Below are 144,179 nucleotides of genomic sequence, written 5' to 3'. Positions count from 1 at the left end.
CTAGTATATATATAAATATTGTTCCTTATATATATGATGATTTCTATATATATAAGGAATAATATTGATATAAAGAAGACATCATTGGTTTCAGTTTTCTCTTGATGATCATGCAAGAACTTCTAAAAGAAGAGCTGTGGGTTTGGGTTTTCCTCCAACTTCCTTTTATAGGATTCACAGAAGTACATACCATAAAGCAGGGGAATAAATCTTTGAAATTACTGAATAAATGACCTTTTATTATAAGAATTTCCTTGTTATAGCTGACCATGTTTTCTACTATTTGATTGGGTTTGCAGCTCAAAGTACAATACTGTAAAATGTCCTGTAATTTAACTGCACACAATTTTAAATGACACACCCTAAACAGTATTATGAAGAGTGCTTCTTACAGGAATGACGTTGAATGCTGAATAATCTTGAGCATGTGATATATGAAAAGTCTCACAAAAATATTCCAGAAGAAAATACCAGATAATTACATATTTTAGAAATTCCTGACTAATTGGCAGAAAAATATAGGAGCTTCTTTGAAACCTAGAAGAATTTAGGAAAAATACAGGAACTTCTTTGAAACCAGAAAAAGATAGGAACTTCTTTGAAACCAGAAGAAACAAAATGAATTGCAAGTTCAGAGATATGAGTAGTTACTGGACCTGTGCTATCTGCAGATCTCTGTTGTCCTTGAAATTACACTTAATGCAGGCACAGATGTTTAAGAGGTATTGCATGGGACACCAGATGAAGCCTAGCGCTCAAGCACGTCAGTTTTTTTTTTTTTTTTAATCTGGAGATTATAGGAAGATGATTGTAAATGTCTAGTCAGATGTCTGGAAAAGTAAATAGAGAATTGGGAGGAGATGGTATTAAAAAAAAAAAATAGGGCTTATATATTCCGGAGTTGTTAAAAAACACACATCAGGAAGCCCAAAGAATTCCAAGCAGGTTGAAACTAAAGAAAAACTACTCCTATCCTGCTAATGAATATTAAAAAGACACTATAGGTTAAAGTTAAATAGGAGATAAATATAATTTGATACCATTTCAAGGTAAGCCATTTGAAAGAGAAATGTTGGCTTGCTATTTAGGTTTCATTGACACTTCCTCTATTCCAGAGATATATAACAGTGTGAGTTGAAACAATGCTTATGTTTTAGATTATGACAAATTCCATTCCCAAAGGAATGAAAATGAATAGATTCCCATCGTTAAGTAGACTTGTACTCAAAAATACCTGACAGTGGTGACCGCTGGAGGATCAGGGACTGTATGAACTGGCAACTGCCATGCTTTTTGGCTGGGCCCCTCAAGATTTACCTAATCCCATAGTCAAAGGGTTCCTTTCTCGTAATCAGTTATTGGAAGATGCCAAACCGTATGGTTTACAGAAGTTAAACCAAAGGTGGATAAGTTGTGCTTGATCTAAGAAGCATTTTAAATAGTTTATGGTTGCACTCGGAATAGAAAAGATTTTCTATTCAGATTCATACGATGGGCATAACTAAGACTGGTATTCTTGAGGCATAGAAGCAACCAGATAATAACAACAATGTAATTATATTGATTTTTAGTCATTCATGGGCAACAGCCACTAGATTGGTGAAGATGTGAGGTGCTTTATTATAGGTAAACTTTATGGACTTGGAAAGAGGAAATCAAGTGATCATGTTGATAGCCATTACAGTTCAGAAGGGGATAAAACCCCAAAAATGGTTGTCTTGGTTCACTGTTTGGAAGTTGTACCATGGGGACAAGGGATGGTACAGATATTTAAGAAATGCATCTCTGGGTAGAAAAAACGTATCTTAACAGTTTCTGTCAGAATCTTACCATGTAATGGACAACAATTATTCTGTTTACCAGTAACATCAGTAGGGATTAAAAATAGTTACAGACTGTCTTAGTGGGGATCTTGGTCAGACCATACCTAGCCAAAGACTCACTGAGAAATCCATTTCAGTACAACCAGGCAGTATAAACAATACTTGTGGGTATGCCCACCAGAGACTTGGGTTTTGCCCTTGATTTACTCCCCAGTCTAGGACAGTGTCTGAATGGGGAAGAGCTGCTCTTGTTTGGAAGGTCAAGAAAATACAAGTGTGGTTCAAACAAACATATTTTGCAATGATTTTAGTCCAACTCATAATGTTAGTGTTATTTGGTTTCTATTTTTTCATAATTGAAATGATTAATTGATTAACATGCCAAAATATATAATACTCCAGTGATCAAATGTATTGGGGAATTGAATTAAAATTCCCACAGTATATTTTTCTGATGATGAATGCTGGCTGGAGTTCCCCTTGTGGCACAGCGGAAACAAATCTATCTAGTAACCATGAGGTTGCAGGTTCAATCCCTGGCCTTGTTCAGTGGGTTAAGGATCCGGCGTTGCCATGAGCTGTGGGGTAGGTCGCAAAAGTGGCTCAGGTCCTGTGTTGCTGTGGTGTAGGCCGGCAGCTACAGCTCCGATTTGACCCCTAGCCTGGGAACCTCCATATGCCATGGGTGTGGCCCTGAAAGAAAGAGAGAGAGAGAGAGAGAGAGAGAGAGAGAGAGAGAGAGAGAGAGAGAGAGCAGAAGAAAGAAGAAGAAAGAAAGAAAGAAAGAAAGAAAGAAAGAAAGAAAGAAAGAAAGAAAGAAAGAAAGGGAAAGAAAGAAAAGAAAAGAGAAAGAGAGAGAGAGAGAGAGAAAGAAAGAAAGAAAGAAAGAAAGAAAGAAAGAAAGAAAGAAAGAAAGCAAGCAAGCAAGCAAGCAAGCAAGCAAGCTAACTAGACAATCCAGGAAGTAAAGTTAGTTAACAATCACTGAATCCTTACCTTAAATCTTTTCATGAAGTTCAATAATTGAATTATTCAATAGTTGAGGGAAGTAAAGGTGTAGTCAGTCTAGAGCATGATTATCAGAACGCTTGAGTTTGAACATTTATATGGTAAAAGTAATTATATCTTTAAAGAAATGGCTGTACCTCATTGGAGGATACACATAATTAGCTCATGTCCTTTGTTGTTTATTTTGTTCTATAAATAGTGCAAAAGATGCATAAAAACTGTAGTGAACAATTTAAAAACAGAGTCAGCAAGATGGATTATGTAAAGCAGAGTTCATTTATACATGGACTGAGACAGTTTCTTGCTTATCTTTCTATGTTCTTTAAATACTAGTACTGAGTCTTTGTCAAGATAAGGACCAGTTGACTAACCAATGGTATGTATTAAGCTATTTAAAAATAAAAACTCCCCTGGAAACACCCAAGGTAAGCTTGTTTATAAATATCTTCCATTTGGTATTAGGGATTGGTACAAATTATATTATAAAATAAGAAAGCAAATAATAAACAGATTATTGGCTAATAAGTATGTAAAAATGCACAGCTGCTATAGTTCTGTTTTCTATAATTATTTTATGTTCTACTGCTGCACCTCAGCCTCCCAATATGGTAACACTCTTCCTTTATTCTTGGTTCAGTATTCACTAGGATATGAACAAGTGTTGGTATATTTTCATTAATTTGCCTTGAAAATAATATGTAAACTAGCTTCCTTCAACACAAGCCACTTTTTTTTATCTTGATTTACTGCTTTTGCACATTTATTTATTTATGTTCAAATACATCAATTATTGGTATATGTGAGGCCACCATTGTCTTCTGTGGGGATGTATTATTTCATTTCATTAATTTAATCTTTTTACCTTTTACTTTTCATTTCTTACTATTATTTTTTATAAATTACCTATGATACTGCTTATACTTTGTATATGCTTAAATTTTTTATGTATGTAAAAGGCTTTGATTTTATTTACATCTTCATTCAGTTCTTATTTCAGGCAGCTTTCTTATCATCCTTTATTTCATTTCAGGCTATTAAGTTATATGATTTTAAATATTTAACCATGTCGTGACTTGAAACAATATTTCCCAAATATTATAATAAAATTTTCTATTTTTCACATTTACTTAGAAATTATTTTCTGGAAATACTACAGGTGAAATTTAGATCAAGTAACTTGCATATCATCCATAGTGAGCTCAAGATGTGAAAAATGCAGAAAGTAAGAAGTAAATGCTTTATTAACACATCAAAAAATGTATGTTTTCCCTTTGATGTATTATTTTTTGGGATTATAGAGTTAATCTAAATCTTTAAATTTATATTTAAGGGTCTATAACTGATAAAGATATTAACCTTTTACCAGCGTAAATGGATCAAATAAATACAAATCTGTCATTTGGGGATGGGATTGGGAAATTTAACATTGGCCATTTGCCACCAAATGATACCAAAATAAGGGATGAGTTTGGAAAGAGATGTTCAGTTCAGATTTTCCTTCCTTACCTTTCTTTTTATTTTTCTCCTGTCTTCTTTCCTTTTTATTTAATCTATGTAAGTTATTCAAGAATTTAATCCTCATGTAAACACTGGGAATCTTTTTTTTTCCTCTGCTTCCTGAATATACAAGGTCTCCATATGAAAAAGCATATCCAGACATCTACCCTGTTCTAAGTAATAGTGCTTTTCTGGAAATACTATCTCCTGAATGTATACAGTAAAAAAAAAAGAGATATGACCAAAAGAAATATGCCACTAAAAAAAATATTGGTATAACTTGTATGGAAGAGAGAAACACAGTACATAACAAGTTATCAAAATTACCTATTGGCTCAAACCTCACTTGGGCAAAGAGATTCAATGAAATCTTTGTTTTCTACTTTAATTTAGTTTTAAAGTTAGCTTTCAATAAGTTAAAAACAATTCCATTTATTTAACTCATGGTTTTGAGGGTAGGTGATGGGCTGCAATGAACTGGGTAGTTCTGCAACATGGTTGACCTTGGCTAGGCTCACTACCAGCTCATCTAGGGTCTTTCTTATTTATGTTAGTTCTGCTAAATGATTCATCTCTACTTACTGTCGTATCTCATCCTCCAGAAGGTTATCTTTTGTTGTTGTTAGTCAGATGAAGGACCAGTCAGATTCCAAGAGGAAAACAAAGTCATGAGACCTCTTATAACACAAGCTCCTCTAGTAAAATACTGCCTCCACTATTAAAACATAGGTTTTAATGTCCAAATCAAGTCACAATGCCAGACCAGATTTTAGGAATGTGGAAGTCAGTTTCTTCTATTAAAGGGAGAATTACATGACAATGGTTACATGTGGGGAAGTTGTTTTCACAGTATAATGTGTCATATTTTATGCTGTTTTTCTTTAACAATTGTTTTCATAAGGTATGTCAGCTGAATTAGATTGAATTTAAAAAGAATTAGAATTTAAATCAATTTGAAAAATTTGAAAAAAAGTTTTCTCCTGGCATTGTCTTCATACCAAAATGTTATGTTAAAATTACTAATTTGTCCCTGAAGATAGTGTATCCTAATTAAATTATTAATTTGTCCCTAAAGATGATGTATCCTGATTTAGATGAAAATCAGTTGTATTTTCATATAAATCTGTAATATAGTGGCAGATGTTATGGTACAGTTATTTTTAATTTAATGCCCATAGATGGCTTCTGGGTCTTAGTAAAGTTCTTTAGGAATAAGGTAAAATTCTTGAATGCATATGTATTATATGAGCTGATGGTCTATAGTCAAATTCTTGAGCCTCCTATGACAAGTGTTATAGAGAATATTTTTCTCCTTGAAAAAAGTAGTTTATTTGAATATAAGTTCATTCATAATTTATATGAAGGTTTTAGCTTTTATCACAATTTGATAATTCACACTATTACTTGATCATTACTTACTCTTAATACCCTACTTGCTGAATAAAAAAATTACATAAAAATATTTTAAAAGTTTGAAAATGTATTATGATAGTAGCAGATTGATATTATGACTAATATAATGTCTACTTAAAAAGCATTGTATTCTTGGCTTCATATCTGATGACAGAACAGGGTTTCTCCTAAACTGAAAGATTGATCAAGATCTGCACTACATCAGAGCATTTAAATTGTAAAGATTCAAAGTCTAATGGCAGATTACATACCTGCTGAGAAATTCAAGGACGCTGATGAGATAATACTGAAATGACAACAGTGTTTTTGTCCTACATATGTAATACTTGATATAAAGAGATTTCAGAATTGCTGTTGGCATTATTATCTTTGTGATAAAAAGGTGAGTTTTCTGACCGCCTCTGTGTTTATCTGCCAATTATCTTAGAAATTGAGAAAGGGAAAAACAAATGTAAATGAATTCTGTGAATAATCCCTAAATTTAGACCTTAACTATATTGGAATATTATAATTTAGTTAAGCCATGGTTTTCACAGACTTTCAAACCCATGTGAAAAAGTATAATCAGTAAAATCACATAAATTAAAAAAAAAACAGGAGAGATATATAACATTATTATAACTACCTTATGGTGAATAATCCTTTTAAAGTAACAGTGAAAATTAGTTACACTATATGTGCTACCTGCCTTTTTAAATATCTTGAAATAATTTATGGAATGTAGGAAATGTATAGAAACTTATAGAGGATTTACTGGTCTTAGAGGAACTTGTATGCACTAACTTTATTACATGTTAAATGTGTACTGAGATTGCAGTGCTGAAGTTAAGTATAAATATTTAGTATAATTTTATTTAAAAAATACAGGTAAATTCCAAAGGTATGCTAGAGCTGTCTCATACCAGTGATATAAAAGACCATTGTTAAGTATTTGGGAATTCTGTGAGCCAGTGAATTTTGCATTGATTGCTTGCAGTTTAGGTTTGCTAGATGTATTTTTACAATGAAAATAGCAAATGCTACAGATCAGCTTTTGTTTTTTTCCCTCTACAGAATATTATTAAACATTTACCAGCACATCCTTGCTTGTAAATAAATCTTTGAAAAATTTGTTACATGCCTTTTACACACTTTCATTAGTCTCCACTGTTCCTCTCTCTCTTGATTTTTAGTTTAAAAATGTATGATCATAATAAACAGTATTTTTTAAAAAAATAGGCAAATAGAACAAATAAACAAAATGTATTCTTTAATATCAGGTGAAAATATATGAGAATATCCAATAATAACTTTAATTCTTTTTAAATCATTTTTTTCTGACACTTCTACAACAGAAATGATAGACAGCCAAGTAACTAGTCATCAGCTTTGTAACCAAAGGAACAAATTATGGAAAAATTGAGCTGGTTAAAATAAGAAATACACTACTTTTCATACTTAAAATGGAAGAAAAAATCATATATTTGACATACCCCTAGTGAGAAATATCTCACTTCCATAAATATGCCTGTGCTCTATAGTTTCTAACTTATATGGTTTCATTATTAATGGTCACATTGATGAAAGGATTGTTTTCAGGTGCACTTTTACCGTTTACTCTGCAAGCTCAGACAATATCATGACAGAAAAGTAAAGGGCATATATTTATATAATCAAATTTATAGCTTCTACTAGTTTTGCATAGCAAGAAAAAAACGAGGTTTTCTAGCAAAAGAACCTGATCCACATATGCTTTATTTTCTGCATTTCTTGATTTGTTTTCCTGATACTTTGTCTATTTGTTCATAACTTCATAGTGTCATTGAGAGTTTATACCTTTTTCTCGAAAAAAAATTTTCCCTGCATATAAAATTTATGAATAATTGAGATAATCTGTTTCCAGATTGTATGTTTTTGCCTTTAAGATATCTGTCTTATTTGAAAATTTTGACATCCCATTCTATTCCTTTGAGGTTATAGAAGTTTTTGCTTGATTCATTATGAGACAGACATGTTAAACATTATTTTCTTAAATTTTACTATTTTCATCTAAATTTAAGTAGTAGTTATTGGAGTTCTGTCGTGTCTCAGCAGTTAACAAATCTGACTGGCAACCATGAGGATACAGGTTTGATCCCAGGCTTTGCTCAGTGGGTTTAAAGATCTGGTGTTGCCATGAGCTGTGGTGCAGGTTGCAGATGCAGCTCGGATCCTGGATTGCTGTGGTTGTGGCATAGGCTGGCAGCTGTAGCTTCAATTTGACCCCTAGCCTAGGAACCTCCATATGCTATGGTTGTGGCCTAAAAAGCAAAAAAAAACAAACAAAAAAAGGAGTTATTACATAATCACTGTCTTTTCACTTGCATGTACAGTTAAATATATCTTTCTTTAATACTTCAGTTACCTTAAAAACCAAACTGTCTTGCTAAACTTAAGATTATTAGAACATGAGAAATGTCAACAATACATAAAATGCAGAATAAGAATTATAATTTGAAAAAAGTATCTTAACTGGGATGTTCAGTATAAGTATACTCTTGGAATTTGTTTTAAGTTTATATGGGAATTCAGAGATGAAAACATGTTAATATTTTGTGCAAGAAGAAGTAAAAAAGAGAGAATGTATTTCCTCCCCCTCCACACACAAAATCAGTAGCCATGATCTGAGCATCAGGTGGGCTCATGAGATTGTTATTTGAGGGAAAACAACTTTCCAATATGATATATTTTTTCTGCCAGTATACTTATATTTTGTGTTCATTCCAAATACCACACTCATTTTATCTGTGCTTGGCTTTCTTGAAATTTATCTTTTCATGTGACTTCTTTTGACTTACTGAATATACCTGTCTTTATATCTCTATGATATATAGACATTCTTCTAATATCACCTTAGTTTTATAAGCCTCCAGCCATGTGATATTTATTCTTCTTAGTTACCGTCACATTCTACTATACAAAATGTATTATTTATTTTACTCTTATATTCTTCCCATGTAAATGTGCTCAGATTAAGGCATCATCAAATTATAAATTTTTATTGCTAGGTATACAGTATGCTATTTTCTATAATGCTGTTTAAAGGTCAGCCTACTTAAGAACTTTGCAGATAATAGATGACCAATGTATATTTTTGTATTTATATTTTTTTCCTTTCACTACTTACCTGTTCAGTACTTAATATTAAATTTTTTATATTTATATTGCCTCTGACATTTAGGATTTTTTTAAATAGAATTTTGCAATTCTGTTTAGCTTTTTTCAAATAAATATTATATAACAGTAATTTTCTTCTGTAATAAGAGCTTGTTCACAGCTTGTTCACAAAAGTACCTTAAAATGAAACTAAACGTTAGAGACAGATACTTTAATATTTCAAGTTAAAGTGTAAGAATCTTTGAGAGTAATTATTTAAACAAAAACAAAATAAGTGATTCAAAAGCAACATATAAACCTCTAGTCTATTGTGAATAAATACTATTTTTGTTAAACTTTTTTGCTTAAATGTGAAATTTTTTACTGTGACTGAATTTATCTGACCTTTAATGTACCCACAACGATTTAGACAACCATTGTTACATAAAATGAGCTATTATAATAGTAAAACACAATGATTCATATATCTTTACAGTAGAATTCCAAGATGTTTGTCTTTCTCAAAGTAAGTTTTCTTTTTCCCTCTGCCATAAAATGATGCTATTTCCTGTCAGAAAAGAAAAATGTGCTTTTCAGAATTACTCAAAAATCATAACCCTGTAGGAAAAATACAGTTAAGCTATACGCTGATTTATTTTCTGTGACTGACCTTATGATTAGTTTTTTAAAAACACTTTCAGATAATAAATAAATCATTTAAATACTCTAATAAATACATGATTCAATTAAAATCAGTACAAAATATATGCTCATTGATATGACATGAAAAGAAGGTCTATGCAATTGAAATATTGAAAGTATCAACACATGTATTTATCAAGGTAAATTATGCTTTCTGGATGATTATTTTGTGTTTTGTCCTTTTCTTTTGATATAGTAATAATTAACCTAAAAATTTATGTCTACTATTTAACAGAATTTCTTAAGTTTATCTGAGGCATCTCAACATTGGTTCTGTGTTTTCTATTTTTTGGTTGACAATAATTAAACCCTATATGCATGCCAAGTTAGTGGTCCTAGATTATTGCTAGATAACCATACTGATTATCAATAAATAAACTTTGGGAGCACAGTTGTGAAGGTTGAGTCTATAATTGCATTGTCTACAACTGCTATCAATTAAATACTAGATGAGAATGTCTCCATTTTTCTTACGAACTGACAATTTTAATTAACAAAATGATTGAATATATAGCAACAGCTCTGTCTGTAGGTACAATTGTATTATGTGAATTTACCAGAATACTAATGGGTAAATAAAATTCTCTATACCCCTAGCTGCTATTGCAATCTGCAGCATTGTCTTTGCTCTCAATTTTTACTAACCCTTTCCCCCTTATCCCTTGAGTCCATTAGAGTCAGTCTTTTAACTCTAAACATAAGTGAATCATGTTTTTTAAAGTCATCAACAACTTCCATTTTTCCAAATTCGACGGCTATTTCTTAACTTCTTTTATTTTTCTCTTCATCTTGAAAAATGTTCTTCACTTGACTTTAGAGCAACACGTATCCCTGCTCTCTGTGCTAACCCAGTGGCCCTTTTGCCTCACTTCTTTTTGTTGGATCTTCTTCCCCTTTAACATCCTTAAGATTAGAGGAAGTCAGGACTCACTCCATGTACTTCTTTTATTCTCTGTATACACTGACTTCCTAGGTGACTTTGTTTATATGCTTTCAAATGGCTCTGACATGTGCCTGAAATCAAAACTTGGATAAGAATTGCATGTAGAATATTTGCCGTCTCAAACATAGTATGTTTAAACTCATATATTTGTTCTCCCTGCCAATCAATTTCTTCTTATTATTCTCATCTCAGTATCTGTAAGTGGGAATTGAAACATATCACATTTATTAAGTGATTGACATTTAATAAAATATTCTGGGTCTCTCTCTGTCTCTTTTAGAAAGTTGAAAATGAGAAGAAGAGACAAAAATGCAGGAAGGATAATACTCTTACAAATAATTATCTTGATGAAGCTAAGTCAGAGAATTTATGTCAGGAAATTCTTATATCAACTTTAAATCTGTCAGTAAAAATGATGATGATGATGGTAATACTGAGAAGTAAACAAAAATAACATCTAGTGAATACCTAATATAGGCAGACATTCTTTAAGCATGCATCCTGGATAAATTTACATTTCTTTTGTTTGTTTGTTTTGTTTTTTTGGCCTTTTGACTTTTTAGGGCCGCACCCCCAGCATATGGAGGTTCCCAGGCTAGGAGTCTAATCGGAGCTGGGTTGCTGCTGGCCTACTCCAGAGCCACAGCAACACCAGATCTGAACCACGTCTGCGACCTACACTGCAGGTCACCGCAACATCAAATCCTCAACCCACTGAGTGAGGCCAGGGATTGAACCGGAAATGTCATGGTTCCTAGTCAATGTTTCTGCCCTTATCAATAGCTATAGGGTCTACATGCTTTACTGTATTAAGTATATTACCATTCCACCATGCATTTTCTTTTGTTTTTTGGAATTGTACTGTATCACTTATTTCTTATTATTTCCTCTCTAGTTTATTCTTGAATTATAATATATTTTTCCACTCCTCGTTGACTTTTTTCTGTTATTATTTGTATAAAGAGACAAAAACAACACAGTACGGTATATAGACTACTGTGTTTAACTGAATATTTTTGGCTTAATTTTAGTTAGTTTTTTTTTTTTTTTCTTTCTTTTAGGGCTGCACCCACAGCTTATGGAAGTTCCCAGGCTAGGGGTCTAGTTGGAGCTGAGGCCGCCAGCCTATGCCACAGCCACAGCAATGCCAGATCTGAGCCATGTCTGCAACCTACACCACAGATCATGGCAATGCCAGATCCTTGACCTGCTGAGCGAGGCCAGGGCTCAAACCCACAACCTTATGGTTCCTAGTCAGATATGTTTCTGCTGAGCCATTATGGGAACTCTTTAATTTTAGTTTTAATATATTTTTAAAAGTTTTCTTAACTTTAATATATTATTTCACATAAAATAGGCTTTCTTAAAAGAAGTCAGAAATAAATTAATATGTATATTTACTGTTATTTTCAGCAATAAATATCTTTCAAAGCTATTTTTTCTTACCTTTTGGGGGGTTTCCTTCTTGTATACTATGAAGTAATTGAATTAATTTATATTTAGGGTTTTTTTCTCTCTTATTTGTCTGTTTTATTTTGTTCTGTGTTCACTGGCAGCACTAGCAGATTCCTTAGGTCATGCTTATCATTAAGAAGAATAAGCCCACGTTCAGGGGAATCTGGCCTTTCTGAACTCTCCTGCTGCTACTGTGGCCTGAGGCTTTCTGCTTTAACAGTTGCCCGAGATGCAGCTCCCACCAACATTAATCTGAAACTGCACTCATGGATAAACAACAAAACCAAACTTTAAAAATGGATTTTCATTTGCATTCCATGAATTTTTCTGTTAAAAGCTATTTGTAAAATAACATTTAATCCAAGCTAAAAATATCTCATTTCAAATAAGAGCTGTAATTTATTTATGGTTTTAAAAAAATTTACATCTGCTTAATTCCAAACTGTGGAAAAATGTTTGTCTATATCTCTATTTACCTGACTATAATATATCCATCTAAATATATTTTATAAATATACATTATAATATATGCTACATTATATATAGTATAACATACATCAATAAAATTAATACTGAACAATTATATAATTAAATTGCCTGCACAAATTATACAAATATATTATTGGGTCATCTGGTCATTTCCTTGTAATAATCCTCATGTGTTAATTTTTAATGTCTCAGGAATTATCTTCCCACTTATGTTTAAGTTATTTTAAACTCTCTACTTCCAATTCCAATTACTGGCAATAAAAATGAAGTAGTAAATTAACATAGTAGCATCATTTTTGAATTGAAATAGTTTATAGTTAAAATTTTGTTTACTTCTTGAAACTACTTTTTGCAGTGAATAGAAACTATTCATTTAATTTTCAAAAGTGTACTTCCAATATTGCTCTGTGTATGGTGGATGATCAAAGATCTCTTATGTTGTTGTCCACAGTAAAAGAAAGATTATTATTATTTTTTTTGTCTTTTTGTCTTTTTAGGGCTGCACCCGTGGCATATGGAGGTTTCCAGCTAGGGGTCAAATCAGAGCTGTAGCTGCCAGCCCCCACCATGGCCACAGCAAGGTGGGATCCGAGCTGCGTCTGCGAACTTCACGTCAAGGCCAGGTCCTTAACCCACTGAGCAAGACCAAGGATTGAACCCACGTCCTCATGGATGCTAGTTGGGTGTGTTAACCACTGAGCCATGACGGGAATGCCAAGAAAGTTTCTTAATCATGTTACTATAAATCAAAAAACGATGTTGACATAGTTTAGCTTGAACTATAAAGCAGAGAAATCCAACCCATCTTTAGAACTGTTAAAAAGTAAATAAAAAAAAAAAATCACTGGCAAAAAAATTACTAAGAGCAAAGTCATTATGACTTATCTGGCTTGTGTTAATTTGGTGCCAAGATTTAATGGAACAAAATATACATAGTTATATATTATATGTTAACTATGACATTTTTCTGTTAGCAGTTACAATTAATAATACATTGATTATTTTCACTTCAAATACATACAAAATTTGTAATATCTTGAAAGCATAATGCCACAAAAATTCTCACATTTTACTTATGTATATGATCATGGTAGATACTACAAGAGCCCATTTTACCTATATCCTTTAAATGAATGTCTAAGTAGGTTGGTATGACAGAGTATAGTGAAATTACCATGTTCTTCTTAAAACAATGATGAATTTTGAAAGTCAAGTAATAAATTACAATCTCAGTAAAGTTCCAAAGAGAAAATCCTGCACAAATAGTCAGCAACATTTAGGTTTGATAAAGAACAATGTGAGAGTCTAAAAAAAGAATAACTGTCAAAATGATGGGTAAGTTCCCTAGACACCTACATAATTCCTATTTTTAGTCGTTCTAAAAGAGATGAAAGCTTGCTAAGATTAGGTGTCTTTTTCAAGCCTCTTTTCACCCCTAAATAAACTGGATATTCCAGATCCTCTAAAATATATTTTAGGATTTTGTTCTTAGTGCAGTTTTCTTTGTAATGCAAATAGAGATGGTTTTCATTAATTAATCAGTGACCTGGAAGATTTTTTTTCCCAGGAGGTATTTGGTTATTGTGTTTGTATATGCCATTTGTATATTTTGTGTTTATTATGGACATATGTGTCTTAGGCCTCATGGTATGTTTTCATTTCCATTGCTATGAACATAATTGAAAAAGGAATTAAACAAAAGCCACACTCTTTGGTAAATAACTTAGATTCCTATTTTAATATATTTTGTTCCTTTCATCCAATACCATTCATTTAGCAAACGAAAATTCTGCAAATATTAGAATATCTCATCTAACCTTAAAGAACCTTTCAGCCACTTTTAAGGAAGTAAGAGAGATAAAACTATTAGAAATAAAAAATGACTAACACTAGCAGTTGGATTCAAGTACTCATCCCAGAAATGCAGAGAACATAAACCTGGAATGAAGATAGATAGAAATACTTAGCCCTTGCAGACGGGAGATTAATTACATTTTTCTATAATGTACATTAAAGAAAGCCCGTCATCTTTCCTAATGTTCCTCACACTCTTGTTTATTGGAAGGATCTTTCTTCATTGTCCTTATCTCTCCCTTGCTTTTTTTCCCTTATCCTACTGCTCTGCTTCTGTGGCCTCTTTCTTTGTGCTTCCATTTTCCTTCCATGTACTTTCGCTTTACTGGTAAGAGAAGGCTATATGAGTAGCCCGCCAGAAAAATAGTAATAATTAAAGAATAACAAAGGCATAGTTTAGTAATCATTAAAAAAAAAAACAAAGCCATAGTTTAACTTGACAAAGCATTACTTTTATTGCTCAAGTAAATACATTAAATATGATCCTGTCTATTTGTCCTGAGGAATTATCCCATGTAGTAATATGTGTAATTTCTTCAGTCACTGTGGGTGGTCCACACATGAAAAGCCTAATGTGGCATCGAGATCAGCAATATGATGGTAATTTTTGTTGGCATAATTGTGATTAACATTACCTATTCTGATAGTAATATCATATTGAGGCCAATGATACGAAAGTCAGAAAATTAAATTTCCTGTGACACACTGGAACAAGGAAACAAAACAAAAACTGAGAGATCAAAAAAAGATAGAGAATGAGTCAAAGTGGGGTACTACTGAAACCTGAGCTAGCAGTCAAGTAGCCAGATATTTAGCAAATGATGGGTTAGAAATCTACATGGGCAATGCATTTAAAAAATGTAAATATTTTTGTAAATTATTTCTAAATATGAAAGGTACTAGCTGCAAGAAAAGCTTATAAAATATTGCCGGTATGATGTTGGAATACAGTTTAAAGTGCTTCATAGGCTCTGTATGTTTATTAACAGAAGTTGTAATTATGATCTGAGAAAATAAAACAAGTAAACTTATGATTGTTCTGTCATATAAACAGATAAATTCAATAGCCTTTAAGGAAAATGCAAAAGGAGACAATAGGAAATAAATAGTCTTGATGGTAATTTTTTTTCTACTTTTTAAAATTATAGTTGATTTACAGTGTTGTGCCAGTCCCTGCTGCACAGCAAAATGACAGTCACATGGTTATTTTAATAGTCATTTTAAACTACCCTACCATCAGAAATGCAGTTCCTAAATTCTATTTTTTTTTTGACTTTTTAGGGCCGCACCTGTGGCATATGGAGAACCCCAGGCTAGGAGTCTAATCAGAGCTACAGCTGCCAGCCTACACCAGAGCCACAGCAACGCCAGATCTGAGACATGTCTGAGACCTACACCACAGGTCACGGCAATGCCAGATCCTTAACCCACTGAGCGAGGCCAGGGATTGAACCCAAAACCTCATTGTTTCTAGTTGGATTCGTTTCTGCTGTGCCACTACAGGAAACTCCAAGTTACTAAATTCTAAAATGTAGCAGTAGTTCCTGTTGTGGCTCAGTGGGTTAAGAACCCTAATAGTGTTTGTGAGGATGCAGGTTTGATCCCTGGCCTTGTTCAGTGGGTTAAGGATCCAGTGTTGCTGAAAGCTATGGCATAGGTTGCAGATGTACCTCAGATCTGGTGTTGTGGTGGCTGTGGCATAGGCCTGCAGCTGCAGCTCTGATTTGACCCCTAGTCTGGGAACTTCCATATGATGCAGGTGTGGCAGTAAAAAGAAAAAATAAAAAGGTAACAGATAACAAAAGAAAATAATGTTTCATCTGGTATGTGTAACCATATTGAAAAGCCAAAAGATAGTATATGGGGCTTTTATAAAGTGTTAAACTTTGAACATGTTCTTTAAACATGGCAGTAAAGATGTGAAAAATTTGTGAGCTATTAAAATCAATAATAAAACTTTAGTACTAGAAATATTGAAAATATAAAATAATCAAAGGAATATTACAAAAATAATTTAAACATCTAAATATTCATTTTTTTAAAGAATAAGTCAATATTAGTTGCATATGATCACAACATTGTGAACATATGTGGTTTTGCATTCAATTATTCAGTAAAAAAGAACAAAATTAATATCTGAAACAAATTTAATGATCTTGTGAATGTTTTAAATACCAAAAAATTTAAATGCCAATAATTATTTTATACTGATAATAAGTATGCCATAAAACAAGATTCACATAGAAAAAATTATATTACTTTTTAAAAAATAACTTCTAATCATACTATTTCTGTAACAGTTGTAAAATTGTGCTTGTATGAATATATTTTGTTCGATTTTCTCATCCATCTAGTGTAATTTTCCACAAAGTGGCACCAGTTATTAATATTTTACATTAAACTGTTTACTGAATTTCTCATAATTTATCTTTATTAGCTGATAGATAACTAAACATATAAAAATAAACATATAAAACATATAAACTAAACATATACAAGTGACTTAAAATTTCCATTTAATCAAATTCTATATGGAGTAGAAAAGTGAATAGATTATGTCCAGCAGTATGCAGAAAAGATGCATATATGAATAATTAGAATAAAATGCTGTCCTCAAACACATTAGAAACTAGCTGGAAAAAACATATAAGGAAATTAATTGGATAATGGTCTATTTAGTATCTGATGTGAGCAGCACGTTCATAAGCAAGAGAGCAAAGGGAATGCCTTTAGTGGGAAATCTTCCTTTTGGTTACTGCCATCTAGAGGGCTCTAGTGGACATAGTGGACATTTGTTGGTGGCTTCCTAGACATTCCAAATTCTGATCCCTTTGTAATTCTCTTCTGCTGCCCCAGCCTTGTGATTTTTCATATACCCATCTACCACAGCATGTGATTAGATTAATGTATGGTTGTCTTACTTCAGATCAAGTGGGACAGATAAATAGTAGTCAATCTGGTACCTTTTGAGCTATTGAGAAAATAAAACCTGAATTTCATTTTCAATAAGAATTAAGACACTTACAGTCTGTACAGTTTCTGGCAAAATCTAGCAAACAAGAAAAATGACCATGCAGAGAATAGACTGTAAACTTCATGAGGGGCATAGAAATTGATCTGTACATTTAAATTAGTTAAAATAAATAGTTGTGTAGGTTAATAACCCTACATCACTCTCTCAGAGTAACAATATAACCAAGAAGTTGCATTGATTATCTGTAAAACTCACTTTGTCCCCTAATTAATGACTGAAAAAATAACAATGAATGATAAAATTTTAAGTAGTAATAATTAGGGAGTTCCCATCGTGGGACAGTGGAAATGAATCTGACTAGTATCCATGAAGATGGGGGTTTAGTCCCTGGCCTTCCTCAAAGGGTCAGGGATCCGGTGTTGCTATGAGCTGTGGTGTAGGCCAGCAGCTGCAACTTTGATATGACCCCTAGCCTAGGAACTTCTGTATGACACAGATGTAGACCTAAAAAAAAAAAATTGACAAAAAATAAGCATAATAGTAATAATTATCTTTAAACAAAATTTTCTCAACAAAATAAAATGATTATGAAAGAAATATGGTCAATGGAGATAGTTAATTGTCTTAAGAGGTAGATGAAAGTCACAGAACTAGAAATATGCAATATGAAAATATTTTTATTAATATGAAATAAGATATATAAGAGAAATAAGAAAATATGAAGAATATGAAAAAGGAGAAACAAATTGAAAAGAAGCAGTTGTATCAATGAACTGCAAATAATGAATAACAAGACTTAATATTTCATTAAACAATGGGTTAGACACTATGGAGGAAAGAACTAATGAAGTTAATGTTAGATATTTAGGAATCAGCCAAAAGAAGGTTGTAGGATAGAATGAGAAGGATACATGTAGGAAAGAATGAGAAGATCATAGTTCCATAATGAATGAATTGATAGAATGGGAGACAAATGATTTTAAAAGATAGTGGACCTGAGAATATAGATGAATTATCAGATTGAAGAAGGATACCAAGGCCCAGAACTATACCTAGAGTCAGCCAGACCATAAAAGTATATCTTAAACAAAGTCATGTATAATACTTTTAGAGTTGTCCGCTCAAGCATTCTGAATTCTGATCAAAACATATCATTGGAGATCATGGAGACATGTGAAGTACACCTGTTCCCGTTTCTCTTGGTGCCAGTCATTTTAGTCAGTGAATCACCTCACTTAGGAAATAGATAATTTTCCAGCACTTTATTTCATATCCAATTTTGCAACATTTTAAAAAGAACATAGTAGAAGTATGTTTAAAAAGAGCTCTACCAAGAAGTTGTAAGCACTAATTGATAAGAACTGGCATCTGCAGCCTACTACCACTGTGAAATTGTTATAGATTATACATTCATTGAGTATGTAATAAAATTTAGCTCTCAGTACTCATCGGGCTTTCCAGAGCATCTGCTAAAATTCTCAAGACCATGAAGTCTAATTCACATCAACTGTTTTTTTAAGTAAAGGAAATATAATGGAGATAGTTTAGGATAAACTACAAAAATGGGAAAGAATTACAGGTGCAAACATACTTTCTAAATGAAGCTAATTTTGAATTGAAATTAATTTAATTTTGAAGCTAATTTTGATTTCACTAATGTTTTAAGGCTCCCTAGTATTTCTGTATTCTTTTATTTATTTATTTATTTAAATTACTCAAATGAATTTATCACATCTGCAGTTGTATAATGATCATAACAACCCAATTTCACAGGATTTCCATCCCACAGCCCAAGCACATCCCCCCACCCCCCAAACTGTCTCCTCTGGAGACCATAAGTTTTTCAATGTCTGTGAATCAGCATCTGTTCTGCAAAGAAGTTCAGTCTGCCCTTTTTTCAGAGTCCACATGTCAGTGAAAGCATTTCATGTTGGTGTCTTATTGTATGGCTGACTTCACTTAGCGTGATAGTTTCTAGGTCCATGCACGTTGCAAAAAATGCTGGTATTTTGTTCCTTTTAATGGCTGAGTAATATTCCATTGTGTATATGTACCACATCTTCTTGACCCACTCCTCTGTCAATGGACATTTAGGTTGTTTCCATGTTTTGCCTATTGTAAATAGTGCTGCAATGAACATTGGAGTACATGTGTCTTTGTGAGGTGTGGTTTTCTCTGGATAGATGCCCAGGAGTGGGATTGCTGGATCCAATGGGAGTTCTATGTTTAGTTTTCTGAGGCATCTCCTAACTGCTTTCCACAGTGGTTGCACCAATTTACAATCCCACCAATAGTGTAAAAGGGTCCCTTTTTCTCCACACCCTCTCTAGCACTTATAATTTGTAGACTTTTGGATGATGGCCCTTCTGGCTGGTACAAGGTGGTACCTCATCGTGGTTTTGATGTGCATGTCTTTAATAATGAGTGATGTTGAACATCTTTTCATGTGTTTTTTGGCCATCTGTATGTCTTCTCTGGAGAATTGTCTGTTTAGATCTTCTGCCCATTTTTTGATGGGGTTGTTTGTTTTTTTGGTATTTAGTGATAGGAGGTGTTTATAAATTTTGGAGATTAATCCCTTGTCAGTTGATTCACTTGCAAAGATTTTCTCCCATTCTGTGGGATGTCTTTTCATTGTTGTTTAGGGTTTCCTTCGCTGTGCAGAAACTTTTCTGTTCGATAAGGTCCCATTAGTTTATTTTTGTTTTTATCATCAATACTCTAAGAAGTGGATCTGAGAAGATGTTGTTCTCATTTATGTCAGAGAGTGTTTGGCCTGTGTTTTCCTCTAAGAGTTTTATAGTGCCTGGTCTTATATCTAGGTCTTTAATCCATTTGGAGTTTATTTTTGTGTATGGTGTTACAGAGTGTTCTAATTTCATTCTTTTCCATGTGGCTGTCCAATTTTCCCTGCACCCTTATTGAAAAAGCTGTGCTTTCTCCATTGTATATTCTTGCCTCCTTTGTCATAGATTAATTGGCTGTAGGCGCATGGGTTGAATTCTGGGCTTTCCATCCTGTTCCACTGATCTCTATTTCTGTCTCTGTAACAGTACCATGCGGTTTTGATGATTGTTGCTTTGTAGTATAGTCTGAAGTCCAGGAGCCTGATTCCTCCAGCTCCATTCTTCTTTTTCAGGTTGTATTTGGCTATTCTGGGTCTTTTGTGCTTCCAAGCAAACTTTAAACTATTTTGTTCAAGTTCTGTGAAAAACGTCCTTGGTAATTTGATAGGGATTGCATCGAATCTGTAGATTGCCTCAGGGAGTATAGTCATTTTGATGATATTAACTCTTCCAATCCAGGAGCATGGCATATCTTTCCATCTCTTTGTGTCATCTTTGATTTCTTTCATCAGTGTCTTATACTTTTCAGAGTACAGCTCTTTTGTCTCTTTAGGTAGTTTTACTCCTAGGTATTTTATTCTTTTGGATATGATGGGAAACGGGATTGCTTCCCTAATTTATTTTTCTGCTCTTTCATTGTTAGTGTATAGAAATGCCGTCGATTTCTGTGCATTGATTTTGTATCCTGCAACTTTGCCAAATTCGTGTATGAGTTCTAACAGTTTCTGGTAGAGTCTTTAGGATTCTCTAGGTATAGTATCATGTCATCTGCAAATAGGGATGGTTTTACTTCTTCCTTTCCAGTTTGCATTCCTTTTATTTCTTTTACTTCTCTGATTGCTGTCGCTAGGACTTCCAAAACTGTGTTGAAGGGTAGTGGTGAGAGTGGATATCCTTGTCTTGTTCCTGATCTCAGCGGGAATTCTTTCAGCTTTTCACCATTGAGAATGATGTTCGCTGTGGGTTTGTCATATATGGCCTTTATTACGTTGAGGTAGGTTCCCATTATGCCCACTTTCTGAAGGGTTTTTATCAGAAATGGGTGTTGGATTTTCTCAAAGGCCTTTTCCACGTCTGTTGAGAGGATCATATGGTTTTGATTCTTCAATTTGTTAATGTGGTGTATCACACTGATGGATTTGCGGATATTGAAGAACCCTTGCATCCCTGGGATAAATTCCACTTGATCAATCCTTTTAATGTATTGTTGGATGCGGTTTGCTAGGATTTTGTTGAGGATTTTTGCATCAATGTTCATTGGCCTGTAGTTTTCTTTTGTTGTGGTGTCTTTGTCTGGTTTTGGTACCAGGGTGATGGTGGCCTCATAGAATGAGTTTGGGAGTATCCCCTCCTCTGCAATGTTTTGAAATAGTTTCAGAAGGAGAGGTGTTACCTCTTCTCTAAATGTTTGAAAGAATTTGCCTGTGAAGCCATCTGGTCCAGGACTTTTGTTTGTTGGAAGTTTTTTAATCACAGTTTCAATTTCAGTTCTTGTGATGGGTCCATTCATCTTTTCTATTTCATCTTGGTTTAGTCTTGGAAGATTGTACTTTTCTAAGAATTTGTCCATTTCTTCTAAGTTTTCCATTTTATTGGAATATAATTGCATATAGTAGTCTCTTATGATCCTTTGTGTTTCTGTGATGTCCGTTGTTACTGTTCCTTTTTCATTTCTAATTTTATTGATTTGAGTCCTCTCTGTTTTTTGCTTGATAAGTCTGGCTAGGGGTTTATCAATTTTGTTGATCTTCTCAAAGAACCAGCTTTTCGTTTCATTGGTCTTTTCTATGGTTTTCTTTGTTTCTATTCCATTGATTTCTGCTCTGATCTTTATGATTTCTCTCCTTCTACTAACTTTAGGTCTTGTCTGTTCTCTCTCGAGCTTCTTTAGATGTAAAGTTAGCTTGTTTATTTGAGCTTTTTCTTGTTTCCTGAGGTGGGGTTGTATTGCTATAAACTTCCCTCTTAGAACGGCTTTTGCTGCATCCTATAGGTTTTGGAGTGTCGTATCTTCATTGTCATTTGCTGCTACATATATTTTAATTTCCTCTTTGATTTATTCAGTGATCCATTGGTCATTTAGTAGCATGTTGTTGAGTCTCCACGTGTTTGTGTTTTTTGCAGTTTTTTTCTTGTTGATTTCCAGCCGTATAGCATTGTGGTCAGAAAAGATGCTTGACATGATTTCAATTTTCTTAAAGTTACTGAGGTTGGATTTGTAGCCCAGGATATGATCAATCTTAGAGAATGTTCCATGTGCACTTGAGAAGAGTGTGTATTCTATTGCTTTTGGATGGAATGTCCTATAAATATCTATTGAGTCCATCTGGTTTAATGCTTCATTCAGGGCCTGTGTTTCCTTATTGATTTTCTGTCTGGTTGATCTGTCCATTGCTGTAAGAGGGGTGTTAAAGTCCCCCACTATGACTGTGTTATTGTCGATTTGTCCCTTTAATGTTGTTAGCAGTTGCCTTACATATGGTGGTGAACCTGTGTTGGGTGCGTAGATATTTAAAATCATTGTATCATCTTCTTCGACTGATCCTTTGATCATTATGTAATGTCCTTCTTTGTCCCTTAAAACATTCTTCATTTTAAAGTCTATTTTGTCTGATATGAGTATTGCTACTCCAGCTTTCTTTTGATCCCCGTTTGAATGAAATATTTTCTTCCATCCTCTCACTTTCAATTTGTGTGTGTCCCTAGAAGTGAAGTGGGTCTCTTGAAGACAGCATATATATGGGTCTTGTTTTTGTATCCATTCAGTCAGTCTTTGTCTTTTGGTTGGAGCGTTGAGTCCATTAACATTTAAGGTAATTATTGATATGTATGCTCTTATTGCCATTTTATTAATTACTTTGAATTTGTTTTTGCTTCTCTTTTTCCTTTCATTCTTCTCTTGTTCTTTTCTGCCTAGAGAAGTTCCTTTAGTATTTGTTGTAAGGTTGGTTTAGTGTTGCTGAATTCTCTCAGCTTTTGCTTATCTGTGAAGGTTTTGATTTCTCCTTCAAATAGGAATGAGAGCCTTTCTGGGTAGAGTAATCTTGGTTGGAGGTTTTTTCCTTTCATCACGTTAAGTATATCATGCCACTCCCTTCTGGCCTGCAGAGTTTCTGCTGAAAAATCTGCCGATAACCTTATTGGGGTACCCTTGTATGTTATTTGTTTCTTTTCCCTAGCTGCTTTCAAGATTTTCTCTTTGTCTTTAATTTTGTTCAATTTGATTAATATGTGTCTTGGGGTGTTCCTCCTTGGGTTTATTTTATATGGTACTTGTTGTGCTTCCTGGATTTGAGTGAGTGGTTCCTTCCCCATGTTAGGGAATTTTTTGGCTATAATTTCTTGGAATATTTTTTCTGTCTCCTTCTCTCTCTCTTCTTTTTCTGGCACCCCTATAATACAGATGTTGGTGCATTTTACGTTGTCCCAGAGTTCTCTGAGACGCTCTTCATTTGTTTTCAATCTTTTTTCTCTTTTCTGTTCCACATCTGTGATTTTCACTAATCTGTCCTCCACCTCGCTTGTTCGTTCTTCTGCCTCCTGTATTCTGCTGTTGACTGCTTCTAGTGATTTTTTTATTTCAGTTATGGTATTTTGCATCTCTTCTTGTTTAAGTTTTATATCTTGCATCTCTTTGGTCAGTGCTTCCTGTAAGTTATCCATTTTTGCCTCCAGTTTATTTCCAATGTCTTGAATCATCTTCAGCATCAACATTCTAAAGTCTTTTTCCTGGAGGCTAAGAATCTCCTCCTCGCTTAGCTGTTTTTCTGTGGTTTTTCCTTTCTCCCTCATCTGAGTTATAGTTCTCTGTCTTTTCATTTTTATAGGTTTTTGGTGTGGTGACCATTTTTCAGATACTAGAGTTGTAGCCTCTCTTACTTCTGATGTCTGCCCCCCTTGTGGCTGAAGTCTGTATGGGAGCTTGCTGTAGTCTTCCTGATGGGAGTTGCTGATTCCTGCCTCCTGGTAGGTGGAGCCGATTCTAATCCTTCTGGTTGGTGGGGCTTAGTCTCTGGATGGGATTAGAGGCAGCTATGTGCCTGAGGGGTCTTTAGGTAGCCTGTTTACTGAGGGGCTGGGCTGTGATCCCACCTGGGTTGTTGTTTGCCCTAGGGCTTCTCAGCAGCTGACTGAAGGGTGGGGCCAGTTTTTCCCAAAATGGCCACCTCCAGAGAAAGTCACAGCTACTGGATATTCTCGAGAGCTTCGCTTTCAATGTCCTTCCCTCACAACAATTCACGTTCACCCTTGTTTTCCCAGGATGTCCTCCAAGAACTGCAGTCAGGTTTGACCCAGATTCCTATGGAGACTTTGCTTTGCCCTGGGACCCAGTGCACGTGAAAGGCTGTGTACGCCTTTTAAGAATGGGGTCTCTGTTTCCCCCAGTCCCATGGAGTTCCTGCGCACAAGCCCCACTGGTCTTCAATGCCAGATGCTCCAGGGGCTCTTTCTCCCCTGCCAGATGCCCACATGAGAGAGTTTGATGTGGGGCTCAGAACTCTCACTCCTGTAGGTGAGTCTCTGAACCAGTTAGTTTCCAGTCTATGGGGCTTCCCACCCAGGAGGTATGGGTTGTTTATATCGCAAAATCTCCCCTCCTACCTCTTGATGTGTCCTCCTCTTTTTCTTCTGGAGTAGGGTATATTTTTTAAGGTTTCCAGTTCATTTGGGTGAAGAGTGCTCAGTCTTTAGTTGTGAATTTTGTTGTTTTTAGGAGAGAAGTTGAGCTCCAGTCCTTCTATTCTGCCTTCTTAATCCTATCTCTCTCTCCTTCATTTTTAAGGCCAAATACTGTTCCATTGTATGTACAAACATTTTCTTTTATTTATTTATTTATTTATTTATTTATTTGCATTTTAGCATCACACCCTCGACATATGGAGGTTTGCAGGCTAGGACGTGAATCAGAGTTACAGCTAAGGCCTACACCACAGTCACAACAATGCAGAGTCTGTCTGTATTCTCCTTCAATTAAAATTGTGTATCAGCTCTTCAGTTGCTATCACTGTGTAACAAATTACTTGTACACAGTAAGAATAGACTTTTCTTCTTTTCCGTTTTGCTTTTGGAAAGGATTATGTGGGAGGAAATGGGAGCAAAGACATATTTAGCACCTAGAATGCTGTGTTGTGATAGAGACACTAAGTGATCGCCAAGTATTTCAGCATTTCACATTTGCCAGCATTTACTGAAGTTAGTTTGAAGTTACCTGAATTCATGTGGCTGAATTTTGGTGAGTGTGTCACCTTCAGTCTAAGACAGATAAAAGCAGTATGTCTGGTTTTAACTACTTTCTCTTTATGATGCTTTTAGTGGCCATGACACAGTGGAACCATAATTGTGAGACAATAACTCCATAGAATAAAGATTCTTTGTAGGATCACCACATCTAAACAGGTTTTTCTCTAATGAGAAATGTACTTTGGTTTTGTTATTTCACTGAAATCTTAGCATCTGTCTCTTAAGGAAGTTAACATTAATTATCCTGATAAATACAAACCTTTTAAGTATGGAATCTAAAAAAAAAAATATGCTCCAATTTTGTCCACATTTATGAAAAACATATACAATTTTGATTGCAACTTAAGGTAACCAAGATTATTTTCTTCCTAAAGTTTCGTTTATATTCAAAATATTTGCTACATTTATAAGAATGTCCTTAAACTTTATTGCCATTTACATTTGGAAAGAAAATAAATGAAAAACAGGTATACTTTGTCTTTTAATTGTTTTGATTAAATTCTTATTTTATATACAAAAGTATATAATTCATAAATTGTCTGCTTAATGCATTTCCTCTCAAGCACTCTGGTTATGGTCCAGGACATTATTTAGCATCTCAGAGTTACTTTTCACTCCCTGCCTGTCACTATCATGCCCCAAAGATAATCATTCAGATGTTTTAATACTGCAGATTGGTTTTACTTGTTTTTATGTTTTATATTCACATAAACATACAATATACACTCTTTGTGCTTAGCTTCTTTTCATCACAGTTATATTTGGGAAATGTATCCATATTTTTCCAGATCACTGTAGTTAATTCAGTTTCTAGATTTTATTTGTTTTATAACAAGTCAATTGGCACTTGTCTGAAATAATAGAATATCTGTAGTAGGATGTCACAATTTGTTGTCATGATTATTTTGAAAATAATACTTTATAATATTTGACAGAATTAAAATAAAAATACAATTCCTTTTGTAGGAATTTACCTTTAAGATATTCTTCTAATGCTCTAAATACAAAAATATATATGTATATGGTGGTTCACTATAGCACTTTTTTATAGTTATAAAAGATTTGAAACAACCAGATTCTAATATGTAGTAGATTATTGAAAAATATAGATATAGCCACAAAATGTTCTATTATACAACTGTTTAAAAAAGAAGAAAAAAGGAGGAATTTATATAAACATATACCATATATATGAATTTATAGAACATAAATCCACGAAGTTAATTTGAAAAAAGCATATACCTTCAATCTAAAGATATAGAGTCATAAAAATAATCTCAAACTTTACTCAGGAGAATTATATTTCATTTCACAGTAGCATTAGTTCACTGTTACTAATAAAGCTTTCAACATATTGATAGGGGATCATTTTCTTTAGGAGAAGAGTGACACAAATATAGAATATGGGAAGGCTAGAAGCTGAGGTGCTGTATTGGATATGGGAATTTCAGTAAAATTCATACTTTTAATACATACGTATATAAACATGTATTTTTTACAGCATATGTGTATATATATTTACATGTGTATATATATATTTCATAGTTGTTTGCTTAAAAGACTTAGAAACAGTAATTTTCAGTAGTATCAATAGCAATGAGCATGACTTGACACACTTTTGATTTCCAAATACTGTTCCATAATAAAAACAACCTAAATAACTTGGAGAGATGGCCGAGTTTAGATCCCAGGCCGAGAAAGTACAAGCTGCAAATGGCACTTCCTGTTGTGCCAGAAAGTAAGGGAGTTGTCAAAAAATTATGGGACATTGCCAAGATGACACATGAGCTAGATATAAGGGGCTCCACTTAGTCAAATCTAGGACAAACTGAACTTCAAAACAGATAGTAGCAATTTAGGATTATAGCCTACTGTTTAAAAAAGAAACCCATGAGTCCACTTAGATAATAGGTAGACATATACGTACATAATACATACATTAGAGAGAAAGAGCAGCTCTCTATTGCAGTAATATATACATTATTAAAGAACTAAGAAAAAATTGTTAAACATTTTTTAAACCAGAGTAATAATATATTTACACATTAATTATATATTCTTGTTAAAACTATAAATTAAAGATTAATGAGAAGAATATTTACATAGTTCTAAATTACATGCCTATTTGTGTGTGTGTGTATGTATGGTCATGCGTATACACACACACACACATATGTACATATATATGGGCATGCAATATATATATACGTGTGTGTGTGTGTGTGTATGTATAAAATAGAGAGAGAGAGAGACAGTGAGAATGTTTAAGGAAACAAGGAGTTTCTGTTGTGGCTCAGTGGGTTAAGGATGCAAAGTTGGCTCTGTGAGGATTAGGGATTGATTCCTGGACTTGCTCAGTGGGTTAAGGATCTGGTGTTGCCAGAAGCTATAGTGTAGGTTGTAGATGCAGCTCAGATCTGGTATTGCCATGGCTGTGGTTTAGGCTAGCAGCTGCAGCTCTGATTTGGCCCCTAACCTGGGAACTTCCATATGCCATAGTTGCAGCCCTAAAAAGTGTGCACGTGCGCGCGCACACACACACACACACACAGACTTACAGTGTAACAGTTGAATAAACTGGTGAGGAATGTAAATTTGGATAACTTTGCAGGCTTTCTTTAGATTTGAAATGATCTCCAAATAAAAATCTTATAAAATCATTTGGTAAACTTCACTTTCTTCAATTTTACTTTGCTTTAGAACCCAGGGTCTAAATATTGAAAAAAAAAAGGTAAAAATAGAAAACAAAACCACATTTCTATAAAAAAAAACAATAAGATACAATTTAAATTAAAATACTAAATCAGAGATTTTTATTTGAATCATGCAAGAACATGAGATGAATTTTTCATTTATACTCTTTGGATGATATGGTAGGACAGTTTTCTAATAGGTGTAAGCTATATTGATGACCCACTCCCTGAGAACAGCAATGACTTTCACACATTTGAATGATTAATATTTGCATTAAAACTACAGGTTCAATAACACACTCAGTTAATTTTGTGCTCCACAGGATTTTAGATTTACTTTACACCGTAGTTTCTTTGATTTATTCTCTATTAATAGCAGTTTGTGTCATCAAATTTAATAAAATAGGTTAAGCTGGATATGCTCCTCCTCCAGAACATGTGCTTTAGGAGAGATTTATTAAAAGCCATGTCTTCAAATATATATTCAAAATTCAAAATGTCATATAAGGAGTAATTTTAATCAAACTCTGCAGTTCTTCAGAGGGTTATTTGATTGTGTATTTCTTTTTTAAAAAATTATCTCATGCTCAGAATGTCATTTTTTCATTTATCTTTACTAATTCACCACTTTCACATAAAAACTAGATTCTCTGCCACTTTCCCTTATCATTTTAAAAATCATTATACTCTTTATCATAATTAACTACCTTAAAATACCCTAAATATATTTAAGTACAATAGTATCAACACAATTATTTATATATAATGAATTCAAGGTATTTGAGAAGTTAACATTTTCCCCTTCCTTTTTGATGTAGTCTAGAGATAAGTGAAATAATATCCTTGTATGATTTTTTTTTTTGGTCTTTTTGTCTTTTTCTAGGGCTGCACCCAGGGCATGTGGAGGTTCCCAGGCTAGGGCTCTAATCAGAGCTGTAGTCGCTAACCTGCGCCAGAGCCCCAGCAATGTGGGATCCAAGCTGCATCTGTGACCTATACCACAGCTCCCAACAATGCTGGATCCTCAACCCACTGAGTGAGGCCAGGGATTGAACCCACAACCTGGGGTTAATGAATTCCTAGTCGGATTCATTAACCTCTGAGCCACGACGGGAAGTTCTTCCTTGTATAATGTTTTGAATCAAATTATTAGACCATAAAGTTGGTAGGGGTATTAGCTGTATGCTAGATGATTAACTAAAATTATTTTACATATTGATCTCCTATTATTTTACAATCTGGTACTAAATGCTACTCACATGTTTTGTAATTTAGTCCCCCCAAAATAACTTATGGCTTACTATTGATTTAGTATAATAAGAAGGGAACTGGTTAAAAATAAAATATGCCATTTGTTTAAGACTACAAATGGTAGAGATGAGCTTAGATTTAAGTTTTGCAGGTAATAGAATGTAGTTCATTAAGATTGGGACTCTGGATCCAGATTTCTTCAGGGACTTAATACTTCATCACTATCAAATAGACAGACTTGCTAGTATCTATTCTTCCTATATTTCCTCTTCACATTACCCTGGGCTTTCTCTTTAACAAGATGTTTATCTTTTTACTCCTTGAATCTGCTTAACTATATATAATTCCCATTATATGGGACAAAAATATTTTATGCGCTCTCACTGAATATTCCCTTTATATCTTACTTTGGAATCTAGTCTTTATTGAGAAAGATACTTCCAGACAATTCGTCTCCTGACTTTGAGACATTTATTTGCCTCTGTTGCATGTTATCAGTGAAGGCTATATCACTTATTTCATCAAAGACTGGATCTCTTACTCATAGATGTCCTTAATATCCTAATTTGGAAACCATCCTGTAAGATTTGAAGGCAAAGTAAGTGATTCAACTGTTTTTGACTTGAAGATCATCTTTAAAGTAGCCCAAGTACGCAAAGTGATTTAAAATAAGTTAGTTTCCTGATTCTTGATGGGGTGTCCTGCAGTCAGGAAGTGGACATCCTGAATATAGTAAGTTACATGATGGATATCCAGAATAAAACATAAACTGTTCCAGAAAAGCCCTATTGTTAACATTTCTCAAACTTCACAGACTCATCCTTGGTCTATCTTCCCCTAGCACTATAACAGCTTTCCATTTGGGAAGGGATATATTATCTGGAACAATGATACATTTTAAGGATATCCTAAAACATTATCCATTATAAACATCTTCTAATGGTTAGCTATTGCTATTTAACAGATCATTCCCAAGCTTATAAATTGAAAACAATAAGAATCTAAAAATAAAACAAATGTATCAAAATAGAAGCAGACTTCCTGAGATAGAAAACAAATTAATGGGAGTTCCCTTTGTGGCTCAGTGGGTTAAGAACCTGATATAGTGTCTGTAAGGGTGTGGGTTCAATCCCTGGCCTTGCTCAGTGGGTTGAGGATCCAGCATCTGTAGTTTGCAGATGAGGCTCAACTCAGATCTGGTATTGCCGTGGCTGCGACAGAAGCCTGCAGCTGCCCTAGGCTGGGAATTTACATATGCTATAGGTGCAGCTGTAAAAAGAAAAAAAGACAAATTGGTGGTTACCAGTGGGGAGATGGAAGAAAGGAGGGATGAGAAGATAGGGGAAGGGGATTAAGAGATAGAAACTACTATGTATAAAATAAATAAACTACAAGGATATATTATACAGCACAGGGAATATAGCTAATATTTCATAACAATTTTAAATGTAGTATAATCTACAAAAACACTGAATCACTATAGTATACATCTGAAACTAACATAAAAATTAAAAAATACGATTATTTATCATTTTTTCTAAATCTAAAATCACTCAAGTAAATCTGCTGATCTTGACTGGGCTCATCTGTATGTAATCAGCCACAGGGAAGACTGGGGAATCTGGATTAGGATGGCCTTGGCTGTAACAACTAGGCTTTATTCCACATGGTCTCTCTTACACCAGCAGTCTAGCCCAGGCTTTTCCTCATGGTATCAGCAGGGTTCCAAGGAAGGATGTAAACATGTAAAAATAGTTCTCAAGTTTCTGCTTACAAAAAAGTCTGCTATTCTCTACTGGCCAAAGAATATAACAAGGGCAAACCCATAATCAGTATGGTAGAACACAGAAAAAAATGTATGAATGCAGAGAATAAATGAAAAATTGAGTCAATTCTTGGAATTAAAATCCATCAATAGATAGCTTTCTTAAATCCTTACTGCCAATGACTTAAGTTCTGGTCATTGGACTTTGATAATGAGATCCTTTAACTTGGCTAGATTTCAGTTGACTTACTTGTATCTACAGTTACCTGTGCAATCCTTCTACTTGAGATCATATGAGATAATGTAAATATTGTACCTCTGAACATGTAATAACTTTATCCAACATTTTGTACTGAACGATGAAGGAATAAGGGGTACATTAGGCAGCGGGAGGATTCTGCAATTGGCTCTTGTCTAGTAGCATCAACTGGCATCCCAAGTAAATAGGAGAGACAACTGAGAGCCATGGTTATTGAAATTTAAAAAATAAACAAGGAATTCAGGAAAAATTACCTTTCCTCCATAATACTTTGAAATAACAACAGGGTAAATTCCCTGGTTTAAATGGCCAGTTAACCCACATAAAAAGAAAGATGAGATGACATCCCCACTTTCAGAAAAGCAAATGCCACCCCCTTTTGTTTGTCATGTATCAGAATTCTAAGGATTGGAAATGGGTCTTAAGAACAACTAATAAGGGATGTGCTATTATCATCTTTCCTAATGTATTAAGGTTCCTTCTTATCTCTTTTTTTTTTTTATACTCCTGAACATATTGTTGACAATCAACTACATATTTTGTTTCTTGGAGCTGTCCTGAGAATTAACCCAGAATACAGAGATACTATGCGAGAGCTAAGGTAAAGATAAGTATTGAGAGATGAAATGAGTAAAGATTTACATAAGATACCTCTAATAATATTATGGCTATGAAAGATAAAACTATATAGAATTACTTAATTCTAGAATATTTTTAACAGCAGTGGGATGAGGATCCAAAAATAAATTAGCAATTTTGGATTTTATCCACATTCATTATCATGCAAAATCTTGGCTCTCAGTCCCTTAAACCTCTCATCTTCAGTTTTCTTAAATTGCCAGAGTATATTTGTAACTCCAACCTGTGAAGGTAGCCTCGACCTTCTTATGAGAAACAATTGGGCTTTTTATGACATATTATATTAAAACTCTCTGGTCATTGAACAGTTGTTACAAATTGCAAAATGAAATACTTGTACTAAATCTACTACTTGACCTTATAAATCCATTCAGTCCTGTTTACAGTCCTCTCTGTTGTGTTCCTGTGGTTCCTATCTCACTTATCTTTATTTCTCTCTCACTTTTTGGTATAGTACAATGTCTCACTTACTGAACTCTTCTGGCAGGTTTTTCAACAACTCCTTGTATTTGTCTATCTGGTTTCCATGCCTGATGAAATCCTCATGCTAACTCAATCCAACCATTTTCTGTCCAGACTTAGACCCAGGATGCTTTCCACAACTATAGAAAAATCATAAAGCTGTGACAATGAGCTCCTTTAAAAATGTTTCCAGACTTAGTTGAATATACAATACAACCGATCTATCCTTATTCTGCTAGATTATCTATAATGTATACCACTTATTTCACAACTTATCATTTTCATTTCATATCTGTTTATAGGTAAAGCTTCCTGAATCTTATCCTTCATATCTGTGAAACAGAGTTGGTCACACTGACTTTAGTGTTAATTATAAAAAAGGTACTCGTAAGATTTTATACACAGCAGCATTTTTTAGTAGGGGTTGCTGAATTTATATCCAAGACAAAATTTTAATATGTATGTTGGAGACGAAGATCAGACTCTGTGAGGGTAGGATGCATCTATTTAGACGTACAAACATAGAGATACCTCTAACTAAAAAGTAGGATTAATGAGGATCAAAAAGAGATGACTCTAGAAGCAGGGAGGAACTAAGCATTCCAAAGACAGAAAGTACTTTTTTTATTAGATTGGTTAAGAAAATATTAATAATAATAATATTTGAATTTTAAACACTTGTGTGTCTACCTGGTGCCATAATATTAAGCGAGGTATGAAGCAAAGAATGGTAACTTAACATCAAAAGTCAGATATCCATAGACTTCCAACCTAATAACATCATGACCTTGGAACTAGATTACTTAAACTAGTTAATTTGACCTTGCCTGAACATTAACTGAAGTTGACCTAAGAGGAATGAAAAAAATATATTAAAGCTTAATTTTAGATCTGTTAAGAAATATACACATGTTGTGTAAAACATTTCTTTATTATGTAAATCATAGGGAGAAAATAATGAGTAATTGTCCATTATCTTTAAAGATAAGAAATAAAAATAAAATAATAACCTTTAGAGGTCAAGAATATTCGGTTTATTCATTGATGCTTTTGAGAAGTAAAAAATAGTTTGGAAAAGGAGATAAAATCAATAATAAGCATGTAAACAGGTAAATGTAACAAATTCATTAGCTTTCCTTTCATGCAAGTTTATTAGCTTGTGTTTTTGTTGCTTGACAAACAAACGCAAGCTAATTGTGCTGTGACATCAAAGTGACAGTTTCAATTACCTTACTTGGTTTCTTGACTCCTTTTTGCTGTAGGAGAGACTGATGCAATGCAGTTTAAAAATCATTAAAAATTCTTAATTTGCTTAAGTGGTAATAACTTTATAAACTTTAATAGACTGAGTGCCATAAAAATAATCCTGATAATATTAATCTTAATGAAGAATTTGAAAAACTGGGAGTTCCCATCATGGCTCAGTGGTTAACGAATCCGACTAGGAACCATGAGGTTGCAGGTTCAATCCCTGGCCTCGCTCAGTGGGTTAAGGATCCGGCATTTCCATGAGCTGTGGTGTAGGTCACAGTTGCGGCTTGGATCTGGCACTGCTGTGGCGTAGGCCAGCGGCTACAGCTCCAATTAGACCCCTATCCTGGGAAGCTCCACATGCCATGGGTGCGGCCCCATAAAAGACAAAAAAAAAAAAGAATTTGAAAAATTGTTTAAAAGTCTAATTCAGGGTTATGGACTATGAAAAGAGAGATGGTTAGAGAGTGGACAACTGACATAGACAGGTTATGATCCCAAGTGACTTGTTTTTAAAAGTCACAACATTAACTATACTTTGTATTGCAAGTAATTTCCTTGCATCAATACTTCAGAAACTTTTATCAGGCCCTGATGTCTTGCCAAAAACAACTGCTTTTATGCTTAACACAAATAGCTTTTTTTTTTTTTTTAATTTGTTTCTCTTTCTCTTTCCCTTATTCTTCACCCCACTTACTCTCTGGTTATACTAATGATTTCTTGCCTGAAAAAAATCACACACTGAACAATCAAAAAATCTATTACCTTGGTGGAGTTAGAGAAGTCAAATAGCTGAAAAGGCCATTGTCTCTAGCATACTTCAATATAACTTACTTAATTAAAATATGTTAAATAGCTCATCCTTATTTATGCTTAGTAGGCATTTTGTGTACTTATTATACTCTGAAAAGCATCAGTTATTCTGAAGTAAGTCTATATGACATTGTTTTAAAAGATGCATGTGTCATTCTTTCTTATTCTGCTTGGGTTATGCACCCATGTCTACTTTTATATATACTTTATTGTCATGAAAGAAATACCTTCAAAAGACATTTCATATCCTGGATTACTTTCATTTATTTCAACTCTAGGATTATTTATCATTGCTGAGAATTTTTTTTTGAAACCTCTTCACTATTAGAAGTTAAAGCAATTGCTAATTTATTAATTTTTTTCAGTATCTCATTTCCCAACTTTTGCTCAGATTTCATGTGCACTTGCTTAATTCTTCAAAACTGCTGGGTGGCATGACTATTTGGTTTGTTCATGTTTTCAGGGCCACACCTGTGGCATATGGAAGTTCCCAGGCTAGGGGTGGAAAGGGAGCTTCAACTGCCAGCCTGTGCCTCAGCCACAGCAACACCACATCCAAGCTGCATCTGTGACATACACTGCAGCTCACAGCAACGTGGGATCCTTAACCCACTGAGCGGGGCCAGGAATAGAACTTGCATCCTCATGGAGAACACAGTGGGAACTCCAACAAGACTACTTTGGATCAACTTTTCTGATGGTTCTATTTTACCAGCCTCAAAACTTCTCAAAAGTAATAATCATCTTCTTTAAATGAAGTCCTTATAGTTTTCTGCTTATGATTACTAAAACATATTTTAAAATATTAACTCAGCTGTCCAAAATAATGCATGGTTTGGCTTTGACCATAAGAAGATATGATCCTCTACTTTCATGGAGCTGAGCTTTTAAAAATATCCTGAAAATTTACTTCTTTCTTACATTCATTTTGCACTGAAATCACTCTTCTATTTTATGTCATTGCTGACTGAGCAAGGCCAGGGAGTTGTTTTGTTTATTTACTTCTTGGTCTATAAATAACAACCAGGACAATGTACAAACTTCATTAAGTCTTTGCATTATATTTATGTATGAAGGACATGAAGAATAATTCAAATTTGTTTGAGCAAAAAAAAAATTTAAATATTCACCTAAACAATGCTCATTCATGGAATAATCTAGTGGACAATGAAATGAACAGAAACTATTAGCCATTGTTTAAGCCTTTCAGCTTCTATGAAATTTAAAGAAATTAATTTTTTGTGCATTAATATTGCCATATATCCCGTTAAGTATCATTCAACAGCTCAATATTTTGAAATAAATGTACTACTTTACAGTTGCTGAGAGGTTTCTAAGAGGAGTGTGTTCAGGATGAGATATGGTAGATAGATAGATAACATTTAGCTCATTTTTCAATATCTGATAAGGATATTTAAACCTAAGGTCTTAGGACTATATTATAACTAACAAAATAGGTCATGTTACCTTTGTATTTCCATCTGCATATACATTCAGTGAATGTAGGCTTACCTTAAGAACATCAAAGTGGAAGTCTCTCTCACCACCAAAAAAATATTTTCATCAATTTATAAAAGCATATACAGATAGACAACAAGCACATGAAAAAATGCTCAATATCCCTGATTATTAGAGAAATGTAAATCAAAACTACCATGAGATTCCACCTCACACCAGTCAGAATGGCCATCATTAATAAGTCCACAAATAACAAATGCTGGAGAGGGTGTGGAGAAAAGGGAACCCTCCTGCACTGTTGGTGGGAATGTAAACTGGTACACTCACTATGAAAACACTATGGAGGTACCTTAGAAAACTATATATAGAAATCCCATATGACCCAGCAATCCCACTCTTGGGCATATATCTGGACAAAACGTTCCATAGAAAAGACACATGCACCCCACCTGTTCATTGCAGCACTATTCCCAATAGCCAAGACATGGAAACAACCTAAATGTTCATCGATGATTGGATTAAGATAATGTGGTATATATACACAATGGAATACTACTCAACCTAAAAAAGAACAAAATAATGCCATTTGCAGTAACATGGAGGAAACTAGAGACTACCATATTAAGTGAAGCAAGTCAGAAAGAGAAAGACAAACACCATATGATATCACTTATATCTGGAATCTAATATATGGCACAAATGAACCTTTCCTTAGAAAAGAAAATCATGGACATGGAGAACAGACTTGTGGTTGCCAAGAGGGAGGGGTTGGGAGTGGGATGGACTAGGAATTTGGGGTTAATAGATGCAAACTATTACCTTTGGAATGGATAAGCAATGGGATCCTGCACTGGGAACTACGTCTAGTCACTTATGATGGAACACGTAATGTGAGATAAAAGAATGTATACATGTATGTGTAATGGGTCACCTTGCTATGCAGTAGAAAATTGACAGAACACTGTAAATCAGCTATAATGGAAAAAATAAAAATCAATGTAAAAGATTTATAAAAGTGGGAGTTCCCATGTGGAGCAGCAGAAACGAATCTGACTAGGAACCATGAGGTTGACAGTTCGATCCCTGGCCTTGCTTAGTGGGTTAAGGATCTGGCATTGCTGTGAGCTGTGGCATAGGTTGCAGATGCAGCTTGGATCCTGCGTTGCTGTGGCTGTGGCTCCAATTCGACCTCTAGCCTGGGTACCTCCATATGCTACGAGTTTTGCCCTAAGAAGCAGAAGATAAAGATAAAAATAAATTTATAAAAGCATATTAAATTGTTTATTTCCTCACATTATTTGCTATGCTGGATATTGTGAATATTTTAAGTGTAATATTATTAGTGAAAATCTGTATGTTTAATCTTAGTGTGCAGTCAGGGAGTTAACCATATCTTTATGTATAATAGTCAGGGCTATGGCTTCCATATTTGCATTTTATTCATTTTGGTTATTTTTATGTTCATTTTTCCTTCTGACTCACTTGTGGAAGCTCTGAAAGTTAAGTTTTGTTATAACTCATTCGGCAGTCAAAACATGACAAGTTATGAACTGTTAAGGCTATTTGCTGTCTTTAAAAAGTCTACTTTTGTAAGTAATGTAGATTTCAATTTAGAAATATAAATGTATTTCTTTAATACACGATTCTACAAATCTTGCTGGGGACTATGTTTATGATTTTTCTAAAGCGTACCTTCTCAAAAAACTTTTTGAATTCCAAAACACATTTGACTACCATGAATTGAGATAAAAGAATTAAGTCCATTAAAAATCACCAATAAATATTAACTTTATAAAACCTTCTCCTGACATTGATAGATTTTAATTTTTGTTTCTTTTTTGACTTTATATGAATATTAGTAAATCTTTGTTAAATATATCCCAATACAATCTATTTTATTCATTACTAAATCAAATCAAACTTGATTAGGATTTTTAAAACCTTTTAATTGAAGCGTTTATACACAAATGCATGTATGGGCATTTATATTTTAAACTCTTTGTTGGAGTTATGTATTTAAGACTATAGTTTATTAATGTTCACAACCTAAAGATACATAACTTGCACCTACTTTATGAAGCAGAATATCACTGTATTCCTAATACCCTAGAAGTTTTCCCCTTTGCCCTTTAGACAGTGGCCACCCCATCAATCCTGTCTTCTAATAGCAAAGAGTAGATGGGGTAATGCTTATGTTATTAAATATAACCTCTACTCTATCTTGTATCTATATATATGACATTTCATGCTTTTGTGATTTTTCTATTCTTATGCATACAATTTGAATTTGTTCATTTCCAGCAATTTGTAGTAATTCACTGTGGAACCCACTGTATGAAAATAAAATGAATTTTATTGGAAAATTCTCTGGGAGAATCTATAAAAACTGAAGATAGACACATTCTATAACTGTGAAATTGCACTAATTATATACTCAGCAGAAATGTACTTGTGTTCAACAAAATGTGTATTTTGAAATTGGGCATTGTAAAATAGCTATATTTTTTAGTACCACATAAAAATACATCATTAAGATTTGTGTGTAGCACCTTCCTTTGTCTAGATTTAGTTATTAAAACTATTCTGATTTTGTTAAACAAATTAGGGAAATCTTTTTTAAAAAATTCTCTTTTTTTCTCTCTCTCTTGAACCAGGCCAACTACCATTCTGATGTTTTGCTTGAAAGTGTATTAGAGTTCATATGTGAAAATATCTGGGACTGGGACTTCAGAACTTTCTCTCTTACTTGCATAGACCTTTTCCTCTTTTGGTTTCTGCTGCTTCTGATGTTAATTTTTGGTATTTTTTCCTAGAAAATCACCAAGTTCATCCATGTTTTTGGAAAAATAAGTATTTTCTAATAAAATTTTTTGATTCTTGAGTGTTTCAGATATTTTTCTCATTCTCATTCTCACTTAGAAATTTTCAATTTTGGCCTTCTTTTTTAGGGGGGCGGGCACTTCACGGCATATGGAAGTTCTTAGGCCAGGGATTGAACTCAAGCCACAGTAAGTGGCTTGCCGAACACGAAGTAATAGCAGAGTCAATGCCAGATCCTTAACCATGGCTAGGCCACCAGTGAACTCCTAATTTTGGCCTTCTTTTTTCTGATTTAGTAAGTAAGTGGCTTATTTATTTTGATCATAATGTGTGTTTTTTTTTTAACTTAGTTCTTTGATTTTTAAAACAATTCTATATTTTTTTTTTCATAGTAATTATTTCCTTGGATCTAATATATACTTGTCTCTAATGTTTTCCAGGTTGGGGGCTTCTTTATTTCTCAGATTATTGTTTTTTTCATCTCCCTCTGTTGTGCCACCATGAACTATGTGCCACTATAAAAGTCCCATGAAATTGATATAGCCAGAAATTTTAATCTAGCTAGCATATGAAGGACATGGCACTGGATGATGAGCTAGACATAAAATCAGTGTTCCATAAATAGGGGGAAAATATGCGGTGTATAAATGTGTGTGTAGGTGTATATATTGTCACTGAATCACAATATAATCTACCGTCAGCTCTATGCAAACATATGCTATAGATACTAATATCATTATGCCTATTTTACCATAAAGAACTTCTCGGAAGAAATGTTAGCTAATGTTATTAAGTGTTATAACCAGGATTTAGACCTACCTGGCGATGTAGGTCTATTTACTAAAATTTATAATTTAATTCACAGTTCATTAAAAAGAATCAAACATATTTAAGAAATGATGCCTTTGCTCATAAAACAAATAAATTATTTTCTATATTCTTATGATCTATTTGAGCCACAAAAGATAAATGTGTAGACCTGAAAATTTAATGTAAATTAATATTCAAATAATAATTTGCAGTGGTAATAGATGATAAATATAGGAGCAGAGTATGCAGAGTATGGTCAAACTAGATTCAGACTGCAAAGTGGATTCAAATCCTGACTCCTCATCTTCTTTTATTTATTTATTTATTTTTTTATTTGACAAATGTTTTTCAGTGACCATTATTTTCCAGGCACTATTCTCAGCACTAGAATTCAGAAGTGACTAGCAAGGAAAAATCTCCTACACTTTTACTTTTCAGTGGTAGCACAGATGGACAGTGAATAAGCAAATATATAGTATTCCAAATAACAATCAGTGCATGAAGAAAGGAAAGCAGAGTATATGTACAGAGATGGCAAAGTTCTACTCTATGTATTGGAGACAAGATCACTATGATGAGATGACACTTGAGCAAAGACTTGAAGAATGTTGACAAACTACCTTTGTATAAATGTGGTAGAATAGTTTCTTAGGCCCAGTACTATGATACTTAAGCACTGATACTCTTGATCAGATGGATTGTGTTCAAATTTTGGTTCTTTCATTTGCTTTATTATCTTGGGAAGGTTTGTAATTTTCTCTGCATCTATTTTAACAAATAGGCAGTACATCAGAGAGATTGCTTAGAGTTAATAGATTTATAACCTAAAGCTCAGACCCTAGGACCTACTAAGTACTCAGAGATTTAATTAGTTAATATTATTAATAGTGGAAAGAGCAAGAACCAACAACTCTTAAGCATGGATGTACTATTCCAGGAACAGTAGTGGCAGAAAACTAGTGGCAGAAAAGGGGATTGGGTAGAGAATGGGGTGGGGAGAGAGACTAGGAATAAAATCAGAGAGCTTACAGAGAAACAGATGATCCAGAGTCTTGCAAGCCAGGGTACGGATTTGGATATAACTTTGAGTTTAAGGAAAGTCATTGGGAAATTGTAAGTAGAAATGTGACATGATCCCTTCTGCTTTATGCATATGTGAATGATTTTCATTGTGTGTTGAAAATGCAACATAGGTTTAACATATCTAATATCTGTTATCTGCAAATCCAGAAACATCTGTTTATCCCTGATAGGGACATGATATTACTAGTAGCTCTGTGATAGGGAAAAACAAACTCTGTGATAGTCTCTATGTTTAAGTGACAAAATGACATTACCCATGTGGGTAAAATGATATTACCCAGGCTCTGTGGTAGTCTCTGTGTTTAAGTGACAAAATGATATTACCCATTGAGTCAAAAGTCGATGTTACCAGGCTTCCTTTGCTGTGGTAATGTTTAAAAATCACTGCTTGGTTGTTGGTTGCTGAGTCCACCACAAAACTTAGTGACTTAAAAACTAATGAATTAGCTGAACTCAAAAGGGCAGTTCTGTTGTTTTCACTTAGGATATTTCATGCAGTTGTAATCAGATGGTGACCGGGATCTCCAGGATGATTCTACTTATTTGTGTGGCTCCAAGCTAGGAAGGTCTAGAAAGCTAGAAACACCTGGGATGCTGAGAGGACTGGATCTCTTTCCATGTGGTGTCAGGGCCTCTTCTCCACATATTCTATCCACATGTATCTACAACTGAGAAGCTGAACTTCTTATTGGGAAGCTTAAGCCTCTCCAAACTGAGAAAGTAGAAGCTGCCTGCCAAGCCCTCTTAAGATTTAGTGTACTCTTAGTGAGTTAAAATGAGTCTCATGCCAGATCAATTTCATTGTTGGCAAAAGACCACAAAAGAAGGTAAAAACAAGAGGTTGTAGTTCATTAAGGGACATTTTGGTTCAAGAGCTACCACAGTGACCACGTACCCCCACTTCTTTTTTATCATCCAGGAACATAAAGAACCTCAGTATTTCACTAACCTTAGGATTATAGAACAATAGGGAGAAGGTGAAATGCCCATCAGCATTTTATATTATTAATTTATTTTATGCTTACACAAAAGAATGTGGAGCACACATTCTTTGATGATTAAACTCAGAAAAAAAGAAGATATGTCAAAAAGATGTTTGAAAAATGTATGCAAATTTATTACAAATGGATGTGACAATAAAATCATAATAATTAAAAAATAAAAATACTTGTATTTGTTTCCCCCATTCCATATTTTCAAAATGCATATGTATTATGCATATCAGCAACATTAGTCTGCATCTTAAAAATCATCCGCTTAAAATTATTTTTTACTACAACTAAAATACAGTCAGAATTGAGAAGAGCAATGTCTATTCTCTTTTATGCTATATGTATTAGTTGCAGAAAATTAAAGTCAGTATGTCTTTTTTTAATCTATCAAAATTATTTACTTATGCACAGTTATAATCTAATTTTAGTTTTTTTCAACATGCTACCCTCTATTTTCAAGCATAAAATGGTGTCTTGATTTCCTGAAAGAACTTTTTCACCTTTTATAGATATCAAAATGGTTGTGCAAGAAAGTGCATGAGCCCAGCTTGCCAAATTATTATATCAAATAATAATAATGAACCTTTCTATGATCACCCACGGTGAGCTACCTGTGCCTAAGAACAGCTACACAAATGTATTCTCTTCCTGGTGGGCTCAAATAAAAGAAAACCAGTGTCTGAAATTCCTCCTCAAGAGACCCCTGCTGACTAATCTGGGGAAGGGAGGAAGTCTGTAAAGGAATGCTGATTGAAAAGGGAAAGTACTCGGTAGGATGTACTATTTTCTTTAAATGTCAGAAGAGATACATTTTATTTTTCTGGTGGACCAATATGAGAGAATGGGAACAAATGGTGACTAATTTAGACATTTTATTTTTACCACAAAAATTAGAGGTTTACTTGTTGACCTTTCTGAATGTTAAAATGATTTTATCTTGAAAAAAAGACTAAAGTTATTATAATACTTTAGTAATATTAGTAAGAACTCTTAATTTATTCATGGCATAATTTATAATGGAAAAATGAAATTTAACCCATGTAATGCTCTTAGCCCATCTTCTGAGTTCTTGGAACCCCGACTGTGATAATCAGTCATTGAAAGTCATTATAAAAGTTAAGCTGTTTCTTCATTTCTGCTTTACAAACCATCCAATAGTGTCATGCCTCTGAGCTTCATACCATTTTAGGGTTTGAAATCTCCCAGTTGGTGAGTTTGTTTCTCACTCAATAAAATACTCATATCAAGTAAAATTCTCTGACTTTTCTTTGAAGTGTGTGTGGGAAAATGGCATATTCCCTACTTCTTGTTATTATGTAGTAGAGTAAAGTGGAAATAAACATTGATGTTGCTTAATCAGTAATACATGCAAGAGAAACACAGTTGAAATAGGTGAATAGATGTAGAGGCCAGACTTACAGGCCAAGCAGAGCATCAGAGGTATAGTTGAGAGTCTTTGACACCTTTATTGAATCTGGTGTCCAGATCTTTGAAGAGCCTAAGCCTTTACTAGTGTGACACTACAGTTTTCATTGTGTTCTCAGCCACATTTACTCAGTTCACTTGTTTTTCTGAAGTGCTCAGATGTATTAAGGACATGTGATACAGTCTATGCATCCCGGTCTATATTAAGGACACCTGATATGATATGCATCCTGGTCTGGTTTTAGATGTTTTCTTCAAAGAACTTGCAGAGAACAGAATGCTACTTTAGCTCCCTTCCCTGTGTTTGAATTTCTCAAGTATCTGATTTCTCATAAATACTGACTATTCCAGTATAACCTGCCCTAGAGAATATCACCAATATTAGCCTTTATTCAAAGTACAAAGTGATTTAAAATTATTATTTCATTCATTTATATATATATATATATAACATTTTTGGTTGCTGATTTATCTATCATTGTAGAGTTTAATTCTTAATGTTTTATCTTATAGGCATTTGTCACACTCAAGTTTTTAAACTTTTTATTTGAAAGGAGGCTCAAAGTCATAAAGAAATAAAACTTCATTATATATTCTTCAGATTTCAGTTAATAATGCACTCCAGTATGCATTAGGCTGTCAGTTTTAATCTGAATCTCTTCAGGTGTGGAGAAATAAAAATTACTGAAAACAAAATATTGCAAAGTATAATTTCAGTTGCTATTCAGTTCTTTCCTTTTGAATGAATTTTGAAATGAGTCTGAGTTATAAACAATATTATATAACTAATAAGTGATTAACAGGTGTTAAAAATAAAGCAAGCATAATGTTTTTAAACAAATAAAAAGTGAACGATTTGACATAAAAAACTTTCTTTTCAATATTTTTTTTCAACATTGCTTTTATTTGCATTTTTTACTAAATGCTAGGTATTTTCCTGTTCATATTGTCTGTTGCCTGTTTGTTGGAAACATGATTTTTTAAACCTTTTAAAAATAGATTACCAGAGTTCTCATTGTGGCTTAACAGGTTAAGAACCTGATATTGTCGCTGTGAGGATGCAGGTTTAATCCCTGGCCTCACTCCATGGGTTAAGGAATTGGTGTTGCCACAATTTGTGGCATAGATATCAGATGTGGCTCGGATTGGGTGTTGCTGTGTCTGCGGTGTGGACTGCAACTATAGCTCTGATTTGAACTCTAGCCTGGGAATTTCTGTATGCTGTGGGTATGGCCATAAAAACAAAACAAAACAAAACAAAAACCCTGGAATTACGTTTAGCAGGTAAACTATATCTTGTCTACATATCTAAGAATTTATGTCTGTGGTGGTTCTGGAATGGTTTGCCAAAGGGAAAAATAAATGATGAAGATTTAATTTTATCAGCCCTTGCCTTTATTTTAGACAAGAGGATGTTTTGCCTGTTGATATCCAAATGGTTTGGATTAACTTATCTCTCCATCCTCTGCCATGTCTCAACTTTCCAATTCCCACTACCCTCTAAATTCCTCTCCTAGATCTTTAGTATATCAGAAAAAAAATCTTATGTGTGGTCAACTTTTAATGAATACCAAACTCATAGCTTTACTATTGTTTTTTACTTAAATTTTGTGTATGCTCCATGGATATACTAACAAATGAAGAGTATACTAAAAATGATTGGCATTTAGTGAACATACAAATTTCATAATTTTTCAAAATCTGAGCTTTCCAAATTATCTGTTAAAATGAATAATAGTAACATAAAAATATTGCAGGAAAATAAGAGTGAGAGAATAAGAGAGAGATAAAACATTTAAACAGAAATATAAAAGTAAAAATGTTGTGAGGTAGATTATTTTTAACTTATTAAACATATAACTTTTCAAAATGGTATTCCATATTTAGTGTTTAGTAATAGGATATATTTCAATTATAATAGAATTGTACATTAGTTTTTTTTATTGCATTTTTGTGTTTGCCTATCATTCCATCAATGATATTATTTTCCTTCAAATCATTAAGCTGATTTGCTGAAGAAATTTTAAAGATTACTTTGAGATAATTAAATTACAACAAAAAAGTTTAAAGACCCCTGTGAATAACCAATCATATTTTCAAATTATAGCCTTAATTAAAATGTTATGGTCTAGTAATTACAAACTCATTAGTTAAATCCCCCATAGTGTTCAATAATTGTTTTGAAGTTATATTTGTTTATTTGCTTTATATCTTCCCCTCTTGTCTTCCATTTAATGCAGAAAAAAAGAGCATCGTGTTTCCATTGAATCACCACTATGCTAACATATAGGTCATGTATTCACTGTTATTTTTTTTCTATCTTATAAGCAACAACGCTTTCAGCAACAGAATCACTCTGAGTAATTTTGAAATGTGAGCTAATTATTTGGATAAGATCCTTCTAAATACTAAATCACTCAGTAGCAAGATATCTTATCACTGACCCTGAAGGAGATGTAGATTAGGACTAATAATTTTGCGTTTAGTATTTCACTGCTAGTTGCTTTACTCTCCCCTTCCTTTCCCTCTGTCTCTCTGTTTCTGTCTCTTTGGCTAACAATCTATCTCTCAATTTCTTGGTTTGAGTTTTAGTAAATATTGGTGCTTACCTCTAAGTAAGTTCAACAGGGAAAAATTTAATTTATCCAATAAATTATTTTGACACCAGATAAAACTACAAATTTCCCACACATCCTATGTAGTCAGTGAAGTGTATCTGCTGGAGATGGTTGATTCTTTAACTTTTAAAACAAATGGGTACTTAAACTGAAATCTAAGAATCTGAATGGATAAAAATATTTAATAAAAGCATTGTCTTTCAGTCATTTCACAGATTATCTTGGATTTGGGGGAAAATACCCTAATCTTGAAGTTTATAGATTTTGAAAGGTTTTAACCCTTTGACTTACTGTCTATGAACACTGCCTAAGATATTTAAACTCTCTGAGACATATTTTTTTGTTGTTTTATTTTTGCCTTATAATGGAAACCGGTTATCCAGTAAGTTTCTAGTTCAACACAAATAGTTTAGGTTTGAGGTGTTTGTGTGTGTGTGTGTGTGTGTGTATGTGTGTGTGTCTAGAGGAAAGAGTTGATATTTGGTATTGTTTCATTGGAAGTGCTCCTAAGACATCCACTTGTCTGTTGGGGTTCAATAAATTTAAATGGATTATAGATTTACATTAAGAATGAGTAGAAAAAGATGCTATTTAAACTGTAAATACTTTCTATACCAGGAGTTTTAAATCTGTATCATTTAAATGAAAATAAAAAAAATAATCGAGCCATACTTCAGAACAATTAAATAAAAATTTCTAGAATGGCATCTCAGAATGTACATGTTAATAAAGCTAAAATAGTCTTTATAGATTTGCCTCTGGTTTAGAACCACTGACAAAGGGAGAAGGGTGAGGACACATTAAAATAATAGTAAAAACAACAGCAGTAATAATCAAAGGTTCAGAGTGGAATCTCAAAAATTTATAATATTTCCATAGTATAAGGCTAATATAATGCAATGAGAACAAAAATGTATATAGAGAAATGTAGGAGTGGAGATAGGAGCAGAATTATCATAGGACCAAAAGAAAAGATACTTTTTATGTTTTTATTTTTTTAATTAAAAAAGTATTGGATTAGAAGTTGAATTTCAAGGTTGTTCTAGTTTCAGGTGTACAGCAAAGTGAATCAGTTATACATATACATATGTATGTTTTTTCCCATATAGGTTATTATAGAATATTGACTAGATTTCCCTGTGTTGTATATTAGGTTCTTGTTAATTATCTACTTTATAGGCAGTAGTGTATATATGTTATTCTTATCCTCATAGTGTATCTTTTGCCCCATATTTTCCTCTATGGCAACCATATGTTTAATTTAAAACTCCATGAGTTTGTTTCTGTATTTTAAATAAGTTCTTTTGTATCATTTTTGTTAAATTCCACACATAAGCTATATCATATAAGATTTGTCTTTTTCTCTCTGACTTAGTACGATCATTTGCTGTTGCAAATGGTACTATTTCATCCTTTTTCATGGCTGAGTTATATATATCACGTCTTCTTCCTTCATTCTTCTGTAAATGGACATTTAGGTTGTTTCATTGTTTTGGCTATTGTAAATAGTGCTGCAAAGAAGATTGGGGTGCATGTATCTTTTTAAATGGTTGTTTTCTCCAGATAGATTCCCAGGAGTGGGATTACTGGATTGCTGGATCCTATGGTAGTTCTATATTTATTTTCTTAAGGAACTTTCATACTCTTCTCCATAATGGCTGCACAGTTTACATTCCCATCAAGAGTATAGGAGGGTTCCTTTTTCTCTACACTGTCTCCAGCATTTATTGTTTGTAGACTTTTTGATGATGCTCATTCTGACTGGTGATACCTCACTATAGTTTTGATTTGGAATTATCAATATTCTTAATTATTGCAAATGTTTCAATAACATGAGGACTGAAAGACATCCAATGGATTTGTACACAGTAAGCAACTTATTCAGAAGATACTCAGAGGAATAGTGGCAGCAGAAATCTCACTTAAATATGTGCTTATAAATAGATGATGTGTCAGAGTTGATGTGTAGCATAAACTGTTCACTCAGAAATAGAATAAAGCCTTGCTATTGTATAAAGAGTAAGGACTTCTTAAAGATGAAATTGAGCACATACCACTATGGTGTAGAACTGGTCAAAGCTATTCCAAGAAAAATGAGAAGAGAATAAAGGTCTAAATAGAATGATAGAAAATGAGATTTAGATTTTACAAAGATATGTTTATCTGTTTTGTAGAAAAATAGTCAAGTGAAGCAAGCATTGAAGAAGAATGTCATTAGAAGTCTAATGTAGTCTGAATGAGAGGTTAAGTAGGGTAGGTTGAATCTGACTGCAGGCTCTGAAAAAGTGAAAAATAACAAAAACAATATATATTTTGGATATAACATCAACAAGGCTGATTTTTGGATCTTGTAGAAATCTGCAGATGCTTGATCTCCCCACTTTTGTTCTGTAAATATTTTTTTGTTTTGTTTTTGTTTGGGATTAGGAGATAATCCCAAGGAAGAAAATTATATAAATATATAAATCAACTATTTATGTAAACTTGAAGCTGAAGCAATCAATAATTTTTAAAGAGAAGAAGATTGACAATGGAAACATAATTCCAACCATTCTAATTCTCCTCTTTCCTATTGGAAAAGAATAAATGCCCTAAAGTTGTTCTATGATAAAATTTTGAAATTAAAGTGAGGGTAAACTTTAGGAGTCCTTGGAATCACATCAATCCTTCTCAGTTGGGAATATTGACATTTTGAATCCCTTAATTGTCCAGTAATTTTTTTTTGGTCAGATGGCAATACTAGCACTACATAAAAAATTCTGTTGAAGTGAAGAAATACCTTGCTTTGGTTTATGATCAATTACAACTCTTGTAACGAGAGTATAGTTGATTCATACTTTTTCTGTCTACTCTATCAATCCTACCTTTTGTTGATATATTTAGATTATTTACATGAAAGGAACCTATTGATAGGTTAGTGCTAAAGTCTCTCATTTTAGTGATTTCTGTTTGTCCTTTGGTACTCATTAATTTGCTTCTCTTTTCTTGCTTCTCTGTTGGGTTACTTGAATATATTTTTAAGATTCCACCTTGATCTATGTATACTGCTTTGAGCATATTTCTATGTATTATTTTTTTAGTAGTAGTTTCTCTGAGCTTTAGAATGTGTATGTATAACTTACTGGTAATAACATTTTGTTCATTTTGAGTTTATGTATATATGGAGGGGTTTGAAGTATGGATGCCTTCCTTTAATTTAGTTCCCTTTACCTTCTCCATTTGTAATTATCATAGACTTGAAAATCAGATAGTATAGCAATTGTAATTCAATCACCTATATGATTTATAAAGCTTAATAAGAGGATAATCTACTGTATATAACCATATTTTTTTGCTCTTACTGCTATTCTTTTTTTCATCAATGCTCCAAACTTCCTGCCTCTATCATTTCCTTTCTTTTGAAAGAATTTCCATTAATCAATCTATATAAAGGAAATTCTACTCTCAATATGTATTTTGGTTTTCTTTGAGCACATCTTTATTTCCACTTCTTCCCTAAAGTACAGTTTTACTGGATAAAGCATTTTCAGTTAATAGATCTTTTCTTTCACCATTTGAAAAAATATTGTGCTACTTTCTGCTCGTCTCATGGTTTCAGATGAATAATATGCTGTCATTTAAATTGATGATTCTCTAGAAGTAATAGGTTGTTTCTGTCTGGTTTCAGTTTTTTTCCCCTGTTACTTTAATTTTCAGAAATTTAAATATGATTTGTACAGGTGTAGTTTTACTTTTTTAAACAATCAATTAAATGGTAAAATTTGTATGGGTATGTAGGTGTGGTTGTTTTTTACAATAACAATAAATAGTAGATACTTAGAAATCTAACTATGATAATGTAGCTTTTTTTGAGACATACGCATATATTCACTGAAAGGCATTAAAAAATATGTTAGTGTACTGAACATAAAATCAGTAATTATTAATATCATAGAAATTACAGTTTTTCTCAATCTACAAATTAAATAAAGAGCCAGTCAAAATAACATAATTTATTATAAAGTAATGGTAATTAAGACAACATGGTCTGTAAAAAACATCAATGGTACAGAAAATAAAACTAGAATTGGATGCACTCACATAAGTAGAATTGAAATATGAAAACTGTCATTTCAGATTTCTAATGAAAATATAGATTGTTAATAAATATTACTGGTACTATTGACTTAAAAATAGTTTTATTTTACATTATATTTTAAAAGTCAGTAACAAATGAAGCAATGACAATTGCAAAAAGAAAAAAAAATGAATACCATTGACAAAATGTAGGATGATTTGCTTAAGGTCTCAAGGTAGAATTTTTCAAGTAAACATATCCTAAAACATAAACTTAGGATTGATACATACATTTGATTGATAAACTTCTTATATTGGTATCTATCTATTAATTAAAAATTCCATTAAGAAAGCAGAGTATTTCATATATTAGAATTTGATATTTCTGACTCATATAATAAAAAGCACTGTTTCCAGAATATAAAAAGGAACAGATCAGCCAGGAAATTCATGGAAAAGTGGGAAAAAACATTTGAATAGGAAGAAACATCTATAGAAATGGCTAATAAATCTATGAAGAAATTGCAGCCACGTTAGCAATAAGTGCAAATAATATACTCAGTTATTATAATTTCATATCCACAATACATCTAAATCGTAAGAAGTTTAATGCTGCAAGTACTTGCTGCAGAAGTGGGAGTAATAGTTACTTCGATTTATTGCCGCTTCAAATTTAAGCTCTTAAAATCACTTCATAAAGATATTTGACATTACCTAGTCATGTGAAGATTCATGATCCAACAATTTTACTATTTAGTATGTAGTATAGACAAATACTTCCATATTTGACCGAGACATTTTATTATAATGCTTATAGCATGCAATAATAAATAACAACCCCAATGTCCATTTAGAGTAGAATAGATGTATGCACACTATAAATATCATGCAGCAAGAAAGAAGAGTCAAAAAAATATTAGGCAGAGGGTTAAGTAGCTAACTGAAAAATATAGTGACTGTGTTCTGTGTCATCAAGAACAAAAGCCATAGGTGCAACAGTAAAGAAATTAAAGATGACTAACACAGTATTTCTCATGTGGAGAAAAGACGGTGATAGGGTTGTATGTGGAAAGCAGTAAAAATCCAGGTAACAGTCTACTTATCCTGTTATAAAATTTTAATGAAAACTGTGTTAATGAAAGACAAAAAATCTGATTGCATCCTGCATTTAGGGAAAAGGAGAGGATGTAACTGAGGATAAAACAAAACAAAACAAATATACTAGTGATATTTTTTCTTAAGCTAAGTCATGGGGACTTGCTTATTGATTTTAAAATATAAGTATACCCTTATTTTCTAATTGTCAAAAATATATACTCTTAGTAGATTATATAGGGATTAGCTAAAGCTTTCTTATTAAGAATAATTAAATTAACTGTTCCTACCACTATTTTGTAAATAAAATTCCTCACTATTTTGGCTTTTTTCTATGTATTCTCCACATGTTCAAATATTCAGTATCAAACATGCATGTATATTTTAAATGTTGAATTGGAAACAAACACAAATAGTTATTTATTCATATTTCTAAGTGTAAAAATTAGGTGGAAAAATGATCTTTTCCCTCAATATTAGTTCCTATGTATGTCAAAATCAATTCCAAACTTGTCTAAGGTATCTTGAAATGAAAAGGGATTAGAAACACTCCATATGGCTTCACTTAATCAATTATGCCCTGTGTTAAAGCTGATATAATTCACACATATATGAAGTATTTTTAAAAATCAACTCAATTTATTTTACAGGAGGTAAAAGTATATTATTGTTGAAGACATTAAAATCTGATACTGACCCTTCATGGTCCATATTCATTGAATGAAAACATTTGAACCTTAATATTAGAAATTTTTAAAAATGAGGCACTGACATATTGTGAATTAAATATATGGACTATTTGGTCTAAGAATCAGGACAACATCCCAACCATGCTAGACATAGAAAGTAAGGGTGACCCACTGCATGAATACAATGAACAAGAAAGTCTGAATATGGAGTTCCTGTTGTGACTCAGTGCTGAACCTGACTAGTATCCATGAGGACACGGGTTTGATACCTGGCCCTGTTTGATAGGTTAAGGATCCAGTGTTGTCTTGGCTGTGGGGTAGGTTGGCAGCTGTAGCTCCGATTCGACCCCTAGCCTGGGAACTAGGGGTCGAATGCTGTAGGTGCAGCCCTAAAAAGAAAAAAGAAAGTCTGAAAAACTGTTCTGTGGCAAACATTAAATATGTGGGAAAGTGACTCTTTATACCACTGAATAAGATATAAAAGAAATACCGATACTAAATATGTAAAAATTGAAATCCAGAAAAATAAACATCTCAGAAGCTGTCAGCTGGCTTGTGGATAGCTGAAAAAATCTATGAAAACTTGAATTTTTTTAATTTGCAGGGTACAGTGTTCTTCTCATGTGGAAGAAATGAAAGGAGTTGGAAACATAAAGCTACAAAATCCCAAAACTAAATCCTCAGTTAAAAGGTAGACTCAAATAAAACTGAATCCACAGGGAGATACCATAAGAAATCACCTATCTGAAACACAGTGAGCAGTTGGAAAGTAGGGGAAAACAAAACAAAACAAAACTTGGAAAATTTACAACTGCAAACCACAGGTGAGTTTGCTCTCCAAATATAAAATAACCTCAGATCCAGCAATCCTGCAGGCAAGGAGTTATTTTAAAATATTCCTTGGTTGTTAGTAAGCCAGGCACCTAGTAAAGCAAACAAAGTTCTCTCTAGAGACTTCTTTCTTCTAAGAATTGCTACAGGTCAAGTTTGATCACGGCTGATCACACAATAAAAAAATAAAAATACAGTATTCCTTGTAGGGAGACAAGGGTACACAATGGAATGCCGGCAAAAACAATGATCAGAAAAAATAGTTATGAAATTATCAGATACAGAATAAAATATGCACGCACACATGCTCATCCACAGAGTTGAGAAACACTTTTACATGTCTCAGGATAAGTAACCTGGAGAAAAATGTTAATAGCAACAAAAATGTAATTGTAATTATGGCTCAGGGTATAGCGATGGTTTGCTATAGGACTACTTCCTCTTGTTAATGACAACCATGTATCCTTCCTCACCTAGTCCTCCCATCCCCTCCTTGTTACACCTTCTTCTCACCATGATTTCAGGAGAGGATAGACTTAGGGAAACTTTGAGAATTTTGCATATTGTGTCAACAATTTTATTTCATAGTGCTTCAAGTATCATAAGAAAAAAAATAATTTACTTTCCTACAGGCTAATTACTGAGAATTTAGTTCAGGGAAACAAATGGTTCAGACTAATAGAATCAAAATATTTGAATATAAGTATGATAATGGTTTAAAGGATTTGGCTTCATGCAATATTATCAGTCATAAGTATTATCAGAAAGTGATCTATGTTATATCATCATTGCCTTTCTTTTCAGAAAGATGAGACTAAACCAAGCTGTGGTCAAGGTGGGCAGTGAGAAAAATCACCTGATGTGTGACCTGGTATTTATCCTCCAGGAGTAAATTTGGGAAATACTCTTCAGGAAAATAATTTTAGATTTTCAATAAAAAGAATTATAGAATCAAATATATTTGAAAACACTAAAGAATTAATCATTCCATTAATGAAACATCTTTAATTTTTAAAATTAGTAAACCATAAATGTATATTTGAAAATCTCTTTCTCCTAAATGTTAGTGAGAAAATTTTAGGTTAACACCCAAATGGTTATCTTTTTAAGTCTGATTTTGTGTTTATGGATTTTGATTGGAAATAATTATAAGAGATTATTCAATTTATCCTTAGGAATATGTTATTTTTTCTGATGTAAATTTAATATTAATTATATATATAAACATACTCACAATGGAATATTACTCAGCCATAAAAAAGAATAATTTTTGCCACTTGTGATAATATGGATGGACCTAGAGCATATTATGCAAATAAGTCAGTTAGAGAAAGGCAGAGACTTTGATTTCACTTGCTTGTAGAATCTAAAAAACAAATGAAGAAACAAAGCAAAACTGAAACAGAGTGATAGATACAGGGAACAAATAGGTGGTTACAAAGGAGATGTGGGGCATAGGGGAGAAGAGAAATATTGAGGGAGATTAAGATGTACAAACTTCCAGTTACAGACTATGGATGGGCCTAGAGATTATTATACTAAGTGAAATAAATCAGAGGGAGAAAAACAAATAGTATATGATATCACATATGTGGAAATCTAAAAAAAATGATACAAATGAACTTATTTACAAAACAGAATCAAACTCACAGACTTTGAAAACAACCTTCTGGTTACCAAAGGGGAAAAGGGGAAAGGATAAATTAGGAGTTGGGATTAACATGTATACACTGCTATATATAAAATAATCAATAAAGATGTACTGTATAGCACAAGGAACTCTGCTCAATATTCTGTGATAACCTGTATGGGAAAAGAACATGAAAAAGAATGGATATATGTATATGTATAACTGAATCACTTTGATTTACACCTGAAACTAACACAACATTGTAAATCAACTAGACTCCAATATAAAATCAAAGTTAAATTACAAAATATATGCATCACTAGTATGAAATGAACAGTGTAAGGGATATAGTCAGCAATAATATGTTATCTTCGTACAGTGACAGATAGTAGCTAGCCCCATCTTGGTGATGATTTTGTAATCTATAGAAATATCAAATTATGTTGTGCACCAGGAACTAACATATTGTTGTAGGTGAATTATACTTTTTAAAAAGGGAACAAACAGACTCATGGAAAAAGAGATTAGATTGTGGTTACCATGAAGCAGGAGGTGGGAGGGCAAATTTGATGAAGGTAGTCAAAACATACAAACTTCCAGTTGTAAGATAAATAAGTACTAGGGATGTAATGTACAATATGATAAATATAACTAATCCTGGTATAGGTAATATGTGAAAAGTTGTTAAGATTGTAAATCCTAAGAGTGCTCATTGGGGGAAATTTTTTTTCTTTCTCTTTTGTACCTAGATGAGATAATGGATGTTCAATAAACTTACGTGGTAATCATTTCATGATATATATGAGTCAGTCATTATGCCATACACCTTAAATTATGCAGTGGTGTTTGTCAATTAATCCGAATAAAAGTGGAAGGAAAATATGTATTTTCTTTAATGCAGTGATTTTTGGTACTTAAAGACATAAATATTTATGCCATCACTTCATTTTATGATTATATTTCTGTGTATCATGTGATCATATGGTTCTGTATTGTTTGGTCATGCGGGTGTGTTTGTGTGGTTTGTGTGTTTTTATGTATATATGTGTGTTTGCACACATGGGATGTGTGAAATCTGTTTATATGTGCATATGTAAACATACGAATATGTAATGCATGACTGTGTATCTGGTATGTTCATATACATGTGTGCAGTTTTGTATATGGGAGTTCATATGTCTGTGTTCTTGTGTGTGTGTTCATTTGTATACATGTATGTTTATGAATAGGTGATGTGTGTCATTGTGTATCTGGTTGTGCTTGTTTATGTACTTCCTTTCAGTTTTATGTTCCTGCTTGATTTAAGTCATGACGTTCTTTTGTAATGAGCACATCTCAACATTTAATTTTACAACTTTGCTTCTAAACAACATTGAATAGTTTTTATTGCAGATGTGTCCTTTCTTGTGAAGCCCACTTCTCTTTTCTCAAAAGAAACTATTCTTTATAATCTTTTTGAGGATATGAATTACACACTTTCTATGTTCCTTTCCTGCTCTGAACAATAAATCTAGGTCAAAGAAAGTTATTTCCTCAATCCTTTAGGGTAGTCTTCTTATATACCTTTCAATAGGCCATTCTTTTTTCCCTCCAGTTTTACTGCTTTGGCTCTCTCCTTGTTATGTGCTTTTCTCTGCTATGGAAAGGCATCACCAGAAAGTTTTTATTTTTTTTTCCTCCCTAATGGTCTTTTTGAAACCTTCTCAGTCCACTGGCGATAGCAGTTTTATTTCATCCCCATAAATGTTCTTTCCAGCTGTGTCACTAAAAACAGTGTTGTTATCCAGATTCGTTTTTCTTTTCTTTTGCTCTTTTGTTTTTTGATTAGCTTCCATCTAATTATAGGTAGCCATTCAATAAGGATTTTGTCTTTTCATTCTTTATTACAATTAAGAAAGAGAAAGAATTAGAAACTTGGCTATATTATCTTACAAATGACAAATATTATCCTAGAAAAGATGAAGAATTTAACTTTTGAAAGAATTTAACTTTTGAAAACTTTTGAAAAGAAGAAGAATTTAACTTTTGAAATGAACAGGAACAAGTCTATAGTCCATCTAACCATGACTGAATATATACTGTTATATATACTGTTATATTTTAGGAAAGTAATCCTTCTTGAATTCTGGTAAAGAGCATCACATAATGTTTTAGACGTGACATATGAATGACCTTTCCTGTCACTGTTACCCATAGTCTCAATTCAACTTCCTAAAAAGCTCATTTTCCTTCACGTAACATTATATAGGCATCTCTCTATACTCATATTCTGGTTACTTTTTATGAAAATAATAGTACCTTTTGTTCTGTGTTGCAAAAACTTGAAGTGCAATAATCAAACCAGTGAAGTAGTTAATGTAGACCAAGGATTGAATACAAGGAATATCATGAAAGTCCCCACAAAGAAAAAAATCCTTAATTCCAGGAGTTCCCATCGTGGCTCAGTGGAAACAAATCTGGCTAGCGTCTGTGAGGACGGAGGTTGGGTCCCTGGGCTCACTCAGTGGGTTAAGGATCCGGCGTTTCCGAGAGCTGGGTGTAGGTTGCAGATGCGACTCAGATCCCTACGTTGCTGTGGCTCTGGCGTAGGCCGACGGCTACAGCTCTGATTCAACCCCTAGCCTGGGAACTTCCAAATGCCATGAGTGTGGCCATAAAAAGACAAAAAAAAAAATCCTTTATTCCAATATATTTTGGAAAGCAAAAGAGAGAACCAATTTAAGAAATTATTATATTGTCAAAGATGTTTTGAAATATCGAAGCAAAACCAAATATATGGAAGAAAGGAGGGTTATTTATACTTTTGATGTATTAGGAGTTTGGGATGCTCGTCACACATACAGCTAAAATTGCTCAAGAGGCAGCTGCAGGAAGGCTAAACTGATATTCGGTAGATATTCTCAAGTTAAATACAATTTTCAATTTCTATGTTTTTTAAGTAGTAGCTATCCTTATATTCTCTAAAGCTTATTGTATGTCCTAACAATTTTAAAAGCAAGATCCAAGGAGCTATTTGAAACACAAAGAATCTAGCATGTGGCATTTGGCAAGTAACTTAAAAATAATAAATTCATATAGAAGTGCAATATATTCGGAGTTCCCATCATGGCTCAGTGGTTAACTAATCTGACTAGAAACCATGAGGTTGCGGGTTCAGTCCTTGGCCTTGCTCAGTGGGTTAAGGATCCGACATTGCCGTGAGCTGCGGTGTAGGTTGCAGACGCAGCTTGGATCCTGCATTGCTGTGGCTGTGGCTGTGGTGTAGGCCAGCAGCTACAGCTCCAATTAGACCCCTGGCCTGGGAACCTCTATGTGCCATAGGAGCAGCCCTAGAAAAGGCAAAAAAAAAAAAAAAGAATTGCAAAATATTCTACCAATATTTCTCAGTAAAGTCAATGCTAATTAAATATTTATATCAATGGCAGTTTTGAAGATATTTTTGATGGTCACAACAGGAGATTTGCTCCTGGTACCTAGTGTGTAGAGGCCAGGAATGTTGCTAGAAATTTTACAATGCATAGGACATCCCCCACAGCAAAGAATTATGCAGTCCACCATTTCACCAGTGCTAGAGTTTAGAAACTTTCATCTATATTGATTTAGAAAAGATGTAGTGAAAAAATGAAAAGAGGGAGAAGGAGGTAGGGAGAGTAGGAAAATGAAGAGGAAGAAGGGGGAAGAAAAGAGGAGTAGGTGGAAGAGGAGGAGGAAGAAGAGAAAGAAGATAGTGAAGGAAAGGGGAGGAAAGGAAGACTAGAGGGATGAGGAAGAAGTAAGATATTCTCTGAAATAGGAAGGACCCAAAGGCATTCTCAGTTTGATGTCCAGATTTCTTTCTTAGAATCTCTGTATTTGAAAATATTCCAATCCAGTCATGATCTAACCGAAGTACTTAATGTAATTATATTCAAATCTTTGAAAATTAAGAAAAGATGCAAATTTTCCTAGGCTATCAAAATCTCAAAGCATGAGTTAATTACACCTGAAAACCAACTACAATTATAATTATGGGTGGATAAGGAAAAAAAAAAAACCTCCCAGTAATTATAAGCGGAGTGTTCCATTTTGTGTAAATAGTAGGAAAATGCTCAAACTTTGGCATATTTAGGAACTTCCTGAGTTCTGAATATTCTTCCTCATATAATTAATGTGAATGATAAATTTTTGATGAATTAAATTTTGGATGATAAATTAATAGTATTCTTCATACAGCATCAATTGTGTATACTGTTGACATTTTCTTATAAAATTAAAATGAAAATATTAGTTCTTTTTTTTATCAGGAAGCAACTGCGCCTTGGTTAACAACAGAAACAACTGTATGAGAATTGGTCTAAGATAGCATGGGATTTCTATGGAGAATCTATCAATTTCATGTTAATTCTATTTCATAGCAATAAAAACTGTTCTAAATTGTTGAAATACGTTTAAAACCTAATTTCAGGATATTCTCTAATCATTATATTAATATGATGGGGAATAAATTGAGAATTTTAAATTATTGGATACATTGAATTTTATTAAGTCACTGAGGTTTTAAGTCCAAAATCGAGTTTTTGTTTATCCTATTAATTTCATGCTTTGTATATTTTATAAATTATATTTAAACATACTTAAGTAAATTTTATCTTTAGAAAACAGTTTTTAAAGAAAATGGCTTCAAAATGAAAATGACTATTTTCAGGCTTATAATTTTTTCATAAAATTATAGTAAAAGTATTTTACATATAGTTATAATTTGATATTGATACAATTATGAATTATGGATTATCATCTTCAACATGCATGTTAAAATCACACACTATTCTCTTCCTCAATTCATATACTATCCCCTATCTTTACAAATAGAGTGAAATAACTTATAGAAACATAAATTTAAAATGTTTTCATGTTTAGAAAGACAAAACTCCATTTCTACTAATATTATTAATTTCTTCTGTTAAATACACTCTAATCATTATGCAAAATCTGATAAGTAAAAACTGAGAATTCTTGCTAATTAGAGGCAAATAACTGTTACATTTGAAAGTATAAACTTAAAATAGAAAAATGCTATCTTTCTTACAATTATAAAAATACAGAGATACACCACTTTTAAGCCTTGGAGGAGTATTTTGGGGCTAATTATTCCAGTAAAACCATAAACTTACCGGAGCAACATTTGCAATTCAAACAAGAGGCTGTGCATTGATATCTAGATAATAATTCTTTACTGTTTTTCCCTCTCTGTTTCCCTTTTTACAAAAATTAAGACACTGTGTAAGGCCACTGTCAGTCTTTGATTATTAAGTCTAGCATTAATTAGAGTGATTACTTTAAGATCATGGAATGATTTGTAATTCCCCCTGGATAATATATGCGTGTTAACTGCTAGAAGAAAGGAACAATTCAGTGCATACCTTTGACATTGATATGTCTACCAAATAACATTTCTATTTTTTTTTTTTTGAAACCAGGTGATAACTATCACAAAACAACAAAAATTCACAAGAAAAGGAAAGTAAAAAAACAACTACCCTTAAATTGGTAGGGAAGCACATTGAATCCTTTCAACTTCTTTGGTAGTTTGGTAGTTTTTCTTTCTTTCTCCATCCATCTGACATGATCGTGGCATATTTGGGGGAGCTAAAATTAAGATATTATATAGTGCTGCACCAGGGTAGGATTTTTTTTCTGCCCTATGTGGGTTTCATAGCTACTTAGATTTTGAAGTTGTACTTGATTAGTACATAATGTCCACCACCAGTTTACTATTAGACAGATTAGTTATCTGGTTATAATCACTATATAAGCCTGGCAGATTCACTTTTTCTGTGTGGAGGAGTGTGTCTGTGTCTGTGTATGAGACTTATTTTAATGTTATTATATGAAAGAAATTTAAAATCATTTTACCTATTTAACATTGGTACTTTTTCTTCCAGTTTTATTGAGATATAATTGACATTCAGGACTGTATAACTTTAAGGTGTATAGAATAATGAATTGACTTACATACATGAGGTGATTATCACAATGATTTTATTGACTATCCATCATCTCATATAGATACAAAATTAAAGAAATAAAATTTCTTGTGTAATGAAAACTCTTAGGATTTACTCTCTTAACTTTGATATATAAACTATTTTTTATTTCTTTCTACCCCCACATTAGTATTTTTTGATGTAGCAGTTTTAGTCATTTGATGTAATACAAAAATTTCTATCAGTAGGGAAAATCAAATATTTAGAAAGGTTTAAAGAGAAAACCATCTAATACAATAAGTTTAAGTACCGAAATACCATATTTTGAGGTGCTTTACTTTGTTGCCTTTCACAAATACTTTGTTTTCAACAAATTGAAGGTTTGCTGAATATCTGATAGTGAAAGAGAATGCATACAAACATTTATTGGAAGCTTAAGAAAATGAAGCAGGGAGCCCCAAATATGGTAAAAACACAATAAAAGCATACTTATTAGATGTGTGCAATAATGAATTAGATTTAACATAATGTAATGCTCTGTTTTATTGAGAAAAAAATAACTTTGAATAACTATGTTTCAAAAGTAGAAGTATATTCCTCATGTTAATTGAGGATAAAAAGCCCTTCTTGGAGTTCCCATTATGGCTCAGTGGTTAAGGAACTCAACTTGTATCCATGAGGACATGGGTTCCATCCCTGGCCTTGCTCAGTAGGTTAAGGATCCAGTGTTGCCATGAGCTGTGGTGTAGATCACAGACACGGGGCTTGGCTCCAGTGTTCCTTTTCTTCTTCTTCTTTTTTTTTTTTTTTGTCTTTTTTGTCTCTTCAGGACCTCACCTGCGGCATATGGAGATTCCCAGGCTAGGGGTCTAATCGGAGGTGTTGCCACCGGCCTGCGCCAGAGCCACAGCAACGCGGGATCTGAGCAGCGTCTACACCACAACTCACGGCAATGCCGGATCTTTAACCCACTGAGTGAGGCCAAGGATCGAACCCGCAACCTCATGGTTCCTAGTCAGATTCATTTCCACTGCACCACGATGGGAACAGATCCATTGTCTCTGTGGCTGTGACATAGGCCAGCTACATGGGCAGCTACAGCTCCAATTCAGTCCCTAGCCTGGGAACCTCTATATGCCAGAGGTGTGGCCCTAAAGACAAAAAAGAGCAAAAAAAAAAAAAAAAGCCCATGCTAAAGTGTGTTTTGAAGTTTAAATTGTGTAATTTCTCTTTAGTACCTAATATCTCACACTTTTTTCCACCCTAAGGACACTATCTCTCATTTAGTCATTACTTTCCCCCTGACCCTCTCTCTGTCTCTTTCAATACCTGTATCAATATCTGGATATACATAATCTATATCTGTTAGGAAGAGGGAGAAAGTAAAATTAATGAGAAAAAAACGTGTGATTGATTAATCAATACACATTTCTTGATAGCAAACTAAGCTATTAAAAAAATTAATCCTTATCTAAGGTATGTATAATTCATTGGGAGCATCAGGTCATTTATAAGTGGAATGATATTTCCAGGCATTAAATAGTGAGTTACAGGTCAGAGTCACATAATTTTTCACAGTTCTTTTGAGGTTGATGTTATTCAATGCACCAGTAAGAATGAATACACACTTTGTTCACAAAAACAGTGCCAAAGTAGTTTCTGAAATTTGTCATTATTTAACATTCCCATTTATTATGTGATAATTAATAGTCACTAACTTCAATTCCTGGAAGCATAAGAAATTCACGTTAGAAGAGTGCTTTGAGGTCAGCTGGTCCAATTCATTCATTTTACCAATGAGGAAAATAAAATACTTTCATTTTCCCTCATTTAATTTCAGAATAACTGAGAATTAAGGTCAAAGACATATAAGACTCCTTAATTGCACTCCTACCTAAATTACTGTGCTTCTATTATTCTATAATTATTTTACTCCTCAACTTTCTTCTTCATTAGTTTTTCTTTTGTTTCCTCCTCTCACACTGTTTTCAGGATTTTCCACAGTGCTGTTTTATGAATTTGGAGTAGCCTGATGCTTCAAATTTATTCCTTAGTATGCTAATTTTTTATCTACCAATGCCATATTAATAGAGGTGCTTCAGAGATGCAAGAGAAAAAAAAGACTTATACACTAAGAACTATAAAACATTAATCAAGGAAATTAAAGAGAATTCAAAGAAATGGAAAGATATCCCATGCTCCTGGATTGGAAGAATTAATATTGTTAAAATGGCCATACTACCCAAAGCAATCTACAGATTTAATGTGATCCTTACTGAATTACCCATGACATTTTTCACAGAACTAGAACAAATAATCCAAAAATTTACATGAACCATAAAAGACCAAGAACTTCCAAAACAACCCTGAGAAAAAAAGCAAAGCAGAAGGTATAATTCTCCCAGAATCCAGTCAATATTACAAAACTTCTGTAATTAAAACTGTGTGATACTGGTACAAAAACACATTGATCAGTGGAACAGAATATAAGACCTAGAAATAAACCTAGACACCTTTGGTCAGTCAATCTTTGACAAAGGAGGCAGGAATATAAAGTGGAAAAAGACAGTCTCTTCAGCAAGTGGTGCTGGGAAACCTGGACAGATGCATGTAAATTAATGAAACTAGAACACACTCTCACACCATGCACAAAAATAAACTCAAAATGCTTTAAAGAATTAAACGTAAGATAAGACACTGTAAAACTCCTAGAGGAGAACATATGCAAAACATTATCTGACATCCAACATACAAGTGTTTCCTTAGGTCAGTCTCACAAGGTGATAGGATTAAAACCATAAATAAACCAATGAGAGCTAATCAAATTTACAAGCTTTTACACATCAAAGGAAACCATAAAATTAAAAAAAGCAAGAAAAAAAGACAAACCTACAGAATTGGATAAAATAGTTGCAACCAACAAGCTTAATTTCCAAAATATACAAACAACTCATACAAGTCAACAACAAGAAAAACAACCCAATTAAAGAAATGGGCAGATGACTTAAATAGACATTTCTCCAAAGAAGACATACAGATGGCCAGTGAGCACATGGAAAAGTTCTCAACATCACTAATTATTAGAGAAATGCAAATAAAACTACAATGAGGTACCACCTCCTCACTCTGGTCAGAATGACTATCATTAATAAGTCTACAAGTAAATTCTGGAGAGGGTGTAGAGAAAAGGGAACCCTCCTTCATTGTTTGTGGGAGGATAAATTGTGAATAAAACAGAATGGAGTTTCCTCAGAAAAACAAATATAGAACTACCATATGATCCAACAATCCCACCGTTGGCAATATATCCTGAAAAAACTATAATTAAAAAATATACATGCACCCATATATTCAGAGCAGCACTATTCACAATAACCAAGACATGGAAACAGCCTAAATATCCATCAATAGATGAATAGATTATGAAGATTACATGTACACAATGGGCTACTGTTCAGCCTTTTAAAAAAAGGATGGAATAATGACTTTTTGCTATCATTAACATGGATGGAACTAGAGATTATCATACTAAGTGAAGTAAGTCAGAAAGAAAGATTAATAGCATATGTTATTACTTACATATGTGAAATCTAAAATATGGCACAAATGAATCTATCTACAGAACAGAGACGGACTCACAGACAGAACAGAGCTGTGTTTGCCAAGAAGAGTTGGGAGTGGGATGGACTGCGAGTTTAGGGTTAGTAGATGGAAACTATTACATTTAGAATGAGTAAACAATGAGTTCCTACTATATTAGCACAGGGAACTATATCCAGTCTCTTGTGCTAGGACATGATGGAAGATAATATGAGAAAAATAATGTGTGTGTGCATTATGGGTATGACTGGGTCACTTTGCTGTACAGCAGGAATTGATACATTGTAAATCAACTCTAATAAAAACATAAAAATTAATATGTAAGTATTCAGATAGTATTTCATCAATGATTTGATTAAATACATGTCTAATTCCCAATTAATGTTCATGTGAAATATAGGATACCTTGACATAAACTCATATTGAAAGGAATTCACTAATCTGTTTTTGGTAACTCCAGATATTGCAATCTTGGCTGAATTTGTCAATTGGTATTTAAATCATTTTATATATCTATATATTTAAAAAATTGAATAAGGAATTACTGAAAGTTAATAAAGGGCTTATTATTAACTAAGAATTTTATATTAGGATATTACATTATTAGAAAACTAATTTATTGATAAAATGCACATTGAAGTAAATACACCATTCAAATATCTTTGAATAAATATATGTCTTGATATTAATAGAATACAATAGTTTTATGGTTATAATTTTGAAGTCCTTTTTACTAAGGTAGATCAAGGAATCTTGTGCAGATGTATCTGTTTTACCTATAAGGGATTTAGGTAAATTTATCTCAAACCCTCTAGCTTGATTTATGACAATATAGAGACAACCACAAGACTTCAGTGAATTAAGAGTTTCTTTTTCCATACTATCATGAGTGTTCTCTCCTCACCTGTGTGTAAACAGACCATTTTAATTCCAACGTAACCGCCTGAAGGCTAACTTCAGTCCTTTTACTAGTTTTCACAAAAAATCTACTAATCAAAATAATTAAAAGAGATTATTGAACTATTCTTTTAAATGTGTTACTGCTAAAGGCTCCAGTTTCTTTAAGTAGTTTGTGGTTAAATGGCTTATAAAACCCACTACTTAATACCTCCTTTCTCTTACATTCTTTCTATCATTTCTCTAACGTCTCAGAATATGCTTGGGATTCTCTTATTATTCACTTTTTCCAAGTTAATTTATAAAGTAAATTGTAAAAAGTTAAATCACAATAAACAGAATTCTGGTATCAATTGCCAAGACTATAATATTTCCACCATTGACTCATAGAAACCTCTGACCTGAATCCTTAAACAGTTCTCAGGTGAATGGTCAGAGGTGTTTTCTTTTTTTCTTTTTTTTGTCTTTTCTGGGGCCGCTTCCGCGGCGGCATATGAAGATTCCCAGGCCAGGGGTCCAACCGGAGCTGTAGCCGCCAGCCTACACCAGAACCACAGCAATGTGGGATCCAAGCCGCGTCTTCAACCTACACCACAGCTCACGGCAACACCGGATCCTCAACCCACTGAGCAAGGGCAGGGACTGAACCCGCAACCTCATGGTTCCTAGTCAGATTCATCAACCACTGAGCCACGACAGGAACTGTCAGAGGTGTTTTCTGCCACAGAGCATTCTTCTGGGTCCTACTGTAACTCCAGCATTTTTCATAGATTTCAACTGCCTACCATTGAGTTAGGCACTAACAAACTAACTTTGTTTGTTTGTTTATGCAAAACATTTCTCTGAGCATCTATATAAGGCTTTGTGCAATCTTTCTTTTAAAACAGCTCAATAGATTCTTATCAAATTATTTCTAAGCATTTGATCTTTATCCTATACATATTGCAAATATTACCTACTAGGAGATCAGGCTTTTCCTGTTTCTTTTACCTTATGGTTTTACTAATGATGTGTGTGCTTTAATGCCTGCTTTTATCCTCTACATCACCAGGGCACTTCTTCAGAGAGAGGCTGTTTCAGAAATTCTTTTGGCAGAATAAGTCACTTCGTAATTGAGTTCATTCTGTCATTATATAATATCTTTCTACTTTAAATATTAAGCACAATACTTTGTTTTAATCAAGAATATTAATATTTAATGCTACATAATACATGTCAAGTTGGTATTCCAGTTAGAATCCAAAACAATTTTTTTTCTTATTTTCAGTGTAGTCCACCACATTGTTAATTTTGTCAAGTAATTCTTCAAAACTCAAAAAATCCATTAAAACTTTGCAAATGCATAGTATCAGATTTTTGAAAGATAATTTTATCCTTAATTTACATTTAGTCCAAACTGTTGACCCTGTCTAACAGGGTCATGAGTGACCTAAATGTTCCTAAATTCAAAGGGCGCAATTCAGTCTGTATTTTGCTTCCTTTTTTTTTGTTACATTTTCTTCCTACTATCTTGGCTATTTTTGAGAACTTTTGAGGTCTACACTTTCTCTAGCCAACCCTTAATTGTTTTAAGCATAAAGATTAATTTGTACTATTCATTTCTAACTAAAACTTTCCAGGCAATATTATCTATTTCCTTTTCCTCCTTTACCATCCAGATCCTTGAGTCTTCTGATTCTTTGTTTATCTCATAGACATCAAAGCCCAGTGTAACCAAAATAAATTAATTGTTTTTCTGAGAATATCTGTGTCTTCTTTAGGACAGTTTACTCTCAGCAAGCCACTATCATCCATGAATTAGCCCCAGAAATCCATAAACATAAGAGTTATTCCTTTTCTCTCTCTTTTGACACATTAACTTACCAATACCCACACTGTTTACCTCATAATTATATTTCAAATATGTTAATCCTTTATATCACAATCAAAATCCATTCAGTGTGTCCACAGCTTTCTGTAAATGTTTCTATTGCTGTCCATTCCTTGAATCTCTCTTTCTCTGACTTCATTATTTTCTACTTTGCCCTCCTGTGTTATGAACTTATGACAGTTGTAATGTCACTATGTGGTTACATTTTTGACCTCCAGTTACAACCATTTCCCTCAAAACTAGTTTTTATCACTGTATGGTGAAAGCTTGACATTTAATTTATCTTAATGTTGACTTAAGTATGTGTTGATGAAGGTCTAAGGGTGCCTCTCTAATAACAATCAATCAATAAGTAAATGATGTTACTGAGAAATCCTATTCATAACTCATATCCATCATGTGTTACTGGACACCCTCTATATGTTTCTAAAATTTAATACTTTTATTTTACTTATATATATTCAGGTATTGAAGATTAGGAGGAGACTTACTTGGCTCATTAGTTTGTGTGTGTGTGTGTGTATTGAGAAATTAAGAAGCAGTCTTCTATAAATCCCTATTGCTGTTAAAGATGTCTAACTTAACATCCATCAGAATCAACAGATATTTATTGTACCTGTCAGTCACTATGAAAAATCCAGGCATGCACACAAAAATTTCTCTTTTTCTGGAGTTTACTATCAAGTAAGAGCAATGAGGGACATGGAAAACAGTTGGTAAACAGAAAGAGGAGAATATCATAGAGTATGTGGAAGATAATACATGGTATAATGAAAAAATAAATCAAAAGTTGGAATGGGGAGTAATGGGGAATATAAGGGATTATGAGGAAATTTCACCTGTCTTTAATAAAAGTCTAAAGGCAGTAAAGGTGCTTATTATAGAACTCTCTAGGCAAAACATCAATTCCAGAAAAAAGTAGAACCAATGCAAAATCTCTGGAAAGTTCAGAACAGAAAGATTATATGAGACCAGAAAATACTGAATAAGAGAAAGTAAAAAAGAGAGCTGGTGTAATATTAGAGGTGTTTTGTTGGTTGGTCTTTGTAGCCTTTACTCTGAATGAGTTGATTGAAAAGCATAGCAGGCATGGTCTGACAAATTTCAAAATTATATGTCTTGAGAGGAACCAAAAGACTTTCATTACAAAGATCAGTGAAAAATGTCATTATTTAATACGTCAGGCGGCAAATCAAGAACCGAATTAGAGGGGTATTGGTGAAAGAAGTGAGAAATGGGAACAGAATAGAGTTGGAGCATTCGGGATGAACAGAAAGTCTTGGCATTATGTGGAGATAATGGGCCTTATATGATTTGTGCCACAAACCTAATACAAGCTTTAGGAGAGAGGGGGAAATGAAATCAGGTGCTTGCAAACAAAATTGGAAGTTACTTTCTGCATTACTGTGGAAGCTGTTTTCAGTGATTCACACACACACACACGCAGTTGTCTAAAACACAACTTTGTTTATTGACACATATCTTTGAACTTAATTTCATTCTGTTTGGTTTGTAGCGAAGAAAAGAGACTTGTAAAGAAAAAAAAAAGAGAGAAGAGTGTTGCTCATGATCCAGTTATATAATGGGTTAAATTGCAACACACCTTCTCCCCGTGAGTGGGGCGTGCACCCTGAGTGGAATTCAAGATGAAAGATGGAGGATAAGGCATTCTATGGCTGCTCTATAGTTAAGATGCATATCTTAGAAAGAATTCACTGACATCATATTTTTACATCTTCCCATACATTGAAAAGCATTAACAACTTGAGATATCTGTTCTTTGTGATTAGTAGTAATCTTTTACCAAGAGGTATGATTGAACTACATGTATTTCCTAGCCCCCATATATGCTATATGCTCCTCCCCTACCTCCTCAGAGCTGTTTACTCAGAGCTACTGAGTGGCTGTCTCACAGGCTATAGTTCTGAGTAGAATATAAATAAATAAATAATAAATTCCCAAATAAAACTTAACCTCACAGCTCTCTCTCATATTGTGTGTTTTTCTTTAAGTTGACAGTTTTGGTGACCAGTTAGGGACCCAAGCAGAGTTTTCTCCTTCTCCTATGAGATTCTGGAGCTTTGGCACCACTACTATTTAAGAGATCAAATTTTAATCTCCTTCTAAGCCGTTTATTGTTGAGGTTGAGTCCCTGGAATGTTTAGTAGACTCGAATACCAATTTTGAAGTTATAGCCATTTTAGGAATTTAGATTTGTTATTTCATCTCATTTTATAAACATTCCTTTGAAGTCATTCAAAAGTGGAATAAAATAAATCATTCATATATTTTAATTTATTATAAATGATATATTTGCCCTTAAGTATATAACTTAGCAGCTTTCATTATGATGAATATTCCCAAAGCTATTTATTTTATGTGGAAGTATCAAATAAATCTTTTACTAAGATGTCCCTGTTAAATAAAAATCTAAAAATCAAATAAATTTGCATAATATTTGATCTGTGGAAAAACAAATTGCTAAGAATTGAGATATAAATTCAAATAAATTACATCCTATGTTTACTATTAAAATTTAAGATTCACCCATGAAGTGATTCATTGATTAAACTGCATATATTTTGTAACATATTACATGACTTTGTAACTCATGTACTACTAATTTCTAACTTGAACTTGGAATTTGCCTAAAACATTATGATAAAGCTTAAGTGATTCTTATTTTAATATGAACTCTCAAATTAGTGCAATAATAATTTTAGAAATTATAAATATTTTGAGGTATTTTTTGCAATTTTAATTAATTAGTACCTTAATTATCCTGTCAACCTTTTAGTTTTGAGGTTGTGTTTAAAACTAGGGGGCATTTTTTTAGGATTTTAGACTTGGCTTTGGCCGTTGCCTAAAGACTCTGTGATGTAAAATGTAACTATCATTGTCAAGAAACATTCATTTTAATTTTGTTTTCCATGTATCTTACACACTAAACTGAAAAACTGAGGGAACATAGAAACTTGAACATAAATCATGCAGATTTTGATCTTTTCTAAATAGGAAATATAGTGTAATGTATCCATAGTATAACTGACATTTATTATCAAAACATTTCAATTTTTATTTTCTCACACTTGAGAAATAACACAGACATACACACATATATTCATTAATCAAGAGGACTAGGAAGGATTCATGAAACAAGTAAAACTAGAATCCCTTTAATTAAGTGTAGTTACTAACCCTTTGACATCCTGAACAAGAAGCTATATTATTAAACAGACTAAATTGTAATTCTCAGATTCTGCTTTGTTTTAGTTTGTAATCCCTGTACTATTTGTTATCTTACATCCAACACACCACATGAATTTAAAATAGTATGTGGCAACAACATTTACTTACTCTTTAACACCAAGAAATATCACCAGGTAAAGGCTGTTGCCCAAAAGCAAGTCCCCTGTCAAAACAATGTGATATCTTACTTACCTTGCCCTATGAATCTTATTATACTTAAATTATCAGAAAGAAGCAGTCCCTGTTACAGTTTATTGGATATAATTTGCTAGATGCAAAATAATTAATAGGTTTCATCAATGTTTTCTTATCACTATAAGCATATATCAGGTGAATAGATTAAATTGATGTATATACCAAAGTTGAAAATATTACATATAAGATCTAACCAATCATTTTTTAACTGTGCAAAAATTATTGAACTTCCAACAAAAAAATATTTAATGTAAGAAGATAAGAATAAATAATTATTAATAACATTTATATGTTCTTTGGAAGAAAATATATAAATTAATACATATTTTCCATTCAATTTTTTTCCATTGTACAGCATGGGGCCAAGCTACACATACATGTACACATACTTTTTCCTCCCATTGTTTTGTTGCAATGTGAGTATCTAGACATAGTTCTCAATGCTATACAGCAGGATCTCATTGTAAATCCATTCCAAGAGCAATAGTTTGCATCCGTTAACACCAAGCTCCCGATCCCTCTCACTCCCTCCCTCTCCCCACAGGCAGCCACAAGTCTGTTCTCCAAGTCCATTCGATTTTGACTTTAATTTTTTTATAAAAAAAATTCCTGGGGCTCCTTGATAACTATTAAAATCTCTAGGTGTCAGAGTTCCCGTTGTGGCTCAGCGATAACAGACCCAACTAGTATCCTTGAAGATGCAGGTTCAATCCCTGGCCTTGCTCCATGGGTTAAGTATCTAGCATTGCAGTGAGCTGCGGTGTAGTTCACAGACGTGGCTTGGATCCCATGTTTCTGTGGCTGTGGCATAGGCTGGCAGCTGCAGCTCTGATTCAACTCCTAGCCTGGAATTTCATATGCTACAGGTATGGCCCTATATATATATATATATATATATATATATATAGTGAAATTTCTAGCATCTTTTTTTTTCTTATCTTAGGGTATTGTGTAGGGAAATATTTTTAAAATACTGTGCAATTAAGTTGAATGATCTAGTAGGCAAATTTCCTAAATTTTTAAATAAAGCAATAAAAATATGTTTAGTTTTCCTTTAAATGCATTGTGTTTGATGATCTAGAAACCCTTAATTTGGTGAACCCTTTTTGTCAAGTTATGAGTTAAATAAAAATTCTGAAAAGAGACAGAAAAATATTCAACTTATTCTATCACAGAGTTCAGACCATACATCCTGTCACATATGAATATATTTATATTTAAATATCTAGAAAAGATAAGACTAGAGGAACATAAAACAGGCCAGTGGTTTCTTGGGTCACAGGATGGGCAGGGTGAAAATTGTGTGTAGTGGTGGAAGTGTTCTAAGACTGGGTTGTGATGATGATTACCCAGGTGGATTGATTTACTAAACTTACTGGATTATACCATTTTAAAATAGGTACATTTTGTAATATATAATGTAGTTCAGTAAAACTTGAAAAAATAAAGCTGTTTTTATATTAAGGATATAATATGATATAAAATATTACTTGTCTGAGCTCTTACAAGAATTAGAAGCTTTTGAAACTCCTGAGAGCTACTTGTTTGAGGAAGCATATTGGATGATCTAGTCAAGCCTAGTGCCATTGGTTTACCCAACTACCTGATGTGTAGTGTTCACAAACCATTCTATTCTATGAATTTTTCCTAAAGTGGCACACAGTTTTTCACACTAACAATTCTCAATTTCCTCTTCAGATGTGTATGACTCCAACCAAAACATTTCATTCATTCCAGGTGCATTTTTTTCCCCTCTTTTTTGTCTTCAGGGTAGTTTTCTTGCTCTTAGTCCACTCTGGTCAAGAATGAAGTGCAAGAATTGAACTAATTCCCTGAGAATAACTAGCATTTCAACTATTTTTCTACTCTAGTCAGTTCTAATAAAATTAAGCATAATGAAGAATATAAAAAAAAATCACTCTGAGCCATATCCAAAATTCTCACCTAGGATTTGGAACATGGATAGAGACATGATTATGACCCCCAATTCTACCTTGCATAAAAGTGAAAACACAATTACTGGATCTCTGTGTAATGTTGCAAACAAAACCAAACAAAATAAAACATAGCAAAGTCATAAGATTTCAGAATCCTTCCTTCAACTATGATTAGTTGTCTAGTGCATGATGACAACTTGTAATCTTTTTAGGTTCTCCACATATGCTAATTTTTTTCCATTTATGCCATCTGCTAAAACACACACATATTCCCTTCTTCATCCAAATTACTGCCATAGCGCTACGATAATAATTTACTTTCCCTCCTTGCACTTCACCATAGATGCTCACTGACTCTAAAATTCTTTGTGTTTTTTGTATTCTTTTAAGAAATTCATCTGGACCTCTTATTCTGACAATTTTTTCTTTTTGAGAAAAAGTATACTGGGATTATTATCCATATACTTCTCTTAATTAAAGGCTAACTGTTATTTTGGTCCAGATTCTATCTCAATAAATTCATAGGAGTTTACTATTGGATTATAGCTATCTTTAATCTTTTGAGGAATGACTTGTTAATGAGAACGTGGAAAGAATTTCAGATATTTGAAATAGGGATTTTTACAATATTGTATTAGTGCTCCTGCTGAAACATTCTTTACTTGACAGATTCTCTGTGCAATCAACATGTATTAAGAATATTGGAATTTAAGGGAACATTGTGTGTGTGGCAAGGGAATGGTATAGAGGGAATGGAGCTTGGTGTTTGCTGGTTAGAAAATCCATTTAATGTTCAGAGCGTGGATATAAAACCTTTTTGGGAAATATTATAGTAATTATTTTGGGAATTAACTCCCAGGACAGGGAGCTACTTGCTTAGAGATTCATGTCATAAAAAAACATATGAGGCTTCTTTAAATATGAAGTAAATCAGTGATAATATATTTATAACTATAAATTTTATTGTTAAATCAATATTTTTATTTGAATATTTGTGAAATATATTTTTACTGAAATTCCTCATGGCTTTATAATTGATATACAATGATTAATTTTATAACCTCTATTTTTGTTTTTTATTTTTTAATTACTCAATGAATTTATTACATTTATAGTTGTACAATGATCATCACAATCCAATTTTATAGGATTTCCATCCACACACCCAGCGCATTCCCCCAAATCCCAAACTGTCTCCTTTGGAACTGTTAGTTTTTCAAAGTCTGTGAGTCAGTATCTGTTCTTCAAAGAAGTTCATTGTGTCCTTTTTCATATTCTACATGTCAGTGATAGCATTTGATGTTGGTGTCTCATTGTATGGCTGACTTCACTTAGCATGATAGTTTCTAGGACCATTCATGTTGCTAAAAATGCTGGTATTTTGTTCCTTTTAATGGCTGAGTAATATTCCATTGTGTATATGTACCACATCTTCTTGACCCACTCCTCTGTCAATGGACATTTAGGTTGTTTCCATGTTTTGCCTATTGAAAATAGCACTGCAGTGAACATCGGAGTACATGTGTCTTTGCAAGTCATGGTTTTCTCTGGATAGATGCCCAGGAGTGGGGTTGCTGGATCAAATGGTAGTTCTATGTTTAGTGTTCTGAGGAATCTCCATACTGCTTTCCACAGTGGTTGCACCAATTTACAATCCCACCAACAGTGTACTAGGGTTCCTTTTTCCCCACACCCTCTCCAGCACTTATTGTTTGTAGACTTTTGGATGATGGCCATCCTGGCTGGCGTAAGGTGGTACCTCACAGTGGTTTTGATTTGCATGTCTCTAATAATAAGTGATGTTGAACATCTTTTCATGTGTTTTTTGGCCATCTGTATGTCTTCTCTGGAGAATTGTCTGTTTAGATCTTCTGCCCATTTTTTGATGGGGTTGTTTTTTTTTTTGGTATTTAGTGATAGGAGGTGTTTATAAGTTTTGGAGATTAATCCTTTGTCAGTCAATTAATTTGCAAAGATTTTCTCCATTCTGTGGGTTGTCTTTTCATTGTTGTTTAGGGTTTCCTTTGCTGTGCAGAAACTTAAGTTTAATTAGCATTTGTTAATTTTTGTTTTTACTGTCATTTCTCTAAGAGGTGGATCTGAGAAGATGTTGCTGTCATTTATGTCAGAGAGTGTTTGGCCTATGTTTTCCTCTAAGAGTTTTATAGTGTCTGGTCTTAGATTTAGGTCTTTAATCCATTTGGAGTTTATTTTTGTGTATGGTGTTACAGAGTGTTCTAATTTCATTCTTTTCCATGTGGCTGTCCAGGTTTCTCAGCACCACTTATTGAACAGGCTGTCTTTTCTCCATTGTATATTCTTGCCTCCTTTGTCATAGATTAATTGGCTGTAGGCGCATGGGTTGAATTCTGGGCTTTCCATCCTGTTCCACTGATCTCTATGTCTGTCTTTGTAACAGTAGCATGAGGTTTTGATGGTTGTTTCTTTGTAGTATAGTCTGAAGTCCAGGAGCCTGGTTCCTCCAGCTCCATTCTTCTTTTTCAGGTTGTATTTGGCTATTCTGGGTCTTTTGTGCTTCCAAGCAAACTTTAAAATACTTTGTTTGAATTCTGTGAAAAATGTCCTTGGTAATTTGATAGGGATTACATTGAATCTGTATATTGCCTTGGGGAGTATGGTCCTTTTGATAATATTGACTCTTCCAGTCCAAGAGCATGGCATATCTTTCCACCTCTTTGTGTCATCTTTGATTTCTTTCATCAGTGTATAATAGTTTTCAGAGTACAGGTCTTTTGTCTCTTTAGGTGAGTTACTCCTAGATATTTTATTCTTTTGGATGTGGTGGTAAATGGGATTGCTTCCTTAATTTCTCTTTCTGCTCTTTCATTGTTAGTATATAGAAGTGCAGTCAATTTCTGTGTATTAATTTTGTATCCTGCAACTTTGCTAAATTCATTGATGAACTCTAACATTTTTCTGGTAGCGTCTTTAGGATTCTCTAGGTATAGTATCATGTCATCTGCAAATAGGGATAGTTTTACTTCTTCCTTTCCATTTTGCATTCCTCTTATTTCTTTTACTTCTCTGATTGCCGTCGCTAGGACTTCCAAAACTGTGTTGAAGGGTAGTGGTGAGAGTGGATATCCTTGTCTTGTTCCTGATCTCAGCGGGAATTCTTTCAGCTTTTCACCATTGCTAATGATGTTCACTGTGGGTTTGTTATATATGGCCTTTATCATGTTGAGGTAGGTTCCCTCTGTGCCCACTTTCTGAAGGGTTTTTGTCTGAAGTGGGTGTTAGATTTTCTCAAAGGCCTTTTCCACGTCTGTTGAGAGGATCATATGTTTTTTATTCTTTAATTTCTTAATGTGATGTATCATACTGATTGATATGAGGATATTGACGAACCCTTGCATCCCTGGCATAAATCCAAATTAATCCTGATGTACAGTCCTTTTAATGTATTGTTGGATGTGGTTTGTTAGTGTTTTGTTGAGGATTTTTGCATCAAAGTTCATCAGTGAAGTTGGCCTGTAGTTTTCTTTTTTTGTGGTATCTTTGTCTGGTTTTGGTATCAGGGTGATGGTGGCCTCATAGAATGAGTTTGGGAGTTTCCCCTCCTCTGCAATTTTTTGAAATAGTTTCAGAAGGAGAGGTGTTAGCTCTTCTGTAAATGTTTGATAGAATTCGCCTGTGAAGCCATCTGATCCTGGACTTTTGTTTGTTGGAATTTTTTTGATCACAGTTTCAATTTTAGTACTTGTGATTGGTTCATTCATCTTTTCTATTTCATCTTGGTTTTATCTTGGAAGATTGGAACTTTCTAAGAATTTGTCCATTTCTTCTAGGTTCTGTCTTATTGGAGTATGGTTACATGTAGTAGTCTCTTATGAGCCTTTGTATATCTGTGATGTCCATTTTTACTTCTCCTTTTTCATTTCTAATTTTATTGATATGAGTCCTTTTTTTTTTCCTTGATAAGTCTGGCTAAGTGTTTATCAATTTTGTTGATCTTTTCAAAGATTCAGCTTTTCATTTCATTGATCTTTTCTATGGTTTTCTTTGTTTCTATTTCATTGATTTCTGCTCTGATCTTTATGATTTCTTTCCTTCTACTAACTTTAGATCTTGTTTGTTCTTCTCTCTCAAGCTGATTTAGATGTAAAGTTAGCTTGTTTATTTGAGTTTTTTCTTGTTTCCTGAGGCAGGCTTGTACTGCTATAAACTTTTCTCTTAGAACAGCTTTTGCTGCATCCCAGAGGTTTTGGAGTGTTACATCTTTGTTGTCAGTTGTTCTGAGGTATTTTTTAATTTCCTCTTTGATTTCTTCAGTGATCCATTGGTTGTTTAGTGGCATGTTGTTTAGTCTCCACGTGTTTGTGTTTTTTGCAGTTTATTTCTTGTTTTTGATTTCTAGTCATATAGCATTGTGGTCAGAAAAGAAGCTTGATAGGATCTCAATTTTCTTAAACTTACTGAGGTTTGATTTATAGCCTAGGATGTGATCAATCTTAGAGAAATTCCATGTGCACTTGAGGAAAATGTGTATTCTGTTGCTTTTGGATTGAATTTCCTATAAATATCTATTAAGTCCATCTGGTCTAATGCTTCATTCGGGGCCTGTGTTTCCTTATTGATTTACTGTCCATTGCTGTAAGAGGGGTGTTAAAGTCCCCCACTATTATTGTGTTATTGTTAATTTGTCCTTTTAAGGTTGTTATCAGTTACCTTATATATTATGGTGAACCTGTGTTGGGTGTGTAGATATTTAAAATTGTTATATCTTCTTCTTGGATTGATCCTTTGATCATTATGTAGTGACTTTCCTTGTCCCTTAAAATATTCTTCATTTTAAAGTCTATTTTGTCTGATATGAGTATTGCTACTCCAGCTTTCTTTTGATTCCCTTTTGCATGAAATATTTTCTTCCATCCTCTCACTTTCAATTTGTATGTGTCCCTAGAAGTGAAGTGGTTCTCTTGAAGACAGAAAATATGTGGGTCTTGTTTTTGTATCCATTCAGCCAGTCTTTGTCTTTTGGTTGGAGCGTTGAGTCCATTAACATTTAAGGTAATTATTGATATGTATGCTCTTATTGTCATTTTATTAATTGCTTTGGATTTGTTTTTGTTTTTTTTTTCTTCCCTTCTTCACTTGTTCTTTCCTCTTGTGTTTTGATGACTATCTTTAGTGTTGTATTTGAGTTGATTTTTCTTATTTGTTTGTGTATCAATTGTCGATTTTTGGTTTGCAGTTATTCTGAAGTTTTCATATAAAAGTCTATATATGTGAGAGATTGTTTTATGTTGTTGGGCTCTTAATTGCAAGTATTATCTCCAGTGTCCTGCATTTGTGTCCTCCTCTTCTCACAATTTCTGATTTTGGTGACATAATTGTGTATGGATGATTTTGTGTCTTTACTACATATCTATACCTTTACTGGTGAGCCTTTTTTCGTATTTTTGTTTCTGGTTGCGGCCTTTACTTTTCTGCCTAGAGAAGTTCCTTTAGTATTTGTTGTGAAGCTGGTTTAGTGTTGCTGTATTCTCTTAGCTTTTGCTTATCTGTGAAGCTTTTCATTTCTTCTTCAAACCTGAACGAGAGCCTTGTTGGGTCAAGTAATCTTGGTTGGAGGTTTTTCTTTTCATCACGTTAAGTATATCATGCCACTCCTTCTGGCCTGCAGAGTTTCTGTTAAAAAATCTGCTGATAACCTTATCAGGGTTCCCTTGTATCTTATTTGTTTTTTTTTTTCCTAGCTACTTTCAATATTTTCTCTTTGTCTTTAATTTTGGTCAGTTTGATTAATATGTGCTTTGGGTATTCCTCCTTGGGTTTATTCTATATGGTACTCGTTGCATTTCCTGGATTTGAGTGAATGGTTCCTTTCCCATGTTAGTGAATTTTTCAGCTATTATCTCTTGGAATATTTTTTTCTGTCTCCTTCTCTCTTTCTTCTTTTTCTGGCACCCCTATAATACGGATGTTGGTGCATTTAACATTGTCCCAGAGTTCCCTGAGACTCTCTTCATTTGCTTTCAATCTTTTTTCTCTTTTCTGTTCCACATCTGTGATTTTCACTAATCTGTCCTCCACCTTGCTTATTCATTCTTCTGCCTCCTGTTGGCTGCTTCTAATGAATTTTTTATTTCAGTTATTGTATTTTACATCTCTTCTTGCTTAAGTTTATATCTTGTATCTCTTTGCTTAGTGTTTCCTGTAAATTTTCCATCTTTGCCTCCAGTTTATTTCCAATGTCTCGCATCATCTTTAGCATCAACATTCTAAAGTCTTTTTCCTGGATGTGGAGAATCTCCTGATCACTTATCTGTTTTTCTGTTTTTTTTTTTTTCTTTCTCCCTTATCTGAGTTATAGTTCTCTGTCTTTTCATTTTTATAGGTTTTTGGTGTGGTGACCATTTTACAGATAATAGAGTTGTAGCTTCTCTTACTTCTGGTGTCTGCCCCCCTTGAGGCTGAAGTTGGTATGGGGACTTTCTGTAGTCTTCCTGATGGGAGGGACTGATGCCTGCCCACTGGTAGGTGGGGCTGATTCCTATCCCTCTGGTGGGTGGGGCTTTGTCTCTGGGTGAGATTAGATTAGATTACAATCCAGGTGGCTGTGTACCTAGGGCATCTTTACGTACCCTGTTTACTGATGGACAGAGCTGTGATCCCACCTGGATTGTAATTTGGCCTGGGGCTTCTCACCATTGATGGCTTGGGCCAGATTTTCCCAAAATGGCCACCTCCAGAGAAAGGCACGCTGCTGAATATTCCCAAGAGCTTTGCTTCCAATGTCCTTCCCCCACAACAAACCACATTCACCCCTGTTTTCCCAGGAGGTCCTCCAAAAACTGTAGTCAAGTGTGACTGAGATTCCTATGGAGTCTTTGCTTTGCCCTGGGACCCAGTGCACATGAAAGTCTGTGTGTGCCTTTTAAGAATGGGGTCTCCAGGAGTTCCCGTCATGGCTCAGTGGTTAATGAATCCAACTAGGAACCATGAGGTTGCAGGTTCGATCCCTGTCCTTGCTCAGTGGGTTAAGGATCAGCATTGCCATGAGCTGTGGTGTAGTTTGCAGACACGGCTTGGATCCCGCATTGTTGTGGCTCTGGCATAGGGTGGCGGCTACAGCTCAGATTAGACCCTTAGCTTTGGAACCTCCATATGACATGGGAATGGCCTAGAAATGACAAAAAAAAGACAAAAAAAAAGAATGGGGTCTCCATTTCACCCAGTCCTGTGGAGCTCTTGCACACAAGCCCCACTGGCCTTCAATGCCAGATGCTCCAGGGTCTCTTTCTCCCAGTCCCAGATCCCCACGCATTTGGGTTTGATGTGGGGCTCAGAACTCTCACTCCTGTAGGTGAGTCTGTGATACATTTACTTTCCAGTTTGTGGGGCTTCCCACCCAGAAGTATGGTGTTGCTTATATCACATAATCGCCCCTCCTACCTCTTGATGTGGCCTCCTCTTTGTCTTCTGGAGTAGAATATCTTTTTGAAAGTTTCCAGCCCATTTGGTTGAAGATTGCTCAGCATTTGGTTGTAAATTTTGTTGTTTTTAGGAGAAAAATCTCTTTTTCTTTCTTTTCTTTTTCTTTTTTTTTTCTTTTTTCTTTTAGCTTTTTGGGGCTGCACCTGCAGCATATGGAAGCTATCAGGCTAGGGGTCCAATAGGATCTACAATTGCTGCCACAGTCACAGCCACAGCAATGCCAGATCTGAGCCACTTCTGCAACCTATGCCACAGCTCATAGCAACACCAGATCCTAAATGCACTGAGTGAGGCCAGGTATTGAAACTGCATCTTCATAGATACTAGTCAAATTTGTTTCCACTGTGCCATAATGGGAACTTCTGATTTCTCTATTTTTAAATTTACTATTATTTCCCCTGCACTATCTTTATAGAAATGCTAGAATCAATACCAGGAAAAGTCTACTTCTCTTGTTTTGTTGGGGCTGATAATAAATATATATGATTTTACCATGCATTTTTTATCTAAGTTTATTTATAGCTTCATAGTGTGTTTTAAATTCTTGTGTATTTCTTTGTCACACGTTTCTTATCCATGTCTATTTTGATTTTTTATTTGATGAAATTTCTCTTATTTCTATATACTATTTTACTATATATTTCTTGAAAGGGTAGGAATAAGCACATACATAGATTTGAGTATGTACATTTCTTTGTGTTCTTAAAATATGCATAACTGCTTACTCATTGAGTCTTATGCAAATTGGAATATATGTTTATTAATGGTAACCCATATATTAATTATACTGGCTCATGTGCAATATAATATATTTGTAAAAGATTTAAATAATCTCAAATGATTCAAATTATTGAAACAATATTTTATTTTGTAAATGCAAAAATAATTTCTTTTTGCTTGTGTTCCTTGTACCAGCTAATATTCAGGAACTGTGCATTGAGTGAAAACTATAACCCAAAGACTATTTTATGAAGTTGATGTAACATTTTAGCAGACTCACTAGTTCTTATCTATTTATAAAATAAATAATAGCAGTAGGCATTTTAAGAATAATTTTAGTCACACTAGAATAAATTTTTATTATTTCAAGTTCAAAATAAAATTATGTTAGATGGTTATCATTTTCTAATAGACTGATTCATTTTTAACACAGACTATAAAATTTATATTACATAAAATATTGTTATAACTTTACATAAGATATTACATGTATGAATTCTGAGATTAGGTTAGAAGAGACTTTGGCTTCAATATTGTTTATCCTCTGTCACTATCTCTCTCACTTGCTATGGGTGGAAATTATCTACCATGTTGAGGTTGCCCTATGGAGAGATCCAAGTGGCAAAGGATGTCTCTGGCTAAAAGCTAGTTGGGGATTGAGGTCCTCAGTTTAGCAGCCTGTAAAAACTGACTTTTGGTCGTAGCCATGGAAATAAGTTTGTATGCCCTTTCAGTTGCACCTTTGAATGATACTCCATCTTGAGCTAAGGCCTTGTGAGAAAGCTTGAAACATGGGTGCCCAGCAACATAATGACCAGAGCCTTGACACACAAAATCTGCGAGATGATACATGTTTGTTGATTAAAACACCGATATTTGAAGTAATTTTTTTCACAGCAAGAGATAACCCAAGTTCCGAACTTGGGGCCAACCAGAAATATCACATGATACTGTTTCTACCACAGATATGGTGATATAGAGATACTTGCTTAATTGAAATTTCTTTTTTAATCACTAGTTGTTATGTATTAACATGGTGTCCAAATAGCACAGTGTTAAAGTTTCTCTTACCAATGTTGTAAGAATGATAATACAATCAAGGTCTCTGTGAACTACATTAGGGCAGAGAGCTAGACTGCTGACAGTTCTGATTTAAGTGAATATAAGTGTACTGCTGTTCTTATATAAAAAGCAAGTCATTTTGATATTTTTTAGATGACAGGGATAAACCTAGAAGTATTAGCCAAATAAATAGCCACATGTCACAAATTTGTTGAATTGCTCCAACAAATGTATTTCATCTTCCACAACAGCTAAATTTGAGACTACAACCTGATTAATCTATGGTTGTAAGCAGTCATCTGGATTTACAGACACCAGATAAATAAATTTAATGGGGATGTGATAGGAGAACAAACTTTACAAATTTTGCATCTTCATTGGTGACATTTACTTCTATAATTCCTCCTGTTTGCACCATTGATTTTTTTTATTTACTATCATGACATGATTAGTTAAGTCTTATAGGCTTCCACAAGGTCTCCCTACATTATCCTTACATATTCTCTAGGTGGTTACAAATATTAGTGTTCTACTTGTTGTTAATTATATCTTCCAATTATATATTAATAAATCAAGACAATAAACACAGGATCCCTTTATACATCTTGTGAAAATTTCATTTAACTTATGATTTTCATTAGTTCCCTCTTTTAACCACAATAGTATTTTGAGTCACTAAGCATTAATGGTTAGTTTCGACCTCATACCTATGATTCATTAAAAAGTGTCAGGGTACTTTCTCAAGTCTATATTTGCCAAGGAAAATCATGGTCAATTTAGAAAAATAATAATGCATAGTTTTAGATTAGAATTGCAAGGTCCTTCCAAAAGATAATATTTATCCTTCAAATATTGAAATCTGAGACTGAGACTGTGCTTTACTCTGAGAAGTAAATGATGAATTGAATTTCCATTGTGACATCTAATAACAGATTTCTGCTTCTTAGTTGTCAAGTTTTTACTATTGGATAAGTCCAATAGCATATCGGTTGACTTTTATTTGTCATTCTTCTGGAAAATGCCTATTAGCAATCACTACAGTCTATATCTCCATTGAGGTATTTATATATACCTTGTGTATGACTGTTGTATTTCTTCCTGGCTTTACAAATAATATAGTATATTAGAAAATAATGTTGTAGCTATGTATTTAGAAAGAGAGAAAAAGAAAAGGGTATCTGTAATTCTAGAATATGTATTTTTTAGTGTATAGGGTACTCAGACTAAATAGCATAGAAAAAGTGGCATCTGAGGAAAGAAGGGGAGGAAATTTAGAAATTTGTCAAGTGGACAATAGATATCTAGAGTTAAAAGCTTTCCAATAAAGGATCAGTTAAATTAAAAATCCCAGGGTAGGAATGTTTTTTCCTATTTGAAGACTAGCAAGACCATTGTGGTTAGAACGGAGTAAGAGCAATAAAGATAAGAGCAGTAAAAAGATAAGAGCAGTAAAAGGAGATGTCAGCTTTTGTAGCAACTTCTAGGTCATTTTAAGGAATTAGGATTTTATTTTCAGTGAAATGCAAAGCCGTTAGAGGGTTTTAGGTAGCTTAAAGTAGATCTGCTTTAAATTTTACATGGTTCACTGACTATTTTAGCATGGCAAGTGTCTAATTCATTGCATGTTTTCATTTAGCTAATTGTCAATATGGATCATTGCTTCCACAGTATCTAAATTGTTGACACATATCTTTCACATTAACATGTACAGATAAATTCCCTTTATCATCCTCTTTGGCTGTGATACATGATACATGTTTTCTGTGCCAACATACATTTCCTCATCCTCTCCAATATAATATCCTTGATTAAGCTCAAGTAAATTATTTGACCAATAGTAATTTTGTATAAGGTTGGTGAATAAATCAATATTTGTTGAAATGTTTGTTGACCAAAAATTAATCTTTTTTTCCTATGTTTTAATTTTCCTGAACTTGGGGAAATTTATTTTTGTAAATTTTAAGTATGTTCCTATAGAAGATATTATTTTTTGGTTCCCGCTTGTTCATTTTTGAATAATTTATTCCTTCTGTGAATTTTTAATAATACTAAGAAGTTGAAAATAACAAATATTCAATGATAAAATATTTGGAATGATCTATATATCCAACAATAGGGGATTAGTTGATTAAATTATGATTAGTTATAAAACAATATATGGAGTGTAATGTCATTTTTAAAAATAATAGCAATAACATGTTTGAATGAAAGACAGTTGTGTTTAATATTAATAACTCTCTAGGCATTATACCATTTTTAAATGCTGACAGCTTCTAAACCTTCTGTAACACAGTTTCCATTTATAAAATAATACAAAAATAAACTTGTACTACATTTTCATAGCATATTGGTAAATAAATGAGCACATTATTGATATGCCATTTGTTATAAAAGATAATAATACTATTTTTAGTTTATCATTGTGTATAAAATTAATTTCAAATGAGTTATATAATTTTATGTTTGGATTTTATTCTTTAAAATTTTTTAAATTTTCCTAAAACAATGTTTTAATTCTTCCATCATGTAAAAGCACTACTATCATCTATGAGCAAAGCATGAAAGAACTCTGAAAAGGTGTGTTTATGTCAAGAAACTTTACAATTTAGCTGCAGAATAGTGAAAAATAATTATGTATCAGTCACAACAAAGAAAATGGATGATATATCCATGGTAAATTAATTAGCATTTGTTGAATTCATAATTGGTAATATCTTTTATTTGTGGTTAAATCAGTAGAATTGCACTGACAAATGGCCTGCAGTAACATGGGACATAAAAAAATTTTTTTTGACTATTTTATGGCTACAGTTTCATAGAAAACAAACTTTTTCTACTTCATCATCTTTTCTTTAAATTCCTGGCTTTTGAAGATTGTAGGATTATAAAAATTAACTTATAATTAATGTACTCCAAAAGAATTGTCTATAAATTTTATGCCTTGTCCCTTAAAAGAAGGTAACAAGTAGAATTTTAATACTTTGAATCACATAACTAAATCTCTGTTTCAAAAAGAATGATTTAGTCTACATGTATTATTTCTTCATATCTTCATAAAACATTTAGTGCCTGACTATTCACTTATTTTCAGATCCAGTATTTTTCCTGAAAATCACAAAATAATAAGACATCATCCATACTCCAATAGCTCATGGATAGGTATCTAATGACACTAATATAAACAGATGAATGGGGAGAGAGAACTCAAATTTTTCAGCACCTATTATTAAATGACAGGCATGCTGTTTAGAGATTTATGTTTTCTTACATACTCTTCATAAGGAAGTATATTACTGTTGTAAATGTATAGATGAAGAAACCAAAAGAGTAAAGGGTAAGAGCCTTCCTCAAATCACAGAGTTAGAAACATGTGACCCCAAATTTTCATAGCACATCCACTTACTGGCAAAATGAGCATACTGAGAAAGAAAGAGACCATGTTCATAAAATTCATGACCATGTTCATATTTCTCTATTTTCTTTCTCATTTTATTTATTTGATCTTATGTTAAATATTCCAACCTATATAAGAAAAGCACCTGGACAAGAATGAATGTCTGTAAATTTATAACTGAATCACTTTGTTGTACAGCAGGAATTATCACAACATTGCAGATCAACTACACTTCAATAAAATTATTTTTAAATGAAAGAAAAATACATGCACACGCTTTTAACCCATACGTGGTTTTCTAACATCCTTTTTATGTGTTATGTAATTATTAGTTGTAGCCTTTAATCTTGATAACTATGATTAATATTTTATTTATATTTTAATCTGCATATTACAGATTATTTATTTATTTATTTTTCTTTTTAGGGCTTCATCTGAAGCATATGGAAGGTTCTAGGCTAGGAGTGGAATTGGAACTTCAACGGCTGGCCTGTGCCATAGCCACAGCAATGCCAGATCCTAGCCACAACTGCGACATACACTGCAGCTTGAGGCAAAGACAGATGTTTAACCCACTGAGTGCGGTCAGGGATCATACTCACATCCTCATGGATACTAGTTGGATTCTTAACTCTCAGAGCCACAATGGGAACTCCAGTTTTTATATTCCAACTCAGCATATTTTGGCTATTTCAGTTTCCTTATGCCTATTTATATTGACTAGAGTATGCTAGAGTATTGGAAGAGTTTCTCCAAAAACAAACATGCAAATAACCAACATTCACAAAAAGTAGAAGTGGTTTTAAAGAATTGCTGCAAAAAGAACCACATGGTGAATCTTATCCTAATAATGTAATGGAAGACTTAAAATGGGAAAATGACAGTTTTTAAACTTCTACCTAAGTAAATTTACTATCAGTTATCATGAGGCTTAATGAATGATACTGTAATAGGCTCAGATGAGAAATTAGGCATCAATTTGACATTCATGAAGAAGAGTATTTAAATGGATATGGATTTGCATCCAATGTCTTTAACAATGCAAGTCTTCTGTAAGGTGTTTTTCTTGAAAATGAGCTAGGATTAGTGGATTAGTGTTTCTGTAATACTATAACAAGTCATTTTTTGTTGGTACCAGTTGTGGAATGAAGGGCAGGAGCAGCCAAAGACTTCTTTCAGGTATCTGTTAGCAATTGTATTTAGGAAGAATTAAACTCTTACCTGCTAAGATAAGATAATAATACAAATGCTGGCATCTTTATGTTAGTATTGTTGATACTTTATACTATGGTCTCTTGAAAGCAACATAAAATTTTTTTATTTTATTTGTTCCTTTCTAAAACTTTCCTTTTTTTGGAGTTGTTAGAAGAGATATAATCATTCTAGTGTGAACATACTTTACCAAGATTCATTTTATAATCAGGAATATCCAATATTAAGGAGTAGAATTTACCAGAGATGTCAGTCATCTTTACTGTAAAATTTGAGACTTTTAACTAGAATAACATTCTGATATGTTTTCTTAAGTTTATAAATTGATTAGCTCTTTAGGTTAAGGCCAACAAAGCCAAGTCACAAAGCAAATATTCTCCATAAGAAAAAAAAGGGACCATTATGAACATTAAAATATATATGGTCAAGTGGTAGAGCTTGAAATGAGAGAGAATATGGAACAGCAAAGCTTTAATAGGATATAGTGATATTATGATATGTGTAAGAACAATCCAATTATACATTTGAATAAGATTGGAAAAATTTGAGATATCCTTTTGTATCCCCTTGTTAAAAGACTTAGAAATATCCAACAAAATAAAGGGTTATGTTACTAAAAATGAAGAAGGGGAACAGGTAATGGATAAAACTATTAGTCCCAACCACAACTGTAGGGCAATACATAGAAAATTCATGGAGTAATAAATGTATATGTTTCAAAAAATGTAACACCTTACCTACTCTCTCATTCTCTGCCTCTTTTTTTTCCCCTATTTCTGTCTCTCTTTTTCTTTACCTCTGTCTCCTCTCCCGCTCTCTCTTTCCACATACATATATATGTGTACAGGGTAACTGAATATATTAAAAATGCAAGGGTAATTTAATAAAAATGTGTTTGGTTTTACTGATGACTTCAATACATCTGTTATTTGTTTTCTAGTCAGAAACCAATTTCCTCATTCCTTTCAGCTTAAAAAAAAGTGGCATCAATATTCATCCTGAAGGGATTAATCACAGCTTATGTGAGCTTGTCATGACAAATGGTATCCCTTTTGCCAGACACTCAGTTTCTTTACTTCTCTTCCAGTTAAAATGATCAAATAACCTTATTCTAGTCTAGAAAACAAAACAAGAAATGTGTTATGGACTTCTATTGAACATTTTCTTATCCTAACAAAAATAAGTCAATTTCTCATTTGAATAATGGGATTAGTTATTTCAGTGATTTGACATAACATTTTGAAGTAAAATCAAAACCACATTTTTTTTTTCACTTTCTAAATGCATTTATATGTTCTGGCTCTTTGAACATGGATCTGTGTTCTATGAGTTAAATGCACAAATGTACATAGTAATGAATTATTGCAAATGATTTTAAAGGAGCTAAGAGGACAAAGTATACAGTAAAAGCTTTTGGGGAATAACAGAATAGATCAAAATTAAAATATGTAAATTGCAGTGTTTTGGTTAGTATATAATTTAATTATTATAATCTCTTATGAAACAAATTTATGTAAATCAGGTATCATTTATATGTGAAGCGGAATTTCTACTCTGGAAATTCAAAAATATTTCCCAACTCAAAGTGATTTTCCAAAATGAATTGAGATCTAATCAGATATAGAAACATTAGAGTCCATAAGAATATTAAAGAAATAGTGAAAAAAAAAATTCTCCCAGTAAAGAAAATACTACAACTTCTTTTCTGGTGATAAAATTGATAACTGAAAAATGTTAATTTACATAAATAGTGTAATCATTAGAGGTACACACACACACACACACACAAATGACCTGCTAAGCCTTCCAATGCCATTTTACTCTGTCCTTTTTCTCTGGATAGCATATGTTCATCTGACTCTTAGTTAACTATATTTATCGCACCTTCTCCTCTCTATTTACTTGTACATCTATATACAATTTCTTAGGAGTTTCATTGATTTCTCAATTGAGATTTTGTTTTATCTTCTCTTTAGAACTTACTGCAAATTGCAAAAATTTACAAAAATTTGTTATATGTGCCATGTCCTTAGCTGAATAAATAATATTTTGCAAGTCTGTCAAGGAAAAAAAAAGAAAATGAGCTACTTTTTTTTTTTTTTTGGTTGTGCTGGTCATTTTTTAAATTTATTTATTTATTTATTTATTTTATTTTCCCACTGTACAGCAAGGGGGTCAGGTTATCCTTACATGTATACATTACATTTTTCCCCCAGCCTTTCTTCTGTTGCAACATGAGTATCTAGACAAAGTTCTCAATGCTATTCAGCAGGATCTCCTTGTAAATCTGTTCTAAGTTGTGTCTGATAAGCCCAAGCTCCCGATCCCTCCCACTCCCTCCCCCTCCCATCAGGCAGCCACAAGTCTCTTCTCCAAGTCCATGATTTTCTTTTCTAAGGAGATGTTCATTTGTGCTGGATATTAGATTCCAGTTATAAGTGATATCATATGGTATTTGTCTTTGTCTTTCTGGCTCATTTCACTCAGGATGAGAGTCTCTAGCTCCATCCATGTTGCTGCAAATGGCATTATGTCATTCTTTTTCATGGCTGAGTAGTATTCCATTGTGTATAGATACCACATCTTCTGAATCCAATCATCAGTCCATGGACATTTGGGTTGTTTCCATGTCCTGGCTATTGTGAATAGTGCTTCAATGGACATGCGGGTGCACGTGTCTCTTTTAAGTAGAGTTTTGTCCGGATAGATGCCCAAGAGTGGGATTGTGGGGTCATATGGAAGTTCTATGTGTAGGCTTCTAAGGTATCTCCAAACTGTTCTCCATAGTGGCTGTACCAGTTGACATTCCCACCAACAGTGCAGGAGGGTTCCCTTTTCTCCACAGCCCCTCCAGCACTTGTTATTTGTGGATTTATTAATGATGGCCATTCTGACTGGTGTGAGGTGATATCTCATGGTACTTTTGATTTGCATTTCTCTTATAACCAGCGATGTTGAGCATTTTTTCATGTGTTTGTTGGCCATCTGTATGTCTTCTTTGGAGAAATGTCTCTTCAGGTCTTTTGCCCATTTTTCCATTGCTTGATTGGTTTTTTTGCTGTTGGGTTGTATAAGTTGTTTATATATTCTAGAGATTAAGCCCTTGTCGGTTGCACCATTTGAAACTGTTTTCTCCCATTCTGTAAGTTGTCTTTTTGTTTTCTTTTGGGTTTCCTTTGCTGTGCCAAAGCTTTTCAGTTTGATGAGGTCCCATGGGTTTATTTTTGCTCTAATTTCTATTGCTTTGGGAGACTGACCTGAGAAAATATTCATGATGTTGATGTCAGAGAGTGTTTTGCCTATGTTTTCTTCTAGGAGTTTGATGGTGTCCTGTCGTGTATTTAAGTCTTTCAGCCATTTTGAGTGTATTTTTGTGCATGGTGTGAAGGTGTGTTCTAGTTTCATTGCTTTGCATGCAGCTGTCCAGGTTTCCCAGCAATGCTTGCTGAATAGACTTTCTTTTTCCCATTTTATGTCTTGCCTCCCTTGTCAAAGATGAATTGACCATAGGTGTCAGGGTTTATTTCCGGGTTCTCTATTCTGTTCCATTGGTCTGTCTGTCTGTTTTGATCCCAGTACCACACTGTTTTGATGACTGTGGCTTTGTAGTATTTCCTGAAGTCTGGGAGAGTGATGCCTCCTGCTTGGTTTTTGTTTCTCAGGATTGCTTTGGCGATTCTGGGTCTTTTGTGGTTGCATATAAATGTCTGGATTGTTTGTTCTAGTTCTGTGAAAAATGTCCTGGGTCATTTGATAGGGATTGCATTGAATCTGTAGATTGCTTTGGGTAGTATGGCCATTTTTACAATATTGATGTTCCCAATCCAGGAACATGGAATATCTTTCCATTTCTTTACATCTTCTTTGATTTCTTTGATTAAAGTTTTATAGTTCTCGGCATAGAGGTCCTTTACCTCCTTGGTCAGGTATATGCTGAGGTATTTTATTTTGTGAGGTGCAATTTTAAAAGGTATCATATTTTTGTATTCCTTTTCTAATATTTCATTGCTGGTATACAGAAATGCAACTGACTTCTGAATGTTCATCTTATATCCTGCTACTTTGCTGAATTTATGAATCAGTTCAAGGAGTTTTGGGGTTGAGTCCTTAGGGTTTTCTATGTATAGTATCATGTCATCTGCATACAGTGACAGTTTGATCTCTTCTCTTCCTATATGGATGCCTTTTATTTCTTTTGTTTGTCTAATTGCTGTGGCTAGGACTTCCAAACCTATGTTGAAGAGCAGTGGTGAGAGTGGGCATCCCGGTCTTGTTCCAGATTGGAGGGAGAAGGCTTTCAATTTTTCCCCATTGAGTATTAGATTTGCTGTGGGTTTATCATAAATGGCTTTGATTATATTCAGGAATGCTCCCTCTATACCCACTTTGGCGAGGGTCTTGATCATGAATGGATGTTGGACTTTGTCAAATGCTTTTTCTGCGTCTATTGAGATGATCATATGATTTTTGACTTTTTTTTTTTGTTAATGTGGTGTATGATGCTGATAGATTTGTGTATGTTGAACCATCCTTGTGAACCTGGGATGAACCCAACCTGGTCATGGTGTATAATTTTTTTGGTATGTTGTTGGATTCGGTTGGCTAAGATTTTGTTGAGAATTTTTGCATCTATATTCATCACTGATATTGGGCGATAGTTTTCTTTTTTGGTGGTATCTCTGTCTGGTTTTGGAATGAGGGTGATGGTGGCATCATAGAATGTCTTTGGGAGTGTTCCTTCTTCTTCAACCTTTTGAAAGAGTTTCAGGAGGATGGGCACCAATTCCTCTTTATATGTTTGATAGAATTCACCAGTGAAGCCATCTGGTCCTGGACTTTTATTGGTAGGGAGTGATTTTATGACCTCTTCAATTTCATTTCTAGTGATCGGTCTGTTGAGTTGGTCTGTTTCTACTTGATTCAGTTTTGGCAGGCTGTAAGATTCTAGAAAACTGTCCATTTCTTCCAGATTGTCCAACTTGTTGCCGTATAGTTGTTCATAGTATTCTCTTATGGTTTTTTGTATTTCTGCTGTATCCGTTGTGATTTCTCCTTTTTCATGTATAATTTTGGTTCTTTGGGTCCTTTCTCTCCTCTTTTGAGTGAGTCTGGCCAGGGGTTTGTCAATTTTGTTGACCTTTTCAAAGAACCGGCTCTTGGTTTTATTAATTTTCTCTATTGGTTTTTGAGTCTCTATTTTATTGATTTCTTCTTTGATCTTTATCATTTCCTTCCTTCTGCTGACTTTAGGCCTTTTTTGTTCTTCTTTTTCTAATTCATTTAGGTGGAGGGTTAAGTTGTCCATTTGGGATCTTTCTTCTTTTTTGAGAAAGGCCTGTAGTGCTATAAATTTCCCTCTGAGCACTGCTTTCGCAGCATCCCATAGGTTTTGAGCGGTTGTGTCTTCATGATCATTTGTTTCAAGGTAGTTTTTGATTTCCTTCTTGATTTCCTCATTGACCCATTGGTTTTTTTAGTAGCATGTTGTTTAGTCTCCATGCAGTAGGTTTTTTCTCTTTCCTTTTCCCATGGTTGGTTTCTAATTTCATGGCATTGTGGTCAGAGAAGATACTTGAGATAATTTCTATGCTCCTAAATTTACTGAGGTTAGCTTTGTGTCCCAATATGTGGTCGATTCTTGAGAATGTTCCATGAGCATTTGAGAAGAATGTGTATTCTGCTTTTTTTGGATGTAGGGTCCTGAAGATATCAATGAAGTCTACCTTTTCTATTGTTTCCTTCAATATCTCTGTTGCTTTATTGGTTTTCTGTCTAGAGGATCTGTCCATTGATGTGAGGGGGGTATTAAGGTCTCCCACTATGATTGTATTCTCATCCATATCTCCCTTTATGTCTGTTAATATCTGTTGTATGTATCTGGGTGCTCCTGTATTTGGGACATATATGTTGATGATAGTAACATCCTCTCCTTGGATGGATCCCTTAATCATTAAGTAGTGTCCTTCTTTGTCTTTCTTTATGTCTTTTGTTTTAAAGTCTATTTTGTCTGATATGAGCGTTGTGACTCCTGCTTTTCTGTCATGTCTATTGGCGTGAAATATTTTTCCCCAGCCTTTCACTTTCAATCTATATGTATCTTTTGTCCTAAGGTGAGTTTCTTGTAGGCAGCATATGGAAGATTTTTGCCTTTTTATCCACTCAGCCACTCTGTGTCTTTTGATTGGGGCGTTCAGCCCATTGACATTTAAGGTGATAATTGATAGATGATTATTTATTGCCATTTGAACCTCGTGTTCCAGTTGATTCTATGGTTCTCCATTCTTCCTTTCCTTTTTCTTTTTTTTTTTTTTTGGTTGGATGGTCTCCTGTTATTATCTGCTTGAGTGTATTTTTTTTCATTTTTTGCAAATGCAATATTTGGTTTTGGCTTGTGGTTGCCCTGTTTTTTAAGTATGCTAACCCCTTCCCATAATTGTGTGTTTTAGCCTGATGGTCCTGTAAGTTCAAACCCTTCATTACTATATTAAAATTAAGAAGAGAAACATACAAACAAACAAAAAGGGTTATTTACTTCCTAACATCCCTTGCCCACATTTTATGGTTTTGATGACTCTTTTTTATTTTTTTCTTTTTAATTTTATTTTGTTTGAGGCCTGTTCATGATTAAATCTGTATGCTGGCTTATTTGAGTGACTGCTCTCTGATTGCGGTTTCCTCAGTCCTAGTTCTTCCTCTTCTTCTTCTTCTTTTTTTTTTCTTTTCTTTTTTCTTCCCTTTCCTTCCTTTGTTTTTGGTTTAGAGAAGCCCTTTTAGTATTTCTTTTAGTCTGGGTTTTGTGTTGCAGTATTCTTTAAGTTTTTGTTTGTTGGAAAAAATTTTTATTTCCCCTTCTATTTTAAATGATATTCTTGCTGGATAGAGTATTCTAGGTTGCATATTTTTTTCCTTTTAGCACTTTCAATATCTCTTGCCATTCCCTCCTGGCCTGTAGTGTTTCTGTAGAGAAGTCAGCTGATATTCTTATGGGGATTCCCTTGTAGGTAACATTCTGTTTTTCTCTTGCTTCCTTTAGGATCCTCTCTTTATCACTCACTTTTGCCATTTTTATTATGATGTGTCTTGCTGTGGGTTTATTTGGGTTCAGTTTGTTTGGGGCCTTCTGTGCTTCTTGTATCTTGAACCCAGCATCCTTTAGATTTGGGAAGTCCCCAGCGATAATTTCTTCAAAAATATTTTCCATCCCCTTATCTTTTTCTACTCCTTCTGGAATTCCTATTATGTGTAGATTGGCCTGCTCTCTATTATCCCATAGGTCTCTTATATTGCTTTCCAGTTTTTGGATTCGGTTGTCTATCTGTTGAGCAGATTGCGTGATTTCCATTATTCTATCTTCCATATCACTGATTCGTTCTTCTGCATTATTCATTCTGGTTTTTACTGCCCTTAGTTCCATTTGCATCTCTGCAAATGAATGTTCTAGTTTTTCTTGGCTCCTCCTTATATTTTCTATTTCCTTTCTGAGGGTATCTGCATTACTGTTCATATCTTCTCTTAATCCCTTCAGTCTTTTCACTATTTCTCTTTTGAACTCCAGGTCTGTCAGACTGCAGAGATCTGTTTCATTGTTGACTGTTTTAGGTGAGTTCTCCTGTTGGTTTGACTGGGGGTGGTTTCTCAGCTTCTTCATCTTGCTTGTTGTTTTCTTTCTCCTGAGGGAGTTGTACTCTCCGTTATCGGGCAGTGTTTGCCTTGTCACTGCCGTGGAATATTTCCTGAGGGCTGGCGTTGTTGGTCAATCTTTTTTGAGGCAGTGTGGCTTTTCTGGAGTGTTGATGGGGCTAACAGTGTTTCTCTGAAGCAAAGGAGGACTTCCTGAGGGCAGACAGGACTGGGAGGTCCACACCACGATGGTAGCAGATTTCACTTGGTCATGCAGAGCTTGCTCTGGTGTTTTTAGGCTGTGGGGTTCTTGCAGGGGGTTGGCGGTGTGGGGCAGCTGTTCCTCAGGAGTGCAGCAGCCCCTGGGGGCTGGAGCAGCTATCTGGGTCACTGAGAACCTAAGAGGCTCTTCCCTAGGGCAGCCCAACTCAGAAGGCTGGCCTGAGAACGTAGGCAGATCTTTTCACAGTCTGGCCAAGCTTGTTGCAGCTTTTCTGGGCTGCAGGGGCTCTTCTAGGGGGCTGGTGGTGCTGAGCAGCTATTCCGTGGGAGTGGGGCACCCCCTAGGGGCTTGGGCGGGTAGCAGGGCCACTGGAAAACCTAGAGGCTCCTCCCCAGGGCAGCCCAACTCAGAAAGACCATCTGAGATCTTTTCCCGGCTTGGCCAGGCTTGTTGCAGCTTTTCTGGGCTGTAGGGGGTCCTGCCTGGAACTGGCAGTCCTATGGAGCTGATCCACTAGGGCACCCCCTGGGGGCTTTGGCGGGTAGTAGGGCCGTTGAAAACCAAAGAGGCTCCTCCCCGGGGCAGCCCGACTCAGAAAAACCATCCGGGAATTAGGCAGATCTATTCACTGCCTGGCTAGGCTTGTTCTAGCTTTTCTGGGCTGCAGGCCTTTTCTCGGGGGATGGTGGTGTTTGGTGCTACTCTGCGGAAGTGCAGCCCCTCCAAAGGGCAAGCAGGCCTATGCAGGGACAGCCCCTGCGGTGGTAGGCTTCAGGCAGTTTTTGAGGCCAGCCCTCCTGGATGGCAGGCAGCCCCAGGTTCGGCGAGAGCGTAGGGGGTGGCAGGGGTGGGGGTAGGGGATGCACTGGGAAGCACAGCTTTCGGCTAGCTAGCGGGCCTGTAAGCTTGCTGTGGTGTGGGGGGTATTCTGTGGGGACTCACCCCTTCTTCTCTCCCCTCCCCAGCCCGGGGCAGACCAGGCTCTTTTCCCAGGTTCCCTCTGATGCGGCTTTCCACTTCCCTGCCCCTAGAGTATTGCTCCCTTCCTCTGTGACAGCTTTGTTTTCTAGTCTCCCAGGCAGTCTCTGCCCCGTCAAATGGTTTCTAGACCTCCCAAGCAGTTTCCGCTCCGCCCCGCCCCCCCAACCTGGGGACTAACCTCTGGAGCCTAGGTCTCAGTGCCCAGCCCCCACCCAGGCATCCCCCGGCCCTTTCTCGGGGACTAACCTCTGGAGCCGAGGACTCGGTGCCCAGCCCCCACCCAGCCATCTCAATTTTTGGTGACTGTGCCCATAGTTCAGATGGTCCGTTTGGTTCTTGATCGGCTTTTCCATACTCCAAATTACTGCTGCACTCTTCTCTGCATCTGGAGATTCCTCTGGTTCGTTTGAAATTTCCCCCGTGTAGGTGACTTTCCAGGGTGAGGGATCCCTTTCTCCTTCGCAGTTCCCTTTCGGGAGCGCCCATCCCACTCGGATTCACCTTCTCTCACTCTCCTCTTTTCTTCCGTTCTGCCCCGTAGTGTCACGAACTTCTTGCCGTTATTGGAGTTTAGGTTCTTCTGCCAGAGATTGGTTGCTGTTCTGTGCGAGTCATTTATTCTGTAGATGTGCTTTTTTTTGTTGTGTTTGTGGGAGAGGGCGAGCGTGTCCCCCTACTCCTCCGCCGTCTTGTCCTCTCTCTCTCTGAGCTTCTTTTTATTCATTAAACTCCCAGATGCAGTTAAACTAGATGAGCTAGGGAAAAAGTCCCTATACATTTATTAATTAATATATTTCTTTAAAATATGGAATATATAACATATACTGATAATATAAAAGCCAATATTTCTTTATTGCTTTAGAATATATAAGAATATTTTCATATATAAATTTTCTTATAATTTATCTTAACAAAACAAAAATGTAGGCCATTTCTTTCCACTTGATGCTATCTATCTATATAATTTTATCTATTTTATTCTCAAAATAAGGATCTAATGGATAGATTGTAATCTATTAGTTTACTTTTTCATTTTGTCTGTTAGGTCTCTCTCTACCCCTACCCAACAAAATTATTTAAGATTTTGAAAACTGGTATTTTGTTTTGTTCAGTACTATGTCTCTAGCACTCCATATACTTAAGGAGCATAGCTGAAAATCAGTTAAGTAATGGCTGAATAAATATAAAATGATATCATCCCAAACTTGCTTTTACAAATTAAGAAAAAATATTAAGAATATAGATGTCTCCCAAAGATATAAAACCATTTACATGGAGTCAATACTAGAATTTGTAAAAAAAAAAAAAAAAAATGCTGCCCACCATCTGTAAGAGCAAGTCATTAGTTACTGCAGTTACTAACCTACAATAGACCCTCAAAGAATTCAGGGCAAAGATTAGGATGAAGCACTCTGTGTTCTAGGAAAATAGGCAAAACAGGCCATTAGCCATTTAGATATTTCAGGAGAAATTTTTTATGAACCTTGTTTGACATCTTCCCATACTTAGAAAAGTACTAAAATCATTAACTATGTAACTAGCAACCTTCCACTGAGATGTGTGCTTAAGTGCATTTATCTCTTGCCCCTCTGCCTCTTGAGAGCAGTTCCTCAGGGCTATCTGAGAGCCTCTCTCCTGGGCTAGAGTCCTCAGTAAGTCCCCACATGAAACTCAGAGCTCTATGTGAGTTTTTAATTTAGTAGACAAAATCACATCTTTTGCTTCCAAATCTGAGTCCTTTTTGATAAATGTAATTGCCCATCTGTTGACTTTTTTCCATTCAAATGATTATGTGTTTTTCCAAAAAAGGTAAAAGGAATCTCTAGTTAATAAAAGCATTTGAAAGAAACAAGAAATGATTCTAAGTTGTTTTACTTCTATAGTAGCTTCCATAGTTACTGAGAACTCAAGACTCATCTAAAGAAATCATCCTAAATTAAATTATATGGCATTAAAATATTGAAAAAGAGAAACACTTGAAATATGTTGAAGTGACAGATGGAACATGATTTTCAGCAGTGGGTTGTAAGTTCCCTACAAGTGCAAAGTCTTTCTGTTTTTTTAAGTGCTAAATTACTACAGAGGCTCTTGAAAATAAAACTCAACTAAGAAAAGAATTTGAGACAATGAGCTGTAGTTTTACTAGAGATCTTGAAGTGAATTGGATGTATTTTAAACATTTTGTAAACAGTAAAGAGGGAGAATTATGTACATAGTGTAATTTGCTATGCAAAGTTTTAAACAATGTGACTAAATTATATGTAAAATGATCATATTTTGAAGGAAAATCACTACCATTTAAACACTTTTCGGCATGTAGCTTCAAAGAGAGTACCCAACTCATATTTTGAGAAAAATATCTCTATAATTTTTCAATAAGTAGATCCTTTACAATCTGCTTTGTTAAACATTATGGTCTTATTTTATTATTTTGGACAGTTAGGGAAAAAATGAAAAAAACTAATGTTCAACATCATTCTTCATTGAATATTCTACATATTAATTTTAATTGAAATGTTTGTAATTATAGTAATTTTCAAATATAATTTAGAACTTAACCTTTAAATTTAGCTCACATGTTGACTTTGAGAATATTTATTTTATATTTTTCTCAGTCTTATGGATGAATAGAAATTTAAGTTATAATTCTGAATATTGGATAATGGTGATATCATGATCAAATTTATTTTTAAAGCCAAGTTTCATGAATCTTTGGAATAATATTATGACATTTTCAAGTGAATTAATTATGGCTATATTAAAAGGACCATGTTTTGTTTTGTTTTGTTTTTCTGTCTTTTCTAGGTCCGCACCTGCGGCATATGGAGGTTCTCAGGCTAGGGGTCCAATTGGAGCTGTAGCTGCCGGCCTATGCCACAGACACAGCAGTCTATGTCTGTGACCTACACCACAGCTCAGGACAACGCTGGATCCTTAACCCATTGACCGAGCCCAGGGATCGAACCCGCAACCTTAGGGTTCCTAGTCGGATTTGTTAACTACTGAGCCACTATGGGAACTCCTTGTTTTGTTTCTTAATTGCCACAAGTAAGAATTTTACTATTCTCAGGTTTAGCTGAGTAAAAAATAATAACACTAATTTAGTTGTGGACTAATCATTCAGTAGGATATTTAAAACACTTCCTTTTTGTTTTTGTTTCTTCTATAGTTAAAGGACTTAGAACGTAAAGCGTATTCCAGAAAATAGAGTATTAAAATAATGTCCCCCATCTTTGGTTAACATCGGTGACTTAAGCATATTTTGTATGTGGAAATACAAGACAGCAAAATGTAGGAGACAGAGATAATATTTTTGGCATATTGAGATTATGTGCAAAGAAAAAGCAAATATTTCAGCTATTTTTTCAAAACACGTCTGTTTTTAATTCAGATAAAACTTAAAAGTAACAATCACTATGATTCACCACAATGAATTTGATTTTGAGTGTACCTTCAAGGCACACTACTTTTGTTCCTCTGTTACCTTTTTTTTTTTTTTTTGGCTGGGGGTAGTATAAATTGCTACCGCATCTCAGGCATTTTTCTAGCCTTTTCACATAGTTGAGAGCATTTAAACAGAATGACAGCTATATAAAGTAAAAGTGATTTATTTCCTTGGTTTTCTCATGGAGATAGTTAATACCTATTTCTAGATCAAACTGATAGCATGACAGAGTGAAGTCAGCAATTAATATCAGAAATTTCAAAGCCAAAGGGTTAAAGAATCCTTACACAAAAATATCTCAAAATCATGAAGGTAAATATTACTATACTTGGTGCCTTTTTGAATAGTTCTTTAATATTTTGTATGATTTTTTTTAAAAAATGCATTTCTCTAATTGAAAACTACTTAAGAGTTTAGAAAATTAACAACAGAATAGGAATTCTATCTGAATTCCTTTTCATAAAATATCCATAATGATTATAGCCACTTTTGAGGGGGTTACTGATTCTAGACTAGTGCTAATGATAGTCTAAATTGCAACGTTAAACTGTTCTTGTTTTCCAGACCACATTTATGGAGTTAGTCTGCACAATATTTCATTATATGCCTTATCTTTGCTATGTCATGCTGGATCCATTCTCCAAACATTTTTCATGCTAGTTACCAAACATATCAGTCCAAGTTGTCTTATACAAGTCTGAATATACAAGTAATTCTATGTTTGTATGTGTGTCATATAACTCAAAGAACCATGCTTCTGTTTTCACTAAAAGATGGTAGTAGAATTTTGATTTAGTTTAAATTAATTGAAAAATTAAGATTCTACTCTCAGGTGGTTTAATAAATGTCTCTAATATTTATATTGGAAATTATTGTTATTATTGTTATTTTTAGGGCCGCACCTGTAGTATATGGAAGTTCTAGGCTAGGGTTTAAATGAGAGCTGCAGCTGCTGGCCTCAGCCACATTTGTGACCTACATCACAGCTCACGGCAATGCCAGATCTTTAACCCACTGAGTGGGGCCAGGGATCAAACCTACATCCTCATGGATGCTAGTCAGTTTTGTTACTGCTGAGCCCGTGATGGAAACTCCCACTGGAAATTCTTTTAAAAGCTTTATACTTTTCTCCTCTGTGGTGTAATGAACATATATATTTGACTTTTATTTCAATGAGAACTCCAAGCAATTCCTAACATAACCTTGCTAAACTGGTCTCTTATTGGAGCACCTTTTATAAGGCTAGTGATTTTAAACATTTGAAATGCACAGAAATCTCAAATATGAATAGGTCACTTAGTAATTTGTAATTCTTCCTTCTCAGTATCCTTTTCTTAAACTAGCACTTCCTTTATTGATGACTACTTCAATACAACAGACTATTTGTCAGGAATTCAAACCACACTGATGGGAGACAGAATGTTAGGATATCTAAATTCCAATTAAATGCACTGTTTCACTTTATTCCTGCGTTTGAGACACTAAGAACAAGAATCACAGACTGAAACAGCAACTTGAAAGATGCCTTGATTGATAAGACATGGTCCTTCCTCTAGTTTTAAACATTTAACAGGAATGAAAAGATATTGTAATGGTAATCACTTTGTGCTTGGGAAATGAAATGTACTCAAGTGAATGTTATCTAAGAATTTTTCAGGAAAGGAGTTTATATATTTAGAATTTTTAGGTTATATGAACATAATACAAACCTGTGTTTTGCTTTAAGCCATGTTGGTAAAATAAAATAAAGTAAAATATTTTAACCACATGCTTCTCTTTCCGTCCGTGGAAAATGAGGTAGCTGAACCGGTTTGTTCCTTCTTTCATCTCTGGAGGCTTCAAATTGCCAGTTAAAATGATACTGTGATCATTCATACAGGGTGAGAATCGTTGAATGAGACTTAGTGCCTGTGTGTATGTGGTGTGTATATGTTCAATTTTTTTGTCTTTTACTTTTAACAATTCCAAACAACAATCTGTTGTTTGAGGAAAGGGGGGAGTTCATTTACATTAGTAAACCCAGGTCTAATATATTACCAATTCAACACAGTTATAACAAGTTATACCAATTCATCTGAACTCTACACATTTATTTACTACCAAAATTGTTAGGGATGATTGGTTTTCAAATTATGTTACTTAGCGACTGGCAAAATGGACGAAGTTACAGATGTTCGGGTCCCCTCATTCCTGTATCAACCACAACACTCCTACTTGTTTCTGTTTCATGTATTGAGAGAGTTTAAAAAAGTGTGACTAAGCATTTACAATAAGACATTCAAAAATTATTTTTAGTCTATTTTAAAATGATTCTATAAAAGTGAAACATTATGGAAAGAGCTTATGGGAACATTGTAGATAGCCATACAGTAAAGGAATTTACTGTAATTGTCCAGGTCTTTGTTGTCAAGTGTGTAGTAATTTTGGCCCAATTATTTTAATGTTCTCAAAGTTCTATTATGTTCTATGGACAGTGATTTTAGAATTTTCGTATTTACAGTGTGTAACTTTCAAGATTTATGCACGTTCTCCCATTTTGAATATGCATTCAAATATTGTGATAGTGGAGTATATACAGATCTTTTTTCTTGATGTAAGAAAGAGTGTATATCAGCAGATGTTTAAATGCCGGTTGCAGCAATACTGGATCCTTAACCCACTGAACGAGGCCAAGAATTGAACCCATATTCTCATGGACACTAGGTCAGGTTCTTAACACACTGAGCCAAAATGGGAACTCCTTTTTATTTTTTTTCACAACCGGTCTTTAACTTCAATGAATATTCCTAATTCTAGAGTTGCTGATTTTAGAGGGAGTTTAGACTGCACTCGGGTGATAGGAATTCAACCTTTATACCACCATAGTAGAGGCCCCAGTATTGAATCTATTTCTCCATTTCAGATCCTCCATCAACTTAATTATTTCTAGGAATTCATTGGTATTCATCCTATTCTCAAATTTCTGTTGTGTTAAATCAAATATCAAAGATATTTTAATAATCTCAAACTTTATTAAAAAGAGATGTTAGCTAAATTTTTCTCTCAGGAGTTTGCTTTTATAAGACGCACATTTATTCCTCTGTCCCCTGCAAACAAGAAATCTACCTTCCAAATGATGAAGGGAGGGGTGGGGTAAAATTTACAATGCAAAATCCCCCTGTTACATGTTTTTTTAAGAGATTTAAATAAATTGTCAGTTACCTATTTTTTCTTTTCGCTTTATTTAGAAGTTTTAAATAACAAAACTATAGATTTTTAATTTTTTAAAAATTTTTTGAAGTATAGTTGATTTACAGTTTTGTGCTAATTTCAGTTGTACAGCAAGGTGATTTAATTATACATAGATTTATCTTCTTTCTTTACATTATCTTCCATTATAGGTTATTACAAGATATTGAATATAGTTCCCTGTGCCATACAGTAGGTCTTGTTGGTTATCAGTTTGATATATAGTAATGTGTACATTTTAATCTCAAATTCCTAATGTATCCTTCTCCCCCTTTTCCCTTTGGTAACCATAAATTTGTTTTCAAAGTCTATGAGTCTATTTTTGTTTTGTAAATAAGTTCATTTGTATATTTTTTTATACTCCAATACAGTTTATTTATAACTTTTGGATAACAAAACTATAGACTTTGTTTATATCCTGACTTTATCCCCAAAAGACATATTAATATGTTAGAAAACAAACAGTAAGTTTTAAAAATAGATTAGATATATGGTGCATACAAGAAAAACAAGAAAAGCCAGCGTTAGTGTTAATATGCAAACACAACAGTCATAAAACATTCTACGTTTGCTAAATGGACCACAAATTTGATTGTAAAATTCCTGCCTGCCAAAGGCAAGATCCATATAAAGAGTTAGAGTTGGTCCCTATGGGCTAACAACAAACAGTTCCTCAAGAGAAGCACAGCTTTTCTAATACTAAGACTGAAATAAATGTCTCCTGTGGGCCCCATAATGGGAGGATCTTAGAAGTGTTAGAAATATTAGTGTTCAGCCAGTCCAAGAGCCTATTCAATTCGTGTATTCATTCTAGTCTAGCCTTTCAAAAAAGACCATATGTCTATTTGAATGAATCCATTGGCAAAAAGCTCGGCACTAATAAGGCATTTCATTATTTAGCAGACAATTTCTAGTTTTAAAAAATGTATTTATTTTGTTTAGCTTCCTTCTATGAACAACTCTTTAGTCATAATTTTCATTCTCTCCAGCAAAGTAGAACAAGAGTACTTCATATTCTGCTTTTAAATAATTTAAGAATAGCTTCCACTGCTCCCTTATTCTTTCATACACTCATTAAAAATATGCATTGTGTTTCTAAAATTTACTGTGCAAAAAGTTTGGTGGCTACAACTGTGAACAGTGAAAAACATAGCTCTTACTTTCACTAGTTTTACAAAATATTTTTTAATATGTACATGTTTTTCAGTTTCTTCCTCTTCATCTTTCACTCCCATGCTCTGTGCCCTGGTAGCCCAACTTGAATGAAATATATCCATACACCTTTGCCTTTGGGATCTAGATAAGTAGGGGCAGACAGTGGGTAAAGAAGAGGAAGAGAGGATTGCGGTCAGTTATTTATTTCTTTGGTCAACTCTCTGTAAGGGCACCATCAGGCAGCTTCATCCCTCAACTAAAGGTCACAGATTGTGTAAATCACCTCCGTTTCCAGTATTTCATAATGTTGTTGTTTGCTCTTCCGTGTGCCTAGGGTCTCCTACTCTTCCTAATTTGATGGTACTTAGTATTTCCTTGAGGTTTTCCTGTACTCTGAACTTTTTTTTTATAACTATATGACTTTCCCCAAATTACTCGTGTATCTGTTTGTTTCTTCCTAGGATTGTTACAGAGAAAATTTACAATATCAGAAATAATAATAATAAAGCCATCTAGTAAATGCTGAATGAAGAATTAAAATCAAAAACAAACCTTGAGACCTGAGAATACAGATTTCATCACATTCTGCATCTTTTCTTTCTCCTCTTTTTCCTCTATCTCACTCTCCTTATCTCCCTCTCTTTCCACACATATGTACACACACACACACACACACACACACACACACACGTGTCTGTGTATTACATAGAGCATCTTTGTGATTCTTAGAATCTAGATATTTGTAATTTATGAATTAATACAGCTTTCAAAAGGTGATTATTTATGTACTTTTTCAATAAATCTCACTTCTTATCAATATTACTATATTATAGAGAAAACTTGTATAGTTTAAAATTAAAATAATAGAAACATTCATATAGTCATAACTATAATCACCTTTAAAATCCTAATATCAATTTTTCTGGGAATACTTTTTTTGCCAAGGACAAGCTTAAAATGTAATGTCTAAGTGCAATATATATGTACTGAAATGCAGTAGCCATTGTCTCATTCTCTTCTGGTGACTATATTTTGTAGTTAGTTTTGATTTACTAGCATAAATATAGCCAAATATGTTAACAAAAGAACATTGGTACACAGACCAATGATGATGTCTTCTGATTAATTTCAACTTTCTTTTCACTTTCTGGGAAGAGGAGAAATTATTGATGGAGAAATTTCAGTATTTCTTTACAAATATTCAAATTATATTTATTTGCCTAATCTTATGAAGTGATGAAAGTAGTGACTATAGTAAAATCCAGCAAGTCACTCCCTTGAGAGAATAGTAGAACATCTATGTTAAATAAAGAGAAAAATTTTTTGGTGAATGAAATCATACATAAAATACATCTAAGGAAAGACTTCCATGTCCTGTATGAGTAGATACTTGCTCTGCCACATTGCGTATTATATATGCTTAGTGTGTAAGTGTTCAATAAATATTTTATAACTGATTGATTAATGAAATGTACATTTGTTAAATGATTGACATGTAGTATGGAGGTTATTAAAAACATGGAGTGCTCCTTGAAATAAATGGAGGGTTATCATTCCACCTGGTTTTCCCCTACCACCCTATCAATTTAGAAATATGCAACACATGGGAAAAGGGATTAATATTGTATGCACATCTGCTTAAGTACTAAGAATGCAAAACAAAACAATTATACTCAGAAATTGTTATCTTATTTGAAAGAGGAAAATAAAAAAGAATGAATACCAGTGTTATTTCCTCTCACCAAGTCAGGTAAGTCAGGAATTACGGACATAAAATTATGAAAAAATTGGAAATTTTTATCAAATTTTAAAACTTTTCAATGTAGTTATCCTGTTTTTTCATACAAAACCCCAAACTAGCAAACATTATTTATCATTTATTTCACAGAGATGAATAACTGGACAAGCAATGGCCCTCTCTCTACAATCTCTTACGATGGCTTCATTAGCAAATATAGAGGAGGGTGTAGCATTGTTCCTATAAAGTAAAGCAGGCTGAGACTTTGGAGGATGCCAAATGGAAGAATCATTGAAAGATAGACCCATAGCCCTAATGACCTCTAAAGCCTTGATCAAAACATGCTCAAAGGCCACAACTTATTATACTTTTTGTGATTTTTTTTCAAATATGTTGTCCACTATGTTTGTTCTTATAAACCCAGTCGAGCATGAGTTTTCTATTATTTGTAATTCAAAGTGTCATATTTCATATTTATGATGACTTTATGATAATTTCAATAAAAGAAAAATTAAAATATTAGAAAAATTATGTTCACATATTCACTTCCAGCCACTGAAGTCAATTCTACCCACCATAGCTTCTGTAAAAGGAGAATAGTTTGTATTAAGGATAAGTGGTTCATTTTTTGATGAATCAACATCCTTATCCCTACTCAATCTTATCTATTTGCTCCACTAGTCTCTCCTAAATAAAAGACATCCATTCTCTCCCAAGAGAAAACAGCCCATTGCTCCTGCTGGAGAATATTAACCATTCTTCCAGTTCCAGATACATCACTTTATGGTACTGCTGTAACTAATTAATGTATTATACATATATAAAATATATAATAATGAATAGAAAGAAGAATGGCTGCAATATAAAAACCATTTGGAGACAGATAGGTAAGAAGAATCTACATCTCATTTTACTTTAGAAATAGTAAAGAGCAGCCATCCAGGTGGTGACATGAGCTGCTTGGGTAGCCAAACTATATGTCCTCAGATTCACCCTGTGTGAAGGTCTCATATGTGTACTATCCTCCAAGACCTCTTTCAGTCATTTAAAAATACCTCCCCTGTAATTTACAGTCATGTTAAGAAGGTCATTTGGGGGCTCTGTGTAACTTTATCAGCCAAATCCATGTTGACAGTAAGTGATGTGTTTTGATAGATAATATTTCTTAAAATAGTTTCACTAGCATGACCAGAATCTGACAGCAGATTAGATTAGAAGCAGGCATAGATTTTTATCCCTTCGCATTTGGAACTGCTCTTGGTGCTTTAGTCATTTCCTTGCAATAGGTTCATATTTGTTCAAATATAATCTGTCTTGGATTGTAGGGACAGAGTTACTTTATAATTTATGATTTCTTTTAAGAAGTGTAAGTATGTTTTTTAGGTGGAAAATTTGTGATCTGATTTGCTTTTGAGAGCTTTGTCATGTCAGAATTTTTCTGAGTCTAATCTGCTAGAATTCTCACTTCCATGTCTCAGCTAGCACCAGCTTCACATGTCATAATACTTTCCTTCATCTGGTGAGCCTGATATAGCCTAGCTCCATATACTAGTTGAAAAAGTATGTTAGATCCTAATAGTACATGAGCGTTTGATTTTATTTAGATAGTTCTTGAAAAGCATTCATGCTCTAAAACCTACCCACATAAATCAATACATAAGTTCCAAAAGAAGGGTGAAAGAAGGAGTGATTTTGGAAGCAGAAGGGCCTTTCCACAATATCTTGAAATAATACTAGTTACTATTATGCCACCTCATAAGTTCAACCCTGTTATCTGGAAAACTACTTTAGAAGTGGTTGAAAATACGTTTTCCAACTTTGGATAAGATTAAAAATTAAGAAACTAAAGATGGTTAGTTTGTGAACAGCTACTTTATGACATAGATTTGGCTTTGCAGTGAATGCATGAATGCAGAAGAGGTAAGTTCACTTGGGAAGAGTCATTTCAGTAGGTATTTGGATAAGGGTGAGCTGCTCCTTTACTGGGAAGGCTTCTTGGCTAAAAGATTCAAGCCAGTCAGGATCTTGACTCTCTTTGTATAAAAGTAAGCCAATGTGTTGAGACTAATACCACCCTGTAGTGTACTTGTTACAAAGCTATGTAAGTTATTAAAACACTAAATAAATATTTAAAGTCATAATCATAGTAGGTATTTATTCTAGTTTTTACTATCAAGTTTATCAGCTGCTTCCTCTTTCAATATGGATGTTGCTGTGAGCAAATAGAGCAAGTCCTTTATTTGATAGACACCCTCAAATGTCACTCTTAAATGCAGTCTTATTGTGGAGGGTTCTTATAAGCAAAACAGCCTATTCAGGGAAAATTTATTAACTTCCTTCCCAACTATAATTTAGTATCAAGTATAGCAGCCTTAATTTATTTTTCTTGAGGGGTGCTCCATAAATGACAGGATTGTTTTCCTTCTCCTGTCCCCCCTCCCCTTTAGGAGTACCAGATTTTTATGATAATAATTGGAAAGACAAAATTGAAACCTCTTGTAGAAAATTTGTTGATTCTTACAAGTATAAAAATAATAGAATATAACAGAAGTAGTTGATATAATCTTTGGGATAGTCGAGCAAACCTATTTAAAATTGTGCCTTCAGAAATGACTCCCAGAACCATGTCACAGAGTTTTCTCAAAGATGATGCTCTTTTTCCTCTAATAGAAAGCCTCTAGATGATATCCACATCAAGTTCTGTACCAAGTAAGAATATAAGTTGTGTAAGGTAGACAGTTCCTATTTAAAAACGTGTGTGTGATGGGTCCAGATCTGCCCATAGGCTATGACAAAGACTCCACTGACAGTCCTTATGGGAAGCTGCACACCCACACCAGGCTTAGTGCATGGCCAGTGCATTGCAGTAGTCAAGGACACAGGACCCCTGGGCCGGTCATCCTCTTTCTCCTATTTACATTCTTGGCATAGGCAACTTTTTTTCTAGGTCTCTGTAGATGAGGCCAGGGGCCAAGTTCATCTTCAGGCACCTCTGCAGAGACCTCCTTATGTGAACCAAAGGGAGAAAACTTGAAGTTAGTTTATCCTACTCTGACTCAGTACCAAGTACTTTTATGCTTCTAGCCCTCCTTCATTGTATCACCCTAATCCTAGGCTCTGTAAAACTTCCAGAGTCTTTTGGTATCGCTCAACAGGCAGAGTACCCATATATCTGTGCCAGTTCATCTGACCTTCAATCTGTGCTATTCCATGGGGGAAAATGAACAGAGGAAGTCAGCACTTTCTCTGGTTTTAGACTCTTGCCTACATCATTTTAGGAAGTGATTAGAGGGTTAGCTCTCTCATTTCTTGCTTGTGGCTTTAATTGTCTACTCTTATACCTGATGATAGCTCAGCTTGCTCTCTCCCTAACAATATGAAAATCACTTAAAAAAAAAAAGAGGATGAAGGAGCTGTTAGTGCAGAATGGTGCATCACTAGCTATGATCTGATGTCAGCATATCATTTGGCCCAGACCTTGCCTCCCAACACTCATGAAACAGATGTCTGAACATTGAGACATCTACTAATTCTGATACTGAAACTCCCACAATAGGAATACTGAAGGAGAGCATGCCTCATATTTGCTTTCTGAATCTTGTGAATGCATCTGATTTTCTGAGCTTCAATCACACCAGAATCCTAACTCCAAAGTAGTCTTGAAAATGTAAGTTTTAACCTGCCCAGGCTTTAAATTATAGAAGAAAACATAGGTAAGAAAATAGAATAAATACTGTGAAAACTATCCACCATGTCTACCACACTCCAAATCCTTTGTTAACCACATCCACACAAAAATATCCTCACATTTAAACTTCAGAATAATATCATCTAAACAATGGAACTGTCCCAAGAAATGACATTGCACTCAACATTTCAACCCTGAGTCATAATTATTCTTCACTTAATTCAGTCAAAATCCCATCTAGACACAAAAGTACACTGTACATAAGTTATAAGTAGAAATCTATAATGCAACATACATTTCATGACATGGTAATGGAAATGAAGGGGATTTAAAGAAAAACATAGGAGTTCCCATCATGGCGCAGTGGTTAACGGATCCGACTAGGAACCATGAGGTTGCGGGTTTGATCCCTGCCCTTGCTCAGTGGGTTAAGGATCTGGCGTTGCTGTGAGCTGTGGTGTAGGTTGCAGACGAGGCTCAGATCCCGCGTTGCTGTGGCTCTGGCGTAGGCCAGTGGCTGAAGCTCCTATTGGACCCCTAGCCTGGGAATCTCCATATGCCATGGAAGCGGCCCTAGAAAAGGCAAAAAGACAAAAAAAATAAATAAATAAGATAAAATAAAGAAAAACATAAATACCTAGATAGATAGATCACGTCTTATTTCTGCATCTGAATATATAGGCAAATTGGTCAATATTGTTTTTTATAGCTTCTTTTCGTTTTCCACTAGCTCGATGTTCTCCTTTCCCTTAGACAGTAATTCAGCAGCTAGTGGGTCATCTGAAACGATGGCCAAAACTTTGGCTTTATTTCTCTAAAATTCAATTTTGGTACAATTCATTGGCATTTTCCTAACTGTGTAAACAACAGAATCTTATATTATCCCTTAATTTAAGACATATATCTCATCCTACAGAACAGAATCTCAGATTCATAGAATCTGTTTTTTTTTTTTTGATAGAACTTCACATGAGCTTCATGAGGCTTCTTTGTCATGTTTCAAACTAGCTCCTTATAGTCCATGGCTGATATAGTAAGACTGGTGAATCAATTGCATTGATGCAAGCCCGTGGTGCACTTAAAAAACACACCCTTTAGTAAGAGGAGATGTAATATAACATGTAGTTGTGTGTGTGTGTATGTGTGTGTATGTGTGCGTAATTAGACTATTCAGCCAAGTTTTCTGCCACTTTATAAACAATGATTACCTTTCTTCCATTTTCCACTAATGTATTCTCCATTTCCCTCTGAAACTTCAAAAAAAGCATGTTTAACAGTCAGATTTATAGCAACATTCTGTTTGTGATGCTATATGCATGCTATAAAAGCTCTCATGCTCTCTAGTGCTCTTCTTAGTCTTCACCATTCTGTCTAGCATCCATATTCCTACCAGCAGTTCTTTGAGGCAAGGAGAACTACTGGTAGGAATATGGATTCTAGACGTATTCCTACCAGTTTTTTTTTATGTCAAGCACCTCAAAACTCTTCCAGTTTCTACCTATTATGCAATTCCAAAGCCACATCCACATGCTTATTATTTGTTGCAGCAGCACCCACTTGCTGGTACCAAATCTGTATTAGTTTACTCAACGAGTATGGAGAGCCAACTGTAACTATATTTAGGCTTAATATAATTTAGCATAGAGGTTCTTCTTATTTTTGTACAAATCTTTTTTTTTTCCTCTCTCTGGTATTCCATCAATTCATGTATCTTCAGATTAGTTATTATTAATCATCTATTTTCAAGGTCAAGGAACTTCTTGCTGCTCTAAAGTAACTAATGCTTTTTTATTTCAGAATATATATAGTGTTCAGTTTTGTTTCCATTTACGTCTTTTGCATAGTTTCCATATCTTCATGAAATTCCCCAACTTCTTATCCATTAAAATCATCTTCATCTGAAACATTTAAAACTATTTTAACAATTATTTTATAGCATAGTTTTACTGTTAATTTCAGTATATATTATTTGATCTTCTTCTGTTAACTATTTTTCTCTTGTCATAGTATTTTTTAATAATGATTTTTATATTTTCCATTATAGCTGATTTACAGTGTGCTGTCAATTTTCTACCGTATAGTAAGGCGGCCCAGTTACACATATATGTATACATTCTTTTTTCTCACATTATCATGCTCCATTATAAGTCACTAGATATAGTTTCCAGTGCTATTTCTTATTCTATGGAAGTCATAAACTTTTAAAATGTATATATTCTTAGGATATGTAGTTAAATTTTTGGATTCTGTTATTTGGGTTAAAAAGTGTTGGATTCGTTTAGGTAGGCTAAGTTTCTAGTGCATTGCCTTAATGCTGTGAAGTCTTTGTGCTAGCCATTGTCCAATGGTAGATCCTTTTGAATTTGCAGCTAGTCTTAGGGTGCATCTCTTTCTTCTGTGAGGTGTTTCTAACTTTTAACATAGGATTGTCTGGAGTTTCAATAATAAGTCCAAGGTGCTCATCAAAGCCCTCTAAATTGACAGTAATGAAATTCAAACTCTGTCTTACCAGCATTGGGAAGATACTAAATTTATGCATGTCACTTTGAGACATCAGTGTGTTGATTTTTTTCTGTATTCCTTGGAGTCTTATTTTAGAAATGTATGGTTTAAAAGTTAGCCAGTTATTTGAATTGAGTTCGACACATTTTGCCTCTGAGTGGCTTCCTCCTTTCTGGAATCTCCCTTTTGAGTCCCAGAAGCTCTTATAACTGTGATTCCAACCTCTGTATCCTCTGTCCAGTGACACTGCATCTTTTCTCCTGTACTCTATGTCCTGTATTCTACGTGAATTGAGGAGTACCCTGACTAATATGACAGTTAAATATAGAATCCACCTGGTTTTCTCTCATTGTAAGTGATATATGCCACCAGTTTCTATCTGTTTTTGTTGACTTTCTTATGCCTTCAAACATTTCTTTATTTTCTATTTAGCCTAGAGTTTATAAGTATTGTCAACAGAAGAGATAGTTTGATATAAACTTATTTTTTCTCTATTTTCAAAAAGAGAACAAATCTTTCATCTTTTAATAATACTGGAAGTATCTCATTGATGATATGTGTAGATGTCTCAGCTATTGTATTATATTACATTATATTATATTCATGAAAATGGATAAATATGATAGAATGTGGATGTAGATGGAATATATGAAAACGTGGGGAATATTTTTCAATGATGAATCTTCAGATTTCTGAACTCTACATACTGACATCATTTATCTTCTACCTTTAAAAGTTATAAATTGTACTCTGATTTTTATAAAAGTCATTTAATTTACTCAACTAATATATATTATATATGTGAATAATTTTCTGTTACAGTGATAAATGTTTTCAAAAGGAAGCATTCTAGTATGAATAAAATGTTATATAAAATCTAACTTGATAAAACATGAAGTTAAAATTTGTTGGAGGTGGAGTTCTCATTGTGGCACAACAGAAACGAATCCAGCTAGGAACCATGAGGTTGTAGGTTCGATCCCTGGCCTCGCTCAGTGAGTTAAGGATCCGGCGTTCCCATGAGCTGTGTTGTATGTCACAGATGCAGCTGGGATCCTGCATTGCTGTGGCTTTGGCATAGGCCAGCGGCAACAGCTCTGATTAAACCCCTAGCTTGTGAACCTCCATATGCCTCAGATGTGGCCCTAAAAGGACAAAAGACAAAAAAAATAAAATTGAAATTAAAAAAGTTTGTTGGAGGTAACAAGATACGAAAGGCAAATAGATTTGTAGTTACTACTCATTGGATGTTAAAGCCTTGGCTAATTATCATATAACACTGAATTTCATTTTCTTCTATAAAATGGAATTTTTATTTATTGTGAGTCTATACTGGGATATTAAATATCTTTTACGTTGCCTGTCATAAAGTACATCCTTGATATATATATTTTTCAACCCTTCCCCAATTAAGTCAGAATCATTTTCAGGAATATTCAAAGTTACAATGCATGACTAAAAATGCATATGTTTATATGTGCTTAGAAATAATCACTCTGTAATTCTTGCTTAAGTTTTTGAAAACCGTATTATCCATTAATTAACATGGCACTATTCGATCCTTAGTAATTATTTGAATTCTCACTTTGTTTTCAGTTAAGAATATGTATGCAATTAATGCAGTAAACAAACTCACATCAGCTAGATTTTTAAAAATTGCCCATTTAAGAATCTTTTGCTTATCATCATAAAATTCTTTTTGAAAAATACATGTCATTAAAATGTATTTTAATGAAAAATACATTAGTCATTAAAATAATTGATAGTCAAGAAATAAATGTGCTCTCTGTTGCTTTAATTTATCATGACATTTTGATCCATTTTATTACCTATAAATATTTGACATTCTAGTGACCTCTTTCTCCCAATGATTCACTGTCTATAAATTATAAAGTTGTCTGTTATCTATCATTATGAAACAAATATGCATTGTTTTTTCAAGAGTTAACTCAGAGTCTGCCTGTACCTATCAATAATCATCAAATTATTCATTGTCAAAGAAGAGCAATATTCAATTCCAGGGCAGAGTGATCTATTTTAAAGAGCCTAGAAATATAAATTAACTACCACTGATTCTAATTCTGATTTTCCTGTCAATTCAGTAGGAAAAAAATACTGAATTTATCAATATCGTTGTAAAATATTAAGAAACATACTTAGTGAAACATATAATTAGCGAAATTAATTGATTTGCTCAATATCTTAATGGAAGTGATAATATCAGAAATTAAATCAAAACCTATTTGATCACAAAATCTGACTTTAAGAAATGTCTTTTGAAAAGTATATAATAAAGCCAACAAATAAAAATAATAATTAACTTCCTTCAAGCTTATGTATCTGTTTATCTGTTGTCCAAATTCCTGAAGCAAGGGATATTGAATAGATCTAAACCTCAGTGTCTCTTAACATATGATCCAATTAATTTTTCAGTCTACCACAAAAAGTTTAGCAGTCACAATTCTCCAGGATTAATGATCTCTTCAATTCTAATTATTAATCCATACATTTAAGATGTCTTTTTTAAGTTTTTTGGTTTTTATTTTTTAATTATTAACATATGTTATAATAATTGAAGATGCTTTTATCTAATAAAACATGACTCACTGCAGTTTATACTAATTATTATTATTTTTTATTCTTCTATTTTTTCTTTTGTTTTATTTTCTACTTCTTTTTCACACTCTTTACCCCCACTTGACAAGGAGTCTAGAGGCAGGTAACAGTTGTCATAATTCACAACAATATCAGAGGCAGGCTCTGCCAGTTTCTAGTCTTGTTTCTCCAGATCAAATGCTGACTGCTACATTTCTAGGTTTTGTATTAATATTCAACTCTAGAAAGAGTTAGTTAAAGTCTATATAGTATTCCTTTATTCAAAAATGCAAAAACTCTCTGAACAGTTTGCTCTTATATCTCACTCAATCAAAGCTGAGCTATATGGTTATCTATTGATTCAATGAAGAAGAATAGGATTCTGTTTTTCTGCCTACATCCTCAAACTGAAATCCCCTTTGGCAAAGAAAAAATGGAAAAATGTTATCAGGTAGACAATTAACAGAGCCTTTCTCACCATAAAGTTTTCTCCAGACTTTATCTTATTAGGCCTTTCTGCATAACTTATTTTATTTAGTTCACTGAAATTCTCCTGTTCTGTATTTTTAATCCCAAGTGCTCTTTCCTTCCATTTCTCTGGTTGTTCTTTATAACTTGTTTGGGATTCTTATTTCCTACACAAATCTAGTATGATTTTCATCCCCAAACCAATCCTAGACTCTCTTCTCACTCTTCATGTGTAATAACATGAGTTCTAATGATTTCAGTTTCATGTGATAGATATCGGATATTTTTATTTCTAGTCCACTCTCCTCCATTCATTACTTCCCTAAGATTCTGACAGGAGCATCTACTGACTTGGGCCCCAAGCTAATAAGGGCCTACCTGCTTCACACACTCTCCTACATTTTTTTTTAAATGTCATTTCCCCAATATGATTTTTTTTCTACTGTTCAGCATGGTTACCAAGTTACACATACATATATACATTCATTTTTCTCACACTATCATGCTCCATCATAAGTGACTAGATACAGTTCCCAGTGCTATACAGCACGATCTCATTGCATATCCATTCCAAAGCAATAGTTTGCATCTATTAACCCCAGATTCTGAGTCCATGATTTTCTTTTCTATGGAAAGGTTCATTTGTGCCTTATATTAGATTCCAGATATAAGTGATATCATATGGTATTTGTCTTTCTCTTTCTGACTGACTTCACTCATATGAGAGTCTCAGGTTCCATCCATGTTGCTGCACAGGGCATCATTCTGTTCTTTTTATGGCTGAGTAGTATTCCATTGTGTGTGTGTATATATATACATACACCACATTTTCCTCATTCAATCATCTGTCAATGGACATTTGGGTTGTTTCCATGTCTTGGCTATTGTGAATAGTGCTGAAAAGAACATGTGGGGTGCATGTGTCTTTTTTAAGGAATGTTTTGTCTGGATGTATGCCCAAGAGTGGGATTGCGGGGTCATATGGTATTTCTATGTATAGATTTCTAAGGTACCTCCATACTGTTCTCCATAGTGGTTGTGCCAGCTTGCATTCCCACCAACAGTGCAGGAGGGTTCCCTTTTCTCCACACCCTCTCCAGCATTTGCTACTTGTGGAGTTATTAATGATGGCCATTCTGACTGGTGTGAGGTGGTATCTTGTGGTAGTTTTGATTTGCATTTCTCTAATAATCAGGGATGTTGAGCATTTTTTCATGAGTTTGTTGGCCATGCGTATATCTTCTTTGGAGAAATGTCTATTCTGGTCTTTTTGCTCTCCTACATCTTAAATATTTTATTATTCACTTGATCACTTCCATTGGTACAAAAGCATGGTATTCTTTGTCATATTTTACTGAAAAGAAACCTTTCTCTTGACTGCACTTACTTTTTAAACTTTTTTTTAAACTTTCATTACTTTGCTCCCCATTGCAATAAATCCTCCTGAAAGAGTCATTTATCTTTCTTGACATTAATTCTTCTCTTCCCAACACCCTTTAACCTTATCACCATTTACTTGTTCCTGGTTTTTATTTCTCTACTGCTTGTAACTTTCAAATATACTACAGATTTCTATTATGTTGATTATGTTTACTTGTATTTCCCTGATAAAATATAATTTCTAAAATGTCAAGGGTAGTTTTTCTCTCTTATTCATTGATGGTCATCAAGGGTCTATGAAATTGACCAACATAAGGTAGGAGCTCAGTAGATATTTGTTGAAGGACTGATGAACAAATTCTTGACTGTTAACCATACCTCAGCATCCTCGTGTACTTAGCCAATACTACATACTTCATATTTCTTGATTTAGTTCACTGTAATATATGGGAAACTTTTATGGCTCTCTATCATTATTCCAAAAGGAAAAGTTTATTTAAAAATAGTTTATCTTTAACGCTAAGGCATAAGTTTGTTTTTTCAAGAGGCTTTTCAGTTTCATGATCAAAATTAGGTGATCTTTGCTCTATCTCATAGGATATCTTCCTTATGTTCTTGGATGTCTTAAATGCTACTCAGTGTTGATGCTTTTATATCTCTCTATTTGTCTATCTCAATGATATTTGACTATTTGGCAAATGAGAAAAAACTGGACTATGTTTAATATTGAAAGCTGGACTTGATCTTTATATTACTAATAGATATGGAATAAATGTACTTTTTTGGTCATGTATTAGCCCAGGTAAATTAGTAAAGTTCCCTAATTGTAAATAGACATTAATGGGCCAGTTTTGGTCAATTTTAAAAAACAAAATTCAAAAACAGGAAGGGTTTTCAGGCATAAAATATAATTTAATTTAATTTTAAAAAGGTCCATGGAGAGGTAAACTCATCTTGGAAAGCAGTAGGAATCTGGCAAAATAAACTCGTGTATAGTCTGCATAGGATTTTCCTCAGTGGATTTGAGCTCAGCTCTCCTTTGGTTATTTTAACCAGGCTTGGGCTGTTTTATCTTATCTAATCTATATATATGTATATAAACAATGATAATTACTATGTTACTCATAAATTACAATCTGTCTAGAACATTTAAAATTCAAATCATGTCTAAATCAGAGATTCACCTACCCTCATCCTTGTAGATTTATTGTAACTTGGGAAACTTGGACTTGGTAGAGAGGTAGAAACTATCTTGCCCCTTCTGTGTTCTCATGCCTCTGAGATTAGGTGTTTCAAGTTTTGAAAAGGGAAGAAAGAGAGAATGCAAGATCTTCTTAATGTGTCTAAGACTGTGTTTGCTGTAGGGAGACTCCCCTGGTATGGCTCTCATTGAATCTGGTAATATATGACCATGATCAGTCTTGTATCTAAACCAAATTTGATAGCAAATTCCATTCCATCCCAAATGGTATCTGGCTTAGCAATTTTGTTCACAATTTTTGATAGTTCTTTGCACAGAGTGAGAAGATGAAGGACTCTTCTATATCCACCTAAGGATCAGAGTACTAGAATAAGGTGGAAATTGCATTCATCTTTTCCCCAAGTATACTCCATTAGACTTCTATTTGAAACTGCTGTTATAAATTCTTCTCTTGGGCCTAAAAAAATTGGTGCATATTTTCCTGTGTTTTGTGGGAGACATGTCAGTCTCTCCAAAGAAATTCCCACCATTCCAGTGGAAGTATTAGAATAGGTTGACAGAAATGACAGTAAATATATACACAGCATTCCCATTATGCAACAAATCCAAAACATTCTTTCTCCCCCAGTGGTCTTTTTGTATAGAAAAGAGATTGGGATGAAATCATACTCCATCCAAAAAGTACCTCAGAAGTCAGAAGAAAGTATTTGGCCTTGATTCGAGGTGGCTCTCTTTAGAATTTTAGCTACTTAATTCTCCTGTGTCATCAAAATGTGGACAATTCTAAGGAAGTAAGCCTGACTTTTAAAATATTCTATTACACTAACATTTGCACGAGGCAAGAATCTTGAACATAAATTATAATACTAAGTCTTTGGCTGGAGACCTAGATAAAGAGGATTAGATAGGCAGGGAAGAAGTGATAGAGGAAACAAAATAAAAATTCTTATTGAAAGTGTTTTCATGACAGATTCCAAACATCACGATAATACACTATATTACATCAATTATACTGAATAATACCATACTTAGGCAATTTTTTAAAGGTAATTTTTAAAATCATAGTAAGTAGTATTAATAAGAGGAGAAAGTGTTCCCTTTGTAATATAACAATCATGAAAAATAATTTGTTAAAATTATAGATATGTAACCAGATACACCTATGTATGTACATAAACACATATATTGTAAACATGTGCATGTGTGTATATGGTTTAAGAATTATGAAATATAGATTTCAAATCCATGTATAACATACTTATATAAATAAAATATAGACTAAAATATAAGGAACAAATAAAAATGATCAATTAAAGTAAAATAGAAAAGAATTTTTTAGAAAATAAAGGTTTTTTTGGGGGGGGAAGACAATTCATCTCCCCAATTCTATACAAATTACCTCCCAAAAGAGAACATATTGTGTAATACCAGGCTGCATCTTTAGGTCATGAAAAACACACCATCACAAGCGTTTCCCACCCCTATACTGTCAGATACTTTGCGTACATCCCTCTGTAGAGGATTATCTTATTCATAGAGGAGCCAGCTAACTCTGACTTCCACAAATACTCTATGTAGGAGTGAGAGTTAGTGGCCTTTTTTGTAAAATTATTTTTATTTTTTCCATTATAGCTGCTTTATAGTGTTCTGTCGTTTTTCTACAGTACAACAAAGAGACCCAGTCACACATACATATATGCATTCTTTTTTCTCACACTATCGTGCTCCATCATAAGTGACTAGATACAGTTCCCAGTGCTATACAGCACGATCTCATTGCATATCCATTCCAAAGCAATAGTTTGCTTTGGAAAGCAAACTGATTCTGAGTCCATGATTTTCTTTTCTATGGAAAGGTTCATTTGTGCCTTATATTAGATTCCAGATATAAGTGATATCATATGGTATTTGTCTTTCTCTTTCTGACTGACTTCACTCATATGAGAGTCTCAGGTTCCATCCATGTTGCTGCACAGGGCATCATTCTGTTCTTTTTATGGCTGAGTAGTATTCCATTGTGTGTGTGTACATACACCACATTTTCCTCATTCAATCATCTGTCAATGGACATTTGGGTTGTTTCCATGTCTTGGCTATTGTGAATAGTGCTGAAAAGAACATGTGGGGTGCATGTGTCTTTTTTAAGGAATGTTTTGTCTGGATGTATGCCCAAGAGTGGGATTGCGGGGTCATATGGTATTTCTATGTATAGATTTCTAAGGTACCTCCATACTGTTCTCCATAGTGGTTGTGCCAGCTTGCATTCCCACCAACAGTGCAGGAGGGTTCCCTTTTCTCCACACCCTCTCCAGCATTTGCTACTTGTGGAGTTATTAATGATGGCCATTCTGACTGGTGTGAGGTGGTATCTTGTGGTAGTTTTGATTTGCATTTCTCTAATAATCAGGGATGTTGAGCATTTTTTCATGAGTTTGTTGGCCATGCGTATATCTTCTTTGGAGAAATGTCTATTCTGGTCTTTTGCCCATTTTTTACACTGGGTTGTTGGCTTTTTTGCTGTTGAGTTGTATAAGTTGCCTGTATACTCTAGAGATTAAGCCCTAGAATATAAGTCAGTTGCATCATTTGAAAGTATTTTCTCCTATTCTGTAAGTTGTCTTTTTGTATTCTTTTTGGTTTCCTTTGCTGTGCAAAAGCTTGTCAGTTTGGTTAGGTCCCATTGGTTTATTTTTGCTTTTATTTCTGTTGCTTTGGGAGACTGACCTGAGAAGATATTCATAAGGTGGACATCAGAGAATGTTTTTCCTATGTTCTCTTCCAGGATTTTGATGGTGTCTTGTCTTATATTTAAGTCTTTAAGCCATTTCAACTTTATTTTTGTACATGGTTTGAGGGTGTGTTCTAGTTTCATTGATTTACATGCAGCTGTCCAGGTTTCCCAGCAGTACTTGCTGAAAAGAATGTCTCTTCCCGATTTTATGTTCTTGCCTCCTTTGTCAAAGATTAATTGACCATAGGTGACAGGGTTTATTTCTGTGTTCTCTATTCTGTTCCTTTGGTCTGTGTGTCTGTTTTGGTACCAGTACCGCACTGTCTTGATGACTGTGGCTTTGTAATGTTGCCTGAAGTCTGGGAGAGTTATGCTTCCAGCTTGGTTTTGGTTCCTCAGGATTGTTTTGGCAATTCTGGGTTTTTTGTGCTTCCATATAAATTTTTGGAATTGTTTGTTCTAGTTCTGTGAAAAATGTCATGGGTAATTTGATAGGGATTGCATTGAATCTGTAGATTGCTTTGGGTAGTATGGCCATTTTTACAATATTAATTTTTCCAACCCAGGCGTATGGAATATCTTTCCATTTCTTTACATCTTCTTTAATTTCCTTGATTAGTGCTTTATAGTTCTCAGCATGTAAGTCTTTCACCTCCTTGGTCAGGTGTATTCTCAGGTATTTGATTTTTTCAGATGCAATTTTAAATGGTATTGTGTTTTTCTATTCCTTTTCTAATATTTCATTATTAGTATACATAAATGCAACTGATTTCTGAATGTTAATCTTATATCCTGCTACTTTGCTGAATTTGTTGATCAGCTCAAGTAGTTTTTAATTTGAGTTCTTAGGGTTTTATATATATATATATAATATCATGTCATCTGCATGCAGTGACAGTTTTACCTCTTCTCTTCCTATTTGGATGCCTTTTATTTCTTTTGTTTGTCTGATTGCTGTGGCTAGGACTTCCAGCACTATGTTGAATAACAGTGTTTCGGGTGGACATCCTTGTCTTGTTCCAGATTTGAGTGAGAAGGCTTTCATCTTTTCCCCATTGAGTATTATATTTGCTGTGGGTTTGTCATAAATGGCTTTCATTATGTTACGGTATGTTCCCTCTATACCCACTTTGATAAGTTTTGAACATTTTTTTTCATGTGCTGTTGACCATCTGTGTATCTTCTTTGGAGAAATGTTTATTCAGGTCTTTTGCCCATTTTTCAGTTGGGGTTTTGGCTTTTTTCCTGTTGAGTTGTGTAAGTTGTTTGTATATTTTATAAAATAAAATTTTGAAATTACAAAGTTGCTGAATAGCTTGAGCATAATAAACAGTGAGTAAAGAGAATTAGTAAACTGAAAAATAGATATGAAAATTGACATATAAGTCAATCCAAATTTTCACAAAGAGGAAAAATTTGAAACAGGTTCTACAAAGCATTGAAGATAGAATGAAATATTTTCTACGTTTTTTTTTTCTTTTTTTGGTGGGGGTCTTTTCTAGGGCCGCACCCATGGCATATGGATGTTCCCAGGCTAGGGGTGTAATCGGAGCCATAGCCACCAGCCTACACCAGAGCCACCAGAGCCACTGCAACTCGGGATCCAATCCATGTCTGCAACCTACACCACAGCTCAGGGCAACGGTGGAACCCACTGAGTGAGACTAGGGAACAAACCCGTAATCTCATGGTTCCTAGTCAGATTCTTTCACCACTGAGCCATGATGGGAACTCCTTCTAAAGGACTTTTTAATCAGATTTCTAAAGAATGGAAAAAGATGATATGGAAAAATAGGATAGATGTATAAATCACTATATAGAAAGATACGTATAAATATACATTTGCATAGAAGGAGATATCGACCATCATTTAAATATTTTTCTGATAATGAATAATTGCTTCCTAGCAATATAACCAACTAAAAGGAAAGCAGGAATACTTAATATCCATGGTTGAATTAGGCATAAACTCCTGTAGACTATTCCTTGAACAAGGAAGGACCAAAGTGATTTACATCATTCTGCCATCCAGATTTACCTAAGGAAAATACAAGTGCACAGAAGGCTAATAATACATCCTAGTATTATTAGGATGTAATAATACTAGGATGTATTAGCTACTAATACATCCTAGTTTCATATGGTAGTAGAGCCCTAGATAGAGGAAGTAGTTGTTTTCCCAGGCAGAAGAAAGGATAGATAACATATATATTATTTCAACATGAGTGTGTGTGTGCACATGTGCGCATGCGTGTGTGTGTTTCTGCATTCTACATCTATAAATTGCTAAAACATGGAACTATGCAAAACTGAATAAATTAATCCAAAAATCCTTATGCTTTCAGGTCTCATAAATACCCACTGCTCCTCACTTGGAAATTTTAACTTTTTGCAATATTCACATAAATCCATTTCCATTTTTTCTTTTCTTGTCTTTTTGTAATTAGTAAAGTAATCTGATGTCATTAGATTAGAGAAATAGAGTTTAAAGGAGAATTTCTCCAAACATACCTTTTAAAAGTATGTTTTGTTTTTTTGCTATTGTTTGATTTTATTACTTGAAATATTGTATGTGTTTATTACATATGAGCATGAGGCCAAGAAAGTAGAAAGAAACCTGACTTGATTTTGCTGTGCTTATTGATCAATGGTCCTGATCAGTTTAATCCTCAAAATTAGTACAGATGTGAAAAAATGACATTTTTGTTGACAAGATAAAGATTTACCAAAATAGATATCTGCTTGAGGAATTCTATCCAATGCTTTAGAATTCACAGAGCAGAAAGTTTTCCCATTACTTACAATTTTCTTGAAAGTTATATTTCCCTTCCATTCTATGCCAAAAACTGTGTCTCTGAGTAATGGAAGACTCTGTATCCTTAGAAAAAGTTGAACTCAACCTCCCAAAGTAATTATCATCTTTCATCTGAACATTTTTTTTTTCACTAACCCCAGCATCTCAGTGACTTAGGTTAACAGTGTCTTGCGAATTATGCAAAAAGGGGAAAGAGGAAGAAACTATCTCACAACATTCAAGGTCATAATACTGTACGTAATACCTGGGATTAGAAAGTCTAGACTATCAGTTTTGGTATTAGCAATTTCCCAATTTTGCTTTTCTCTCTCCATGGGAGAGAATTTACAGGTGTGAATTTCCAGGTGTGAATCCATAACTGTAATTTTTTTATTTTATTTTTTTTTCTTTCTTCAAGACATCGGTAAAAGGCTGTGTTGCCTCTTATGTAACTAATAAATGAAAATTCCAGTGAGCTTTTATACCTTTAGTAATTTTTTTAAAAAGGTTTTCTCAAAGTCATTGAAACTCAGTTAAAATTTTGTTTTATAATTGCGCAATAACTAAAACAATAATACTAATAAATGGCACAAGTTCTCACTTGATATTTTTATTCTATTTTATTTTATTTGTCTTTTTAGGACTGTACCCACGGCCTATGAAAGTTCCAGGCTAGGGGTCGAATTGGAGCCATAGTTGCTGGCCTATACCATAGCCACAACAGCACAGAATCTGAGCCACATCTGTGACCTACACCACAACTCACGGCAACGCTGGATCCTTAACCCACTGAGCAATGCCAGGGATCAAACCTGCATCCTCATGGATGCTAGTCAGATTTGTTTCCTCTGAGCCACAATGGGAACTCCCTCACTTGATGTTTTTAGACATTTTTAAGTATAAATTATTTTTATCTTTATGATGAAATTTTATTTTCAAATAATCTGAAAAGTAACAGGAGTATAACATTTCAAAAACGAATAATAAATTTTCAAACACATCTTCATTACCATGCACATTAATGTAATCTTTTTCACTGTATTTTAGCTGCTACATAGCAATTGGGTGATCCAGATATTTATGTACATATTAATATACAAGATTTCCAACTAAGTTTTGCCGCTCAATATAAAGTCATTTTGCAAAATAAGCAAACAAAAAACTCCCAAATACCCTAACAATTTGAACACATTTCAGTATTAGATGATATTATTTTTTAATTATTAGTGTTATTATCAGTTATAAATGTTGGTATGATGAAATTATAGGTGTGGTATTGACTTTATTTTTTTAATTTTATTGAAATATAGTTGATTTCCAATGTTGTGTTAACTTCTGCTGTACAGCAAAGTGATTCAGTTACACACATATGTATACTGTACACACACACATACATATATATGTATTCTTTTTCATATTCCTTTCCATTATGGTTTATTCCAAGATATTGAGTGTAGTTCCCTGTGCCATACAGTAGGACTTTGCAAAAATTATATGTATACATATTTATATGCATTCTAATTATTTTTAATCTAATATAATTATTACATATGCATGTTTCTGAATTTGCATCTCTCTTTTAACAATAACTTCTGCAAATTCTCCCCATATATTTTAAATTTATCATTTTTGATTGGATAATGTTTCTTAATAAGGATGTAAAGTAACTTAAGTTTTTCTATTGATAGACATTCATTTGGAACTTTTTGCTGATGTCAATAGTGAGACAGTACACATCCTCATGTGGATATTTTTAATTCCTGTGATTGCATTTATACAACATAGATTTCCAGGAATGGGTTGTTGTATTAACATTATCTCTAAATTTAGGCTAAAAATACTGTTGGTTTATATTTTATATTTCAAATGTACATGTATTTAAGTTTATATGCAAACTAGTCTTATAGCTTACTAATAAAATTTCATTATTATAATTGCCATTCCCTGAAAATCAGCATTCTTTTGAAAATACACCAGTTAATTTCATGATAACTTCAGTGTTAAGTTCAACTTACATAACTTCTTTCTAAACTGAATACTTTTAATTTTCCTTAACCTTCTATATTATTTCCAAAAGTAGGCTTGAATATCACCTATCCCAAATCAGTATTGTACCAAATCTTCAAAGTAAAAAGAAAGACTTTCAGTGACTCATTTTTAATAGTAATGATTCTAAATTCTAAAATGATTTCATTCAATGAAACACACATCTATCTTGCTATAATTAAATACAGCTGTTTTGGCCCTCACTTCAATAAGTATTCATTTTTTAAAACATGATGTTTCTTACACAGAATACAAGTTATTTGGTCACCTGCCAGCAGTCTCCCCTTAAGCTACTTAATTATCATTCCTTTAAGCTTTCTTCATATCTTACATTTCCAAGATTTGGATCATTAATTTTTACCCCTTATGCATACATTGCATATTTTTCTACAACCATTTTGGCCTTCATACTTTCTGCAAGAATTAGAATACCTTGGCATAAGGTATTTTCACACTTCCAAATTTTATACTTCCAATACTCAAAAAAAAAAATCTGTTAACCTGAAGAACATTAATTATTTGCAATAAGTACACACCTTATTTCCATGAATTAATATATATTCAATGGAATAAGTTGAAAGATTTCTTCCAACAAACCAATGATATTTTGTCTAGAAATTTCCATGGATGTAATGAAAGGAGGACACATTGAAAGGAGGGTAGCAACTTTCTCCCACCCCATCTCAGCACTGTAGCGCCTCAGAGATAACTCATGACTCTGTCCTTCTCTTCAGCACACTCTCCTTGGACATGCAGTTTTCATTGTTACAATTACCATGGCTATGCTTATGACTTCTTGACAGTCACTATTGGAGCCTTTGCAGGTATATCTTCACCTTCATGCATCTAACCCTTCAGGAATACACCTGAATGGGAAGAATCACCTTTTCTTATAGAATGCTTAAACATAATTATCATTTAAAGCTTCCATTAGGTATCCAGTCATCCAAGTCTCCAACTTTGGAGTTACCAAGACAGTTCATATTACCTCAGTGACTCTACCATGACAACTACTCCTGACTTTCTAAATCAGGTTTTTTAAATTTATTTTATGGCCTCAATACTACTTGACTCTTTTATTTTCTCCTGCTTTTGCATTCTAATCGCTAATATCTCTTCTGTACTGACCAAAACCTGTATTATCCATTGCTGTGAAATAACATATTATTCTTCTTGAGAGTGGTTTTACCTCTTTAAAATTGTCTTACACATGTCAGACAGGCTGAGAAAGTCAAATATTATGATATTATTAGTTGGGTAAATCCCTTAAATGTCTCTCCATATTCTACCAAAAAGTACATCCTGCTTGCAGTGACACATGAAAACTTCAAAAACTGACATCATCTTCCATCATTAATTGCTTAATAATTTTCAACTCAGTAATATCAAACTATTATGGCTTTGTGTAACTGTCACTGTTATGATCTCATGGAATAATTCATTCTAGGTTTCTGCCATATGCATCCCTATTCCCTATTTATCAGTATTTACTGGTGCTATGATATCCATCTCAAAATTACCTAGAGAGACATTTTTGAGCCCTCTCTATTTATATGTGTCTTCTAGTACTTTGTAGCATTGGGAACATGACTTTTTCTTACTATCATAATAAATTGTACTTTTAAAAAAATTGATGTTCTTTCCTTAAAGTCCATAAATACTGGGATCTTGTTTAATTTTCTCCTTAACTCCAACAGTTATAATGTTGATTTATTTGTTAACAAGAAAATATTCATCAAAATGAAACATTTAAAAATATTTGTTGAACCCACTTCCTCTATGGGAAGGGTCCAATTTTGTCAGTTCAGTCATGCTCCTACCACAGACTTATGTAACAGTAGAAATTCATATAAATCTTCGACAATTACAAAAGTAAAACTACTTGAAGATACTAGAGAATGAACCAAATCAGGCAGATTCTGGAGGACAGTCAATAGTTGGAAGAAAAGTCAGGCACTGGGTGAGTGAACACATTTTTTCAGATTTATCTTAAGGGAAGGCTATAGTTGCAGGCACAAAGGGTGGCTAAAACTATGATTCAAAACTCACAAACTTTATAGCATGAAGAACCAGATTGCAAAAATTGGTGTAATCTAAATTGTGCAAAGTTCATAGGGAACATTCTCAGATAATGCTTCTGCTCTGTTCTTTCTTTCCTCCCCTCTTGGGAATCCAGTTACACATAAAGTAGAACTTTTAACTATCTTATGTGTATGCCTTATACTCTTTTCTAGGTTTCTCATTATTTTTTCCTTTTCTTTTTTGTAAGCTAACTCTCCCCAAAAGTTTTAACACATTTTCCTTTACCTATACTCATAAACCTATACTCTTAATTATAGAGTAATCACAGGTAATTCTAAAGCATAAAAAATATTCAAGTTTCATAGGATATATATATTAAACATATAAAGGAGCACTTAGGGGACAATAGGTTCCAAAGTGGCTAGAGTTTGATAGCAATGCATTGAAAAATAGAAAGTTGTAGAGAATTAGATAAAATAAAGCACTTTTAAACTATCTAAAACATGGCACCTGCTACTCAGATTTAGATAATTACTTTTAAAGAGATGCCAAAAAACTAGATTTTTTTTTAAGTGCTGTGTCAATATTTTTCACACAATGTAGGCAAAACAAGTTGTATATATTGGTTGAATTTGGATCAAAGTAAAAAAAAAAAAACCTCAGAATAACAGTCCCAGTAGATGATGATAAATCATAAATTATTAATTGTGTAAAAAATTCTATTACAAATAAATAAAATTTAACTTCTAAAAAGACAATTTTGGAGTCAGATAATTTGCCAGCCAAAGTAAAAAAATTAGTATCCACATAGCTGCTATCCCTAGCTGTGGTAGATATTACTGATGTTCACTGATCTCTCTTTTTTTTTTTTTTTTTGATTGAGAGTTCACAGAAAACCTATTTTCCTGGACACTTTATATGAAAAGGAAACGTAGGAGTAGTTTTTATCAGTGAAACACCACTGGCAGATATGTGTATCATATATGGCCTGAAATCATGAATGGCCCTAAGTAAATCACTATCTCTTGCCCCCTGCCATGGACAATTTAGAATGCTCATGTTCAGATAATGGAGAAGCGAGACTAAAATACCTTGATTTGAGAACTTGAAGATTTGCCAAAACCTGAAGAAAACTTTGGATGAGCAAGAAATCAACATATGTCCTGTAAAACAGCTTGTATTATAAGCCTATATTACTGCAACATAAGCCACCCTAGTCTGAAATATATAGCAACAAGGAAATCTGTGATATTTGTAAGGCAATTATTCTGGCCAATTCACCCACTCAGAATTCTCTAACATACTGATATAAAGAATTAAAAGGAAGACACCTATCATCACAAATCCTGCAGATATCAAAACGATGAAAGAACCTTCTGAACAACAAATTCAGTAATTTGGTAGCACACAACTTACCAAATCAGAAAGAAGAAATAAGGAAAAAATAGGAAAAAAAAGTATCTTTAAAGAATATTGTTTAAAAGGCTTCTCTTGTAAAATATTTTTAAAATTGAAGGTTTCACTGATTTTTTTCCAAAATTGACTGCCTACTATTCACAAACTCTTTTAGATGATAGAAATGAAACAAATATTTCTTAATTCTTACCATAAAACCAAATTTAGTAAAATATTGACAGGACATTACAAGAAAGAAAAATGTAAGACCAACTTTTTTGTATGTGTAGATGCAAAAAATTGACATTTCAAATAAGTGGAATTTTGTTTAGCAAAACAAAAAAAATTTAACATTTGAAAATAAATGAAATAATGTAATTGATTAGTGGAAAAGTCATATATGATCACAGATGCAGAAAAATGTGCAACAGTTGATATATTGTTTTTTTAAAGTACAGAAAACTAGAAATAAAAGGGACCTTTCTTAAAGTGATAAAGAATGTCTAAAAGAAAACCTAGAATGTATAATACTCAGTGGCAAAACATTTAATTCACATCCCCTCTAAAGATCAAGGATAAGATTAAGATACCTAATAGCACCCCTTTTCTTCAACCCTATAGTTGCTAGTCAATCCATATATAGGTAAATACAAAGCAGGAGGGCTGGAAAGAATAAAAAAACTTTCCTATTTATATAGGACATTACGATGTACTTAGAAGAGCCCTCTGAAAAAATAAAAACATGCAACACAATCTAAATAAGGGAACATAGCAAAGTCACTCATAATATTTTAATACACAAAATTAATTTTGTTTGGTTATGCTGTACCAAGACAAGAGAAAATTAAAGTTACCATTTACACTAGGGGGAAAGCATCAGACTTATTGTAATACATCTAATTAAAATGATGAAAGAAAATTACAAAATGTTATTGAAAGAACTAAAACAAGACCTAGATAAATTGAGCAATATTCTAGAATCATGAATCAGGAAGCTCAGTATTCTAAAGCTGTCAATTGTTCCCAAATCATTCCCAATATATAGTTCCTCAGATTTTGTTTATGAGTATACGTGTGTCTATGCATACACATAAAAACATTAAAAATGATTTTTAAAGCATATGGAAATGCAAAGTGTGGGCTAAGAACAGATAAAGTAGTCCTGAAGAATGAAATCCTAGCTAAAGGAATGATACTATAAGATATTAAGACCTGTTATCAGTTAAGATAGTTAAGATAGAAAGGGAATGGTCTAAGAGTAGTAAAACTGAAGAATAACAGATTTGCACATGAAGAGTCACTTGTTTTGTTAACAAAGGGAATGCTACACACATTGGAGAAAGGATTATCTTTTCCAGTAAAAAGCACTGTGTTACCTGGAAAAAATACTTTATGCTTCCTACCTTCTCACATACACAGAAATGAAAACCAGATGGATGGCTAACGTAATTGTAGAAGATAAAACAAAAACTTATAAAAATTGTAGGAGAATGTCATCAAGATTGTGGAGCAAACACTGAAGAAAAAAGACACATAGTGCTGAAATGTATATGTGTGTGTGTGTGTGTGTGTTTACATTAAAATTATAAACTTCTGGTCATTAAAAGATAACATGAAGAGGACGAAGATATTATTGATTGAAATATAGTAAAAAACCTCACCACTTATATACATAAGAGAGTACATAAATGGCCGATAAATATGAAAAGCAACCCAGTATCATTAGTTATCAGGGGTATGCAAATTAAAATAGCAGTGTGTTAACACAATGCACCCACCAAAATGGCTAATATGAAAAATATTTTAAAAATGAAGAGGATGTTGGGCAACTATTATTGTCATATAGTAATGTTTGTAGGGAATTTAAATGAGTACAATCGTTAGAAGTTAGGCAGAAACATGTATCCTATAAATCCTGTGTTTTTACTACTATGTATATACTCAAAAGGAAGGTTATGTTTGTCAAAAAAGCATGCGCTGTAACAGTCATGTCAGCACTACTCATAACAACCCCAATTGGAAACTATGTAAATGTACCTCAGTGGTAGAGTGGATATATAAATTGTACTAATTTCATACTATTCAACAATAGAAATGAACTATTTACAGTAATATGCAGCATTGTGGAAGGCTAGTGTCAACAAAATTTCAGTTAAAAGAAATCAGATACAGGGAGTTCCCGTCATGGCGCAGTGGTTAACGAATCCAACTAGGAACCATGAGGTTGCGGGTTCGGTCCCTGCCCTTGCTCAGTGGGTTAACGATCCGGCGTTGCTGTGAGCTGTGGTGTAGGTTGCAGACGCGGCTCGGATCCTGCGTTGCTGTGGCTCTGGCGTGGGCCGGTGGCTACAGCTCCGATTCAACCCCTGGCCTGGGAACCTCCATATGTCGTGGGAGCGGCCCAAGAAATAGCAACAACAACAACAACAACAACAACAAAAGACAAAAAGACAAAAAAAAAAAGAAAAAGAAATCAGATACAAATGAGAATGCATTGGTTGATTCTGTTTAACTAAGCAGATAATTAATTTTCTATAACTCAGCATATTGGAAACTTAGTATGTACGTAGCAAATAGAAGGAATCAGCACAAGGATAGTTCTTGGGATGCCGGTAATGTTCTGTTGATTAATGTGAGTCCTAGTTACACTGTGTTTGAAGGCAGTCCTCCATGAGTGACTTCTACGCATCTTGCAAAGTATGTCAATGTTAGATAGGCCCTGAGCTGTGAAGAGAGGCTCTACCTGCCTCAAGAAAATTTAGAGATGCAAGTCAACAGTGAACATGAAATGAGAGGATAGGTCATAGCTGTTGTAGCCACGTCATTAGAGCAATACCTAGTTCACCTGGGCCACACAGATATGAGACGTAATATTTAGTAAAAAGGAAGGACAGCAGGTGGACTCCCTTACTGCTCAAACTCTCTTGTAGATTTTCACACCAATCTTAGATCCATTCTGCAATGACAACAAAAACTCTCAAAGTTGTCAACATTGAATCTTGGCTGCTATGAGGGAGCTTTGACTGATTGAGATTTTCATGACATGGGCAAATTTCTATGGGAAGCAAAAGAGGAAGCACTAACCAGTATTTAGTCCCTTAATGTCCCTAACTTTTCCTCTAGTACAGATGAAAATGACTTTTATTTGTGCATCTCTGTGTGTGAGTGTGTGTGTGAATATATTTGTGTCCCCAGATCCTGATTCCTCTCTCTACTCTGAACTTACCTGTTCTAAAGGAAAATATCTGTTATCTCTCTTTCTCCCATAGTGAGACTGAAACTTAACACAGTGCCATCAGGTGTTCTGGGAACTCCAGAGAAAGAGATAGGGGGATATAAATTTTCATGACTGGTGGAATCAAGTGCTCAAATTACTATGTTACCTGGTTCCGTAGGACAAAAGGGCACCCAATCTCAATAGATGGGTCTTGAAAGGGGCCCATAGTAAGGAAAGAAAGTTAAATTGACTATTATCCAGTAAATGTATTTCTTTTGAAATGTGTGCTGCGTGCAGACCTTGCAAGTCACCAACCTAATATCTATACTTTGTGGTGGGTCACTTTAGATCCTACAAAAAACAAAGTGGGTTCTCCGATCTTTGCTTGCTAAGTAGAAATTGTATTTTCAAGAGAGCAGCTGACTTGGCAGCATTTAAAATTTACATTAAAAAATGAAAGCTACCCCTTTGGGGAAGCCTCATCTATCTCTTTACTGCCTCAAGCAAAACTGCTGGCTCAGTGAGGCTTACCATTCACAGAAATTTCCCTAAATCCCTGGACCTGGTTCATTGATTGCTCATCTGTGTTGAAATACGATGGTGTGCATTGTACTGCTATGGAAAACCATCTGTGCAAAATCAGCACCCGTTATGTAAAACCAAAAGCCAATGTGGTATCTTCACTCATTTGGCAGAAGTTAAAAAAGTGTTCATAGCCAGGGCAATACGTTCCTTGATGAACCTTGAGATGTTTTTATTATTTCTTGGGTTCTTGCCTATAGCCTAGCTGTCTGGTATGCCACTTGTGAAACTACAGACTAGCAGATTAAAGGCTTTTCTCCTTGAAGCTCTGAACTGTAGGGAAAAAAAAAAATGTGTGCCGCCAATCAGAAAGTCTGGGTTACAAATAGACAGATACCCATGGTAGGGACACGTTCTCTAATGAAATCAAATGGAATCAAGCTTCCCTCCAACTAAAGAAATTCCAGTTGGGGAACCCCGGTAACCATCAAAGACACTTTCATTCTGGGGCCACCATGTGTACCACCAGGACTACACTTTTCATGTATACTTTGTACCTGGAACAGACTTTCCTGCTCCCAAAGCCGCAGTAGATTGCACATTATTGTGGCCATAAGAGTTTTTCACATTTTAAACAAATTCCTATCACTATCCCTAAGACACTTCTACAGTTCTTGCCAACACAAGGTGACCCTTAGCTACTTGAGGAAACTCCTTGAAGTGATAACTGACTCATTATTTATGCACACTCTGTGGGAGTTTATTGCCATGATAGGATCATCCAGTTAGAAAAATTAGTAAGGATTTTTTTCCCTGACATTAACTTACATTATCAATCACACCACCTTGACCTTGGAAGACATTCTGCTCAGCCTAATTCACTAGCCAGAGTGGTTATGGATCATAGACTTACCCCACAGCTCACCCTTGCAGGTCAAGGCAGAGTCAATGTAATCAATAATAAATTCTGATCTACCTGGATTATTGCCTTGGGGCAAATGGAAGGTCAAAATACAGATATAAGGAGAGAGCCTCCTGGTTTTCTAAGGTAACACAATGATTTATGTGAGTTTTTTTTTTTTTTCCTTTTCCCAGTCCAATTACTCATGGGATCCTGGAGGGCATGGCTCAGGAAAATACTCTTTGTTGGTGATATAGACTGAATACTGGTACACCCCCAAATTCATATAAATTGAAATCCTATGCTCAGTGTGATAGTATTAGGGGGTGAGTAGTCATGAATGAGATTAACTCCCTTATGTGAAAGGGAGGCCCTCACCTGACAGTGCTGGTATCCTGCATCCTCCAGAACTGTAAGAAATAAGTTTCTGTTGTTTATAAGCTACTGAGGCTGTGGCATTTTGTTATTGTAGCCAGGACAGGTTAAGACAGGTGGCTCTTGGAGTTCTGTTGATAAAAGCCCTGGTTAGTCCACGGAGCAGCTTACTAATGTGAAAAATTTCCAGAGATCAAGATAGTGTATGGCTTGTATGAGCTACCGGAAGTCTACGATGAATTTCCTATGCTCGTATAGGTCTTGTGGTGTATATTGGGATCATAACTCCTGATTGCATCATAACCTGGACCATTTTTCCAGAATATCTCTACAAATTAAGTTTCAGAGAGATAAAGTAATGCCTCTTTCTATATGGAGAGTAGGCTTGCTTCCTGCATGTCATAGTATCAGTAGGTCTCCTATGCTCAGAGTTGCTCTCTTATGGTGCGGCCCAGTGCACATACCCAGTTTGGTTGGCCATCTGTGTTACCCCATGGGACTTAAAATTTAGGGATCCAGAGCAACTGTGCTGAACTGATATGATCACTTCACTCTCTTTTTAAAATTTTTTTTTTTGAAGTAGAGTTGGTTTACAATATAATGTTAATTTCTGCTGTATGGCAAAGTGATTCCTATGTGTGTGTGTGTGTATATACACACATATATATACACACATATATTTTCTCATATTCTTTTCCGTTATGGTTTATCAGAGTATATTGAATATACTTCTCTGTGCTGTACAGTAGGGCCCTGCTTTTTATATATTCTATGTATATTAGTTTATATCTGCTAATCTCAAACTCCCAACCCTTCCTTCCCCCCCCATTCTCCCCCTTGGCAACTATGCGTTGTCTGTGAGTCTGTTTATGCTTTGTAGATAAGTTCATTTGTTTCAATTTTAGATTCCACATATATGTAATGTCATATAGTACTTGTCTTTCTCTTTCTGATTTAAGTTATTGATCCAGGAATCTGGCATCTTAGCATCAGTGTAGCCATGGCTGGGTTATGCATTAGCATTTAAATAAGGCAAAATCAATTCCCTTGCACACATATGTTACTAGTTTGAAAATTATCAATCTCCTACACTATCTACATATTTCTATGTATTCATGTACAATAAACAATTTATAAAAGTTAAAACTAAATCAATTATATAGCTTATTTAGGATAAAATGAGATGAAATTAACTATGTGATTTAGATTATTATAGTTCAGTGTTTAAAAACACAGTTTCAGATTTTAATCCTCCCAGAAAGGAGAAAAGAACTAGTAGTTATGAGATCTTATGACAGATTCTATCTCATCAGTTCACCTTCTATTGTATTAAATTCCACACATACATTTTCTTTACAAAATGAAGACTGAATTTCTCATCTTATTAAATGTATTAACTTGTCATAAGAGAAAAAAGATATGATGAAAACGAAATGACCTTAAATAACATTGCCCAGATAATACATACAGATAAAAATCTACAGATATACATAAGTGAAGCTCCCTTCTTCAAAGCAGAGTAAAATTACTTTACTCTTTTAAAAACAACTAATATACCTAAATTTAAAGTTTTATAGCACTTACTATGTGTTGTTTACACTAAAACATATTCCTCACTTGCATATTTTGTATGTCACTTTATTTATTATTTTTATCCTTTGTATTATTTACCTACTACTTTTAAACTAAATCTCTAATAATGTCAGCCTGTATCAGATTACATCTGACTCAAAACATGTTAATTCACTTTAATTTGTGTCAATATATTGCTTCTCAAGTGCAAAAGAAAAGTGAAACTATACACATAGTAGAGAACAAATATAAAATGAAGTTAAGAAAAATGATTTTATTTGCAATCACATAAAAAAAGAATAAAATATTTAGAATAAATCAAGTACTATAACATGCACTCTGAAAACTAAAATATGATTGAAAGAAATTAAAGACCTAAATAAATGGAAATCCATCTATGTCCATGGATCTGAAGACTTAATATTATTAAGGTAGTAATACTCCCCAAATTAATCTACAGATGCAGTGCACTCCCTATTAAAATCCCAGCTAGCTTCATTGTAGAAATTGATAAGCCGATTATAAAATTCGTATTGAAATTCAAGGGAGGGAGTTCCCATCGTGGTGCAGTGGAAATGAATCTGACTAGGAACCACGAGGTTGTGGGTTCAATCCCTGGCCTCGCTCAGTGGGTTAAGGATCTGACGTTGCTGTGAGCTGTGGTGTAGGTCACAGACGTCTCGGATCCTGCATTGCAGTGGCTGTGGCATAGGCCGGCATCTGTATCTCCGATTAGACCCCTAGCCTGGGAACTTCCATATGCCATGGGTGCAGCCCTCAAAAGCAAAAAAAAAAAAAAGCAAAATTCAAGGGATACAAAATGGCCAAAGCTGTTTTGACAAAGAATAGAATTCTTGAATCATAATCCTGCTTCTAAAACTTTCTATAAAGGAATAGTAAGAAAGCCAGTGTGGTATGAATATAGGACAGGTATATAAATCAATGGAATAGAACTGAGATCCAGAAATAAACATGTTCATCTATGATTAATAGATATTTTACATGGGTGACAAGACATTCAGCAGGAAAAAAAAAAAAAGAAATGGTACTGAGACAATTAGATAACCTTTTTTTCAAGAAATGGTAATGTCTTTTCAAGATACGGTACCGAGACAATTAGATAGCCACATGCAAAAGGATGAAGTTGTGTGCGGGTTAGAGGTTATGTATGTGAACTTTGTACTTTCTGCTCAATTTTTCTATAAACCTGAAATAGCTCTATAATTAGTCTGTGAATTTTATGAAATAGCCAACAGATCTGAATAGACAGTTCTCACTAGAAAATATATAAAATGTCCAATAAACACATAAAAATGTTCAACATCATGAGTCAACAGGGTAATACAAATCAAAAACATAAAGATACAACTAGGCATCCACTAGGATGACTAGAATCTAGAAGTCAGATAATGTCAAGTGTTAGGTATGGAGAAGCTGGAGCTTTCGTATACTCCTGGCATATAAAATATCACAACCACTTTATAAAACAGTCCAGTGGTTCCTCAAAAAAATTAAATATAAACTTCCCATATTTCCAAGCAATTCCCCTTCTAGAAATCTTATAAACTTGATATCTTGTAAAACCTGTAAACAAATTTTATAGCAGCATTATTCATAATAGCCAGAGTAGAAACAATTCAAATACATGTCACCTAACAAGTGGGTAAACAAATGTGGTGATCCATATAATGGTGTATCATTTAGCTATAAAAATCAAGGAAATACTTATATAGGATACAATTGGTTTAACCTTAAGAACTTTATGCTACTTGAGAGAATCCAGCTCCAAAAGACCACTTATGTGATTTTGTTCATTGGAAAGGGGCATTGAGGAAGATCACTAAATTAGGAAGGATATCCTTTTGGGGTGATTAAAAATATTACAAAATTGATTGTAATCATGGTTGCACAACCCCATGAATATAATTTTTAAAATTGTATTGTACTCTTTAAATGCATGAATTGTATGGTATCTTAATTATAGTTCACAGTGAAAGTGTAACAAATATACATGGTAAATCACACAGGACACCAAAGCAACTCATGCTAACATAATGGTTAATAGCATAGACTCTAGAGCATAGTAATCTCTGTTCATAACTCAGCTCTGTGACTTATTAAATCCAATCTTTCTGTGTCTGAGTTTGGAAAAATCAAGGTGGTATTAATTCTCTTCTCAAGAGATTTATTTGTGGTGTGGTGTGTGTGTGTGTGTGTGAGAAATAATCCGTGCAAAACACTTAAGACAATGTCTGCCACATAGTAAATTGCATAAATATTTGCTTTAATGTTGTTACTAGTTATTCAGCAGAGGAGTTTCTGAGTTTTAGAAATTGAATTGCTTCTTATAGGTCCTCTTTTGAGAAGGTAGGGTGTGATATTCACAAATAGCAAGCAAACTTTTACATCATGAATGAAGAACAACGTATGTTGAATAGGGGTTTTGAAGAGCAGGAGAGAAATTTGGAATTAATACTTTTTTTCTTTTGTCTTGGTGGCCCATCTTCGTTGTAAAGATACCCAAAAAGCAAGGTATTTCTCCTGCATTTGCTAATTATTTTTGAGAAAAATATATTTAATGTAACTTGCTAGCTCATGTCAGTTTAAACTCGCCAGGTGAGAAAGCTTCCTTTTGAGACTTTGTCTCCTTTAAATCTGCTTTCCTTTGTCAGGACAAATATATAGCGCATTCGTATAACCAATAAAACAATTTCAAAGAGTGTAAAGGTTGATCATAATGAACGTAATAAAAGAGAATTAAAAAAATCCAAGTTGACTTCCTATGTCTGGATCCACCAGGATAGCTCAGTAAGCGCTTTAATTCACCGTGAAGTCACCAGATAACAATGAAACCCAACCCCTTTCTGTATTCTTTTCAACCTTGGTATCTTTGAATGCATTTTATTGCTTGGAAAAATATACATCTTTGTTATTGTTGTCTTTGAATTGCCAAATTATTTAAGATTAAACCATGAAAGCTGTATTCAGACAGTCATAAAAGTCATCACAAACCTGAAAAAGAAGGAAATTTAGAAGTGAAACAGAGACTTAATTTATCAGTTACTCTTTTATGACTCTCTATTGCATCATATGATGAAAAAGACCAATCAATTTTTGAAGAGTCTCTTCCTATAAATAAAGAAAACCTCATTTAACATTAGGATGGCTAACTCACCCTCATAAAAGACTGATAAGATTATTTTTTAATATAGATTTCAAAAAAATCCCCCAAAATTTCATTTTTCTTACAATTGTGTAGTGATTAGAAATATTCTGTCAATTCTGATAGTACAAATTGAAGACTTATTAACCAATTTAAAAATATTCTTATATCTCAGTAAGCAATATTTTTGGAAAGGAATACGAATCCCTAAAACATTAGTCCTCTCTCTTTTTGGGTGATCAATAGGAGAGAATTTTTAGAATCTTTAGTAATCTGATAAAAATTGTAGAATCATTATTTTTAAAAAATGACATATACATGAAACCTCAAACCTCAAACCATGATGTTACCCCAGCGAGTCATCAGGTCAAGCTCTATCTGCTGCCTCTACTTTTATTCCCTTATGGCTCTATGTATCTCCATTACAAAAGTGCATGGTAAACAAAGTACTGCAGAGAAAGAAATAGTGGAGATCTGTTCTTTGATATAAATTTTTAAAGTAGAAGCTAGGCACTTATATTTTAATAAAAAGTGGCACTAACTATTGTTATCAGTCCCAAATAAACAAAGGAGAATCCCTTCTAGAAGCTAAGCATCATAGCTAGGATGGATGTCATTTGCCTTTTTTTGTACATAATGGAAACAGTGGGGACATTGGATCATGAATTTCTGAATCCTGTTTTATTGCTAGCACTCCATTACCCTCCTCTTACATGTACTGCAAGGTAAACTTATACACAGAGTAGACTTAAGAATTGTTGACTGGCTTCTGTTTCTTTTCCCCACCTCTGTAGCCCAATTTCAATGGACTATGCCAAAGACAGAAAATCTTGAACAAGAAAATACATTCCAGTGTTAAGGCTATTGGATGAGGTAATTTCTGTGTGGGATCACCCCAGGCTCTTCTCATGCAAGCAACATGGACAAATAAGATAAAAAATTCTCAGAGACAGAACTGCAAGTGTGAATAAAAAAAGAAATGGTTCCTGTATTATGGTCTAATAAATGTCCTTAATATTTGGTAACATTACTTGTTCATATATTTGGAGAAGAAATCAAGGGAAGAGAGTACTTGAAATCAACCTAGAATTCTCCTGGAGGCAAATAAGTATACTTTATCTCATTAATAATAATAAGCTATTAACAATTAACTGGAGAGAGTTAACTGGAGTTATTAAGCCCTTCAGGGACAAAGACCTGCAGAGGTTCAGAAATCTCTATCCAGACCTTTGTACTAAGTTGTCAATAGTGATATTAACATGTTAGCTCAGGGAGGTTTATATGCATATCTAGTCTCTATTATAACGAGAAGCTTCTTAAATGAAATAGAACAAGGCATTAATTAATCTCAAGACCTCATATTTTGGCAGAGAAGTCAGTCAGAAAGTCATTTCTGATCTGAATCTTATGCTGTTATTTTGTCTAATCAAGCACAAAGAAAGTTGTATGGTACCACAGCTTTCATTCAATGGAATTTAATAATATAAAATATCATTATTAAGTCAATTGTTTTGTAAAGGAAAATATATTTCCAGAAAGTAATTTTTTCAATGCAACATTTTTTTCCTGGATCTTAAACATTTTAAAATATATATCCAGGAGTTCCGGGGTGGCTCAGTGGTTAACCAATCCGACTAGGAACCATGAGGTTGCAGGTTTAATCCCTGGCCTTGCTCAGTGGGTCAGGGATCTGGTGTTGCTGTGAGCTGTGGTGTAGGTTGAAGATGCGGCTCGGATCCCGCGTTGCTGTGGCTCTGGCATAGGCCAGCGGCTACAGCTCCGATTAGACCCCTAGCCTGGGAACCTCCATATGCCACAGGAGTGGCCCTAGAAAAGGCAAAAAGATAAAATATATAGATATAGATATGTACATATAGATAGGTATCTCCAGCAGCCACACACACACAAAAAATGTCTCATGTGTCTTGTCTGGATGGCTGAATCATAATTCCTCAATCCCATTTTTAAACAGTAAGCTACTGAGACTGCATCTAACTGCTCGACTAGATTCTAATATATATATATATATATATATATATATATTCTAATATATATATATATATATATTAGAGTACATATATGGAAAACACAAACCTTGACAATAAAAGTGGCTGTAAGAATGCTAGTAATGGTACATGATTTCCAAGGCACTCTATATTCCCTAGGTTAGCTTAAGTGTGCAGAATCTTTTTTTTTTTTTCCTCTATGTTAGAGGTAAGCCTAAGTAAGGGTTTTCTTTAATCTTTTTTTTCTAAAGTCAAAGACTCTTAAAATTCCAATATCCACCACCCCTCCCCACAAAATAGATAAGTATAAAGAAGATAACACCATAGGGAAAGTTCCTACATAAGTCTTAGGTCAAAAGCTCTTTTGATATTGATTTGTGATTGCTGTTTTATCTCTGTTCATACAATTTCACAGTAAAGGTTTGGCTATGAGGGATTATCTTCTGACCATATTACAATAACTGTGTAGGGAGGAGGGGAGGAGGGAGAGAAAGAGGGGAGGAGGGAGAGAAAGAGAGAGAAAGAGATCTTAAAAACCATACAACAAGGGAAAAAAAAGTGCTCCAGCAGCAGAACCCAATAAATACTCATTCATTGACTGATCCACATCAACCTTTGTCAACCATAGATAGGAGATGAACAGTGATAAAGAGATTGCTTATATATAACTGGTTTTGCACCTGTGAAGACCTAAAAATGCTGTTACCAAGTGAGCATTTTGTTTTCTATTTTTGAGGACGTTATCAAGATTACTGAAAAAATTCTTCCTTCTAACTCAAAATTGTGTTTATTAATTGTTGACAAATATTATTCTGTACCCCAGTATAGTTCATCCCTCTCTTACTTTTTCTCTGGGTTCCCTATAGAGCTTCTGAAGTGCATCAGAAAGTTAGTAATTCAATGAAAGTTACCTCAGAGCCATACTAATCACAAAAAAAGCAGTCATCTGTCGTCTCCCGTTTCTCCTCTCTAGTGGTTTAATTACTTTATGCAATCAACTTATTGTGATTGTGTATAATAAGCATCAGTTAAAACATAGCTGAAATTAACTCCACATCTGTAAATGCCCTTTAAAAATGCACTATATATCTTCCATTATCGAGCTAATTTATTTAGCTCAGGAAATATATAGAACTCCAATTAGACTTATTCTTTGAACACATTAAAAGAAAGAGGTGATTCCTATAATTAAAAAACCAATATGGAAAATATATAAAGCCTGTCCCTAATTTCACTTATAACTGATAATATTACCCTCCTTGCTTTTTGAGGCTCTAATTTAGAAAGCAGTCATTGTAATGTTCACTCTGTATAGGTATGTTGGCTCCCTTATGAAACTATAAGTTAATGCTGATAACATAGTACATGCATATTTAGATTTACTTTTTTTTCACATTGCTTTTAATCATGCTCTTATTAACACAGCAAAAATCAAGGATAATCACCTCTATAACATAAATGTACAACATCTATATACTCTATATTTGGAATTCTTAGAGACTTAAAACCTCTAGTTGTATACTTTATTTGCAAAGCATTTAAACCTCATCTTCTTTGTTTTGGGAAAAACACAGAAAGCCGCATGCATTTTCTCAATAGTCTTGACTTTCTCACCTTTCTCTAGAATAGACTGTCTCCTCTCTTTGTATTGATTCTCCACTAAAGCTTGGTTTATCACAAGGCCCACACGCTTCATTGTCTTTCGTCAAGATTTTCAAGTGCACTTTAGGGTTATGTTCACATAATAGCTTTGTTATATTTACTTTATATTTTTACTTCATTATCTCATGTGTGTATTTTACTTCTTTACTAGTTTTAATTTAAGAAAAGACACATTATTATTCTTGTAACTCCCCCAATATATTCCCATGATGGACGTCAGATTAATGACATTAAATGAGGGACTCTTTCTTAAATTCCCTGAAAATTATATGTACCTCCACTCTAAGTTAGGCTGATGTAAAATTATCCATTCTCAAAATTTTGCAGTTTTTATTTATTGCAGTGCTGTTAGGGTTGATCTGGTCTCTCTTTATCAAGGTTTTAGATATAAAAAGTTTAAAACAGTTGTGGATATTTCTTTCATAAATGATAGACGGCGTAAGAGTTTTATGATAAACTTTCACATGGATACTAATTTATAAGTATTCAGAAATAATAAAAGTAAATAATATCTATATTGCCAATAAATCCATATAAATTAAGGATATGTATGTGTTTTGACATAAATAACAAATGTTGTTCCTAATAATTATTCATGGTGGTTAGTGAGCTCTGTTAACATTTTGTGAAATTATTTCAGTATTTAAATATGTCAACTTTCCAGCTTATATTTTTAAAATTAATTAAAATCCTGAAGAGAACATTAAATATAGACATTTCAAATTTTGAATATTTATTTCTCATTTTTCAAAAAAGATGCATTATAAGGAGTTTACAAAATTATCTTCCTATTAAACAACTCCTAGAAAATACATATTCCAAGTCTCCATTGTAGTGCAATGGGATTGGCAGTGTCTTGGGAACCCTGGGACTCAGGTTTGATGGATCCCTGGCCCAGCACAGTGGGTTAAAGATCTGGCGTTGCTGCAGCTATGGCTTAGGTCACAACTGCAGCTTGGATGTGATATCTGGTGCAGGAACTCCATCTGCTGCAGGGTGGCCAAAAAAGAAAATACATATTTCATTAAAGTGAAGATTGCTAATATCCTCCAAAATATGCACTACCACTTTGATAATATAGAATTTTATTTGAGGAATAAACTAAGGAGAGACTTCATTTTCTATTCCCTTGTTTTATTTTCTTAAAAAAATTATTTTTCTGTAAAAAATACACTCATTATAAATATTAATATAATTCCCTTACTTTTAGCATCCTCCTTAATAAACACATTAAGATGAGGAAATACAAAAAGAGACACACCTTTGCCTGTAATGGCATTACTTGAGAAATTTGCATCTAAAATTTCATTATTATGTTTTGCTTTATCCACTTTGAAAAATATTGACTCTCTTCTGATTGATGTGTGTTGCATTGGGTTTCAAATTGAATTTGGTTGCTTTTTAATCAAGTCCTTAACTGTGTAGCTGTGGACTGATGCAAAGTTGTTTTGTTTACTCATACTCTCCTGCTCCTTCTTGCAATTAGATAGTACATAGGAGTGACTATTCTCAGGGACATTTTCTTGTGCTTTTATTCCAACTATCAGTTGATAAATAATATACTTTTTTAAAAAATATTTTTGTTTCTGATTTATTGATGATAAAGAATCAAATGGTAAATTTGAATCTGAGGTGTAAAGTTTAATATACTAATTTTTTAGAAAGATAACTCACAAAACAAAGTTAGGAGGAAATCACCAGGAATAAACCACTCCTAATTAAGTGAAAATATCAGAGTGATAAATGGATTTCTCTGTGATAGCACCAGTTGCTGTGTGTTTTAAATTGAGCTGAAATTGAAGGGGATTCTGAAAAATGGAAACAGTTAAGGAGTTTTCTCTATCTTCTCCATGGTTTTTACTAGCCAGTCTTTTAGTTTTAACAGAAAGTGTTTTTATCTTTTTACCAATTACTAAAGACATTAGTGCACTGACAAATATCCATTTTTCTATCTTATTTTATGCTACATTAGGAAGCTAAAAGGCCTTAGCTGCTTAAAAGGTTAATCATGAAACTAGCAAATTTATGCTTCACAAAGTAGAAAACTTAAAAAATAAGTTGACAGATAAAGTTTAGCCCAAAGACTCATAAACAGTAATCGAATTTGTGGGGGAAGATGCTAAATTCAAAATCTAAACTCTAAAAATATTATGGAAAAATTTTAAGTCCATACTTATTTATGTAATAAAGTTTTCTGTATCGAAATTCTTGATTGGGGAGTTCCAATCATGGCTCGGTGACTAACAAACCCGATTAGGATCCATGAGGATGTGGGTTCAATCCCTGACTTCACTCAGTGGGTTAAGGATCTGGCATTGCCGTGAGTTGAGGCATAGGTCACAGACACATCTTGGATCTGGCTGTGGTATAGGCCAGAAGCTGTAGCTCTGATTGGACCCCTAGCCTTGGAACCTCCATGTGCCCTAAGAAGCAAAAAAAAAAAAAAAGTCTTGATTGCAAAAAATAAAAGCTCACTGTGCTATCTTCAGCAGAAATAGAATTACTGGAACACTCAAAATAAATTAGAGAAATAGCTTGTGAACAGGGCAGAAACCATAGAAACAGGAGCAGAAAGAACCTGGCTGACATAATACCCTCCTAACTCAAGAACATCATTAATAATGCTTGTGCAAGTGAAAACCCTAGGAGTTCCCATCGTGGCGCAGTGGTTAACGAATCCGACTAGGAACCATGAGGTTGCGGGTTCGGTCCCTGCCCTTGCTCAGTGGGTTAACGATCCGGCGTTGCCGTGAGCTGTGGTGTAGGTTGCAGACGCGGCTCGGATCCCGCGTTGCTGTGGCTCTGGCGTAGGCCGGTGGCTACAGCTCCGATTCAACCCCTAGCCTGGGAACCTCCATATGCCGCCGGGAGTGGCCCAAGAAATAGCAAAAAGACAAAAAAAACAAAAAAAAAACCCAGTGTCCTTTTCTTTTTATCACACTTGCTCTGGGAGAGCATTGCTAGGTCATGTTTCTGTCCTCTGGATAAGACAGTAAAATTATTTCTTTATCCCCTTGGCCTCTGTGGTGGTAGGTAGAAAGCATACACTGAAAAAACACAGACCAATGATGCTAGAATAAAATAAAAATATGCATATAAAGTTCATGTACTTAGAAAATGTCTATAAATTATGTTTTGATGATTGTATTCTAGAAATTTTATGTATAAATTGAATCTTTGAAAATTCCTTGGACATTAATAACTGTTCTCTAATCACTCCCTGAATCAGACTGTAGAGCTGAGTATTGTTTATCCCAATTTAATGTGCAATGGGTCACAAAGTCAGTCCTAGAAACCATACCCTGAAGGAAGAATAGAGTCAATATCAGTTATAGTGACTACAACATGATTGATCCTTACTCTGTTCTCACTTCCAGGCCCACAAATAAAGAGACTGTTACTTGTGATTCTGATAATTCAATCTCTCTCAGCTCATTTTCAGAAACAAAATTTCTTTTTGAAGGTATATCATGTTAGAATAAATAACTGAACAAATGAATGAATAAACAAATAAATGTAGAGACTCTAAGGAATACTATGTCAGTTGACCTTAATTGCCGCTTTAGAGCTAGAGGATATTAGGTATTGTTTAGGTATTAAGTATTGTTTCTTGTATCTTTCACAGTTTCAAAGACTCTTTCAACTAAGGGGCTTAACTTACTGTATTTCTCATATAATAAACTGTATTATTCATATAAACACTTACTGCATGGCTCTGTCCAATATTCATTTTAGTTCATTAATATAAAGGAAATATATTATTTTTGAAAATTAAAATATCTGAGATAACAGAATTGAAGTGATAGAAATTTTAATCTGAGTTACTCCTTTTCTCATTTAGTTTCCATCTACTTTGTAAAGCAAAAATTATGATTTAGAAACTCACATTGAGGAATATATTTAAAACAAGCTTTTACATTAGCCAGAACCTACTCTGAGTACTGCCATTTATTTTTCCTATGACCTGGGTCAAATCACTTAACCTTGCAA

This window comes from Phacochoerus africanus, chromosome 13 (genome assembly GCF_016906955.1).
Source record: "Phacochoerus africanus isolate WHEZ1 chromosome 13, ROS_Pafr_v1, whole genome shotgun sequence".
In the NCBI taxonomy this organism is placed as follows: Eukaryota; Metazoa; Chordata; class Mammalia; order Artiodactyla; family Suidae; genus Phacochoerus; species Phacochoerus africanus.
Note: the sequence above shows the minus strand (reverse complement) of the source record.